This window comes from Electrophorus electricus, chromosome 3, assembly GCF_041902795.1.
Source record: "Electrophorus electricus isolate QZ-2024a chromosome 3, ASM4190279v1, whole genome shotgun sequence".
Lineage (NCBI taxonomy): Eukaryota > Metazoa > Chordata > Actinopteri > Gymnotiformes > Gymnotidae > Electrophorus > Electrophorus electricus.
In genome coordinates, this window is record NC_137499.1 from 12,462,141 (window position 1) to 12,596,930 (window position 134,790).

The window sequence follows — 134,790 nt, forward strand, 5'->3', positions numbered from 1 at the left end:
CTCTCTCTCTCTCTCACACACACACACACACACACACACACACACACACACACACTCCTTCATATAGCCGTGTGAAAGAGGTCAGTGTTAGAACCCAAACATCGACTTGAGCACGCACTCCCCTTGTTTGAAGGTCACTAAAAATACAACAATAGATTTGAGGCACAATGATTCTGTGACACAATGACTTCCTTCCAGGACAACTTCCCTGTCACCACTTCTCCGTCCACCTTCCCACCCAGGCAGAAACACTCCTTCATTTAATCAGACATCCTTTCATCCGATTGAGTCCTAGCTGTGAACATCAGTGGAGGATGTCCTCAAAAGCACAACAACATCCTGCTGGACAGCTATGTTTTGTGTGTGCACGCACGCGCGCGAGCGTGCATGCGACTGACCAATAGGAATGGAGGACAGACTGGGAAGTGGCTGAGTGGTTAAGGATGGCGTTCAATCACTCTGTCAGGCCTTCGGGAGCATGAAGTTAGATCGATGGCGAAGTTCAACGCCAAGGTGTGTGGCAGCTGAGAGGGCGTGGAGGCCACTCCCTCCAGCCTTCCTCTGGTTCTCTGTAAACAATCCTGGGAAAGGGGGCCCTTCCAGGGAGCGTTTTCACATGTCCACACCAGAGCGCCAATCACACGTCCACTTTCCCTGGCAAACCCCACTACTAGTGACCATGCAGAATGCAGACCTGTTAGTCCTGGTGAAAAGGTGACTTGGGGTTGCATTTGAGGGGTGTAGTTTCATTTATTTAGAAAATGGATTTCTCAACCTTTATCACCAGATGTTACAGGCTCAAGACATGCGAGTGTTCTGTACAGACCGAAGAAACGTTTGTCTCCTATTGTTTGTGTGAGATCTCATGAGATCTTTGACGGTTTGCTCCAGGGCTGCAGAGGAAACGGGCGGAGTTTACTGACACAAGCAAAGATAATAGCCTTCGTCACTTAGGGTACCGGCCCAGACAAACACTCTCAGAGACCCTCAGCAAGCCCAGGCTTACGATGACTGTAATGTGTGTGTGTGCGTGTGGGAGGGTGTGCGTGTGTGTATTGTTAGTGTCCTCCTGTTATTTCCCCATGTGAAGGAACGGTATTGTGAGCTCTCTCTGTTTCATAGTGAATTCTTTTACACTTACTGTACACTGGTCAGAAGTGAATACACTCAGAGGTTCCTAGGGTCTTCTACAAGCAAACAAGAAGGAGAGAGAGAGAGAGAGAGAGAGAGAGAGAGAGATACAGGTGCATTCTCACACTACTGCACAAACATCTGCATTATTTTCATACACACATGGACAAACAAGCATAAAATCCAACACACACACACACGCGTGCACACACACACACACACACACACACGCGTGTGCACACACACACACACACACACACACACACACACACACTCACTCACTCACACACATACACACACATGCATGTGCGCACGCACGCGCACACACACATACATGCACAAATCCAGATATATCAACCCTGACAAAGAATCACATATATTCATAGATACATACACAGGACTCCACATGTAAATGTAAACCCTGTAATTATACATGGTAGCCATCAACATACCTTATAATAACACTACAATGAGGGATTGCAACATTGCAACATTGTTGCAACAAATGCTATTAAATCCTTAAAGGCTGCCATGTGCTTTTCACTCTTGTTGAAATCCTGCCCTCAAGGCAGAAACCCTCTGCTTGTTTTTCAAAGCTCTCGCCCTCTCTGCAACTTTGACCTTCGGGAGGCTGACCTCTGACCTTGGACATCTGTACTCTCTCTTAGTTGACACTGCTAAAAACTTTGTGTATGTATGTGTGTGTATGTATGTGTGTGTGTGTGTGTGTGTGTGTGTGTGTGTGTGTGTGTGTGTGTGTGTGTGTGTGTGTGTGTGTGTGTGTGTGAACAGATACACTTTTATGAAAGCATGGAAAACTGCTAATGGAAAGGGAATATTACCAGCCTAACACTGACAAAAAAAACAAAAAGTGGAAATATATTTCCCAACACTCACACATCTCATGGCAAAAACATTGCATCAGTCTCTCCATTCCACATTCTGCTTGTGTTTAGCACATCAAATAAAAGGGGAGACACATTAGATATGTGTGCAAGCAGATCTATGGCACACATAATTCATTGTTTTTGTCAAGAGTTTCTGGCGTTAACTGCCTTTGTAGCTTTATCGAGCCCTGATCGTATCGGATGGCACCACACGTTCCCAACATGACTTATGACGGCTTGTTTACACGTTCATGTTGACACTATCACTTTTTCTAACAGCCGAAGGAGTGATTGTGAAAGGAGTGAGTGATCTTTAAAGTCAAGTCTCTTACACCAGTCTGCAGACAGGGTGGGGGTGTAGATCTTTGGAGCCTGGCCTTGTTGAAATGGTTGCAACTCTGAAAGCAGCAGACGTCTAGACGCCGCTAGCCGTGCAGGTACGACTGGCTCGGCTGTGCACGGTGACTCATGGGCGTGATTAACACCTTGGCTGGGTACTTGTGCAGTTGTGCCATCCAGAGTAGTAAAATGTGACTCTCTGAAGACGATTTTGTCAGAAACACTACTTTTTTAATCAGTCACACAGGCAACCATAATTAAATGGGCACACACACACACAGGGGCACGCATGTTCCCATATACACACACACACACACACACACACAAAACAAACACATATACACATAAATGTACACATGCAAAGATGAGCAAAGAAAGAGCTAAACCAGTGAACAAAATGTAAAAAGGGTTTACATAATACTAAGACTAAACATTAAGGTTTATGATGAAAGTAAAGTTGAAATACAATACAAGATTAAAATGCAATACACAGGCAGTACTGTAAAGTGCAAACCTAGCTGAAAAACAGAGATGTGGAAATCTTACACAGGTAGAGCATCAAAGCTCTCGCCACACTGAGTGTGCCTCCGCTGCTCCAATCAGCTGTTGTCACTTTAAAACGTACAAATTCTGCCAAAAATGCCGGCATGATACCATGCAAGGAACCACAAAAAAAACAACAACAATAAAACAACACAGCTTTCGACAGAAACCTACAGGACACACCTAAAAATATTCACTTCTGACTCCGGCATGTAGACTACAAAGGCCTATACTACTACCACACCTATACTACTGTTAGCAAGAGCAGTCCAACTCCATAAGTGAAAGTTTGGGAAGCATGACTAAGTTTGGGGGAAAAAAATCTAAAAGATTAATCTGCAATTTTCCAACCAAAATATCTAATGTGTGTATTAAATAATTTTTTAAAAAGGCTTTCCACTGATTTTTCAATTCTTTTCATTTCAATTCCACCTTCACCGCACATCCTAATTTATCCTAATGTCATGTGAGCTATCAGAGGCCATCCTTTTATCAGGTGTCAGCTGGTAATGTTTAAAAGCATTCAAAATTTAGTGGTTCTCAAAGCCTTCCTTGACAAAGTTAACATGCTTTCCCCGAAGAAACTTCATGGGTGCGAGATCCGGTGGCATCCTGACATATGTCTGCCACTTCCTGTCGAAATAGTCCCCACACAGGTTTAAAGTATGTTATGGTTCATTATTGTGTTATGTAGTAAAGTTGTGGCCAACTATCACAAAGATATGCTTTTCAAGGAGACAGCAAATTGCTTGTGTAAGATGCTCTAGATAAGTGCTTCAAATGCTGTAAGTGTAAAGGCACTTTTGGGTGCAGTTTCTTCTTTCCTCTGTACGTTTGCCCTGTAATGAAAATTCCACGGCAGCGTTCCAGATAGACATCTGGGTGCATATCATTTCAGCCAGACGGAGAAAGCCTTAACTTATTACGTCAGTTACCCTGGCTCTTTGCCTTCACCATATTAAACTATGCCATATCATTACACCTGAGATTCTGCTTCTCTTAAAAAAAAAAAACAGATATGGCACCAGATATTGTGATAGGACACAGAGATACAGCATAAAGTATCAGATAACTCAAACCTGTAAGACTCAACAACTTCTTATGATTTGAACAAAAACAGCCTCAAAAAGTCCGCGTAGCTTTTAACGGTCTGATTTGACAAGTGTGCACAAGTAGTCCCATATACCTATTATCAGATTTTCTTGTTCACAAGCTGGTATCAGCAAATGAAAAACAGCAATTGACATTAAACTAATACGATTTTAGCTTCTAATTCGCTACGATGTGAAATCAGATGGCGTCAAACTGAAATAATCCTATGATTACTCAGTGGCGCCCCCTGGCGTCGCAGGCATCTCTTCCTATTGAAAGGTCAAGCTTTACGAAAAGGTCATATGGCGCCATCTGTTTGGCATGAGAGCGAATGGAAAAGACTTTTGCTGCCTGTTGTAGAAGGAGCGACATGAAACAAAAATGTTGCTTGACAAATAGAAGTGAGCAGCAACGAAACCTAAGAAACGCTGATGTGCTTCATGAACAGTTCTAGAGGAACCTTACACCTTTAAATCGGCCGTGTAGTTACATGGTATTATACCGAGAGGCGACACTGTACTGACGACAGACATGTAAAAATGTAAAAGACACGTAATGAAATAATTTATTTAAATTGAATTTAATTCAATATTATTTAATTTACTTTAATTCGCCTTAATTTAATTTAATGTAATTTGCCTCCACGATCTGAGCCACAGACATAAGAAGTTAATCCAGCCATGGCGTGACGTCACAACCCACGGAACGTCATAGGTCGCTATCACCCAATCAAAGGTATCGAAGCAAAATGCAAGCAACTGGTTGGCTGCTGGTGGCGCGAAAGTAATCACGTGGTCACCATTTTCCGCGCGAAAACCTTGGCCGGACTCGTGGAGTTTTTGCGTTATTAACGGTAGAGAAAAGCGCGTTGTTCTGATATACCTCTGTAATAACACAATGGATCTCGGGGAATCTGCTGTGGATAACGCCGGCCAAGTGATTAAAGATGAATTAGCTGAGAAATGTCAAAAATTATTCCAGGCTTTTTTGGAAGAGTAAGTTGTTTTTCTGTGTGCAGTGGTGGCAATGATTGCAATAGACTAAGTTAGTTAGCTGCCGCTAGGTACCGAGCTACTTAAAACACTTAGCCAGTTGTCCTATGTAGCTGTTAAAATGCGTTTGTAAATACTTTTAGATGATATTCCATATTCAGTTAGCTATGTTTGATATACAATCTGTATATTTTGTCCAAAGTTAGCCAGCTAATTTAGCTAGTTTGGTGGCCATATCTAGCGAGACAGCACGCTAAGTGACTCGTGTTCATTTATTTAGCTAGCTTTACTAACTAAGCTAGATATTTCGACGAAATATCGTTTATAATTAGTATTTCGTATAGTGTTTATAATTAGCAAATATACATCTTGAACAGGTTTCACAATAGCGACGGTGAGGTGAAGTACTTGCGCGACGCAGAGGAGCTGATCCGCCCTGAGCGCAACACGCTGTTGATTAGTTTCACGGACCTCGAGGGGTTCAACCAAGAGCTGGCAACCACCATTCAAGAGGAATTCTACAGGTAGGAAGTGCGATACGACTGTCAGCAATGGATTCAGAAATATTTACTTAAATCATCTACTTAGGAACCAGTATCCTTCCTTGAGTCTTTCCAAACTGGCACCATTTTCTTTTTCCAGAATATATCCCTACCTGTGTCGGGCAGTGCGCAACTTTGCCAGGGATCGTGGGAATATACCTGTTTCCAAGGATGTCTATGTGTCTATCCAGGACCTCCCAACCAGACACAAGTAAAAATCTTCAATCCATGTTATAGGTTTTGCATGCAAGCACATTATTGCATCTAACAAATCAGTACACAAAAAGGTATGTGTAGAGTAACATGCGTATGCTCAAGATCATGCACATTTCACCTTGTCGTCGTTTCTCACGCATGTGCCTTCTTTCCCACTGCGTTGACCGCGTCTCTGCTTCCCTGCCCGTGCGTTCCCTCAGGATCCGTGAGCTGACAGCCCTGAGGATCGGCTCCCTGGTGCGCATCAGTGGTCAGGTGGTGCGCACGCACCCTGTGCACCCGGAGCTGGTCAGTGGCACCTTCCTCTGCCTGGACTGCCAGAGCGTTGTCAAGGACGTGGAGCAGCAGTTCAAGTACACGCAGCCCAGCGTGTGCCGCAACCCCGTGTGCAGCAACCGGCGCCGCTTCCTGCTCGACACCAACAAGTCGAGATTCGTCGACTTCCAGAAGGTCTGGGGGCTGGCCACACGCACCGGCACACGCACTTGTCACACACATCCGCATGCTTACACTGTTTGCGTTGGCTGGAATGGCAGTGAGATGCTGTGCTTTCAGAGTCGTTAACCATCTAAGGTTCAGTGTTGGTTTAAATGTCCATGTCTGGCAGTCCTAACTGGTATAGCAGTAAAGAGTGTTTTCTTTGTTTTAAATGCCATGCCACCTGTAATCGCCCAGGTCCCTCAGTAATCCTCCAGAGTCCCTGACATCCAGGTGTCCTGTTTCCCTGGAAACCAGGTGCGCATCCAGGAGACGCAGGCCGAGTTGCCGCGGGGCTCCATCCCCCGGAGCATGGAGATCATCTTGCGGGCCGAGGCCGTGGAGACGGCGCAGGCCGGCGATAAGTGTGACTTCATCGGCTGCCTCATCGTAGTGCCCGATGTGTCCCAGCTCGCTACACCAGGTACCGGCCTCTCAGCCAATCCCAGCTCTCAGATAACTGTCTGCTGCACACAGACACAGGAGACCTCAGGGTCATGTTCATTTGTTTCGCTGATGTGCAAAGCAAAGATACTAAGCAAAGGAAATGATTGGTTCTTGATGTCGATTGGGTGGAATGATGTCACTAACAAGATGCAACATAAAAGTGTAGACTTTGTAATAAAGGAACACACACGCAGCAGAGTTCTTTTCCGTGTGTTTCAGGTGTGCGTGCAGAGACCAGCTCTCGCACGGCGGGCGTGCAGGGCTATGAGAACGAGGGTGTGCGTGGACTCAAAGCACTCGGGGTCCGAGAGCTCTCATACAAGCTGGCCTTCCTGGCCTGCCATGTGGCTCCCACCAATCCCCAGGTAGGATCCCAGCTCAACAGACAGTCCTCTGGTAGTCCTGCCTGTGTGCATTGTGGGAGATGTATTTTAAATGAATTGTGTTGCGTTTAGTTTGGTGGGAAGGAGATCCGGGAGGAGGAGCAGACCGCAGAAAGCATTAAGAACCAGATGTCAGTGAAGGAGTGGGAGAAGGTGTTTGAGATGAGCCAAGACAAAAACCTCTACCACAATCTGTGTACCAGCCTCTTTCCTACTATCCACGGTCAGACCCGTAAAAACACACATATATACGCACAGGCATATGCGCACATACACACACAACCTAACTCACAGTCTGTTACTTTCTAAATTTCACTTCAATGCCATTCAAATATAAATAATTACTTTGTAATTAGCAGATCAAGGCAGCAATGTATGCTGCTTCTGTATTGACGTATGCGGCTTCCGTATTGATGTATTGATTTATGTGGTTCTGTACTGAAAGTGTCTGTGTTTGCGATCAGGTCATGACGAGGTGAAGAGGGGTGTGCTGCTCATGTTGTTTGGGGGCGTTCCCAAGATGACCATGGAGGGCACGTCTCTGCGGGGGGACATCAACGTGTGCATCGTGGGGGACCCCAGCACAGCCAAGAGCCAGTTCCTGAAGTAAGCCCCGCAAAGTCCCGTGCCGTGGCGGCAGCAAACAGAGTTGAGCCGATCTTACCTCTAGCCAATACCTTGCTGCTTTTCTAGTGTTTCCTGACTGCTGTCCTTCGGTTTGTAGTCCAGCTCTGTGAACAAACTGCATGTTGCAGCATTTCATGTTACAAACCAGCTTTCCCCGTTAACTTGCCCTATAATTAACAAGCTCTTCATGTCTTCAAAATGTGTGTGTGAGTAGAAAACTCCTGAAACCCTGTTGTTGTGTTTGGTCTGCTAGCCTGCTGTGCCTTGTTCTGATTGGTCTGCTAGCGCACTGTACCTTGTTCTGATTGGTTTGCGTGTCATGGGTGGGGGCTCAGGCACGTGGAGGAGTTCAGCCCGCGAGCCATCTACACCAGCGGGAAGGCATCCAGTGCTGCGGGTCTCACGGCCGCAGTCGTCAGGGATGAAGAGTCGCACGAGTTCGTCATCGAGGCCGGAGCACTCATGCTAGCCGACAACGTGAGTGCCAGCAGAACGTCGCGACTCCCACCACGTCCTGCTATTTTACTCAAATCAGGTGGGACGTTCCAAAACGCACCCACACTGAGCGCCTGTACTGAGCAGGAAGTTCAAAAGATAAACCGGTGAACCAAGAACTGAATGAGTGTTCAGTAATGGATCAGAAGTTGACTTGTGTTCAGTAAAGGATCAGAAGTTGACTTGTGTTCAGTAAAGGATCAAAAGTTGACTCGTGTTCAGTAAAGGATCAGAAGTTGACTCGTGTTCAGTAAAGGATCAGAAGTTGACTCGTGTTCAGTAATGGATCAGAAGTTGACTCGTGTTCAGTAATGGATCAGAAGATGACTCGTGTTCAGTAATGGATCAGAAGTTGACTCGTGTTCAGTAATGGATCAGAAGCTGACTCGGGCTCAGTAATGGATCAGAAATTGACTAGTGTTCAGTAATGAATCAGAAGTTGACTCGTGTTCAGTAATTGACTTTCCTTGTTCACGGACGCTGCAGGATTGGCACTTTGTTTGCATCCCATTTGAATGTGGCTCGTTTCCCTGTGAGTGAGGTGAGGTGAGGCAGGGTGAGGTGAGGCCTGTTCGCTCTGAGTGTCAGAGGTCAACGGCGTGTGCTGTCTGTCCGCAGGGAGTGTGCTGCATTGACGAGTTTGATAAAATGGAGACGAGAGACCAGGTGGCCATCCACGAAGCCATGGAGCAACAAACCATCTCCATCACCAAAGCCGGGGTCAAGGTAAGGTCAAAGGTCAAAGCCCTGACCCCAGAAAACGTGTGCATTGAATACATATCGAAACATGGTATTTTAATCTTCCAAGTATATGCACAGAACGGTGGGGTGCTGAGTGCTGATTGGCTGCTGGGGTTTTTGCAGGGAGTGATGTGTGTGTGTGTGTGTGTGTGTGTGTGTGTGTGTGTGTGTGTGTGTGTGTGTGTGTGTGTGTGTGTGTGTGTGTGTGTGTGTGTGTGTGTGTGTGTGTGTGTGTGCGCACGCACTCCCCCGTAGGCCACACTGAACGCGCGCACCTCCATCCTGGCGGCAGCGAACCCTGTCAGTGGACGTTACGATCGCTCCAAGTCCCTCAAGCAGAACATTAACCTCACGGCTCCCATCATGTCCCGCTTTGACCTCTTCTTCATCCTGGTGGACGAATGCAACGAGGTGGGTGTGTGTGTACTGGACAACACACCATTCAGATGTAGAGATGTCATTCTGAAGTCCAGACAGCTCGAAAGTGAGGCCTGACGTGTGTGTGTGTGTGTGTGTGTGTGTGTGTGTGTGTGTGTGTGTGTGTGTGCACGACGTTCCTCTTGGCAGGTGACTGATTATGCCATAGCCAGACGGATAGTGGACCTGCACTCCCGGATCCAGAGCTCCATTGAGCGTGTGTACACGCTGGAGGAGATCCGCAGATACCTGCTGTTTGCCCGCCAGTTCAAACCAAAGGTGACACAGCCACACACACACGCCCCACGATCACACACACACCCACGATCACACACACTCCCTGATCCATTAGCCACACACACACACACACACACACACACTCCTCCTGATCCATCAGCCCCACACACTCCATGAACCTTCAGCCACACTGCTGAGCGAGGAGAGTCTTGGAAGGAAACTAAAGTTCTTTGTCCTTGTATGCAGTGCATAGATGAGTTTTACAAGAGCCATACTAACATTTATTAAAACTACCAAAACAAAAAAAAAGGCAAAACAATATGTAGTTGTCATAGAAAAACCATGTTAAATAAACAAAGAGAAAGTGATGCTCAGTGAATGCTGCAGGTTGCTAGTGTTGCGAGGCCTCACTGAGCGTAAAGGTGGGTGGGTGTGGGGACAGATCTCCAAGGAGTCGGAGGACTTTATCGTGGAGCAGTACAAGCGCCTGAGACAGAGGGATGGCGTCGGGGTGACCAAGTCTGCCTGGCGCATCACCGTGCGGCAGCTGGAGAGCATGATCCGTCTGTCTGAGAGCATGGCCCGCATGCACTGCTGCGACGAGGTGGGTGTGAGGGGCTGTCTGTGTGTGTTGGGGGGGGTGTTTGTCTGAACTGTGTGTGTGGGGGGGGTGGCAGGTGAACTGTGTTTTTTTGTGTGTGTGTGTGTGTGTGGGCAGGTGAACTGTGTTCTTTGTGTGTGTGTGTGTGTGTTCTCACACTCACTCGATGCTTCCCTCAGGTGCAGCCCAAGCACGTCAAAGAGGCCTTCAGATTACTCAACAAGTCCATCATCCGCGTGGAGACGCCCGATGTCAACCTAGACCAGGAGGAAGACGAGGCCCTGGAAGAGGAAGAGGACAACCAGACGAATGGTAGAGCCTCCCTGCCGCTGTGTGCGTGTGTGCGTATGAGTATGAGTGTGAGTGTTTGTGTGGGTGTTTGTGTGTGTATGTGTGTGAGTGTGTATGTGTGTGAGTGTGTGTGTGTGTATGTGTGAGTGTGTGTATGTGTGAGTGTGTGTATGTGAGTGTGTGTGTGTGTGTAAGAAAGCCCTGCTGAGAGATTTTTGAGCAGTGTTGGGTTCGTAATCTCTCCCTCCCGCCTGTGTTTCTCGTGTCGTCTGGGCTGTTTCACCACAGGCCACGACGTGCCCAACGGCCATGAGCATGCTGACGGCGTCAACGGGGTCAACGGGATCAGCAGTGACAGCCGCAGTGCCAAACCCTCACAGCGGCTCTCCTTCGCCGAGTACAAACGCCTCTCCAACCTCATAGTCCTGCACCTGCGCCGTGCTGAAGAAGGTAGAGACCACGCACGCACGCACACACACACACACACACACACACACACAGCTCTACGGGTGTGGGGCTCATGCATTGTTCAGTTCATAACTGCATTTTCGGAAGTATTCCACAAGATGTCAAATGGAAAGACCAAACACACACACAGCAACACCTAGAAAAGAGTGAGCACCATAAACTCACAGCCACTTAACGTTCGCATCTCCAGGCGAGGATGAGGATGCCTTGAAGAAGAGTGCGGTGGTGAACTGGTACCTGAAAGAGATCGAGTCTGAGATCGACTCGGAGATGGAGCTCATCAGTAAGAAGGACATGGTGGAGAAGGTCATCCATAGACTGGTGCACTACGTAAGGCTGCACGGCGCTCCTCTTCCTCTCCGCCATCGTGTGGAAGCTGCTGTTTGTGCCAGCGACCCAGTGAATCGACCTTGTTTCTTCATCTTTTCCAGGACTGTGTCCTGATTGAGCTGACCCAGTCTGGCCTGAAGAGCTCCACCGGCACCGATGCACCAGAGGAGGGCGTTACACTGGTGGTCAACCCCAACTACACACTGGAGGACTGAACCTGATGGTTTCCACCGTAGTGTTTGCCTAATGTCAAAAAAACGAAAACAAAGTCACACGGCCGTTTTTTGATTTGGGGGTAAAGGCTACTGGACAGGCATAGTCCAGGACTTTGTGTTCAGATTCTGGTTTCTAATGTAAAATTGTTTCTGCCCGAAGATGGATTTTGCATCTCTGTGTGGACCTGTTTGAAAAGGATTTGTGCAAAACTTGTAAATACATTGCTCTAATTTTCTTTGTTCTTTTTCTTTTCTTTTTTTTTTTACAATGGTTTCATTTTTAAAGATGTTTGTAAGTGGTATAATATGAATGAAGTTTCATGTTTTTATGTTTTATTGCCAGTGCTGACATACTAATGTCTGTATGAAACGTGCTGTTTCTGTGTTGGTCCCAATACAACAAACCAGGAGGAAAACATGACTGAGCTCTTATTTGCGGGGGTTGCACTTAAAAATTATTTTTCCTAAGTAATTTTGAAATTAAATGTTACAAAGTTGTTGCCCAAAAGGATGGCTGGGCAGAATATAATTGGGAAAGTGTTTCTTATGGGCTTTCTTTGTTGCTCGTTTGATCGTTTTTTTTTACTTCCTTACGGGGCGAGTGTGTGCTCTCGCGAACATACCGGACGGCGTCACGTGACCCCGCACGCGGAAGTTTTTCTCCTAAGCGTCGAAGATGGCTGCGCCGTGTAGGACGCTCGCGCGGACAGCTATGGATGGTAAGGGACAGAAAACGTCAAATATTTGCCCTCTTTAAGAAAGTGTTCAGTGATGCGCAGTGCATATGCAAGCGCTCGACTGTCTAGCATGAGACCTCGTAGTAAATGTTAATAAGCCAGCTCGGTTAGCTAAAGTAGCTGAACGTGCAGCACTGACCCCAGGGCAGAGATGAGAAACGTTTGGCAGAGCACGCAGAGGCAATAGAGCAGCTCAGTTATTTATCCGGCTAAAGAAGATAAATAATCTGCTTTTTTCAGGTTTATGAAAAGGGAAAACAAAAAAGCTATCTATAGTCTGATCGATTGTATTTACTCAAATAAATGTATAGGGTAAAACTGTAAATGAGATCTGCCTTGCGCATGTGCAGCCTGCCCGTATGTTCAACGTGTTAAGCGTTAAAAACCAAACATTCAGACGTTTGCACTTTACTGTCCGTACTGTGGCATTTGTTTTTACACTTGATTTGTTTAGCGGAATGCAGTGCTCATGCCATTACTTAACGTGTTTGCGAATTGTTTGCCAGGTATGTATCGCCTCTCAGCCAGCCAGCTCCGTTTAAGGGCCCCTCTGGTTCCGAATGTCCGCTGTCTCGGGTCCCAGCAGTGTGCGCTCCGCTGCCGGGCCCTTCACAGTACCCGTTACCCGCTCCACAGCTGCACCGAGGCAGAACCTCAGAAAACTGCAAAGGAGGAGGAGGCTTACAGGCCAGAGTATATTCCCAAGAGGAAGGCAAAAAACCCAATGATGATTATAGGTTATTCATGGTGAGGGCGACAGCGCCGTAGTGCGTCTAATGTTTGAGGTGTAGTTCCAGTGACTTTTCATCCGATCGCTATTTCTGTCGTCCTCTCCAGGATGGTCGGACTTCCCGCTGGCATAATCATGTTCATTCTGGCTAAAAGGCAGGTAGACAAGAATCGGCTGAAACAGCTAAAAATCCGACGGAAGATGAAGAGGGCCAACGAGAGCCAATACGAAAGTCAGCGTTATAATATAACGCCTGGGACCGATTAACTGATTTCTTACTGTATGTAAGAACTTGATACTTTTTTGTTGTTGCGATTGTATTTTCTAGCTGTATCGTGTTTAAAAGAACGTGTGTGCGTGCCATAAATGGAAAATGGAGCATTTGTTTTCATTAGTAATATTATGTGACTAATTGCACATTACAGAAATGCAGATTTTCCCTGTGGACTTAAAAAATAAAATCAGAATGACATGATAACATCATTCTAAGACTGAACAATTTTTCTTTATTTGCAAATTATATTCAGGAAAGTTGCAGCAGTAGGTGCTGGCCAAATAGTTTTGGCACCTGTTCTACAAGCTTAAGAGACTGTAAACCATTAATAAACTAAACTAAACTATTGACTAATTTTTTGCATATATATAAGCTTTAAAAGCCTTTAATTAGAATAAGTTGTGGATTTCTGGCACATAAATGGAAGAAAATCGGATGTACTTCAAACTGAATTTAATTGGCTAATTTCAACATTATAGTACAATAAAATGCAGCATATATCAAAACAAGTATCATATAGTGTGTCTATAAAACCACATTCATTTCATAGGGTGTTAAAATATTCCATTCTAATGGAAACAACTTTACTATAACATGGAAAAGATGTTTACAGCCTAAATTCAGAACACTCCTTCGTAAAAACTTTGGCAGCGTGGTAACAGGCAGTTGCTGACAGCAGTCGGAACTGCAGAAGGGTAACTTGACCTTCATGTCTCACCACCATCGTTACAAAGATGAGAAGACCAAGGCTTTAAAAGATCACCTCGGTGAAGTTCACAGAAGCCCTCACGAGTGAATACATGGACAAGACAGAAGTGCATAGTACACCAGACCTCAGACAATAAGTGATGCCTGGGCTGGTGGAGCTCAGAAGGCCAGCCTGAGGGAACTATTGTCGAGACGCTCCAATGATTTGTAGGAGGAAGAGGAAGATCTGGATGATGTCAATGTAGATGGAGAGAGCAGCAAATACGTAGTCCTCTGGGCTGATGGAGTGCTTTCTGTTCCCGATGAGAAGCTGCGTATGGTAGGCCAGAAACTAGACAAAGGGACGATGGATCAGAAAAACGCCATCAGAAGAGAATGGCCACGCCAAGCATCCAAAAACAGCCTCACACATTTAAGTTCTAAACTGCCGGCGTTAACATGATTGCCAGCGTAAACTCACTAGTGTGAACAATTTCAAGTGTCATCTCACCAGTAAGTGTAAACTCACCAGGGTAAACACAATGGCGCCAATGGCAGCATACAGCATATGGAGCCACGGAATCTAAAAGAAAAACAGAAAGGGAAGTGCAGGGTTCCAACTCCAAGTGAAATGTCAAATTCCCCTGACTTTTCCCTGACTAAAAATCTGAATTTCCATGACATATAATTGAAAAAAACAGGCCTTTTTTTTTTCAAATGGACAAGGAAAAACCAAGTAACAATTGCAACCTTACACAACACAGGAAACATAACATTGATAACATTTTAATAAATTTAAAGATAGTGCCAACTAAATTCTGTCATATTCTATGACTTAACCCAAAAAATGATGAAATCCCCTGACATTCCCTCTCTGGAATAGACGTTTTGAAATTCCATGTTAATCCAGAAATTCCATGACCTGTTGGAACCTTGGAAGCAGTTATGAAAATGAGGCTATGATAACACCCTCCAGGTGTGACCGAGGTATGAACTTACATATTTGAATGCCAGCACAATCGCAGTGATGATGCCAGTCACAAACATGACAATTCCAAGTACACAGAAGAGACCTTGGCATTTGGTAAAATCCACCTGTTGGGAGTGCCAGTGATAATCAGCAAGACTAATTCATATGACACACACAAAATGTCTTCAGAAAAGTCAAGTAAATATTTGTATAAACCCAAAATGCTGGCAGTCACTTTACGCTACCTTTGTCTGGAAGCAGAAGACAGTTACAACGAGGCAGACAATCATTGTGATCCCCAGAGCCAGGAATATAGATTTAATGTCATAGTAACTAGAATTTTAAAAAGAATATATATATTATGAAGGATTTTGTTATGTAAAAATACTCAACATACTACTTATCAAGTAAAAAAAGTGATTGATGGAGTATTGCTGCAAACATCCTAAGAATTGATGTCAACACACATGAGTAATGGTTCCCGGTCACACACCCTGTTGAACAAAACCTGCCATTAAAAGCACTGCCTGATAACATGCAGCGGCACCCACCTTGATATTGTCCCCGTCATATAGGACAAGGCTAGAGTCTAAGAAATACAAGGAAAAAAAGTCAGAATTATAGAAAAGTTGTATGTTCTTATGAGGCATGTTCTACTTGCTAAGGTGTAACACACAAAAGCCACACTGTGAGGAAACACTGCGTGTTTTGGTCAGAAGAAGGAAAAACTGCGTTTCATGGCTACTGAGCATTTTCCACTTCAAGCTTGGCCACACCCTCGTCTAAGCACACTTCACCCTGAATGACTCAGCACTTCTGCACTCACAAAAAGGGCCAGTAGGATAATGTTCCATGGGAAACGCCTCCTGTAACAGGAAAGAGAGCGGTGCTATATGTAGGACCACACACCACAACACCTACCACACGTTATCATTCTCTACTAGTACTTGTTTAGGTATATCAGCCAATGTAACTGATGTTTACCCTTTGCCCACTTGTGGCAGTTCAACTGTTATTTTCACTTGATTTTTGATTCAATTACTCTGTGCACATGAAATCTTTGACTTTAAAATTACTGTAGTACAGATTCAACACAAAAGGTGGTTACTGTGAAAAATCTAAAGTATAAAACATTCTGGTTTATTGAACACTTTTTTTGTTCACTACATAATTCCATATGCATTCTTTCATGGTTCTGATGTCTTCAATATTAATTCACAATAAAATAAATAATAAAGAAAAATTATTGGATCAGAAGGTGTGTCCAAACCTCTGACTGGTACTATAAATATAATTAGTTGTCTGCTCACCTAGGTCCCTCACAGCAGGCCAGCACCATGTGAGTGACGAAGTACACCGCACTGCAGAGACATGGATGCAGAGTTACACAGCTATACAGCAGTGTCCGCTGGACATTAGGCCATGCCAAGTTCCTCCTTTTAACACTGCAGTATTAAATGCATGTAATGCATGGGGAAGGTGAATGAGAAAATGAATCTCACTAGGAAGCATAGTAGACTCCTGGATTTTCTACAACGAACGCTTTCACAGGTTCCCTGAGACCAAGAAAAACAACAAAATAAAACACAAACAGTAAAAACACAGAACACCACAATACCACAAGGGTAAAACTACTAGGAAGAACCCTGCTAGGATAATTACCATATAGTAGAACTTAATATGACAGCAAGACGTATGTCGCAGCAATTTTGCTTTATTGTCTCTAATCGCTAAAGAAAGCAGGTTCACACCCATACGTACAAGAGGTCTCACTTTCTCTTTCCAGCACAACGTAGATACAAACATGCAGACTCACACAAATGTAAAAATGGCCACAATACCGACGGTGACGAGAAGCTGAGCGCCGATGATTAAGTACACCTATCAGGAAGGAGCGGACATTAGTCCAGCCAATCAGAAACATGAACACAGTTCGTTTTTTATGAGAGGTGAACGTTTTTACATTAGCGGTTACAGGAATCACTAAAAATTAACAGCATACTTTACAATAATTACATTTTTTTTCTGTCATTATATATTTTGTTCTTTAACTATATTAATTTCTAATACCTAAATTATAAAAAAAACCTTTTCATTCTTAAATATTTTTAAGGCATCCTATATTAATATAAATGGCCATAATGGCTCTGCTAATACAATATAAAAGCATGACGGTTTCTTGAAAATCACTCAAGTTTGAATTGAGAGCATTAAATGGAAGTAGTAATATACCTTCCGAATAAAAGTGTGCCGCACACCTACGCTGTCCCACCCCTGTGCCGTCGTGAAGCCTTCATCGCCTGAGAGCCAAGAAATGTGTTGTTAGCTCAGGCTAGCATTCATATCTCTACAAAACCCCAGTGTGCGATACCACAAATATAAAAAAAGATCCCAGCTGCACAAGCCATTAGCTGCTATCTCAGACGACATTAGCGGAGATCTGTTTAAGGCATTACAAGCATAACATCTGCAGTAGCAGTGCGATGTAGTATTGCAGAGGTCAGATTAGGGGCAGAAGCGTATCAAACTCCAAATTTTCTTTGTCCAACTGTCAGGTCTCTTATTAGTTGCATTAAGCATATAAAAATTAAACAAAACAGAAACTCTGTGCTAGGCAGTGTGATGGTCCTCTGTGTCTTAGATTGGTGATTTGATTGGCCTCACATTTCCTAAGTAGTTCAAGAGACAGATATCTGACCCAAGGTCAGGATTCTTACTTAAAGATACTTGACATATCCTTGCCTATGCTGAAATGGCAACGCTAGAAAGAGAAACAGCTCCACGAGCTGTCATCTCAACCTGAGAGGCTTTGTGACCGTTCGCTTTATGACCCAAAAGCATTCATACGTCAGCAGCCTGCAGGGGGCGTCTTACCTGATCCAGAGAGGGGTATGGTCGGAGGCATTATGGGCATAGGTGGCGGGAAGCCCTGGCCTGGAAACCCAGGCTGTGGAGGGTATCCTTGGGGTGCTCCAGGGTAAGGGGCAGAGGGCTGAGGATATGCAGGTCCCCCAAGCTGTGGCTGGCCTCCATAAGGGGGAAAGCCGTAAGCCGGTGGGGGTGCGGATGGGTGCACTCCCGCATACTGAGGGTTGGGGAGCAGGTGCGACTCATCGTAACCTGGTGGGAAGTCTGATCTTGGGAAGTCTGATCTTGACATGTTACCTCAGTAATGCCTTGGAAAAGAGACAAGAAAATGACAATGTGACCTGACATCCAACCAAGACTCAGATACACTGATTTTCAAACATAATATGATCTCCCGATTGTTTTTGTTTGTTTGTTTGTTTTTGTAAATCCATTATCTGCATTAAAGATAATTTCAGATCTGCCGTACAGACAAACGGTTAAACAGGTAATTAACACTGTAGTACAGAGGACCAGAAAATAGAATTATACAAGTAGAATGTTTAATAGAAGTGCACTTCCACCTTCACTGCTTTCAAACCCATAAATAAAACTGTCAATCATGTTAATGTTAGGATAAGGAAGACGCTTGTGGTAAAACATTACCATTATGGGCGTAACTGACAAATTCTTTGAGGGCTTTCTTGTTTATCCTCCGTGTTGCTTCTTAGAAATATTACCGTGCGTAAAGTTACTTATGCCAACCACCAACCAAAAGAAATTCTGGTCTTTCCGTTGGCATAAGTTGTTATGCGGCCACCTGGCACTAATGGCGAACCTTAGCTTGGACCCTGAGAACTGAGTTGAGTTCTTTCAAGCGGTAACAAAACCACCGAACAAATATCACTGTAAATCTCCTGTATAGCTACTGCAGACCACTTCAGCACAGTGCTAAATGCAGCCAGGGTCTGCGCCAGGTCTCTTCTAGGGTTGCCTCTGCCAATGTGTTTCAGCGATTCCGTGCTTTTCTCCGTTTGCACGCAGGTTTGGACAGCGAGCCCACAGGGCCAGCGCAGCCGCGTGAGGAACGAACCGCGTGAACTCGTCAGCAGCACGCGAACTGTTCGTAAAGGTCGATGTTTGTTTGTTTGTTTGTTTGTTTGTTTAGACATCACAGCAGATTGTCCAAAGGTATTTTAAGAAAAATCAATCCAGTTAAGCTGTTGTCGGTCAGCAGAGCTTTCGCGCATGCACCAGTGTAAACCAGTCCAAATCCACCTAGGCCCCCGTGGCTCCAGCCATGTTCCCTGCTCGGCAAACAACCAAAACAAACACAAACCTTCTTTCACACACGCTCAGACCTTCATGCAAACACAATCCAGCCATCGACTGTGTAAGAGCGAGCCTATTTTTCGTAATGCTCACATTTTTATAACTCCATCACACGATTTAGGGCCTTTTAATAACAGGAATCCTTCTCATGATAAAGAATAAAAGTCAAATGAGTAAGTAAAGGGAAAATGGATTTGACATTAAATTCAACGATAGTCTTACCCCTTTCTACATTTTAAACGTCACTCATCCCAAGATATAAGTGAGAGTACATTTCCATAAAAGACAATAAAAAAGTAATTTATTCCACAACATACATCATGAACTTCAAAATTACCGACAACACGATCTTCTCTTCCGAATGTCGATCACAAAAAGAAACATAAACATAAACATAAACAAATCAGACAAGATCCACATTCACTCGAAACAAAACCAAACACACAAATAAAGTGTGTTGCCTTACCAGACTGGTTTCTTGGGCCACAGGAAAAAATAAATGACTGATTAAATATGTTCCTATGCCGCACTTAAGAGGACGAAAAACAAAGCAGGACAAGGAATCCAACAACGAAACGAAAACAAGTCGTAATTTCGAATTAATTACTTTTCATTGTAAGCACAAAAAAACCTACATCCCTGCTTTTAATAGTTTTCCCCTGGTCTCTTCCTTGCTCCGAGTCTGGTAGTGACGTATCTACGAAATTTGCCCAAACGATCTCTCAAACCAATTGTAGGTGGGGTCGACAGACATCCAGTTTACGCTCGGGTTTTCTCTCATTCGTAGCTGTGATCGTTATGACGTTGGTCTTACATTGACACACATGATTTAAAAGTACGTTTTAAAGCCCTGACGTGAAGTTTTCTGTAGTAACAGAGTGCGCGGCGGACACACCCTATCTGCGTGTTTGCGCCCCGCACGATGGCTGTCAAGTTTCAGCGTTTTCAACACTGCGCGGCGCTGCAGTCACACAGTACGTTCCCCTGTCATGGAGCAAAGCGACGTGACATTAGAGTAAATGAACTGCTAAATTGAATTATAAACAAACCAACAAACATACAAACGAGTAAATAAATAAATGTGATAGTTGCGGTATACTTTAGGAAAATTAAACTGGCGTCATTGGAAAATCGCAGATGTACGTACAAAGTGTATCCGTTTTCAGATTTAGGTTAATGTAACCAATAAAGTCGATTAATATTTTCTGTGCTCACCAGTATCGGCCAAACAGAGCCCGACACTGGTTACCAATAAAGCGGCTCCTCACACCAGTTCTTTATGGCAGTCCTCCGCCCACCGTGATGGCGCTTCCGGACTGGACGCTGTTTCTTTTTGGGCTCGCCTCGGTCTGCGGCGGCTTCTGGATCTGTCGCCTGTTCAGGGCTCCACGGAAAGGTTCATGGAAAAGAGGCCTTCTGAGGGATTTGATGGCCCGCACGGAGAAACCACTGTTTTGGATCGCGTAAGCCAACAACACGTTAAAACGACACGGTTTTACCCGCTTGCAGTTGTGGATGTTTGACAGATGGTTTTCCAGGTCGTCGTTAATGTCCTGCAGAAACGGTCGGTTGTGTTGCTCCCCTCAAGCGAATTTTAGAGGCGCAGCACAAATATATCTTATCATACATCACTGTGATTGATTGTACTACCGATATTCATCGTTTTGTTTCGCGGACTGCGGCGCCGTTGAGACCATTGAAACAGGCCCGGATTGGTCTCAAAGCACTGTTCACCTGGTGTTCGTGTACAAGCCCCAGCAGGCTGGAGATTTCGTCTAGAATGGACTTGTAGCTCGTTTTGCTGCTTCTTTTTGTCCAGGTACTCGCTTTACTCACGGACCAAGCTTGGCTACATGTTTCACAAACGTCAGATGAAGAAAGCCCGTGAGAAATTCCCGACCGGCCACTCCAGAACCCAGCCCACGACAATAAACGGTAGGTACCGGAGTCGGTCTGAACGCACTCCAGAACCGGACGCGATTTCAAACAGAGACAGAGATCGGCCTTAATTTATCCTGCGATTTTATTTGTGTCATTAGGAGTGAAAATCATTCCGGTACCTGTCCTGTCGGACAACTACAGCTATGTAATCATCGACACTGCATCACGGCTTGCTGCTGTAGTCGATCCTGCTGACCCAAAGTCAGTTCAGGTATGTGTAATGTTTCGGAACTGTTGTAAGGTCAGACTACAGTGGCACACCACATAATGTTTGACGTAAAATTGAAAAAAAAAACCAAAAAAAACCCCCACTTTATTAGTGGTCTCCCAATGCACTTATATTATCATTCAGTAGGGAAATTTCTAATAAAAGTAGTTAAGTCTCAATCAGTGTAGCCCGGTCACTGACATGAAAACCATTTTCATGTGTTTAAAATTGTTACTAAAACACTTTGTTTTTAGTATTTAGTACTTTCTGTCATGTCTAACCCTGATTATATATGGAGGAGTAAAGATATTAGAGCCTTTGATATGGAGTTTCAGCATAACAACAAAATGGTGAAAGAACCTCATACCGTCCTGTATCAGATTTCATAATTTGGCTTGATCCGTCCATGCAGGCTTGCCTCGAAGAAGAAGGGGTGACGTTGGAAGCCATTTTTTGCACACACAAACACTGGTGAGTGGGCAGAAATCGACGTGATCCTTTAGTTTTGATTAGTATCCAGACTGTTTACATCTATGAGTTGGCCTAAGGATCCTCTATACAAGGTCAGAACGATGAATCCCCATCTGGGATTGATGTGTCTGCAGGGCATTAACGTAGACTAGACCCAGTCCTTTTAGGTCATGCTTTATTGCTCGGTATTGCGTGTAGCTCTTAAACAAGCCCGTCCTGTGCACATGTCTCATTGGCAGGGACCACAGTGGAGGAAACCGAGCTCTCAGAAGGTACCACAGCTCCTGTAGGGTCTATGGAAGTGCAACAGACAACATTCCTGGCCTTACACAGTAAGTGCATGTCACCTCATTTCTACCTGTGTTGGTCTCTGTCTGCATTTCTGTTGTATGATAATGATGTAACGTCACGATAAGCAGGAATCCCGGTGGATTCTGCTGTAAAAATGACATACATGTGATAAAGCATGTGGTAACTGCTTTAGTATACTTTAGCATGTGATAACTGCTTGGCTTCTTTTACCACAACAAAAGTATGCAACACACAGCTATGCTTGGTGCTAGTTTTCAACAGAAAGGGAGTTGAGATATTTGGACCTCAGTTTGCTGTATTTTGATGCCATACTGGGTGTCTGGGATTTCTAGTCCTCTAACAGACAAAGACACTGTAGATGTTGGGACGCGGCTGCGCTTCAGGGCCTTTTGCACACCTGGCCACACTGTGGGTCACATGATCTACCTCCTGGACGGCTGTGTGTTTGGAGGTCATAGCAGTCTGTTCTCAGGGGATCTGCTCTTCCTCTCTGGATGCGGTAGGTGTGAGGATGTCTAAAGTCATCTCACTGACACTCAAAATACACGTGTGTGAATGGCTCCTAAAATGTGATCTGATCAGCATCCCAGTCATGATGATGACCAAAGATGGTCTTTAACAAACAACGCACAGAACATTTTATGTAAGTGGGCAATTGCACTCAGGTTTACCTAACAATTCAGGTGTAGGTTTGACCTGTCCTACCAGACACACACACACACACACACACACACACACACACACACACACACACACTCCACAGTCACAAATAGAGAAATGTAGGTGTCTTTGCTAGGGAATCTTAGAGAAGTCAGAGTAAGCTCATGGCAAAACATCCCAAATATTTGACCTGATTTGGAAAGACTGAGAGACTGAGCCTCCTACAAATTCAGAAGCACTTTGCTTGTGCCGCTCAATGACCTCTGTCCGAAAGGTCCTGTTTCTATGGAGACTTTGTGTAGAACTTTTATTTTGTCTTTATCTCTCTCCTCTGGTAGAGGACCTGAGGTTGAAGAGTAAAGACCACCCAGGGTGGGGATTTTTTTTATATAAGGATATGCCACTCAAAAATGTTGTTTTTGTGGTGGTTAAAATTGTTATAAATATTGGGTCACACTTTAGGAGCCATTTATAAATAAACACAGACTGTTCCAAAAGATTTGTGTCTTTGTAATTGTACTTCAAATGATTACATGCCAACGTGATCACTGCATTATTTGCACAGTAAATGTTTTGTAGATGCATTAAATTGGGTCCAGTAGTTGCTACTTTTCTCTTTGTAAGTTGGTGTATGTACAGCTAAGAGAAGCAGCTTTAGGGAGAAAATAAAAGAAACCAAGTTTTTTGGGGGTTTTTTTGGGCCGGTCTCCTGTCACGAGGACGGCTGAAACATTTCTGGCCCTTACAGGACGCATGTTTGAAGGCACTGCTTCGACGATGCTGTCATCTCTGGACACAGTCAGCTCCCTGAACGACGATACCTTGCTGTGGCCTGGTAAGCCCCTTACAATCCACAATTACAGTTTCTCTGTAAACGCTTCACTCCGGAGCAGTAACGTCGACGACTCCTGCCCCGCAGTCCTGGGGTAGACCTGTAGGGCTATAGAGAGGGCAGAGGGGTCACACGGTCGGGTCGAAAGTTAAAGTTGGGAGGCTGTGCTTTCAAGGCCCGTGGTTTGTCCGTCAGGTCACGAGTACGCGGAGGACAACCTGCTGTTTGCCGCTGAGGCGGAACCCAGCAACATGGTGCGCGAGCAGAAACTGCAGTGGGTCCTGAAGCAGAGAAGTCAGCGGCTGTGCACGGTGAGCTGTGCGCGGCCACGTTTGGCTTTCTCCTCGTCACCTTCTTTCATTTCTTCAATTTTCCCTCTTTAAACGAACTAAAAGCACTTTGAGTTGCCGCTGTGTGTGAGAAGCGCCACACAGGTGAACTTGCCTCGCCTTCCTTCTGCTTGCTATGAGCGAAGGAGATTTGGCATTTTTTCAGTTAGTTCACTTCCGAAAATAAAGGCATGTGTTCTCCCCAGTGTGTGCTGCTTCCATCTGTGCCCCTAAAATGTTCTCACTGTGGACATTATTCTGTGTTTTTATCTATTTATTTATTTATCATTATTGTTATGTTGTTGTTTATTATTATTTTAAAGCAATGATCTTAACATTTTTCTGCTAGAGCCCGTCTACACTGGGAGAAGAAAAGCAATACAATCCATTTCTGAGGAGCCACGCGCAGGATCTTCACCGTGCACTGGGTCTGCATCAGAACCAGGACGAAGACTGGACTTCGTACCGAGCCCGAGTCTTGGAGGAGCTACGCCGGCGGAAGGACATTTACAAGAGCCGATAGGTGCTGCGTCCCTCCCCTCCTCCCCCGCTGCGATTTTATAAAGAGAAACCTGCTGAACCCGCTCGAACCGTACAGCTCACGATTCGAGCGGGCTGTTTCGCGATTCCTCGCTCGAGTGTCTGGGACTACTCTAGGAGTGAATGCTGACTCAACTGATGTGAGCGTTTGCACACTTGCACCATACCAATGTAACTTTCATATCTGGGCATTATTGAGAAACTGTTTATCGGACACTATTGTCTAAATGGCTGGATTTGTTTATTGTTTTGTCTCTCGAGACCAGACCTAATTGTGATAGGCTAATTTTATGTAAAACTTGAAACGTATTCTATACAACCCCCCTTTAATGTTTGGTATACTTCTTCTCTAGTTCTAGTGCAATCGTTAATCTTCTCTGGACTCAAATGTAAGTCACCTGCCTAACACGTTTATCTTATGAAAATTGAAATGTTCTGTAGTGAATTTAACCGCAAACATTTTTCTGTAAGGAAGGTACTAAAAGCACCATACCTTTTTGTCGTTTTGTGAACAATAAAACACATCGTGCACAATGGTTTTATTAGAGTGGCCTTTTTTTTGTAGTAGCAAACACTAGATATTTACTGCACGACTACGATGAGACTTACGGTACATGTTGCTGTTGCCAAGGAGACCGATGATGTTGATTCCAAGGAATGAGCGCAGGAATATCTTATTTTCTATCGCGAGCGTACTAGTTCTGGCTTAGAAAGTCTCGTTGATGTTCGTCTTCACATAACGTTAAATTAAACACAAAAAACATGAAAGACGCTGAGGGGTTGCCCGTGGAAACGGAAGCACTAAAAGCGTCTAAGGAGGCTGTAGACTTTCTGTGCAGCATCGGTAGGTGAGGCGTCTTGGACGCTTTTCGAAGACTCTTGGATTTGTTTTTTTTTTTTCTGTATAAAAACTGTTCTGGGACCAGTAGCTTCCTGATCTAAGCTATCGGCTCACCGGTATAGTCTGACGTTAAACCTGCTGCAGAGATGTGAAAGGTTTCTTGTCCGTTTTTAATGCTTCTTTCCACCATACGTTTTAAATTAAATAATATACAAATTAGTTTATTCCGGATTTTGCCGTTTTCCTTGTGATATCACGTCAGTATTAATTCATATTTGCAGGGGCACAAACCTTCCAAACTGGTGACCCAAGGCATGTCCCAGATCTCGGGGTCTACTAGTCAAATATTCCAACACTAGTTGTGTATTTTTGCTGCCTCAAGTTTAACTGCAGCATGATTCTTTAGGTTGCAAAGTATTTGGACCTGACTGGACAGTCACCAGTTGTTCATTTCAGGCCCAGAAGACGTGGATCGGTGCCTGTTGGTGAACTCTCTGGTGACCGTATCCCACAGTGGCAGGGAGGTGGGAGAGTTTCGTGTTAGTGTCCAAAAGTCCAGCTACAACGAGGAGCCCTGCTACACGGTGCAAGCTGATAGTCACGGAAAAATTGAGGACTGGCCCTGTGGCACCTCCATTGCGGGTGAGGCTCGGCCTCCGGTTTAAATGAGAAAAGTGTTCCGCTTTTCTAACCTTTGCAATTGCGTGCATTTGTCCTGTCCATTTCTAAAGTTGTATTGCACTTGACTTGTAATGCACTTGACTTGCTGGTTCAAGCCCCACCACTGACAGGTTCCCACTGTTGGGCCCCTGAGCAAGACCCTTAACCCTCAAGTTGTACTCAGTCATAATTTTAAGTCGCTTTGGAGAAAAGCGTCCGCTAAATGCCGTAAATGTATTGAAACTGCTCATCTTTGTACCCACTGTTCGCAGCCTACGTGTCTGGAAGGCTCGAGACATTAGAAGAGAATCATCATGAATATATGAAGGTGTCTTTCTGCTTATCGCATGTTACGTTATTTACGTTAATACGACCACGTGTTCGTCTTACATAAACATTTTTTTTCCCCCATTTCCATGGCCTCTGTGCTTTTGTACTGCATAACGCAACACAGACGAACACTTGACGTGACTTGCTTATTCAGCTGCAGGAACACACGCTGGACAGGAAGGTGCACATAGTGAGACAAGACGGCCATCTAGTGGTGAACAGAGTCATTACAGAAAGAGAGGTGACCTAATTTACGACCCACTTCAGGGTTTGTCTAGACCTCGTGTCTATAGGACAGGGCTCTCAGATTGCTGTCTGCAGCCTTTTCTACTTTTTCATTGTGATTTAAATTATACTGAGGGCAAATAAGCAATGTTAACGTTGCCTTTCTCTAGGAAGTTAATAAGCATACGTTCACACTACCACTGGACTCTCTACGCGGGTTTGTGTCTGAAGCGTCCAATCTCGTGATGGTGCACATTTTGGCTCAGCGAAAGAAGGTTCCAGAAAACATGGTGTTCCTGTCATTCGATGCCGACACTCAAATCGCTCTTTCAACCTACGTGAGTGCTCGGGTTGCATTTTGACCTGGTATGCGATCATCTCATATTTGATTATTGGTATGTTTTTTTCAGTGACAACAGCAAGAATCATAGCACTTCCACTTCCAGTAGCACATCCGCTGTTATCATTATTGGCTTAATTAAACTTTCTAATTGAAGCCTGTTTTAACATTCCTTCAGCGGGAGCTGGGGTCAAAGAAGCAGGTCGTTGGCAAAGAGTTGGTAGATGTGTTTGGCATTGAGAGGACCATCTCCCCTACGGGAGACCACCCAGCTACCTGGCACTGCTACTTTCTGCCGGATGGGTAGGACTTCCTTACTGAAAAATAGCTTTCTCTTTTTTTGGTATCTAGGGCCTTTTCCACCTGTTCAGAACAGTCACGTCATACATTTCTGCTGTAGTTAGGGATGATCGAGCTAGAATATGAACTCACAAAAGTAACCTTGAAACTGTTTCTGTCTTTCCTGGGTCTAGACATTTAGCAAGTAGAGTGGAAGTGGGCTCGCCGGTCTCAATGATCCTTCTCCAGACTCCTGTCCCACCTGACGCAGGTCGGGGCGTTTTACCAAACCTGCAGCCCTTTTCAGCGTGAACCTTTACATCAACGTTTACCATGTTTTTTTTTGTTGTTTATTTGGTTTTTATTTTCCTCAGAGGACGGAGACCACAAGCCAGTCTTTGAGAAAAAACCCCTCATCTGGGAGGAGGACATGGAACTGTACTCAAAGTTTCTTGATAGAAAGGTGGCCATTCACATGCAGAAACTAATGTGATGTACTAAATTCAATAGCCGAAATCATAAAAAATAGCAAAGGATTATATACCAACATTAGGAAAACATTGAAACTACTACAAGCATTATAGAATGTACGAAAGAGTACCCCAAATAGCCCCTCACAAGGCTTGTGGGTTTCGCAGTCCTCTTGGTCTCCCTTCCACAAACTCTTTTTCTCGTACCTATACTGCAGGAGGAGCTGAAAGCAGACCACTGCTCCTACGTTAGCCAGCACCCTGAGCTGAAGACGCTCCTGGCTGACTTCCTGCAGCTTCTGCTGCTGAGGAAACCATGCGATGTTTTTTCTTTTGCACGCGACTTCTTTGCCCCTTTTACCTTGCTACGTCCGCCGGACAGCATCTTCGAGGCTTCGAGATGCACGATGGATGCTAGAGTACAGAGAGATGGAGAATGCTAACTGATTAAACCTTTGTCCAGGTTAATAATCTAATAATCTCATTTTGTGAGACGTGAACTAAAGATATGATTCCTGGTTTTATATTCATTATCTCAGCCAAGGGAATTGTCAAATATAAGATATATAACAACCTGTGTTACGATGCCAAAGCCTTTTAAAAGTAAGCTTATATGGTATATTCTTTGATGAGGGAAGCAGTATATTAGTGTTCTTTATAATTTAGCTATTCTGGATTGTTTGTTAAAGCCAGTACCACTTAGTAATAAGTCTTAATGGTATTTTCCACCCTATGCTTTTTGATGTCTGGTCGGCGTGACCTTCCCTCCCCATCTTCATCCAAAGTGAGACCAGTTCCTTGGTACGGGCACGTCTACGAATTTGGGAGTAGATGCGTCTGTATAAGAAACTCCCCTGTTCGCAAGTACACAAGGAGCATACACTCATCTTCGGACTGCTAGTGGGGCTCATACAGAAGCCATAGAAACACAGTCACGTGCATAGTGTTGGATTTGTAGATTGTGAGTTACATAGTCAAACATGTTTCCATTGAAGAAATGTCAGCAGCATATCAAAACACTGGCAGATATGTTGGTAATGAATGAGCTCCAGCCAAATCTGGTGCAGATTAGAAAAATCCCACAGATAGTGAGTGTCTTACTGAACACATTGGTGGAAAAAAATGAGTGAAACAACCCTTTCTTACTAAAACTAGCTCATGCCATTGATTGAAGATCTTAATAATGTTGATCTTCCAAATGTATGTACAACATATTTATTAACAAAAATGTTTTGTGCATTACAATAATAATTTACAAACCATGCTAAAGGTAACAGTTGTCTTGTACATCAACACAGATCTAAGCATTCACTTGGGAAGAATGTAAACAATCCAATCCCGCACAATTTAAACATTCTCCTTATTTATTCTCTGTGATCCCAGCAGGTACAACACTGGCCCTCTTTCACACGCAACATGATTGTCATATCAGGCACTTGTGAAAATAAATTTCAATCCATGTACAAGACTGAATGTACTTAACGCACATGCACACGCACACACAAAAACATTGGCATCTTTATTCAAGTATAGTCTCCAATGTTTTGTTGTATTACTTCTTTGTGCAAATGTTGTACATCCTATTGTGCTACAGAGTAGGCTAGTCCATGATTCCATGGCTTTTTTCCAACAATCAGACCACAGATTTGTTAGTTCTTATTGCAGTTCACTGACAAGTGAGAAATGGCATGTGTGGCCCAGTAACGTAGCTGTCTAAAACTGAATGTTTGAATTCCATGTATTGTGTAACCAACATGAACACAGACACACCTTTAAACCACAGGTAATGGGGCATAAAGTACTGATATTTAAAGAATATATCGTTTCCAAAAATACAACAATTGTGTATCTTATCAGTACCATCTGTATGCTTGTCTCTAATGTTTTCATAAGGGTGTTCTGTGCCTTGAAAGTCATCTGAAGCAGCTTTAGTGTGCAATCCCAAAGCGTACTGATATGAATACAGGCTTTTTGTTTAGTTTTATACTGACGGCCCTCAGGTACTACCGCTGCTCTGCCACACTGTCCATAAGACAATGCACATTAATATACATGTAAACCAGTGCATACACACGTGGTTTTACAGAACGGCCAACTTTCCTGCCGTTTGTATGCGGTGCGTTCTTGCTGTGTTCCAGGGTGCCTCTGAACCCCTTATGACAGCAGACATGGCGTAAGGGTAACCTGCTGTGCTTTAGTACCGACTCCGAGGTCCCCTGGACATGGTGAGGGGCAGCGTAACAGAAGACAGTGAGGACACTTCCCAGTAAAGACTGCGAGACAGGAAGAGTCTGTACAAGATCACCACGGAGATGGACTGGCATAGGATCACGCCAATGGTTATGACCTAAAACACACAACCAACAGAAAAGTGCATAATCCAGTTTGCCCCGTCTGCCTTTTATGACGTATGGCCTTTCTGGTTTAGGGAATTCATCCGACTAGCACCCTACCTTCTCCTTCTGATGCTCGTTGAATATTACGGAAAAGAGAACAAGGGCTGGGTGACACAGGAACCACAGGAAACAGCCCTAAAAAGAAAGCACATTCCGTAAGCGTTTAAGGGGACAGGTGGTGCAGTGGTACTTGACTAGTAATCAGAAGGTTGCCAGTGCAAGCCCCACCACTAGCAGGTCACCACTGCTGGGTGTTATTCAAGCTGTATTCAGTCACTTTGGCAATTAAATGTAAACTTAAGAAAGAAACCACGATTCCTACAGCATTAGTACATCACTGTACATGCTACCTTAGCCGTGTGTATTGTGCTGTGCTGGCTCCTGCCATAGCCAACACTGGAGTACTAAAACGAGCACAGAGATAACAGCCCGTCTGTGAGTTACTCTGGACAGAAGCATCTGCTAAATGCAGAAGGTGTAAAGCTCCTTTTCTGATAAAGCTTTTTTTCAGTTCAGCTGTAGATAAACAGAAGGGAATGAACTGCTTCACCTTGGCAAAGCTGAGGTAGAAGTCTCTCTTGAGGGTGCTCCTCTCTGCGGAGATAATCTGGTACAACACCAACGCGAGTAGCAGAGAGAGAATCACGCGCAGTGCCATCAGCAGTAAGCTAGCTACACTGCGGTGAGCATGGTAACTGTGGTGCTCAGTGTCCTCAAACTGCTCCCAGATCAGCAGTGCTCCCTACAGGGTCACAGGAATAAAATGAGAACTGAGGTAAGATAGGTTACTGACATCAGGAGCTGGAAATGCTCGCGAGCTGGCCTAAAACCAACATTAACACTGTCATACACTGAAAGACTCCTCCCACTCTATGTGATGATCAGATTAGGCAATGAAATTAGACTAGGCAGTGAAACCAAGATGGTATTACACGGCTATGAAGAAAATAACATATATACATGAAATATAGTTATATATAGTTGAAAAGCGCCACAGGCGTAAGTAACCATGCTCTCAGCATTCAAACCAGGTCTTGATCTGGCGTTCAAGGAACGCTTCCCAAAAAAATACCAACATAAATCAAAAATTAAAGTTTGTTGGAGAGAATCTTATTTGATTGTCTTTTGCACAATGCTAAATGCTACCGGCCAGGCCATTCATCGTGGACTCTGGCAGTACTTTCTGATGAAGTATCCTTCCCTTAAGGGCTCTAGAGCAGCAGTGGTGGGACAGACCTGGAAGACGACTGCGCCGACAGCGAGCGCCGTGGAGGTGGGAGAGGAGTCCCACTGCAGGGGTTTGCTCTGGAGCTTCCTGGCACGACTCAGCGTCCAGCCCATGCACAGAGAGAGTAGCATATACAGCATCTGCACCTCAGCCACCATGTCGCAGACTACACACACACACACACACACACACACACACACACACACACGGCAGCAGCACTAGTCAACCTATGCAAACACCAATGACAGAAATCCAGAAATGCACTCCTAATGGTCACTGTTAATGGAGAACGGTCTGTGAAGATGGAGTGAAGGTGGAGACTCACATTCTGCAAAGATTCCTACTAGAGGTGTTCCTACTCCATCTCTGGCATACCTGGGAGTAGAATTAGGAACGCTGAGTGCCACAGACACTCATCAGTGTCTTCCAAGCCTCACTGATGACAGTGTAAGTCTCACCTGGCCATGTGGATGTAGTTAAAGAGCACAGACAGGCCCTGCAGTAGCAGAGCCGTGGACAGGACCTTCAGGACAGTGTGCATGGGACCCCCCTTGTTTAAGGCCTGCAACAGTGGCTGCAGGTAAACGCAGCAGGCGATGAAATAGGCCAAAATCAGCATGAAGTAGAAGCTGTGCAAACCTAGAGAGGCCACGAAAATCAGACTGCTCACACTGTGCTCGTCAACAGCAGTACAACAACAGCAATGATATTAAATCATAGTAATCACAATAATAACAATAATAAATCGTGCTTAACAGAATGCAAAAAGTATCTGATCGGCTTCTCATCACATGCCGCAGAGGTAAAACTAAGGTCAGTCTAACCAGCCTCCTCTGCGCCGAAGTGGTCCAGTGGGTTGCCCTCAGAGTCTGGGTTCAACATGGTGAGCTGAAAGGCCACGCCCTCCAGAGCGTCCTCTGCCTTCTTTTCCTGGCAGGTGTAGCGGTCAGCATACATCACATGCCAGGTCTTTGGGACCACATGCTGGGGTATGGTCTCATTGTGCGTCTCTGTGCTCAGCGTAACTGCAGATGTGTTAGACATTTGATCGTTCGATATGATTAATCGCATTCTACATGCTTAAGGATTAATATCATAATGAGCACTCCAACCACATTATCTCTGTGTTTGCTCAAACCACGTTGTTATTTATTATTGTATAGCTACATAAAACAGAGTGGCAATCATCCAGGCCTTGGAATATGTCATAGCATATAACGTCTGGACACAAAAGAAGCAACATACAGCTGAGCGTGATGCAGTATCCACACCTTGAACCCAGGCAACCAAGGCAACAGACCAGCTTTCTGGCACAGCAGACAGAGCACTCATTTCACTTTCCTGGGCTACAGTCGCTATCACACCATGTTGCTAAAATGCTGTGCTATAACATCCTTGTTTGGATGCGTTTTGGGGTTTATGTAAAGGTAAATATATAAATCACAGACTGACTATTTGTATCATCAGTGTTTCATTATGTCCAGATTTGGGACTTCTTTACAGCCACTGTCTTCAAAGGGCTTTGGTAATGGACCAGTATTGATGGACTCCTTCTATTTTTGGTTCTTTTTTTTTAAACATCTGTTTAAGAATTTCATAAGAAGTCCATTTACCATAGAAATATGACTGCAAATTTTTTTGTTTGGAAATAATATGCCCGAAACCAAATATTGATTTTCACAGAAAAAAACACTAATACTTAGTGTTCATCATCGTCATCATCATATACTGAAAATCAATATCATCATTCCCTTACACATACTGATGTATTTTGTCATATCTTAAGGTGAATTTCAAGGTAACAGGTTACATAACGTCCCCAATTAACATGTCACTAACTTAATATGATTAACGGCAATTTAAAAGTAGGGTGTCGCTCTGAAATTTCTAATTTTTAATAATTAACATCTTTAGTCCTGATGTTTTCAAACAAAGGTGTTGGCATACTCAAGCAAAGATATTTAAAGAAAAACCATATGAAAAGCACCCCTCCATAAACACAGGATGCAAAACAGGGTTGGCAGCACACAATTTGAGAGTGTTGGTTCAATCAGGATATTATTTCTAATGGGAAGACCATTTCTTTCTTGGAAAAAAGCCAGCAAAGATGTGTAATGCCACACGAATAAGGGACTGGACTCACTGGTAAGACTGGCTCCTGCTACTCTGTCCAGACAGCTCAGGTTGTCAAAGCCTTCCATGTCCTGATAGAGAAGCAGCTTCGCGTCTTTCCGTGCGGCCAAGGGCGCGTTCTCCAGGCGGTACGACATCAAGGCATTCTCCCCTACAGAAAGCAGAGCGGTGATGACACTATGATGAGCTTGCTTTTTATATATATATATATATATATATATATATATATATATATATATATATATATATATATATATATATATATATGTTATTATTAATACTGTTCCCTTCCATGCCCTCAGGCACATGCAATGATCTGTCGACTCTATTGCACGACAATGTACATAAGTTGAAACCGCCACAGATTGATCTGCTGATCATAACCCAAACGCCTATTATTAAGTTGACGTATACGAAGGAGATGTGTATTGAAGCAAACGCAAGAGCTTATGTACCATCACTAAAAAAACAACTGCAAAAAACCGTTTGAACTGATCCAATAACCTACCGTGGTACAGAAACCTTGTTATGTATTGGCCATGGTTTTCCCTAGCCGCGTCGCTGCGAAACACACCAAACACCGTTTTCCCATCAGCCGCACAATGACTGTGCATAAAAGCGATCAGGATGACTGAAAACGAAGACATGGTTTCATCACCACCATCAATAATGTGACTTATTCTCCTCATACACATCAATGAATGAGGCTCAGACTTCGCAGACTGCTCCCTTTCCGCTGGGCTCCTGATTGACTGAGCTGGAGAACAATACGTTACGGGGGTTTGCACGTCGAACATCAGGACAACCAATGAAGAGCCGGTAGAGGCGGGCTAAGAACGTTTGGGCATAGCTGGCAGCCGAGATGATACGTGTCAAGCACTGCCGCAAAGCGTCAAATGCGTCGTAAAGTGCTTGTCGTATAGCTTCTGGCTAAGAATTAGCCGGCTAGCGGAGTTAGCGATTGGGTTGCATTTATCATGGTTGTTCTGTAGTACAATGCTCACAATGTTGGCTCGTTTAGCTTGCCAGGTTGGCGTCATAGTTATAGACCAGTAGGGTTAGTGGAGCTGGTACGTCGACCCTGGCTGTTATGTTGCTTCATCTGAAAATTTGAAAAATACTCCTGAAACATTTGTGGACGCAGCAATGTCTGATGAAAGTGCAAACCAAACTGACCTAAGAAAACAGCAACTCGGCTACAAGACTGTTCTTGTTACCGGGGGAGCTGGTTTCATGTAAGTGTCACTTGCCCATTTGTGTATTTAAATGTAAAAGTCTAAGTAAAATATATATATTTGTTAATGTGACAAATAATGTGCTCTTAGCGGGTCTCATCTGATCATCCTTTTGGCTGTGAAGTATCCACTGTGGAGAATCATCAATGTTGACTCAGTAAAGAATTCTCAGCCTATCCAACTATTATCTACCTTATTAACTAGCTATCTATCTAGCTTGTGTTATATATAGTTTGTATTTATTGTAGTTGGACTACTGCTCAAGTTTAAAGAACCTCAAATGTCTTGAGAACACATGTACTTACAAATTCATTCAGGTAAGTCTTAAAATTGCATGAACAGCACTCAACACTACAGCAAATATTAGGTCTTAAAGCAAGACCTTTTTTACATTGTAAGATATTGTTTGGGTTATATTCACTGTGTTTGTACGTTTAGCTGATTTTCACTCTACGCTATTGTTTACAAACGAAATAATATTTACAAACTTTTTCTCCTCCCTGTCTCCACCATATTGTTGTGGCAAAGTGACCTTGAGTATTAGAGACGCTTACATAAACTAAACTTCTTATTAATTTATTAAGTTTATATTTATATAAGAGGAATGACAAAAAGGGAGGTGAAGCAAAAATTTAAAAACACTGCTGATGTTTGTTCCACTATAATAACAGCTGCAGTGTAGCAACAGCTGATCTCATTTCAACATTAATCTCCATTCAGATACAGATAAAATATCCTGGGTTTAGTTTGGTAGTTACCAGATGATAAGTAATTTCTCAAGACCCCCCCCCCCCCAAGACCAAATATGTGTTTCAGGATCTGTAGGAATAAAAATATTTTACAATCTGGATGATCCATGACAGCTAGCACTGGTAATTCTGTATCCTGAGTCATACCACCTTCTTAGCAGTGATGCAGGATGCCAACAGGTGGTACATATAAGTACTGTTCTGGTACGGCAGCTGTGGTGCCACAGATCCACAAACTATTTCCTCAACATCTAGTTAATTGTCCCTCTCTCTACAGGGAGATATTTGCAATCAGTACTTTATCAATCATCTGTTTTCTACTGAAAATATTAACATTGTTTTCCACGGTGCTGCTCTTTCTCATGTTGGTAAGTAATCGTCACTGTCAGTTAATTTTTTACATGGTTTTACATGGTTTTACATGGTTTTAGAGAGATGGATGAATGTCATGCCTATTTCTCCTGCTACTCCTTAGAGAACTCCTTTCTGTATCCATCCCAGTTCATGTATGTGAATGCAGAGGGCACAAGCTTTTTGCTCCAAGCTGCATTTGCAGCTAGAGTGGAGAAATTCATATACATGAGCACTGATGAAGTGTATGGAGACAGTCTGGAGAAGGTAAGTCTTGGTTTGCAAAACATTTCACTTTTGAACAATACCTTTGTTGCCTTTAGAGTTTTGGATCAAGTAAGCAGTTACATTGTTTTAGACTTTGTGCTCTTGATTTACTGAGAACCATGGACCTGCTCACAATGTGGCACATTCTTGTGGATGCCAATTTTCTTAACTTGAAGAGGATCATGCATCTTCACTTATTTTTCAAATATCACAGTTATGGATTATTTAAATACCGGTGAATGTCAAGTGTAATAGCACATTTTGTTGGGATTAAAATGGTACATGTGTGAATTTCTGAATGGACTGCCACAAATTATGCAGAGGGCGTTACTTGCAGTTACTAGCTGGGCGTTACCTGCAGGTTTACCCAAAGTCTTCTTCCAGAAATTCTTGTTTCTTAATGTAATTCTGGTCATCATTTGTTGACAGGACTTTGATGAATTATGTCCAAAAAGGCCAACCAATCCTTATTCCAAATCAAAAGCTGTTGCTGAAAATATAGTGATGTCATACTGGGAAAACCACAAGGTATTCAAAATTAATTCTTGAAAATGCTACCATTTCTTATGAGAGAATTTATTCTGAACACATTCCTCACCCCTAACTGGGGTTTCAGAATGACTTTCCTTCCAACATTTTAGTTCCCAGTAATAATAACGAGGAGCAATAATGTTTATGGACCACGGCAATATTATGAGAAGGTAAACAAAACATTTAATTAAAATTTTTTTCCCCCCCCATTTTACAAGTAATATTTAAATGTACCAAGTGAGGTCCCCCCCCATGTTCCTTTCCAGGTTATTCCAAGATTTATAGGACTTCTACAACAGGACCAAAAATGGTGAGTTTTATTTTAATTAACATTAAATGAACTGGAGTATTACAGGAGCCAATGAGTTCTGTTTTATCCCCAAAGCACCATTCAGGGAACAGGCCTCCAATCCCGTCACTTTCTTTATGTCGATGATGCTGCAGAGGCGTTCTTGATGCTCATGGAGAGGGGCATCATGGGAGAGATTTACAATATTGGGGCTACCTTTGAGATACCCGTCATCCAGCTGGCTAGAGAGCTGGTGAAAATGGTAGGTTTTTAAAACAAATTTATGCGACGTACACTTCCTTGCAGCAGTATTCAAACCCTTATAATTAATTTGATTTGTTAGGATTACAAATGATGGACGTGTTGTTTTGACAAATATTTTATATTAAGCTCTTGAAGTATGTTCTTAGAGGCATGCTGTATTATTTGTCAGAAGAGCTTTAAAAACAAGATTAAAAACTGGAAAAACTTGGGTAAGAATTTAACCCGTTCTGTTGGCATGTTTCTACAAGTATATCGTTGTTTGGGAGTGATTTTCACACACTGTTCCTGATATTGTTTGAGTGGTTCATCGTTCTGTCATATTCTTCCTGACAGGTTTGCTCCAGGTTTAGGTGGACTGAGATCTGGACTTTGTCTTGAACACTGTAGAACATTCACCTTTTTGTTGTTAATTTTTTGGTGTTTGAATTTCACTTTAAATGTTTTACTTCCTTAGAATGCTCTTTGAACTTCATATTCACAGCTGACCAAAGGCATCTGTATTGTGATGGTTTTGTGTTTTATTTTTAATTTTTGGAAAGGGGGTTTTGGTGGTTGTGGTGGTATTTGTCCAGAAAAGGTAAAGATTTTTAATGATTCACAGACAGAGGGCAATTGTACACCAGCTGTCTAGTTGTGTCCCGCTTGGGGCAATATCTTTTGTCTGTGTAAACTTGAAGCTTTCAAAAGCACAGGGTTTTGGAACCAGCATTTTTCAGCTAGTATTTTGACACATTGGGTTTTATTTAGGAAAATATATCGCTTTAAATGAATTAATTTTGAGGGTCAGCGTTAAAATATGACAACAAATCTGAATATCACTTGTAATGCAGATGCATCTGGAGACTCCTGAGGGGGTTGAACAGTTTTGCAGGGCACTGTAGTTGTTCTTGTTATTATAGATGGTACTATATAAAGCTCTTGTGTTTTAGATTCTGAGTCTTTGGTTGGATTTCTGTGTATTTCTGACATTGGGCCATTTACTGATTTATAGTCTCTAAGCCATGCTGCCAGTAGGTAATAGACCAGCTGTGGTTAAGGTACTGGAGTAGTAATCAGAAGGTTGCTGGTTCAAGCCCCACCACTACCAAGTCACCTCAGCTGGGCCCTTGTACAAGACCCTAAAACCTCAACGGCACAAATTGTATTCAGTCATAATTGTAAGTTGCTTTGGATAAAAGTCTCAGATGATAAGTTATTAAATGTAGATCTAAAATGTAAATCCATGAGCATGTTTAAAAAAAAAAAAAAAGTTATTTTTTGCCAAATATTTTAATTTAGCTTGGATTTCTATACTCTAGGTGAAGAACACATCTAACATTGAGTTGGATGATTGGCTACTATTTGTTGAGGACAGGTGAGACAGGAACTTGCTCTCCCTTTCTCAGGCCTACTCCACACTAACATGGTTAAACTGGAAAACGCATCCGTCTTCACAAGTTTTGCCCGTTCATATTCACTAAAATGGTGTTCCGTAGCTTTACCATAACACTGATCATTCCAGAGTGGCAGAGTCCTTTCAGAATGCTGCAGCAGGTGTTTAGCTGCTTGACTTTATCTGTCCAGCGACGATCTCTTGTCTTTCTTGCCATTTTTCACTCCCTGTTGGCCTCTATACTGCAAGCAGCTGCAGCATGTAAACTAAGTACAGTGGCAGAAATGACATGGGGGTCATAGGTCACTCACACATGCTCACCATTCACCTCTTCCATCCTTTTTTTAAATTTTTTTTTTTTTATCACGGACGAGGAACTTTTGGAAAATGGTCTGAAAAATGCTAGTGTAACCAAAACACAGAAACGGCGTTTTCCAGTTTACCCGTGTTAGTGTAGACTATGCCATAGAGTAACATTTTTAAATATGCATATTTAATTCCTTTGGAAAGATGAGCCAAAAGTGTATTAATGCCTGAATTGAAGTTTCATTTTTACATTCTAGACCTGTCAGCGACCTGAGATACCCTTTGAACTCAGACAAGATGCACAAGCTTGGCTGGAAGCCAAAGGTCCCCTGGAAGGAGGGAATCAGAAAAACAAGTTTGTATATTGTTCAGATCCTCACTCCTCACCTCAGGGCTTGAACCACAGAGGACTCCAGGCAACGTGTTTCACTCATTCAGTCGTCTTAAGACTTCAGCATGGCATCAGAATTGTTCGGTAGACTTCTTTAAGATAATATGGTTAGTTAATTGATTTAACTAAATGCAGTATAATTAGTCAGTTCCAATATGAACAGCATATATCCACAAGAGGGATCAGTGCAGTGATGAAAATGACCTCAATCTTTATGCTACCAAAGGTGCATATAATGATATATGGGGAATTTCATACATTTTCTTTTCTGACTCAGGATTATCAATATAAAGTGTCTACATATCCTTAAAGATATAATTTAAGTTTAATAATAAAATATGTACATGTCTGTACTTAGTTCATTGGTAAGCTTATCTTCTGTGTTCCTAGTAAACGGGTAGTGTTTCTGTTTTCCTCCTAGTTAAGTGGTATGAAGAGAACACATGCTACTGGCCGGTGCGCACAGCTACAAACCGAAACCCATCTTGTGCTTCGTGATGCAACGACACATTCCCAAGAAGGGCCAGTACATTCAGAAGAGAAACTTCCAGCCTAATCGCAGCTGTGAATATCATGGACAAGCTTCTTTCTTTTGCCCTCCTGTGTTGTTCGGTGAGACTGAATGGAAACCATCCATACAGAACCAGTCGAGAAAGATGCAGAAAGGCATGCGGTACTCAAGATGTTTGACACTTTAAGCAGCAGCATCATCATCATCCAAGTAATGATGTCGCTAAAATGTAAATTTGCTGCCAGTAAGATGAGGCTTACAGAATATTCTTCAGATTCTACCAAATACTCCTTAATTGTGTAGAATAAGGGTGACCAAAAAAGTTTTCTATTGCCAACAAATGTAGCGCGTGCTTTTCACATGGTAGGATTGGGGGCTAAAGAAAGAAGGAATTGTAGTAGTGCCTGATAGGTTATGGTGGAGCAGGATGCTTCGCGTCTGTACTGTAGATGTCTGTACTTCATAAAGGTGTACTAATCATAGATACAAATCAATTCCTTGAGGAATGGTAATTATAAAATGGGGTAACAATTTGCTATATTTTTAATATCCTTCATTTAATGTAGGTGGAATGAAAAAAAAATTGTGCCAACTGTAAAGAAATATTTTGATGTTTTGACTTGTTTTGATCTTTTAAAAGCTGTTACCAAGGTGTGTCATGCCTGTAAGTTAAATGGTTTTAAGGTTGCCACCTGATTAGGCCTTTTATCAAATTTAAAATGATACATGTCTAAGTACCTGAGTACAACTGTTATTAAAGCTCTGTATACTAAATGACACGGAATTTTGAGAACTAAATTAAAAGGTTTTCAATAAATGTTTTTTTCCTTTATGAAAATAGGGCTAAAGTTATTTCATTGTATGAATCTTACTTAATTAGATGTCAATTAAAGGTGTAATAAGTCATTTTACCACCAAAAAGTAGCTAACAATATTTACAAGTGATTCTTTTTACATTTCTTTTTCTGTAAAGTGCAGCTCACGTGAGAAGAATAATCAAATTGCTTTGTCGTCCTAAAATGAACCAGAAAATGTAACAACACAGGTGTGGTTAATAAGAAAAGTGCGATCAATGAATGAAAAGAGATCCTGCTGTAGACGTGAGTGTAACTGCTCAGCAGCCTGCGCCGCCGTCACGTGGTCCGAATGTGCGGTTGTTCGAGACTTTGCCAGGAAATGACGTCGTGTTGGACGAGCACGTGGCCAGGAACGCGTGCATCTAGCACGAAGCGGTAAATACAGCTAGCGGCGCGCGTGCAAACTTTCTAATATATATACAGCCAGCTGGACGCGTGCGACCTTTCCTTTTTGCGTCGCCAGCCAGACCGCACTTCGCGATGGCCGCGCCGGGACGGTACCCGCCACCCAATTTTGGTTTTCCAACTCGAGAGCCCGTGCTTAGCCCGCCGACCTTCCAGTGGGCTCGTGAGCAGCACGCCGACTTCCAAGCGTGGAGAGACTGGACGTGGGTCCGGTCCGCACCAGTAGGCGCGTGCGGCTCCGGCGGCCGCGGGGGTCCGCGCGGTCCGGTTTACGCGCCGCAGGGATATTCTGGTGCGTAATTACAGGCTGGCGTCTCAAATGGGTCGTGGCTCGGCATGCTGGGCCGCCGCTTAACTGTGTGTGTGTCTGTGTGTGTGTGGGATTCTTTGCAGGACCCCATCATCACGAGTATCGATACGGGAGGAACAGCTATGGCAACAACCAGTGGGGCAAAAAAGTAATGCCGGTTTATTTTCCCCCACCTCCTAAACTGTCAATAGTATACCGTCCAACAACTCTTCTCGTCGAATAACTTGCCGTCTATTTTGAACAAAGCCTTTATTTCAGTCGTCTGTACGTTTTTCCGTCTGCTGCTGAAGTCAGGGTGTCACTGGGATCAAACTAATATGCCTACGTTTTATTTATATCAGCAGAAAAAGCGAAAAGAACCAGAGTTCAGCCATTTTTGTGACACTTGTGATAGAGGCTTCAAAACCCAAGACGTCTTTGACGAGCATGTCGCTCAGCACGTACAGGTAATCTACGCCACCTACAGGCCAAATATGGGAATCGCCTTCAAACTAGCCAGAGTATAAACAGGAGGCATTAAAACTGCTTTTTGGGGGTTTGTTTCCCCACTGTTCGAGCACATGGTGGATGATATCTCGTTTGTGCCACCTCTCTAGTGTTCTGTCAAAGACTGCAGTTTCACTGCACACGAGAAGCTTGTCAAAATCCACTGGAGAAATGTAAGTGTTCTTAAAGTTCTTAAATTGTGCTGTGGGTGTTCAACAGCATATTTATAATCTCCTTTTTTAGTTTTTTTGAACAAACATTAATTTATTGCTTGTTGAATATCCATGCTGTCAGAGTCATGCTCCAGGAACCAAGCGTATCAAACTGGACACCCCAGAGGAGATTGCCAAGTGGAGAGAAGAAAGGAGAAAGTATGATAATTTATTCCTTCACAGATGAAAGAATGCATAACTTAAGATGTAACCTGGTCCCTAGAACATGCTATACTTTGAGGCTACAAACAGTAACTTGCAGTCAGCCACAAGTCATTCAGTTCCTGCACTGGTAGTGTCATCATTAACCCTGAGAATATACTTGATTGCTACCTTCTGTTTACAGGAACTACCCAACTTTAAGCAACGTGGAGAAGAAAATGAAGTTGATGGAGGTCAAAGAAAAGAGAGGAGATGTCCTGGAGACCGCCCAGTTCGGGTACGTTAGAAACAGTCAGGTTCCGTTTGTGGGTCAACTGCTTTTTGTATAGTGCTAGTGAATAGCTTGGACAGTTTTGCTTTTAAATGTAATTTAAGTCTTGGTAACTGTTTGTAATTGAGCAGACAGTAAACAAGGGTTTACTACTTTAAAACCAGTCGGTTTAGGAGCCCCGGCCGAGGATGTCGTGGGCACTATCGTGGAGGGGGTTTTCCGGGTCCCAGAGGAGGTGTGTGTGGCGGCCGTCAACGTTTCCATGCAGGAAGTACAGAGGCGGAGCAGCCTCAGCCTCGCCCACCCCCTCCCCCTGATGGAGACCCTCTGGGAATCCTGGCCGACGTTGACCCCGGTTAGCAAACCAAGCCAATGCTCCCTAATCAAAACATTTTGCGTAAGTGTTTCTCATGTCGCCTGCGTTCACTGTGTGTGGGTTTAAGTTTCAGTCTGTTTCAGATTCTGAGAAGGAAGATTCAGTGAAGATCAAGTCTGAAGTTTGTGTGGCCCCCAGAAAATTGACTTCTGCTCTGGGGTCCCTGATCTCCAGCTATGCAGAGGATATGAGTGTCAGCGAGGACGAGACTGATGGTTAGCATGTCACTGCCGACTTCTCCTGGGCCTCCCTTTTCCAACTTTGGGCCATGGGAAATGTAACCATTGGGAATCATGTTAGTTAAGATGTAAATCTGTTTTAGGGCACTTAAAATGTCTTGTAAAAAAAAAAAAAAGTAAAAAGTTACTTTAATCACACTTTTATATAGCATTTTCCAACTGAATCCTGGTGCATATGTGAGTACCAGCTCCTCTAACTACAGGAACTGATCAGTCTGTACTAAATATTGCAATTACCAATGTCTGGTGTGACTCCACTGGCTGATCTCATGCTAACCTTTAGGATCCAATTTCAAGACCTGCTGTGCTTAAATTTCTGTAAATGTTTATACCATGTATGGCAAGCCATGCATGGTGTCTACACACGTTTATTGCACATATGAAAATGAAGAATAAACATTTGTTTACAAGAAGTTCACTAAAAAAATGGCTAATGGAAAACAAATGAGTGCACACGGATAAAAAAAAGAATCAAGAGTAATGGTGACGTGCGTAACATGTCTTTGTTGTTGCTCAGATACTCCTGTCCTGAAAAGTGCTCTGGCTTTGGAAGAGAACAAGGCACTGCTGGCGTCTTGTTCCAGTCCTGCCCAGAACAGTACACCGAACCCTGACCACAGGCTGGCAGCTCAGAATTCTCAGGCCTGCTGCCCACCTCCACGTCCTTTGGGTTACCAGGGTAACAGAACAGGCCGTGGAGGCCGGAGGGGTGGCAGGGGTTCCAGGAGTGACCCACAGAGACGCCGTCCCACCCTCCTAGAGATGGTAAGAAAAGCAACGAGCAAACACCTGAAAATTAAAGGGTACGTTATCTGCAGGCGATGTGATGAGACAGCAGAGTATTACAGATGTACTCCGTAGCAGATAACGGCATGCGTGTTGCTAGGCAATCTGACGTGATGTAAGAGCTTGTACTTTGTGGTAAATGCATCCTTCATCTTTACAGCTGTTGGCTCCAGATGTTCGGCACGAAAGGAACATGGTGCTTCAGTGTGTCCGCCATGTCATCCGGAATGGATTCTTCGGCCTCTCTTGTAAAGATTCTACCATCGCGATGCCAGAAATGAAAGTGTTGACTACAGATGGTCCCATGTCAAACACTGCCGTTGGTGAAAATGATACAACGGGGGAAATTATCACTGACTGTTCAGATGTGATGGGAGACCTGGCCAGTCAAGAACAGGAAGGGAACCCCTCCTCTGTGTCGCACGGCATGTTGCATCATAAAGAATGTGACCTGAAACATTCAGAGCTCTGCCAGGAGCCTTCAGAAGTTTCCAAATGCGATCAGATGAATTCCAGTACAGTTTGTGGAGACGTGACTGATGCCGAGACTGAGTTTAATCCCATCAGCGAAAACGTCTCCGGCCAAACGGACTCCACTCCATTTCCATCGGAGACAGATCAGCCAAAGGCACGTCCACTCTCGTTAACTGATGATTGTTCCAGCGGCACGACACTGATTGGAGATCAGCCTGGCGAGCTTCCAGAGCCAGTGGACTACGATGAGCCATGTCAAACGTTGCCAGATGCAGCTCCACTGGTGTCTACTAGTAGACATCACGCTTTAACTGATGATGAAACCTTTGTTGGTGTAGCTGATACCAGAGCTGATGGTGATGCTGCTCAGATCTCCCCAGACCATGCTACAGAGCTCCTCCAGATAAATACTCTTACCAAACAGGATCGATCCCAGCAAACCTTTGGGAAAGAGTTTTCAGACCAACAACTTACTGTGACTCATCTTGCTTCTACAACAGAAGGGCTGACCAAGCTGGAGAAGTCAAATATCCTTACAGATGAGGAGACGCACACAAACCCTATAACGTCAGTCTGTGAAGATGTCTGGGAGACTTGCACAGGCACCACTGATGCTATGTAGATCAATGTTTAGTGAAAAAATCTTTTGAATAAGGACCAGGACAGTTTGTTTCAGTGTTCTGTACCTACAACAGGCACTGCTGATTCAGTGCTGTTTGGACTCTTGCATCTGATATGTAAATGTAAACAAAAAGTAAAATTGAGTGTCAAACAATTAATTTACAGTCTGCTTATTGAGGGTGAATTAACAACAAATGTTGCGAAGTCATTCTGATTACCCGAAGGGCTTCTTATCTGATGTTTGTGACTCCAGCGTTGGGAGGTGTTTCCTGTATTTCACCCTCATCCTTTCTATTCATGTGTGCGTCTCGCTGTAATGAGTGGTGGAGATGTTGGTAGATGTTCTTATCTACAGCTCTGCATTACAGAAACACTTTGCCCACATCCGTGCGCCATAATCGCCTTTGAATGTTTTCAAAAGATTCCCTGGGGTGGCTGTGCTTGTTTTCCAAAGCATAAATGTCAGACTAATAGATAAATGATGTTGCTGTAGTCTTTTTACATGCAAGTAAATATTATTTAATGGCACATAAATTGTTTACATTTCTGCACTGTGAAGTTAGGTACAGGGACATGAGGAGGGTTGGTTTTAAAAAAACACATGCATTTATCCAGCTGTGTGCAGAGCATAGTCAATCTTGGAATCTTATATAAATGCAACATTTAAACAAACAGATAATAATACATGTAAATCAAGTACAGGAATGTGAGTGGTATTCCAAAGACTGCTATCCAAGTAAGTAGGCTCGTGTTTAAGGCTTGACTATAAAAGCAACATGAGGGAAAGGCAGGTTTCATTTCTGGCATGTGTAGCCATCTCTTCTCATATTGCTTGTACCAAATATACACTCATCCACCCCTTTTATGCAATAAACTGCTACTTTTACCAGCACTACACGTTACCACGGGGGTGTCGCTGCCGCGCCGGATCCGCTCGTACCAGCATGACGCCTATCACCAGTCACTGTGGAGAGTGGGTCTCCATCTAAGTATGGTCCAGTCTGCAGTGGTCCTGCATTCAGAAACAGGCCACAGATGAACATGGGCAGAGGGTGGCTGACAGACTGTATGTAGTAACAGAAGTGCTGCAGTCTCTGCTACAGTTTATACATCCAGCTATGTTAAAACAATATAGGTAAATAAGTGACTAGTACATGCATCAAGATTGTGCTTTACTCTTATGAATTGTACATGTTCGGCTGTATGGATTTGCATGATTAGAATTTATGAACGCCTAATATATAAAAAAAAAATCTTGACAGCACCATTTTTGTCAAGACGTCATGACAGAAGATATGAATGGCAGATGTCAGTACAATTTTACAATGAGTCAGCTAACTTCAACCACCAACGGTGGTTGCATGGGTGCAAGCTGCAACTTTAAAACGTAGCTATAGCAACTAGCTGGGCGCAGGAAGGCATTAGACCTCGTTTTCTCGCCGTGTCCGTGCGCGCGCGCCGTGCTCGCGCTCCTCCCCGTGCTAGCTCGTCGGTTAGCATGCTAACTGCCATGGCAGTGGGGCAGCCGAAGATCACAAGAAAGAGGATGATACAGCAAACCTCGAACTGGAACGATTACGGCACGGACTTAATAATTTAAAAATAATAATAATAATAAGACACTCGAAGAGGATTAACGGCGGAACGCGGATTGTAGCGTATAGCTACGTAGGATGAATTGTTCCATTTTTTAAAACTAAATAATCAAACAAATATGCACTGCTGTTCAACGTCTGACCCAGAGTGATGGAGGCGATGTCGTATGACAATGTTTGTGTTGAATTATCTTACTAGCCAGCTACTACCGGCGTTCTGTGATGACAGATGTCATTCTCAAATCTAAATTAATGTTCATGTATATATTTACATAGAAATGTGTGTTGTAGATACGTACTGAGTTATACTGAATTATACACGCAGATTTGTCTGTTTCAGACTTGTCAGTTAGCCAGCAAGCTAGCAGCCGCTAGCCAAGTACTGGCTACTTTAGCTTGTGGCTAGCTTGTTGGCACATAAACGCTAAGATAGCTAGCTAACTATAGCTACCCGGCTAGCTGTTTGACGTACCCAGGAGTATTTTTCCATTAATGACCATCTTGGTTGTGATGTAGCTGGTGGTTGCCGTGTGGTTTTACACTGGCCGGCACGCAGTTTTGTTCTGTGCATCTTTAAATGGGCACTGTGCGGTTCGTTAGCTACTGCTAACGACGTCATTCCATACGCACTAGTTCGTATGCTAGCTAGGCTAGCTAGCTAACGCTTCAATCTCGACAGAGGAGAGCCAGATTTTGCTTTTGGCTGGACAGTGAAGGCTACATCAAATTTTACGAAATGCATCACTCAGAATCAACTGGGGATTCTCCCGGAACTAGGAAGGTGGCCCACACATCTGTTTTTGCCAGCCGTAGGGGGAGTAACACGGGAAGTGGCGGTATGTTAGCTCCGTCAAACGCGGCCAACATTAACTGTAATGCTATCCCGACCGACGATCACCAGTCCTCGCTGATAATGCACCATACACCACCGACTGGATCGTCCTCGCCAGGCCTTCTCCATCCTCCTCATAGCCTTAATGTGCACACACAGCCTCAATCTCTCCAAAGCGCCGGGGCCCAGGTGAAAAAGAAGAGTGGCTTTCAGATTACCAGCGTCCTGCCGGCACAGGTTAGTGCTAGCGCTAACAACAGTATAGCGGATGATACAGAGAGCTATGATGACATGGATGAGTCGCATACAGAGGACCTGTCCTCATCTGACATTCTTGACGTGTCTGTGTCACGGGCTACTGACACTGGGATTCCTGAGAGAAGCTCTTCAGAAGAAACTCTGAATAGCTTACATGGAGGAGAGACTCCAGGGGTTACATCACCCAACGAACCCGTGATGCATCACTCGCAGTCCACTCAACAAGGGTATATGGTGAACGGCACTGTCCATCACCATGGGCACCATCACCATAGCCATCAGTCTCATGGACACCACAAAGACCAAGGGATGCCCCCAGTGGCTGCGCAGCCAGTTCAGGGGGTGGCTGCAGCCCCCGCATCAGTAACCAGTGCTGCTCCAGCCACAGCTGTGCAAGTCCAGTCTGCTGCGACAGTGCCGGGTAGAACCCAGAGAGCCCCCTCACTCCGAGGTGCTTTGGAGGTTGGTGCACCCGGAATATTGAATCAGCCCTTATCCACAGTGTCAAGCTCTGCAAGTGGTGCCGGTGGAGCTGGAATGGCAGGATGTGTGGTGGGCACTTCTGCTGTTGGAGCGGGTCTTCCTGCTACGGCAGGGCCTACAGGAGCTGCCATGGCTGGATTTCCAGTTGCACCTATGCAGCCACCTCCGACATCCAGCAGTGCTCAGTCTCAGACTTCTGCTGCTTCCACGGCAACAGCATCACGTTTCAGAGTGGTGAAGCTGGACTCCAGCTCGGAGCCATTCAAGAAGGGCCGGTGGATGTGCACAGAGTATTATGAGAAAGAGGGTCTTGCTGCAGCTCCGTCCACAGACACGACTGCCCCCCATCGAGCGGTGGAGAGCGTCATCCAGTCTGAGAGCGAAAGCACGAGTGGAAGTTCATCTGGTAGCATGATGAGTGGGGATCAGCAGGGCTTTGCTCCGATTTCTGCACCTGGTCCTCACCCTGGTCTTCCCCAGACAATTGCTCAACTTCATGCACTTCCCCAGGATCCCGGAACACATGCTGTCGCCCCACCTGCCGTTGCCCCTAGCAACCCGCAAGTTGTTTCAGTCCCAGGTCTGCTAGGAACTGAGGGTCAGCCACCCACCGTGAGAGCTCAGCAGCAGGTCCCCTACACTTTAGAGGGCCAAGCAGGCCAGGTGCAGAGCAGCTACACTATTAACCAGCAGCCAGCTGTGTCTGTGAACCAGGGCTTGCCGCCTGTTGATTATGCCCCGATTTCACAGGGAATGCAAGCCACAGCACAGACTCATCAGATGCCACCACCGTTGCAAGGCAGTGTGGCATCCAGGGCGACTCCAATGCCCACACAGATACCAAGCCTTCCGGTTGGGACCCCAGTGGCTGTCCCACAGGCCGTGTCTCCAAGGCCCCAAGTTTCGGCTCCCCAGATGGTTTTGACCCAAGGAAACACCCTCAGCCAAGCCCAGCAACATCCGCCACAGAAGCCTGCAGAGCAGCAGCAACAGCCGCCACCTATCAGTCAGCCGCCGCCGACCTCGACCACAGGCCAGACCGCGGCCCCTATACTGTCCTCTACTCTCCAGAACAGCCTTCAGCCAGGTCTTCCTCATACCCTCAAGCAGGGCAGTTCTGTTGCCGTTCACTCTGCCGGGCTGGGTCTGGCCCTGCGTCACCAGGGAGCTCCGTCCCAGCCTCTCCAAGCTGGAGGCTCTTATGGTGGGATGGCACCTCTGACTGCCTCCCAGCTCGAGGATGCTGGGCGCCTGCTGTTCCAGCACCAGTCTCTGCTCTCTCTCCCTCGGCTGGGTGCAGGAGGAGTGGCAGGACTCATTGGACATAGTGCCTCGGAAGCTGGCACCACCCTTGGGCAGGAAGGCGGTGCCAGTGGAGATGCTGGGGTCTTAGCTACATCTGCTGGCACAGATGAGGACAGGTAAGAGCCGCTGTCATGTCAAATATGATTTAATGGAGTATTGATACTAATCATACTTGCATTGCTATTAAGCAAACACACGCACCTGGTTTTAAGATAAGAATGCTAAATGCTCTCAAATTGCTTTTCATCTGTATTTGTGGGTACACTTTGTTCATGTGTTCCACATTTTGTCCCTGACTGAAAAGCTTCATCTCCTTGTTCTCTGAGCATTCTCATAAGTGGTCAGTGTTGGGCCAGTTTTCTTCTTCTAAATATAGCACTCTCTCCTCTGTGAACTAGTTCCCCCTCTTTCAGAATTCCTTCTTTTTTTTAAACTTTTTTTTTTATACCCACCTCAATATTCCACCGATGAAGCTGTCGTTCCCACTTCAGGAACAGACGATTCCTTCTTGTTTAAAACATTTTGTAATATATTTGCATTTCCTTTGCAAAGCACATACTGCTTATTTGCTACTAATTAAATGGCTTTTCTTGACACCAGAACCTCTACCAAAGATCTGTTATCCAGATCACTATTTGTCATATTTAGGCATGACCATAATCCATTATATCGGTACCTTCAAAGCTAAATTCTAATAAGTGTTAGTCTGTATATTTGTGTTTTGTAAAATCTTAATACAAAATCCTACAGATTGCTTCTTTGCGAATGAAGCAAATGTTTCTAATGTTATTGGGATTTAACAGGCTCCGCTTTACCTGTTCACTGGAGACTGGCGGGCATAAATGCACTAGTATTATGAACTGACCAGCCTCATCAACTGACCTACTGAGGCATGGGACTCCTAATTAACTTTGCAAAGACTGCACAAGACAGCTGTACAGTAATTATTTTCTTGGTTTGCTTGACGTTATTATTTATGTTGTCTTTTCTGGCGATGGTGAAGTTATATCTTTATATAAGCTTAAGCTAGAAAAAAAAAATCCTCTTCTTTGAAGTCTTGGTAGAAGAACATAATTGCATTTGCATTATGTTTGCCAATGCTCTCATTTGTATGGTTGAACACATGTTCACTGGGAATATCAGTTGTAAGCAGTGGTATTTCCATCAGTGGCTGGGTGTGTAGGAGAATAAAAAGCCATGGAATCAGTGTCTTGTCGCCATGGTAGCTAATATAGCTGCAGTGACTCAGTATTGCATGTCAGTGCTATGATATCATCCTCAGACATCCTCAAACAGCAGCGTGGAAGCTGTGATATCTCTTCTACCTTTACTTTTCATACTTGGCACAGACTGTGATTGAGACGATTAATGGCTGAATCATTCGGATTCGTGGGGAATAGCCTCTCATGGAGGCCAGTGACAGGGCTAGTGTTGTGTTTAGCCAAGCTCTACCATTCATGTTGATGCAACTATTACCACTCGGCCTAAGCTGCCAGCCGTCCATTTCTGGCACATGGATATGCCAGGGCACCAGTGCAGGGAGCTTTTAACATGCTCAATAAGTGTTTGTCAGCCTCTGCCTCCTTAGTTCACTCGCAGAACTCACCTTGGCAGCTAGAACTTAGTCGCCTTGGAAACGCTGAATCACTCCAAGCATGGCACCCAAACAATGCAGACACTCTGCGTGAGACAGTCAGGCGCTGTGGTGCAGTCAGTGCCAGCCATTATATCTAGTGCGCAATGTGATATTTCTGCTTTAATGCATGTTTAAGAAATAGCGTCCTCGTTCTTGGATTATTTTAGAGGAAACAGATTTTTTAATTATTGATTTTGACTCCTCACACTCCAAACCTACATAAGAAATCTGCCTAATGACCACATCTTCTTTACCTTTTGTACCTAGACACTTTTTCCTGAGTTGTAACAAAATTGTGCTTCTGATATCTGCTGCAAAAGCGTTAAGATGTTTTACTACACTAGAAAAAACAAATGGCTAGTCTGGAATCAAAAATTGAGCAGCCCCTAAAACCCCTAAACCCTCGCTATACCTACAGGGAGTTGGTCTAAACCCTCGCTATACCTGCAGGGAGTGTGTTCAAATCCCTCACTATACCTGACTCCCCATCATATCAAAAATACAGCCTGCCGCGATCCATCTGTCCTCAACAGACAACCAAGACAAGTTCCAGGTCTCCTCTCTGTGTGTATCCAGCTGAGCTCCTTGTGGACTTCAAATGCTGACTGAAGTCTTACCTCTTCAGAGAGCACTTAAATAAGCAATAAGTGCATTTATTTACTTTGAGATTTAAAAAAAAAGCACTTATTTTTATCCGTGTTCTCCTGACTGTGATGCAGTGACATGATAGTGTTAGACCTGGGACTGTCTGTACCTACACTAGGGATAAATTATTTCTGAGTAGCCAACAAAGCACTGGAGTGAGTTGGAATGGAATAGGGGACTTGGCAAATGCAAAAAAGGTAAATCTCTGTTAGAGTCTGTAATAAGTGTTTTTGGGGTTTTTTCTTCTTCTAAGCACCCCAGAACATTTGGACTAACAGGTTCAAGCTGGACTACAGAGTGGTGGCAACCAGCATTTACTGTATTATAGCTTAGAGCTGAGTGGAAAAACCCCAGTGCAGGCGTGTGTGTGTGCACGCACGCGTGTGTGTTTGTAAGAGTGAATAATTCTGTCTGTGAGAAGCATGTTGTGTGTACGTTAACACATTTAGTTTACTAATGCTCTAACAGCTCTGTCTCTGGCAAGTTTGTTTTTTTTTCCTCGAACTGTCATTATGCTGCCGTCACAACTCACCAGTCTGCTGTACTCAGTGGAGTGTACTTTGACATTAGCCTGCAGCTAATTTTTTTTATCATGCCGCGTCTAATTTGATATGCGAACGTCCAAATGTAACACATCTAAAATCTGTTATTGTTGGACCCGAGTCTACACATCAGCATGCTTGTGGAGTCTGACACGTTCTTCAATTCTTTACATCTGTGACTGGTCTCAGTTTCAGTAGTACAGCACATCTTACTCCCGGGTCGTGTGCAGGAATGGCTTTGTGTCGTGTTGGAGTGGCTTAGACTCAGACTCTTAGACTCAGACTCGTGGACTCGGACTCTTTGTGGCATTATTGCATTTTTCATGCTTGTATTTGAGCCTGAAGCAGCACATGTTTGAATAATTGAAGCTCTGGAGCTCACATATCTCCTTAAATATGAGTGGAAAATTGTGTTGAGTGTTAATACTGTGAAAGGCTGAACGCTATAGCTCCTATCAGGACTTGTGCAGGCGTCAGTCAGTAGACTGATAAAGTCTCTGTGGAAGGCGTGTAAACAGAAACCTAACACCTTTGGGTTTGTGAGCCTATCGCTTTGGTATCTTTGTTTTTTTAGGCTTAAAGCAAAAAGCCAGATGTGAATCATATGAGAAAAGAAGTCTGACCGGTAAATTCATGAATTCAATCTGCAGTGGTGCATGCCATTAAGATCTTGGTCAGATGAGTTAAACTAATCTAACTGTGAGTCTCATTTAGAACTTAATAAATCTCTTAATAAGCAGACAGATATTTTGTTTGTTCCCTTGATTGCTTGTTTGGATTGAGGTAACACTTTTATATTTCATTTATATTTCAATTTTTAAGAACATGTCTGCATTTGATTTAGTAGAAGCAAAGAAACTTGTAGTTTGTGTAAAGTTAAGTGCCAGGTATGTCCACTAGATGGAAGTGCAGTTCCACAGAGCAGGCTTATATATATCCATTAGCCTTGCACTTCAAGGCCATACTAGGAAATGGTCATCATTCATATCCATCTAAGGTAACACATTGCACAAATGCCTCACAGAGTCACAGACCTGGATTTAGGGCAGACTCTTGGGTCTCTTTTTAATTAGGTTTTCAAATTGTAATGTAATAGAACTGGAGGTTGACACATTATTTGTGTCTCGTTCGTATATATAGAAAGATAAAGCACACACCATATCAACAGTAGTTAAATAAAACCAGTGGAGCAAATCTGGCCGTCTGTTTGCACCTATGAAGTAATTCAGTCGACTTTCCGTGTGTGAAAATTACCATGCGCCATTTTCATTTGCAATTTGACTAACGTTTCACAGTAGTAGTACTACATGGGCCAGATTAATAAAACATGCAGCCTGATTTAATGTTAACAGCAAATAGAGACGCGATACCACATTTCCTCATTCACAAATCCGTATTACCGTCGCATTTTATCGTCTACGTAACTTGGGGTTTATGCATTTTGTCTTTATTTGCATATGACGTTAGTGATATTCATAATAGAACACAAACAAATACCACCTGAACCTGTCCAACAGTAAACGTACCGGGGGAAGCCGATGTGGAATGGATGATCTTTTATGTTTGGTCACGCATGCAAATCATAAACGAAATTCCAGAGTTACATAATGGCAAACGATGCAACTGCAATAATAGCTGAGAGGAAGGTGAGAATGCCATTAGAAAGGTGTTGCAGAGGAAGACACCTATAAATAGAGACTGAGGAGAGATGCAGTTTTGCTGCTAAACCACTAGAAGCAGTACTGAAGTTATCCCTTCGGCACGACCATGCAGATCCCGTCTCGGTGAAGGGTACAAGTGCATTTTTATTTAACTGGAAGTTTGGAGTTAGTCAGTTGTCTGTCTCTTGGCACGTGGCTTATTTACATCTCAATTTTGTTTGGCGTTCACCTAGGGCCATGTGAATTTATCGCAGCGGTAAACTGACATCAGTGAAATGTTATAAATCTGGCGCAGTATCTTTTATGAGATTATATATTATTAAGGGCCTCTATAAGACATACCATCAGGATCTGAAATGGACTTTCATGCATGCTTGACAGTATCATGTCCACCAAAATAACTGTTGAAAGGAGGGTGAATAAAACTGTAATCCCACCTCATTGCAAAACATACTTAATCTTAATTCTGGTTTAAATTCTGGTTTCTGATTTAAAGTTATCAACAAAGACTGTTTCAGACATACTGCTATAATTAACATCCCTTTAACATTTCAGCCGTTCATGCCAACAAGATTTATTTTTATTTTTTAATTCACAACTGCAATTTAATGTCAATGAACATTGCGTACTTGTATTGAGATTTTCTTTTTCTTTTTTGTAACACTGTTAACCTATAAACAAGTTCTCACGTGCATTTTCTTCAAAACCAAAATGATTACCACAGTGATGCATTTCCCGCGCTTACAGTCTTTTCTGTTGTATGTTTAATAAACCGTAGATTAGACTGCTTGTTCAAAAAGTTAAAGTTAAGTACAGGCAAAACTATTAAAAACATGATGTGACAGAAAGCAACAGAAGGATAATTTTGCTAAATATCGTCACTGATTAAAATTATGGTAAAATGCAGTAATATCAGTTACTGGCTCAAACCTAGTCTGCATTATTTGTAAACATATTTTAACTTGTGGAGTGCATTCATAACTAATATAATATGATCAATATGACATGAAGCCCATGTTGAGGTAAAGCAGTGGCACAACTGTCATGATTCACATTATGATCGTCAGATATTTATCGTCACTTGATCATAACTTTCAGTTAGTCATCGCAAAGTGGTAAACATTACAGATCGTCATAGTGATTTTGATAAACATTGGTGGTTAGGGTTGCTAATATGTAGAACGTTTGTCATCCTCATTTTGAATGCAGGGCCAGGTCTTTTAGCTTAGTGTGCAGGAGGAGTGTTCTGCTTTTCTATGGCAACCAGCATTCTTCCCTGTATGACTCTTCAGCTTCTTTTGATGGCTCTACTTTGATGTAATGCTACACATGCACAGACAAAAGTTACCAGGCGGTAATGCAATATAAATACATATCTTTCTTGTCTTTGCATGCCAGCCAAGTTGCATTGCAGTAACTAGTGGAGTAAGATCTTTATTGAAACGCAGGGCTTAATGTTCACTTAAGTCAGCTTCCAGATGCACAGATATCAGTATGTGAGCTGAGCTGATATCATCGGTATTGACCAAGACAAGAGGAGATCAGTCAGTGCTGGCATACAAGCTCCCCATTTCAGAGATTGAGAGCTTTTAAGCATATGGTTCTAATTACAGTCTCTGAGCATGTAGAAGATTGTTATACACTCTCTATAAATACAGCATTAAGCAGTCTAATGTTAAGCAGTCCTATTTGCTGTGTGTCCTCTCTAAGATGTTTTAACAGTGCTTGCTATGTAGTCTTTCCAGGAGCTTCATGTTGTACTAAAGCCTACTGTAGTTCATTAACCCAGTGCATTTAGATTTTAATCCGAATCTTGATTAAAACTGTAATTGGATTAGAGCTGTACACCAGTACCATCAGACCGGGGGGGATTCATAAGGGCATATTGATAAAGTCTTTAGTGTATTTAGAGTTATTGCAAAACCTGATAAAGTGGACAATTTGAGTTACGAGAAAAGAATAGGCACACAGTAAGTTGCTTTAAGATATACCCTTTAAAGGGTGTTTGTATGAAGGTTTTGCCTTATTTATGTGCTAATGCTTTGGCTGCTTTAGTCTTGTTTGATGTATCTGTTTATGCGCGTTACTTCAGGTCATTACTGTACTAAAAAACTTTTCTGAATAAATCCCAACCTATACTCTCGTCCTTCAGCTAAAAGCAGGTCTGATGGGCTGGTATCTGGTTCTGCGGGTTTTGTCTGTGAAGCAGCACAACCCCTCACAGGAAGGAAGAGCCAGAGATTATTTACGACTCTGAAATACACTTTTGCGGCAATGACGTAAATGCACTCGATTTCCTCCTCACGCACAAGTTCCACTTGGTTCAGAAATACACACTGAGCATCAACATCCTTTGTGGCATTAAACACCAAAATCAAATTTAAACACCACAAATCATTAGTCTTCGCTTCTAGTTCATAATAGTCATATAAAACATCATTTGAAATTGAATCACAGTTGTGTTAAATTGCCATATTGCTGTTTATTCCTTTGTTATTGGGATTCAGATGACTTCATAATATGTAGGTTACTCATGAAATGTCCTTATGAGTAACTGTCAGAAGACCAACACCCCATGAGCTCTCTCTCTCTCTCACACACACACACACACACACACACACACACACACACACACACACACACACACACACACACACACAGAGTCCATACGTTTAAAGCATTAGGTTACATAGTGTACCAAGGCAAATATCAGTCCACCCTCATCAACATGACAGCTGATCTTGCAGTTCTTGTGCAAAAAGGGAAAGGTTTATGATGAGACTGGCTGAGGAGTGATTTGTCGAAGAATGCAGGTGTGGTTATACTCTGTTTACATGTTGTCCCGTACTGACTGAAAGGATTGTAGACAGTCTAATAAATGCTAGTAATGTAAAACTCTTATTTTTATTCAAAAAACAAACAAACAAGCAAGCCATACATAATCAATCAGGAAAAAACATTTATAAAAATCTAATTATAACCTGCCCCATTCCTCAATGACATTGTTGGAGTGACTGTCTCATCCAGTTAAGATCGTTACGTTAGTACGTCAAATCCTTTGCATGTTTTTGTTATGCCACATGTTTGTTGCAGACCATGCGTCCATTGATTTGATGCGTTTTGTGTTCCCTCGTACCACCCCCTTCCTAACCCTAACTTGGCACGGCACACGGAGGGACTCTGAAATCACCCGCCTCACCTTGGCAAGGAACAACTTCCCATTTATGGAGAATGATGGAAGGACAGTTGTAGTGTTAACGTCATGTCATCCATATTTCGTCATAAAGATGGGATATTTGGTAATGGGATTGTGTTGTTGAGTGGGATTGTTGGTAGTTGGGATGATTTGGGAAGATTTGGGTGACTGCAGCTCTCCATGCCAACCCACCTCCCATTCCCAGTTCTTCCTCCCATACACACACCCACTCTGAAAAGGTCCCGCTCCATTCCTCTTTGTTCAATTTCGCTTCTCTCCTCATTGTGCATCGGATTTTGTGTTTCTTTTTGTCCTGGAGCTCAATTTAGAGCACATTGCGAGAGAACATGGCCTCAAAAGGTTGGGTTTCTTACTCTGGAGGTGTTTGTGTTTCTCTTCACACCAGTCCATGCTACCATGCACATGGCCTAAGCTACACGTCCACGGCTTAAAGACAAGGACGGCACGCCCAGGCTGAGATGTGCGGAAACGCAGACGCGTGCGTGTGTCCGTGTCCGTGGACACCCAGGGGACCGACTGAAAGCCACTCGAGGGCTGCTTGGCTCTCTTTATTTCCCCATTCCTCTTCCCTTTTGATTCACATCTCCATGAAAGCAAAGGGGCTGCTGGAGCCCACAGACCAGGACAGCATGATGCTTACGCTGCTTTTCTGGGGACTGGAGCAGCACCAGAGGTAAAAAGGAAAAGAAAGAAAAACAGTAGTAATAACCCTTCAATTTTAAATAAAACTTAATAAAAGAAAAATATGAGAAGCCATCAAGTAGCTTGCTGAGAAACACGGCTCTGCCAGTTGATTGGAATATTTACATTTTTAAAAAGGCAGTGTGGCATTATTACTGCTTTGTGAGTAATTCAGATAAGTTATGTGGATCAACTCATAGATTACATGGTATAACTCATTATGTGGTGTTTCTCACTAACAACTTGGCTAAAGATGCCTTTAACAGCTGTAGGTTAAATTTTAATCAAATACAGTCTGGATATATATTTATTTATTTAGCTGAATAACAAAAGTATGCTTGAAGTTAGCTAAACCTAATTAGTCAGGTTTAACATGCTATGAAGTGGATGGTGTGGCTAAAGGACAGGTGCACTAAACTTGGCATTAGTGTTAGCCTGAAGCTTGATGATGAAGCACCACTGATGTCTTTCACCTGATGTCTGATGTCTTGGTCTCTTTCTAAAATGTTTTCATCTCCCCATTTTTATTTCATATGTTATATTCATAACATGGTTCTTCAGACTCTCAAAGTAAAAACAGTGGCAGATTAATAGCATTTATTGTCCTGTTACTTAAAAAAAATAAGTTACGTAAACAGTAACAGGTCAGCAAAGCAAAGCAAAGATGAATACATTGCTGTTTCAGTACTGGGTATGTTGTGAGAGTGTAATCGTAACTCTGTAGAGAAGGGCTGGTAGAGGAAGTGTGCATGGGTGGAAGCAGGGCCAGAGTTACTCTTGGGCGTGCAGATGGGAAAGTGACAATGTTTGGGTGAATTGCTGCTACCATGGTCATGACTCCACAGGTTATTAAAACGAGTGAGTAACCCTGAAAGGAAACAACAAAAAAGTTCATTTGTAATTTTTTTACACAACTTTATCAAAAATGGTGCACTTCAGTCTATTAATGGTAAAACCAAAATGCTGGGAACTGCACAGTGAAAATGTGTTATTCTAAATTAAGCAGTGCATTCATGCCCACAGAACAGGAAACAGATGAATACAAGGTCTCTTCATACTGCAGATGACCGAAAGCAATCAAATGTATCTAATCACACGTAACTAAATTGGGAGTTCTTTTTTTTGACCATTGCATTAGTCAGTTGTTTCAGCTCTGGATATCTAGGCTAGATCCCGTATGCCTGTATAGTTAATCCATCCATTTTACAGATGCATAGAGCCCTGCATGCATACTACAAGGATGCATTACTGTTTACCGTCGACACACTTGGAGTTCTCCGTATACACAGATGTCTTGTATGTCTTAATTGTGTACTTGCGTGTGTGCTGTACTACTATATCCTAAGGCAACCTTATGAAAATGGATATATAAATTAACATAATTAAGCAGATGCACTTGTTCAGAAAGACTCATATTAATAAAAGGTTTTTATATACTGGCAAGGATCACAGCTGCAGGTCTTCCTGGATGTGTCTCAACAAGCCATGTACCTGATTTGGGCAGGTTATCCCATTCTTCATAAAACTGACTGATAGAATGGCGAGCGTCTGTGAAGTGCCGTCATCAGGTCTCTCCACAGATGTCTGATGGGGTTTAAGTCTTTGGCAGAGCCACTTAAGGCCATTCAGAGATTTGCCAAAAAGCCAGTGCAGTGCTGTTTTGGCTGTGTGCTTTGAGTCACTAGTGGAACTGTCACCCCAGCTTAGGTTTGCGTGTACTCTGGAGGAGGTGTTCTGGGATGTTCCCCTATTTGCTTGCAATCATCCGTCCCCCAGTGGTTACAGGACGGGACTAGACAAGCAATCGAGTGGTTTTTCAGGGGAAAAAATGGCCAATTTCTGCTGATGTTGTAGAAGGGGAAGCCTGCATGTTCAGGCCTTGTAAGTAACACTGAGAATTATGTCTGGTTGTCCAAGACAATGCCCTGGTTTCTTGCATTTTCTGACATCCTGATAAAAGGAGCTTGCCAAAGAATTGTGGTCAAAGGAGTCACAATCTTTAAGATTCACTCCCCTCCCAAACGAATGGTGGATGTATTGCATTATTTTTATGAGCGGATAGATGAATAGGGTATATTGTTTGAACTACTTGCAGGTACTCGCCTAAGGAGGTTATGTAGTTGTGTCCCTTAGCCGAGAGATGGCAGCCTATCGCCAACGTTCTTTGTCTCTGCGCGCACCTGCGCAGAGGTAGCCCACTGCTCATAGTATTTTCAACAAAAATGTATGTACTTCCAGAAACTTGGATTTAATAATTTTACATTTCCTTTATGTTGAAGAGTCGTCCTCTTCAGCCTAAAACCGAGGAAAAAACATGGATATTTTAATGTTTGCTTAATGAATTGGGGTTGCGGCAAATATTTATTGTGTGTGTGAACTCTGCCTAAAATATTCTACATTTTTGTTTCTATTAATAGGTCTGTATTCTTTTATTATAGACAAAATTCAGATGGATTTCCTATCTGTAAAGTAGCGATCATTTGGTTGTGGCTGTCCCAGTGCCCTACTCAGCCAGTAGTGTGCTTACTCGGCTTTCCCTTGGAAATGATATATGTTTGAGAATGTGAGCTAGTAGCAGAAGTGTAAGAATTCTATATTTACATGTTATATGTATGTATGTATGTATGTATGCATGTATGCACGTACGTGTGTGTGTGGATTATATTGAATTCACCATTTTGCAGAGGCGATGGACCTCGGTGTTTACCAGCTAAGGATTTGTTCTGTATCATTTTTGTCCTCCGTTTTGGGCACAGAGAGCACTACACCCATCGAGCATTACAGTAGGTAGGCAAGATGGATCTATATTGCCTATATTAGATTTATATTTTGCGCACCGCAAAAAAAAAAAAAAAAAAGACCGCGACATATCTCTGCGTCGAATGAATGAGTGAACGAATGAATGAGTGAATGAGCTTGTCTGCCGTTTCTGTAGCCTAGTGTTTTCCTTGCTCACCAAAATACGTCTGTGGTTTTCATACTTATTCGTCCTTCTGGTCTGAAATCCAACTGGCTTCTACCCGGCTGGTGCAGTTCTCCGAGACATGCCACCGTAACCACAGAGAACGAGGCTTTTTGACGGGAAAACCCCACAACAGCCGGACCGATGCTGTTTGCTTCTTTCAATTTCGATTTCTTGGGTTATGCTCCTCCGTCCTGGCAGTTCGGGTTTTGTGGTGCCGATAGGTTCGTCTTCTTTAAGACGGCCGAGCGCTGTTGCCTTTGCCCCGTAGCGCACGTCTTTCTAGAAGATCTAAGCGAATCTTTACGCTGCATCATGGCTTACCCAATGCCTTTCAGAAATAATTTTCTTAATGGTCTTTGTTTCTTTTCTTTTTTTACAGCTCTTCGGGTGCCAGTGTGGTGGCCATAGACAACAAAATCGAGCAAGCGATGGTGAGTGTACATATGCTATTTTTCTGTGGGCTCCACTGAGACCTCGATGGGCTGAAATAAGATTATCGAGTAATTGGCCTATAGGCTAAACGTACGAGCGAGAGGAGTTACGATGGACACAAAGGCGTTGCGAAGAAAATGGAAGTTTTGAAGCCCTAATAATTTGTAACATTCGTCTACGCACGGATCCGCACCTATCTGTAGGGAATGCTGTGCGTTAGAGATGAAGACGTGTGTACTAAAGTCTGCATGGCGGTGACGGTCTGGTTGAAACGTGCTGCGCCTGTACGTTTGCCTAGTGCACATCCCTTTTGTTAATGTGCGTTACGGCCTCACGCGTTTTCTCAGCGAAAAGTGTTTGTGTGTGGGTTTCTCCATCTCGTTTTTATTGATCTTGAACTTGAGCTGCTGGAGGATTATTCGGTTGTTGCCAGGCAAAGAGAGGACCATAGACGACGGTCAGTTAGAAAATAACTCGGCGGTAGCTTGGCTCCGCCCGCTGAAAGCAGGAACGGCTCGTTCTTTATCCTAATCTGTAGCACCAGCGGTTTTCTATGTGTTTAATCTGAGAATTATAGGATGTGATTTACCTTCATTTAATGATATTTAAAGTCTCCTCTATACCAGTAAAATGTTACCCATTATTCAAAATCCCAACCATGCCAGACACGGACTGTTATCTGACCTGTGCTCCGTTGAGTGTGACCACACTAAACCTGCTCTTCAGACCAGACCTAATTTAAACAGACGTTTCTTATCATTCGTAATATGTCTATAGCACATGGCACGTCTATATTATGACCTCGCTCATGACTTTAATACTGAGAAACACCCTGCTCTTCTGAAGAGTTCTGTGGGATAACCGTTTAAGCACTTGAAAATCTCAGTGAATCACCTAAAAATGTGAAACTCACTGCATTCATAGATATTTTTGTGTATATTTTGTTTATTCAGATCAAGATTGGACTAGCAATAATATTTTGCAGGGACGCTATTTATATTGTGTGTACTAATGCACTAGTCCATGATATTTTGAGTTGCCTATTGTATAAACTGTATGATTGAGAGGTAAGCGTGAATACTCTGTGATGTATTCACTAGAATTAAGTCCCAACACCACCAAGTTTGATTCATTACAAATGCCTCCCTGGTACCTCCACTCACTACACTTTGTGAGGAGCACATGTGTTAAATGTGCATTTGTACCCTTTCCGCGGCACAACAGTTGCCTTGCACCCTTTTATGATTATATTTATTATCTAATAATTGCTCAGGTGGTGCACCGAACACGGCAGTGACGCTGACGTAGCAGCGGCATGAGAGTAGGTGTTGTGCCAGTGTCAGTTTGTCGGACGCAGCGGTGTTTGCTGTCATTGATGAGAACCCAAACGTATCCATCCAGCAATAGCTGTGCATTGTAAAACTGACCATTGAAGAGCTGGAGGCTAAATTGCGGACGACCGCAGATGCTGTGTAGACTCTAATTGAATGCCAGCTACACCCCAAAAAAGAGGGTGAATCTAACCACACCACTGATCTTTCTTTTGTGTTTTGATGAGTATGTCTAATGGGCACTTGTAGTGAAGGCTCAGTGCACCCAGTCTCAAACCTGAGCCCTGCCCACAGTAAACGAGTGTTTGGCTGAAAGAGCCAGGTCTGTGTCACAGCAGGCAGAGCACACATTTACCTTACTGGGTGGCGGCCTCCGGCACAGCACTGTGTAGCTTTATAGCTTACACGTAGTTTTAAAATCAAATTTGAATAATAATAACAATAATAATATACAGCACCTTACAGGTGACATTTATGCTCTAGATTGGGGATCATTATTACCCCACTGAACATGTAATGTGCTCCACATTTAAAATTGTTCCTCTTTTTCTCTCTCTCTCTGTCCCTCCCCTCCCAGGATCTAGTGAAGAGTCACCTGATGTATGCGGTCCGCGAGGAAGTGGAAGTGTTGAAGGAGCAGATTAAAGAGCTGATTGAGCGGAACTCCCAGCTGGAGCAGGAGAACAGTCTGCTGAAGAACCTGGCCAGCCCTGAACAGCTTGCTCAGTTCCAGGCCCAGGTGCAGACAAGCTCCCCCACCACTGGCACCCAGCCAGGCACCCTGGGAGCATCGCCAGCACCTCTGCAGAGCCTACCCCCAAATCAGTGCACGGGCCCCCCCATGTAACTACCTCCACCTGGAGAAACGGAGGGCTGCTGAGGCTGAGCTAAACTGACCGCCACAGAATATGATAGAGCCTACACGGAACCTAAATAATACTGTGAACACACAAACACAAGAATGGTAAGCATACCACAATTGCAGGTGGACATCGCACAGAATATGGACTATGGCTGACACATTATATTTTATATATATATATATATATATATATATATATATATATATATATATATATATATATATATATATATATGTTTGTTGGTTGGTTTGTTTGGTTTTTTTGCACATTTTAAATTGTCACATAATGACATCTGTGTGCTGCTTTCCGAGAGCCAAGTCTCAAGAGCTTTACATGCATTCAGACAATCAATGCTGACAAAAACGACCACAAGTGGACTGTACCAAGAGTGACAGATCGTGGGTTACAAGAACAGATGAAATGGCTTATGGAGTCTGGATCTGATGAGACACACCCCACATGCTCGAGGGGCTTTTTTGTTTGATAGGTATTGTTACTATCAGCAGTGACTGAGAATCATTTTGTTGTTGCCACATTATGCTTTTTTGTGATGTATGTTTTTCTTTGGTTTGTCTTTTTCTTTGTCATTGTATTTTTTTTCTAGCTGTGTTTAAAAAAAAAAACAAGCACTTTGTAGACAGCACACATGAAGAGAAGAAACACAGACCATCACGTCTCGAACCTTCATCTGCAGTGGAGGTTTCACGCTGGCTTTGGCAGTCTTAGCTGAATAAGCCGATCTCACCTTTCTGATTATATTTTTTTCTTTTTCTTTCTCTCTCACTCTTTTTTTTTTTCTTCTTTTAAACATTGGATAACATTTGGAGTTTAACCCGAATAGCTATGCCTCGGTGTTCAGACTTTAATCTCGTCATTCCTTCTCTTTTAAACTTGTGACTTGTGTTTCCTTAAGTAAGGCTACACAGTGATTGAATAGTGTAACATAGGTGTCTGTGTTTTATGACCTGGGATAGCAACATCCACCAAGGGTTAGTGAAAATTTCTATGGATTTTGTGTGTGTAAAATAAATGTAAGTCAACTGTAATATAAAAAAAGCAGGGAAGAATAAAATAAGTTGTCAACTCTGCAGATTGTACAGATCAAGTGCAAGCTGAATCTATTGCAGTTTGGACTGAGTACCAAATTTTCCTCCGACATCGTGAGCAAGGAGCAGCACACACTACAGTGAGAGTCGCATTCTGTTTCCACAGGTTCAAAATTCCTGACAACAGTTGTCTTATGTTAAGTGAGTATCTTTGCATCATTGGAAAACTTTGTTTTTGCCTTACAGTCATGCACTCTGGATGTTCCGCAAGCAGTTTGGCCAACACAAACCTTAAAGATAATGACCCATATGTGTCAAATTTTCCATGAATTTCATGCATGTTCCTTCAAAAAACAACCCACATATGAAATGTGATGTAATACAATTGCACTAAACAGCTGCACCTCAACTTTAATAAAATGGGAAAAAAAATACTAGCTTGTTGTATTTTTACCTTGGAGGTCATTGGATTTATCGCCTTTCCAGTTACTGTGGTTGGCTGTTGCGAGGGTGTGGTCAACAGAATTGCTGAAAATTCCTGATGTGGCTTAGTTGGTATTAATGCACCTGAAGCAATCAGCTGTGTGTGTGTGTGTGTGTGTGTGTGGGGGGGGGGGGGTAGTAGTAATGCAACTGTTACTGCTGTCATCCAGTTTCCGTTTGTACCAGCGGGTGGGTGCACTAACTTCAGGAGGAGAGCTGGGGTCGTCCTCCTGCCTGAACCTTTGTTCTTTGTTGAAAACTGTAGGGGAGCATGAGCTTCCTAAAGTGCATACTGGACTCAGTCAGACCGTTTGCATTGGATTTGGATTAACTGAACAAATGCAATTTCAAAGAAACTCAACAACTAACAGTAATAAATCTGTTACTTAAATTTTCATTCCAGACAAGTTTTATGATTACTCCTACAGTGTACATTTATTCCAATATTTGCAGCTGTTAGCCTAAAAATTTGGAGCTTTAGACTTTAATGACCATGCTGTACTGGTGCCCATACTGTTATAGGATGTGACAGTTGGCAAGATTTAATTGTGTAATATATTATCGATGGGATTTATACTGTAGTAATCATAGTTGATTTTTTTTTTTTTTTTTTTTTTTAAAGCATAAGATTATCTTGGGTTATCAAAGTCACTGTGGCGGTAACTTGCTAGTTTGTGAAAGCCACGGCAAAGGGAGGTGAGCGAGCTTCAGAGGTGTTTACCCCATCTAAGAGGCTGTGTAAATTTTGTTTAAAATCATTTAACAAATCTCAGCAAATATCGAAACAAAAGGCAGTTTGGTAAATCCACAAATGTTTCAGAAATCTCCATAAGACATGTCTTCATCGAATAGTTTCCTGCTTACAAGAGAAGCAATTAAAATACTTGCAGAGGGATATATAATGTGCTTCTTGTCCATGTTCATGGTCACGTCACACCTAATCTCAACACATTCCCTGTTCAGAGAAGCTCATAATAAAACAGAACTTTGTCTCTTAAATGCCATGATCATGTTTTATTACAAATAACTGAGAAGATCACTGTTGTGGTAGCTGTGTTTACAACTGGAAATGGGTGGGAGCTACAGCTGTTGTTTAGCTGTTGCCTAGCAACTAAGATGAGGCTAAATGCAGTAAAAAAATAACATTTGTTACCATCACCAGATGAACAATGACCCTGTATGGCAAGGTCCAATTTTGAATATCATTCTTATAAGTAGTTCATCTATAGACCCCCCCTTTTAACTGATTTTCAAAGATGGAGGCAGAGTGTGGGATATAATTACTCCAGTGGGTCCTGGGTCTGCCTGTGGTCCTCCTTCCAGTGAGACGTGCCTGGAAAAGTTGTAGTGGGAACTTTTATGAAATTCCCAAACCACCTTAATTGGCTCCTGTTAATCCTGTGTAGCCTGTGTGAGACCTTCCAGGATGGCAGAAATCCACACCCTGTTACGGAGGGGTTCTGGAGTCTCTGTACAGAGCTGCACCGCACAGAAGAGGTAGATCACTGTTCCACAACCTGGGCAGCAACCACACTGTTCTTCCTGTATCCTACATCCACACACTATCAGGCAGATTTTCTTCCCCAGTAACCTGGAGTAGACATTTCTTGGAATGCAAAGGGAGTGTGGTTATCTAATATGATGTCAGAAAAGTAAAGTAATTTAAAACCACAACTGAGGTCACGTATACATTCGGTCTATTTACACAAAAACGCACACATGCATCCCTTTGGTTTATACTGAATCATATCTGTCATTGTTTTTTGTGTTTATGTTCTGTAGCTCGGACCCCATCCAGCAGCCCGGCTGGGTGTTTTGCTCTAACCTCTACTGAGCTGGAACAAAAGCTCTGCTTGATACCGTACACCACAGACCATTCGCTACACCCTTACTCCCACTGCTGTGACACTGGCCAGGAATGTTGAAGTCTTCTGTGTGCATGTACGAGAAGACAAAGACAACAAGCATAAAAATGGAGAGAGAGAGAGAGAGAGAGAGAGAGAGAGAGAGAGAGGAAATACAGAGGAAGACAAAGAGCATGTTTATAGTGGAGTGTCTGGTGCAGTTTGATGGCTCTATTCAGCCCAAACTCACAAGGTCAGCTTTTAAGTGGCCCTGAGAGTCCTTCCTGTTTCCTTTGCTCCAGACAGGAACACACACCACCCCCACTGCCCATGCTCCCTTCAGGATTTTTAATTTTAGACTCCCACACCACCCATGAGGATCCAGGGAGGGGCCAAAGGGGTGGTGGCCCCAGCTAAAAGCTGATTGGCCACAGAAGTGCCAATCAGAGCACCATTGCCTAAATTTTGATTTTCATTTATTTGATTTATCGCAAAATTCGTGTTATAAGTCTTCTCACGAGACAGGTTACAGTGCACACACAAACGGAGAGACTCCAGATAATTGTTTTGTTTTTTTACAAATCATGCCAACTTCATGGTAAATTACAAGCAATTCAACACCTTACCTATATTTCAGTGAGAATTTATCTGTTTGTCAAATGTTAACTACATTACTATTTTGCTTAGCGTCACCAGCAAGCTAGCTAGCTTTGGTTGGAAGTGAACATTAGCTGGTATAATAACACATTATTAACTACGTCTTGAAGACACAACAGCCTACAGCAGCAAACCCTGGAAAATAGGAAGAATATTGCTGTTCATAGAGGTGAATGTTTAGTCATTTGCAGTTTGGTGTTAGGCGCCTCAGGTACGCCAAACTGGCAGAGAGTGAAACCATGAAAAGACAAAATAGGGTCTGGTCCACCAGTCAGTGAGGACAGTCAGAACCACGTTCTTCACGTTCCCATACCATGAGGTGAGAAGCGTAAGGAGATACCTACACTCCTGCCCCCTATTGTGAGGAGGCCTGACGGCTCAGTGCTGCTGTGAGGTGTGTTCTTGTGTCTTCCGGACCTTTCACACTGTGGCTCAAGCGTTCAGGCTCTTCCTGTCTCCCGTCTCTCCTTGGCATGATTTTGACTGAACATGGGCAAATATGGACAGCAAAGCGAAAGTGATAATGCACCATGTCACAAAGCAAGTCATCTTTAACTGGTCCATCGCCATGACAACGAGGTCAATGTACTTCAGTGGCCTCACCATTGACCAGATCTGAATCCATTAGAGCCCCTTTGAGATGTGGAAGAATGGAAGGGTCACTGCTTTAAAGTGCATCTGATTCACTATGGAGTAATATACAGCATATACAGGCAAAGGTTTGTTGGCAGACATGCAGCATATAATGCCCAAAGCCCCCTTTGCTCAGTAGTCATACTGAAATAAGATTTATTTCACCCAGGTTTAGTTCCCTTTCCACCTCATACCCTTTTCCCATGATGATGTCAAGTGCCTCTCATTTGTCAGAACACACTATCCAAACCACAGCTACAAATTACAAAGAGTAGTGAATATATTACATCAGAGAGAACGGTAGTGCGGAATAGAGAATCATTTTCAGGGGTAATTCTGAGCGAATGGCACCAGCATGTCCATTAAATGATGCAGGCGCGCACAAATACTGACCTAGGACAGTCTCCCAGGCATAATTCACACGCAGGTGAGTTTATTACATAACTGTTGAACACTTACCATGCTGATTATATGTTACGTAAGGTCAACTCACATGTATTCTCTGTTACTGGAACACTACACAGAAGGGAACACAATGAGTGACATTCCCTTCCTCTTGAGCCTAAGGGCTGGTTGTTTAATTCACTTTAGATATTAAGGGAGAGGGAAAAATTCTACAGTACTCAGGAAGTGCAGGCACTGTTGAACCAATATAATGCCAACACTTAAACACACATACTCACACAGAAAGCTGTGTTAACAACCTATGCTTGGGAAAAAATTATGTGATGCCCAAAAATATCAATTTACATAATTTTCCCAATGGAAAATGCTTTGGTTAGAATCTGCCCCTTTATGTCAACTCAGATACAGAGTCCTCTACTGTCTTTCACTCAAACCACACACTCAAAATAGTAGATTTGCATTTACAGTATTTAACAGACTCTCTCATCCATATTTATTGGTATGCTATGTTTGCTCCCTGGGAACTAAACCCACAACCTTGGTGTTTCCAGAAACTTGTTCGAGCTGCCTTCTATAGACAGTGTGTCATATATGTTATAGCAGATATGGTATATCAGATATATATAACTTGGATTTAGATGAGTCTGTAAGATCAGGTTCTGCCAAAACCAGAAAGACAGGAAGCAGAATATGGACATGCCACACATACAACATAATATAAATACATAAATAAACTATGAATACTATTTATTTTTAAATGAAATCTGTAAATACAATGCTGCTGCATTACAGGGCATATATCTCATTAAACTACCCTCAATGCCTCCTGTCACTCTGACCAGAAAAACAAAACGTTAATTAAAACATTTACGTTGTTGAAAAATTATTTTTCTTTGTGTGTTTTCAGGTATTGAGGTACTTTTTTGTTTTCATATGTTTATATTTCGCTTGTGCAATATCAACCAACACTATTCCGGCCTGTTGCCCTTTCTGTAGGGCTGTTACGTCACAAACGATTGTGTGGGAAAAAGTATTAAAGTATGATATGAGATATTTTACCTGACACAGAACTTCAAAAACACATAAACTGGAGACATGTTGTATTGTAGGCCTACCAAACCTTCTCACTGACATAAACTGCAACATCACTGAGTATTCTCGGGCGTAGACCTTCACCGACTGACTCTACGTTGGGGGAGATCCCTCTAGCTGGCTCTTGAGATGTTCCACCTCCTTCTCCATCTGGGAGATGTCACTGTGCAGCTGTTTCTGGTTACACTGAGCCTGTTTCAGCTGGCAACGGAGTCTCCTCACAATGGCCTCATATCTTCTGTTCTGAATCTGAGCAACAAAATAAATAAAAACAAAAATTTTAAATTCTAAAGTTAGGACTCTGTGAATATACACTAGACTCCAGAGTTACTGTAACCCTCAATTAAAGAACAAATGAGCAAACAATGTTATACAAAATGTTTTGTACACTTCAGATCATAACAAATTTATGTTTTTATTCTGATACTGTTTTTTCAAGGAAAAAAAAACACATTTGAAACCATTATTATGGTCACTGCTGAATTTTAGTAGTTTGTCCCTCCCTCTCTGCAAGCTAAGAACACTTTCTAGGCTCGAAGGTCTAGCAAACCAAACCCTTTCAAATAGTTTCTCAATATAGAGGTGACATTTTCTGCAGTTCTACAGCAGTGATCAATATTCTTTACCTCTTCAACCACCTTTCTTACATTAAAATAAGCATCTATGCTTTTTCACGCATGTGCATAGCATGTCCGGTTACCTTATACCAATACTCCTAATGAACATTATTCTGGTGTATTTCTGTGGGTACCAGTTAATGGGACACATCTTTACCTTGTTTCAAATCCAAGTTTCTTCCGATTTGAGTTAATAAACAACAGAAACTCTAGAAGAAATTTATACCAGAAATCTACACAAGCCAGTGCTTGACGATCTGAGTTTACGTCAAGATCTTACCTTCATATCGATATCTTACCTCGATATCTTATCTCAATGTCGATATCTTACCTATATATCTTATCTCCATTTTGATATTTTACCTCAATATCCTTTCTTATATGGGCATGGGTATCTTTGTGCTTCTCCAAAAGCTTTCGTTTTCCTCTCAAAATCTCTTCCACGCAATTTATATTTGTCTTAATATTTTCTATTTCTTTCTGAAGATAAAATGTTAATGTTATATTAATTTTATGTCTGACAATGCATGTGTTAAAATATACAGTACTGTGTAAAAGTCATGGCCACCATTACATTTTTGCAATGGTATAATGGCCATATATAATTATTTCAGTCTCTTTATTAGAATTAGAAGCAGAAAATACAGGAAATTTGTATGCAGTATTTAAAAAAAAAGAAAAAATCAGATAAAACAGCTTCTATAGACTACAGAGGAGAGTATTTGGAGTGACCTCGCATTACACTTGAGCAATAGCAGGAACCTGGCTCTCTGAAACCTACATGTAATGGAACCTGAATGAAACGGTACCAGAAGATTACTGCAGAAAACCTCAGGACAGACTCCCCAAAAGAGTTCCAGATGTGCTTAGTGTCGAGGGAGGTCACACGAAATACTGACTTTTGTCTGTAGAAGCCATTTTATTCTGAATAAAATGCTGTTTTTAAAATACTGTATACATATTTCCTGTATTTCTCTTAGTATCCTAAAGAGATACTTTAAGATAATTATATATTGTCATTATACCTCTGCTAAAGCAACAACTCTAATGGTGGCTTGAGATGTTTACACAGTAATGTTTATATAACTCACTGCATTTTTGTTTATTATATGTTTTGATAATTGGGGAAGGGGGGTATTGCACCTGGACCTGATGAACTGTTTCCCCGCCTGGATTCTGCAAGTCCACCTCCAGATCATCTCTGTATTTCCTCAGTCTCTTCACCTCCTCCCGCTTCTCCAGCAACTCTTTATAAACAGGCGATTGGCTCTCCAGTGCAGAGACACACATTTTGTAGCTCTCCATTTTATTGCGGTAAGTGTTATACCCAGCCAGCAAAAAGTGTGAGTTCTCTAGCTGTTCTTCTATGCAATGTCTGAGTTTCAGGTTTTCCATCCAGAGTGCCTGTATCTGTGCTTCCTGCCTTTTGTTGTGGCGTTGCATCTGTTCGGTCTCGCTGGTGATGCCTCTGATCTGGTGCTCCTTCAGTTTGATGTTACTGGCAACAGTCTCATAACGCTTTGCGATCTCTGATAGTGTGGCCTATACAGCAGTGGAAAAGCAGGGGGAAATGTGGACCAGATAAACACCAACACAAAGCATTGGGCACAATATCTCATCCTACACCATCTCTGAATGTTGCAATCCACCTGTTTTTCCTGAGAACTTTTTATTCATCTAAATGTCAAGTTACACATAGCTTATAATGATAAAATATAGGAAGACAAATAAAGACTATAGAAAACTGCAAAAGATCCTAAAAACCTGTGTTGAATTTAGGATATGATGTTTCTCCTTTAGTTCAACAGCCTGAGACTCCCCCTGCTGGGAAATCGCATGAAGTGCACTGGACAAAGAGAATTCCTGATGTGTGTCACTGGAGGACAAACGTTTGTGTGTTTAATGTCAAGCAAAATGTCGCGCCAGAGCAAAAGTAGTAACGCTAACTTTATAAAAGTAAAATGGTGAATCTTTGAGCTATCTGTTTAAATATTTTGTGTATGCTATTTCTATAAACTGCCCTAAAGAACACAAGGTATTCCCTAAACCAAATGTGCTAAAGAACTAGCAAGTCCTGTCAAAAATGCAGCTAGCTAGCAATCTAGCAGTCGACTTTATTATGTGTATGGCCTAGCAGATCTAGCTTATAAAGCTAATGTTTTAATAATACCTGAGTGTTTCTTATAAAGCTAATGTTTGAATAATATCTGAGTGTTTCTTATAAAGCTGATGTTTTAATAATACTTGAGTGTTTCTTATAATACTAATGTTTTAATAATACCTGAGTGTTTCTTATAAAGCTAATGTTTGAATAATATCTGAGTGTTTCTTATAAAGCTGATGTTTTAATAATACTTGAGTGTTTCTTATAATACTAATGTTTTAATAATACCTGAGTGTTTCTTATAAAGCTAATGTTTGAATAATATCTGAGTGTTTCTTATAAAGCTGATGTTTTAATAATACTTGAGTGTTTCTTATAATACTAATGTTTTAATAATACCTGAGTGTTTCTTTTTCGCTGTGAGGCATAGCTGACTGTAGCTACTTAGCTATTCGATAGCTGGCACAGTCCAAGCAAATGTTCTCCGTTGTCAGGGTGCGGTTGGTTGACAGTTTTTTAAAATAATTTTTCAAAACTAAACCCTATCACTGAAGCCAGTGGTGACAGTCCACTAGAATATTAGCCAGTTTGTCTGTGGCAGTGCAATATATTTTTCTTTCTTTCTTTTTTTATGTGAAATTTTAGTTCATGGTTGAATTTAATGTTATTACATACTTATTATTGCTATATTTATTGAAATATTTGAAGAGAAATATGTTCAATTGGTTATTTATTGACTATGTTTTAGCCCACAATATTTGTATTATTTTTTATTTTAAAGTTAGCCATCCATCTATCCATCTCATCTGGTTGAGCTTCTTCATTGATATGGACTCTCATACACTCTAAATGTGTCTATGGGTGGCAAATCTGTTAATATCACGGTTCATAAACTTTATAATTCATTTTCCAGATGCTTTGTGATGCTTTACTTAAATATTTATTTAAACAAACATTCTCATTATCTTATTTTTCTGAAAGTGCTTCAGTTCTGTGCTTGGATCCATGTTAAGTCTCACATTGCAAGTACCTGTAATGTAATGTAATGTAATCTGTAATGTGTTTATTTATTCTTTTTGTTCTGTTTTCGAGGTTCTTTTATTTATTTTTTCTTATTTAGCCTCACTCCTTAGTACCATTCAGCATTTACCAAATATACCTTTTCACTGGGGTACGTTGCATTTTCAGCTCATTATAATGACGATGATGATGATGACAACGATGATGATGGTCTTAATGATGATGACAAGAGTGATGATGATGATGATGATGATGATGATGGAATCAATCATAAGGTGGTATATGAACTTCTCATGGTACAATTGGAACTTTTCAATGGCAATAACTTTAGAAAAGCAACTTTAGCAATGCTTTCCGAACAGCACCCAGTAGTCATAAATAGTGAAATAAAGTCTACAAGGAATTTAATCTCATCAGACATTTTTATTCTTTGGGTGGGGGGTGAACCATTATTCAAGTATCAACAGTCTTATGAAAGCGTAGTTCTCCTTCAGGATTGTTTCAAGGGAGAATGGTCTCATCCTCCACCCAGTCAGGACAGGACAGAAAGGCTGAGTGAGTCAGCTGGGTATTTCCCTCATGAATCTACCCAGCCACAACAACCTCTGCTAGTTATTAATCCACAGTCCCCCTTTTCTCCTTATCACGTCACTAGTCTTAATTTGTGCTTGTATGCATATTTTGGGTGTTTCCTGCTTGCTTGTTTTGAGATAAATAACTATAGCTTTTCGTTGGGGTATTTCCCATTGAAATATAAAGGAAGAATTAGATTGGGAAAAAAAAACTGAATACATTGCTCCATGAAGCACAAGTTTTTTTTATTTATGAACTGATTTTTTATTTATTTAGCCTCACTCCTGGGTTCCATTCAACCAAACATCTGTCACATTTTCAGCTCCTATGAACATTTAAGCACTCACAATGGTTGCTAATAGTATATAATATTTATTGATTATATAGCTATATAATCATTAAACTAATAATCCTTACTTATAATATTGTAATATTGTAATGATTGTATTGTTTTAGTGCATGCGACCCAGAGCCTGGCTCATCGTACATTCTAAATTTGTTTTGGTAAAAACAAGTCTTGTGCAAGGCGTGAGTAGGAGCAGACAATTGAATACAGTGAACTTTTAACCCTGTTAGGAATATGAGAAGAAATGTAGGGAATTCAGCACAGACTGGAGATGTAAAGACTCTGAGATGTAAAAGGTTATGCTGATGACATATCAGATGGAGAGACCTCCCAGCTGGTCTGGGTCCAATTAAATCTGTCAGTAACGTAATCAGGCGTAATTATGCACAGGAGACATGCTTCATCCTGGCGAACTTGATCACAACTTATTATTAAATGCAGCAGTGATGTCTTTCTGGTTCTTGCCGATTTTGCTCTCCTCAACACTGGCGTTTAAATTTTTTGTTGCATCTAAATTGCTTTTTTTTCGCGTATATTCAGTGTCCAGGTGGGTTTTAGCTTAGTGAGGCCAAAAGCAGATACCAGCAAATGCTAAAATCAAGAATACACAGCCCTATTACTCATAATGAGTCACATCAGCTGCAGAGTGACTGCATATTTATGATGTCAAAAGCCTATGCTTTTTTCCAGACTTTTCTGCCAATTCATCAGTCTGCACTGTCCCCTAATACTTAAGGCACATGGATATGCCTTTTTTACATTTATACAGTGGTCTGATATGACAAGTCGACAGACGAGAGAGCCACTTGTTAGTGAGTGGAACTACTGCTGGACCTTCCAGGCAGAAGTTAGAGTCGTCAGGATACGGGGTGAGGGTTCTGTCTCACGGGAATCTGGTTTTTCCCCCTCGCATGTGACTTTGCTAGTGCTGTCTCTTCTACATCCCTTTTCTACCAACCTTCGCTTCCACCAGACTTGGGTTGGTAAGCCAGAAGCTGCAAAGTCATTCAACATCAGCGGCACACCAATAGTGCAATAATATCATTTCTAAGCATCAGACCACAAAAGTGCAAAAGGAAACCGTTGGACTCCTTTTCTCTGGACTATAATCGTATTCATAAATTCACTACTGTTAAACAGTAAGCATTTTATAGCTTTAAAAGAACATGCAAAGAGACCACTCACATAGCATTCAAGGGTTCAGGCCACATTACATATGATCTTGTCTTTTATTCAGTTCACTGAACAAAGAGATTAATTGCAATACAATGTATAAAATGTATAGTAAAGTGATACAGTTACACAGTCTGTTCAGGTTGGCTTTTTTCCCTTCGCCAGTTCTGGCAAACAGTCCAACAGTTAAAAAATCTGTAATATTGTTTGCATTGAGATGCTTAAGCCATACAGGTCTGCTAAAGAGAATTTTCAATTAACACTTAAATATTAAGATAAATAGATATTACGAAGTATTTGGTATAGAATGTTAGACTGCATCAAGAACAGCAACATCATTTCAGAGCTGTACAAATCCTAATTTCTGCAAGTATGATCAGGTTACATTTAAGAGTTGTTTCCATGTCAAAGACTGAAACAGCACAGTGCTGAGCTGATGACAGTGCATTCATTTAAATGTACTAACAGAATGTGTTTCTATTCTTTTATCCCATAGTGTGACAGGTACAAAAAGAGTCAATGGTGAATTATGTAAACAGTTTTACACACAGTCCTCAAAGCTACAGTTCACTACTTACCCTAAAAGCCCCAAAATAGCTGCCTTCCGCTTCTGGGTCAAGCAACCAAAAGTTTAACACACTGACATACACACCCTCTCCAGCCTGCAGTGAAAACACACCACTCTGCTGCTCACAGCACATGTGATACGTTCCTCGCTTCCAACGCCATGTATTGCCGCTTTTCATGAGCAACACCGGCTCTGAGGTCCTGTGTGAGATGCGCTCGTGGAACACATATTGCATGAGCTGCACTCCATAGTCAGATGGCGAAAGGGTCAGTGGGACATCAGATTGACTGTTGTGCTCAGTCTCAGAGCTCACCTCAAAAATATCGTAGTAACGAAAACATGTTTTGGCATACACATAGTACAGGCCCGACTCCTCAACCAGGATCCGTCCGTTGTGATATCCAAAATGTTGGAGGTTGCCTTGCTCAGCGTTCCAGTGGATGATGGTGGCATGTATAGTCCCTGATGATGAAGGTAAAGAGGGCTTAATAAACAACAGTTTATTAACTTATTCTGTGTCATATTTAAAATACACTGGGTAGGAATTTCATGTGTCTCTTGTAAATTGCTTATTGCGCACTGCCGGTCATGCTGACTCACATTTTAAATGGAAAAGTGTACCTAATGAGTAATTGTACGGAGTCTTTACCTATATACAGCACCATACATATCTTACTAAGTTATCACATCTAATCCAACGCTCTGTGTATGTTCACAATCATTTCTTCATTAGGGCTGTATTATTGGCCATATCAGTCCACAGATTATTGCTCACCTGGATAGATTGCACCTCACAAACTAAGACCCTCATTTCAGTCACGCAACATGTCAGTGCTTCATTTACAGAGTAATGCAATGTGCCAAATCACTAATTATGACCCTCTGTCAAAACAAGGCCAAACCATATTTAGAACTGCTGATTTGAAGCAAAAGAGCCATTGGATCTAGCTATACAACAATCAGCCACAACATTAAAACACTGATTCAGTAGCGCCTGTCAAGGAGTGTGATATATTAGGCAGCAAGAGAACAGTCGGTTGACGTGTTGGAAGCAGGAAACATGGACAAGTATAAAGATCTAGGTGACTTTGATAAGGACTAACCTGTCATGGCTAGACAACTGGGTCAGAGCATCTCCAAAATGGCAGGTCCTGTGGGATGTTTCTAGTTTGCAGTGGTTAGTACCAAAAGTGGCCCAAGGAAGAGCAACCAGTGAATGGACGACAGGGACATGTGTGCTCACAGATCACTGATGCACATGAGGAGAGAAGGCTAGCACTTCTGGTCTGAACCCATAGAAGAACTTCTGTAGCATAAATTGCTGAAAAGTCTGAAAAGGTCGCAGCCTGCTGTGTATGGAGAAGTGAAACCGCAGACCGGTCAGTGTGTACATGCTGAGCCCTACAGTGAGCTTGTAAGCAGCAGAGTTGGACCATGGAACACTGGAAGGAGGTGGCCTGGTTTACTTTTACATCATGTGGACAGTTAGATGTGTGTGTCACTTATCTGGGGTAGAGATGGCATCTGGATGCACAATGGGAAGAAGGCAAGCCAGCAGAGGCGGTGTGATGCTCTGATCAGTGTTCTGCTGGGAAGCCCTGGGTCCTCGCATTCATGTGGATGTTATATTGACACCTACCACCTACCTAGACATTGTTGCAAGTACACCCCTTCATTACAACAGTGTTTACTGCTGACAGTGGCCTCCTTCAGCAGGATAAGGCACCCTGTCACACTGCAAAAATTATTCATGAACGGCTTTAGGAAAATGACAAAACGTTCAAGGTGTTGGCTTGGCCTCCAAATTCCCCAGATCTCAAACCAGTCGTGCATGTGCTGGATGTGCTGAAAAATAAAGTCCAATCCATGGAGGCCATACTAGTAGGAATTAAAGGATCTGCTGCTAAGGTCTTGGTTCCAGAAACTACTGCACTCCTTCAGAGGTCTTGTGGAGTCCATGACTGGATAGATCAGAGTCACTGGTGTTTTGGTGGCATGAGAGGGACCCAAACAATAATTGGCAGATGGTTGTAATCAGTGATCGGTGTATATTTTCAAGTAGATCATTCATAATAACCATGTAGCCTAATTATTACTTTTAGGATTATTTTAGTGAATTCTGAGAATGGGACAGATGCCTTGGGAGAGGTTGGGAGGTTCTGTTGAAACTGACAGGGTTTGTAGTTAATGTGTACATAATGCAATGAGTACTTCTGAAGCTCACCTGATAGTGCCGGTGGAAGTCGAACACACAATAACAAATGAAGATACTGCTTTGGCTACTCACTCTGTGCATGTCTGCTGGCTGGCCTTACTGGTAGGTGAGCAGCTGGCATAACGCTTTTTTGTTTCCTTGATCTGGCTCCTGTTCTCTGCTTCCCTCTCAAGGCATCACCCGGGGCCATCTCATTAAGAACACCCTGCATCGATGTGATTCCTGAATAAGGTTATTTTATATTTTGAGTATAATATAGACTGGCGCCTTCACAGACCCCTCTCACCTCTGTGGGTCTCTGAAGCTCTGCGGATGAGTACACCTGGAAGAAATAAATGAAATATGAAACGAGCGCATGCACCAACGGGGACGTAATACATGTGCTTATCAGCTGGCATTCTACTGGCTCGCGGTCTCATGCTGTGTGCAGAAGTGGTTCAAGATGCTTTGTTAGTCATAGATGTTAGTCATATCATGCTCTTCCTGCAAACCATATCCATTATGAAGTGTAGTGTTTTTAAAAACTTCTTTCTTTAAAAAAATAAATAAATCTCTGCCACGCTTTATAAATGCAAATGTTATGTACATGTTATGTAAATATGATTGTAAGAACAGTAGAAGCCGATTTGAGCAACAGTTAAGGTTTGGTACATTTGCAGTAGAACAAATTTAACATGCTGAACTGAGCAAAAGTAAGAAAGAAATTGTAAGTTTTGCACATATGCAACCAAACCAATCAAGAGAAATGCCATATATTATACACACACGCACACACACACACACACACACACACACACACACACACACACACACACACACACACACACACACACACACACACACACACACACACACACACCCACCCACAGACACACACAGACACACACACATTTTGGTTAGGTTTTAAAGAAAGATTATCAGGTGTACCTGTGGTATATGTCCAGTTAGATGTAACAACACTGTAACAGTTGAAACAACCTGCATAAATCCAATAATAGTGAGGGCGACAAATACTGCCGTTCTGCCGTCCACCGACACTGGTCGCTGTTGTAATTCCAATGTTTTAGCGTCTATATTCTCTATTACAGGCATAATTAGGAACCAGGTGAGGTCTTCGCTGATTGCTCAGAAAGTTGCTAAGTGTCCAATAACACTCTACCCGGCTATACAGAAACTTTGGGCGGGGCAACGCCTGCAGGCTAATACCGTATACGACGACCCCTTACGACTCAAATCCCCCGTCAAACTACATATCCCAGAAACCCACATACCGAACTACTTCCTGTTGAACTGGCATGTAAAACATCCTCAATGTGCATCGTTTCTCATGCCGTTTATTTGCGAATGTATTTCACCATCTTATTGGATCATCAAGATACTTTTCTAACTTGAAAGCCGCTTGTTGTTTTTTGTGGTTCTGACCAGTGGGTTTGGTAGCAGATACCTGGACAGGTTTGGATTTGGCTAACGTGGAAACCCTTCCTACTCATTTGAGAGTATTTCGGCCTTTTGACCTGGGTTAACTTTATTGTAGCTTGCAATTTCATATGGGCTTAAAACGAACCGTCTCGAAAAAATAACCACCATGAGTGTACATAGGTGGACACGCGTGTGTGCGCTAAGATTTTTCTCCAGCTTTGTTCCGTTTTCACCTAAAAGCATTTCGGGAACGCGGTCGTTTCCCCGTGGTCACGGCACCAGGTCGTCGCGGCTGTCGTGTCACGCAGGCGACGACCTCCTTCAAAACGGAGCCGTTCAGAGGCACCTGAAGCGGCTGCTGGCCGAGTACACCAATATCTCCAGCAGTTTACAGCAAGCAGAGGTTAGCGACTCTGACAGGAGGGTGTTAAACAGGAGGCTGCTTGAACTATCAACTGTGGCAACGACATTTCAGAGCTGCGAGAGCGCAGCAGAGGAACTGGCAGAAGTTGAAGCTCTTCTACAAAGTAGGTTTCTTCCGAAATTCCGTGAAATCGTTATTCTTTCTGTGGTGCTTTAGGCCGCCACTGGGGGGTCGCCGCAACTCAATTTTGACATACGGTACTTTGTCGAGGTTACGACGTTATATCGTTAATAATTTCTTATTAGCAGTTTGTTACTAAGATTGTTAAACTCGCTGTTTTAACGTTATATATGAAAGGTAGCACAGGTGGAGAAACCGAGGACAAACAATTGGTTGAACTCCTCAAAGAAGAACAACATGTTGTTGAAAAAAGAATATACAATTTAAAGAGAAAAGTGAGTTCTGAAAATGCTATTCGCTCTCGTCACTAACTTACAGCTTTGCAGCTAACTTATTTTGTACCTTTTTGCTCAATAAGTCATACTTTGTGGTTCCTTAGTTGATAAAGACACTGGTGCAAAGTGATGAGCAAGATACCAGCAGCGTTATCTTGGAGGTTGTGGCGGGGAGAACCACTGGAGGTCAGTATTGTGCCACCTTCTGTATTGCTCCACTCTAGTGACCAAAATCTTTAGCGAGGACAACTTTTATCTACAAAAAGGAAGCATAAGTCATTAATTACGTCCTGTTTGTTTTACTCCAGGTGACATCTGCCAACAGTTCACGCGGGAGATGTTCGATATGTACCAAGCCTTTGCCTTCTATAAGGACTGGGGTTGGGAGTTGTTTAATTACACTCCAGCTGATTACGGTACAGCACCTCTCACTCCAACCCTCCCTCCCCTCTCTCGTCTGTCCGTCCACGGCTGCGCACTTTTCCTTTCTTCCATACAAGTTTACAGTAACCCGCGTGCTCTCGTACTGCTGCACGCGACGAGATCTAGAACTGCGGACGGCACAGGGTCTGGTGTAACTGGTGAACTTCTTTGACTAACCTTAGGTGGCCTTCACCACGCAGCAGCGAGGATCACAGGGGACGATGTTTATGGCTGGTTGAAGTTTGAAGGTGGGACGCATCGTGTCCAGAGGATTCCCGAGACTGGGCTGTCTTCACGTATGCAACGCATCCACACCGGGACCATGACTGTCGTAGTCCTCCCCGATACCGATGACGTGAGTCTTCGGTCTCTTTCAAACAAAACTGCATGATTTTAATCCTGCGATTTATTTAGTGCTTGGTAGCTGGAGAAAATTGGTTGAGAAATAATCAGAGAGAACCAAGACTCTGAAGTGCAGTTCTTAAAAGTTGAAATAAACCCCAAACGGAAACATTTGAGTTCAAAATACAGTCAATGCAATACAAATCATTTGTCCCACAGAAAATGTGCTTTTTTACCGGTCAAATAAAGGTTTGTACTCCCCAAGAGCATGAAAACTCAGTGGAGCTGAATTTGTAGCCACACCCCAAATCCACGAAAATCTAACAGAGAGACTGCGTGTAGTTGAACCTGTCTGTCGCAGAACTACTACTACTGCTGGATGATGTATGATTGCTACCCATGCTTCGCATAAGGCGTGTGATGGTCAGTTTTGGAAAAACTCCCTCACACTGTCTCTCCCTCACTCCCGCTACACACACACACACACACTCACTCTCCCGGTCCACCCCATACCATGCATTTTTCAAAGCACATTGAGGCCGGTGACTAGCACAACTTTTTAACTATGTACCTTTTCTTGTGTTTTTTGACAATCCCAAACCCCCAGGTGGACATAACCCTAGATCCTAAAGACCTGCGAATTGACACCTTTAGGTCAAGAGGAGCTGGCGGTCAGAGCGTAAACACCACAGACAGCGCTGTCCGCATTGTTCACCTCCCCACAGGTACATGCAGGTACACACTGATCTGTGCTCTACTGAATCTCTTATGAGCTTAGAGATTCCGTGTTCAAGTATGGAAATGATATTTTGAGTTTTTGTTCTGTTGCAGGCACGGTAGCGGAATGTCAGCAGTCCCGCTCGCAGCTACAGAACCGGGACACAGCCCTACGGCTGCTCAAAGCTCGCCTGCACCAAAGCAGTCTGGGGCAGAAGATGGGAGAGAGAGACTCAGCCCGCAAACAGCAGGTTCGTTATGACCAATTCTCATCAAACACGTTCGTTTATCTATTCTGTTTCATATCTTGGTTTTAAAGGCACAATGCACGCTTTACTGTCCTTACATTATTGATGCTTTCGTTTAGGTGGGCACGCGGTACCAGTCAGAGAGGATACGGACTTATAACTTCAGCCAGGACAGGGTGACCGATCACCGGATTGGCTACGTGACCCGTGACACAAAGGTGGATGTGCCACTTTGAAAACGTGTGCAGCATGTCACGTAGAACCTGCGCGCAAGGGTTTGCATTAGCGCTCCATGTCTCACCTTTGTCTCGTCCAGGAGTTTATGAGTGGCGGCGAGCTACTGGAGGAGGTGATCGGTAACCTCCAGGAATGGAGCGAGCGGGAGGCGCTGCTGGATCTGGTGACCAGCGCCGACACTGGACACGCTGGAGCTCACAGATAACCTCACACTGTTGTATCTGTTTCAAGCTCGGAAGTGTAGGATATCTTTTTTTAATTTATTATTATTTTTAATTTAATGTTTATTGCTGTTCTTAAGAAGTTTAGTCTAACATGGCTTTATGTAAAGTTATCAAACTGCATTGATTGCTGTATAGAAAACCTTGAAGTGGAACAGAAGTGTTAAGTTGTTGATTGTGGAAATTAAGGAGAAATATGGTCCGAATGATGCAGCAGTGTGGCAGGACTGAAGACTAGTTAACGTATCTGAGACCGCAGAAACGTGCGTTCTTCAGCTTCAAACTGAAGCAGGGATCAAACAGCAAGCCGTCTGATGCATGAGGTTGTACAAAAATTATTGCAAGGACATTTAAAAAGCTGCATGGTTGACATTTGCAGAACTCATGTTACTACAGTGATACTAGCTGAGATGATTAGTAAGAGAGGGTGGGGAATTACTATCAGCTCTGCCCAGTCACAGTGCTGTGCACACACACGCGCCGACATTCAGCCTATCAGACACAAACATGCCTCCTGTGCCAGGAGCACAACACAATCTTTTATGAAGCATGCCAGGTATATGCATCTCTGTCAAAAAAACATTTATTTGTAACTCATTTGTATAATATATAAATTGTGCAGAATTTGAAGAGTTCAGTTTGAAGAATGAAGTATGGAGAGGAATTTTGGCTTTTGGTGGGGGATGTGCAGATATCTTTGCCTGCACTTCTAGAAAACTTTAGAAATTATACAAATAAATACATAGTCAAGATGTATATCCTTGTCGTAGAAATGTATATGGATCTGCACAAAAAAATTATCAAGTCATGGAGAATTGCTTAATAGTTAGTTAAATTCCTCATTCCAGTTTGAGAACGATATTTTCAAAAATGGGAAACAAAATCTGAAATATTACCACCTCCGTTAAGACCAAAATTAAAAAGAGAGAGAGTGACAGCAGAATAAAATGTACATTGTGATACTTCATCTGTGCGACAAAAACATCAATAGCAGAAGCTGTGCTGATCCAGTTCATCCCATTGCTGCAGTTCATCCAGAACCTGGAACCAGACACGGAGGTGTCGTGTTCTCAGTCGTCCTTCCCCCTCTGACGGAGGCTCCTGGACTTTCCGTTCTCTGCCTTCCTCTTCTTGAACGTGGCTTTGGAGCTGTACTCTTCTCCCAGCGAGGTGATGGTTCGCTCCTTAAACTTGGCCTTGGGCTCTGCGGGCACGTCGGAGGGCGGGGCCCCGCTTTCCGTCTGCGGCAGCTGCAAGTCGACGTTCTCGCTGCAGACACACGTGACGGGTTCAGCCGTCGGAAAAAACATGTGTATCAGTTACTAAAGTCAAAGAGAGGCTGGAACTGTTTGTCTGAAGTGTGTGGATTACGGTAGGGTTGATGCCATAACGGCACTGTTTGTGTTTTCAGTCAGTCGCATCAGTTGGGAACAAACGACAGCACGTGACTCTTAAAACAAAATGTGTTTAACGCGTACAGAGCTTATTTTCCGACCCCGGTATTTTTGTACATAATACAAACACTTCGGCAGCACACAGGACAGCTCTACTCACTAGGGATCCTCCTCTTCCTGAATCTGCTCCCATTCTCCATACGGGGCGAACGTTCTGGCCTTCTTTGCAGGAGTTTTTCTGTCTTCTGCAGGTTGGGACGATCCTACAGTCTGTTTGTCCTTTTCCTCGTCCTCTGCTATCTGTGCTGTTTCTTCCTTCCTTTTCTGAGGAGAGCACTTTTTTTTTAAAAAAATTCTGAATTTCACACGTATACACGAACGGTGTCTCGTGTTTGTCACTGTACAGACCTTTTACGCAACAAATTTTCACTACTCTCAGAGGTTTGAGAACCTGCTGGAAAGTAGTTTCACTTTCTCCCATTTGAAGGATATATTTCTTATTTCAAATATTTACAGGCAAAATATTACAACATACAAAACCAATATCAAAGCAATATTCATGATAATGAACGTTATCCCTAAATCTTTGCATTAATAAAAGCTTCAAAGACATACAGTTAAGAAACTGTTTTAAAATATGCATCTTCCAAGACTTGTAGCTGGTTGGTGATCATTAAAACGTACCACGTCTTTATTCAAAGATGAAATTTACGAATGCATTTCAGTCGTGATAATTTGCTTACATAAAAACAGCATAGGGTTTAAAGCAAAGCATAGGTAAATATATATTTTTTTAAAAAGACGTACCTAATCTTGTAATTAGTGGGCTATGTTGGAAAAACTGAGTATGCCAGTACAAAGCTTCTCAAGACACAATGAAATCAATGCATTAGATGTGTACGTAAGGGATGCGTCTCACCCGGAAGCTGATCTTTGGAACTCGGGACTGTTTGGACTCTGGTTGCTCTGCAGTGTCTGTCCGGGCTTCAGAACTGTCCTCTTCCCCAGAGCGGGACTCTGGCTGTTCTGTAGAAGGGACCTGCTGTCCCGCAGTTTCCTCGGCGGGACTTCCCTCATCAGGACTCTCCTCGGCGGGACTTCCCTCATCAGGACTCTCCTCGGCGGGACTTCCCTCATCAGGACTTCTCTCGGCGGGACTTCCCTCGGCAGGACTATAATCAGCTGGCTTTTCCCAGCTAGACTCTGGTAGGGGAGAACAACATTAAAATACATTAAAATATCTGTCTTTTACAAATAAAGTAAAGCCCAAGAAAGCCTGTGCATATTACAATGTTAATAAAAATTTAATGGAATTATTATTAAACTGTACATAATGAACACAGTCTTATAGTAATTTTAGATTTACTAGATGCAATAATAGTTACACATTTTCATGACAAGATTCTGAATAAGTGTGTTGTGCTGTTGTACTTTGGTCAAGTCATGTTATGCATAATTCTGATGGGTGTGTGAACAGTATTCTGATTAGTCATGTCACACACTTGATATGATGTCTTGAAGACTTATATATTTGTGCAGTGTTTAAATGATCGCTGATCCTGCACCTGTGTTGAGTAACCAGCTCTAGTACTTATTGTGGTCTGATATAGATCTTATGTTTATTTTGCACTTCTAGGTATCAGCATTGTTTCCAGTATATTTCAGCAGTATCCTAGTTCAACAGTATCTTGAACTCTAACCTACTGTTATAGCTAGGATAAATTAGATGAGAAAATGTAATAAAGCATAAAAATGTAATATATAATGTCTTGTCCAGAGTCTGAGCTCACCTCCAGTCTCTGTGTTATAATAGTAAGTATATCCATCAGGGCTCAGAGCTTCCATCCACGCACTGCCTGAGGTTACCTGTTAAAGCACAAGAAAAAGTTATGTATTGTCCTCTGTATATTCAAGTAATTTATTAATATCTAAAACTATGTTTAAAATATGAAGAAAATAATTCCTTACCTCAGTTTGATTTGTAGCTGGTGACACACTTTCACCTTGAAAGCCTTCTGGCTTCTCCCACTGAGACTCTAAATTGAAGGACATAGCCTTAAACCTTTGGTGCGTCTTGTAGAGTAACATCACACATTTGATTGACAACATGAGTTGACCAACATAAGTTTGTACGCTTAGGTACAATAAAACAACAGGGTTAAACAACAGAGTCAGGGCTGACCTCCAGTCAGTGTGTTGTAGTAGTAGATTACGCCATCGTCGGTGGTTCCCTGCACCCAAGCATCTGATTCGCTGCTCGTGCAGGTTACTGTGGTTCCCTGCACCCAAACATCTGATTTGCTGCTTGTGCAGGTTACCGTGGTAATATCCACCTTGCTTTTCTGAGATTTTGTTTGTTTGCGGGCAGGAGCTTCTGAGGCACCTACATAGGAAGCAGTACACGTTAATTTTATGACGGGGTGAAACGAGGCATTTTTCAAAAAAGCATTTGTTCGTTTTTATTTGTTTGTTTACTTTTGCTGTCAAAGTATCACTTTTTTAGTTAGGTCAGTAATTCACAGGTCAGTTGCATCCATGTAACTTCCATCATTCAGTGCAAGTTACAAGGTACTACTGAATTTACTTGAGTAACTCAAGTTACTACAAACATTGAATAATTAGGACAAGAGGCTCTATGGATCACATTTGAAAAGTAAACAGCATTATGAGCAGTTACACCTTACATTTGTAGAAAAAACAAACACTTCAGTCACTTTTTCTGTTACTGGGCAAAACTGTAGATTGGTAAGATACCTGATTCCGCTTGTAGTCTTTTCATATCCTCTTGGTATGCTTTCATGGCAGCTTCTTCCATGGCTGCAAACTCCTTGGACATTTTCTCTTCCTTCTTGGCCTTGTCAATGCTTTTCTTTTTAATCTGTAATGAACCATGAGAGGGAGGGGTGACAAGGCTGGTCATGGGTACAGTCATCCAATAAGAGAGACTTAATTACGTGGCTATATCTTATCTCCTCGCAAACGCAGCACCAACGACTTGCCAAATAATGTTTGCTTATTTTGACTATTTACATTTACATCTTCTATTTACTATTTATTTATCTTCATTATAGCACCCCCTCTTGGTCAGACAGCATATAGCACTAGAAGGCCTGGCTTTACCTCTTCGATTTTGGCGGTGACATTTTGTTTATGATTCTTTCCCCTCTCGTGAAATTCAATACTCTGTCCAAGTGAAGACGAAACACAAATAGAGCAACGAATTATTAAAAAAAAAACATTTTTTAAAACAACGTCGACAGAGACTCTTGAATCGGCAGCGGGATTGTGGATGACTCACTGGCTTGTTGTCTGCAATCCAGCATTTACAGTACTGGCAGAACTTTCTTGGTTGGGATTTCCAGTAATCAGCCCTGACGACGTGTTAACAAAACAACACAAAATACGCAGAAACACAAGTGTAATTCAGGTATTAATGCAAGTACGTATCTACACCATCTAGTTAAGGAGCTGGCTAATTTGGCTGGGCAGGTAGGTATCCAGCTAGCTAAACATTGTAACGTGACCATAAATCAAGGGCTTAAATGCGCTAACCTTTAAGAATCTGAGAGAAATCATAGGCAACGTCGTGTACAAGTACTTACATTATCCACTTTTATCATTTATACAAGGGGTCTAGTAAATACTGGGCTAACTGGCTAGCTGCATGTCTGAAAATATCCACATTTGTCGCATAGATATGATGTCATAGATTTCCGACACTCGTAAGGACTTAAATGGCTAAATAATAGCTGGCTAACGCTAGATTTAAATCTGCTCCTTAATATAACATTGTATTTGTTTCAGGAACTGGAATTGCTGTTAATTTTTCATTTTTTTTTTTTTTTTTTTTTTTTTTTTGGATGTTGTTTATATAATTGCCTACCTAAGCGACTCTTAAGCAAGACCTCCCATATGGTCTAGCGGTTAGGATTCCTGGTTTTCACCCAGGCGGCCCGGGTTCGACTCCCGGTATGGGAAGGAATTTTTCTCTTTTCGTTTCCCACTGTAGAACGGACAAGCTGAAATGTACATTGTGTTTACCATATGCACACGAATCGACCGTTAATTGACCTAAAGATAAGTAAAATGAGTACCAAAAAGCGATGTACTGATAAAATACTTAAAAATAAGTACTATATTTATACATTATCTTACATACAAAACACCGTCCAATTTTTACTTGTGAATAAAGAGCTAAGACATTTAATACCTTTAAAGTGTTAAAAGAGACATTATTTATGGATTTATATGTAGTAATACTTAAGTGAGTCATCTCATGATGCATAGCTATAGGTCACTTGTACCGAAGGACAAATATTATTCTCAAATATTAACAATGACACCAACAAATTCTCAAGATAAAAAAGCTTTAATTTAGCTTACACACACAGGGAGCTTCAATAAAATGATTATAAAGTGAAATTCTGGGAAAAGGTGGTGTGGTATAGTGAACAATATATAAACATTTTAAAATGTATTTTATACATTGAAAACACAAAAAGGATGATTTGTACAGTGCTACATTTGTGGCTACCAAACCCTTATTCAGTGCTTAAAGAAGAAAGCTCACAATAACAGTGCAATACCAAACAACGAAAACAAACAATTATAATAAAATCTGTTAAATTCAGATAAATACATAATTTGCAAAACCTCATACATTGTAGTGTTATGTCTCCAATACTGGAAAACAAATTGTTATATATATTATGTACCTGTTTTTACATCAGTTTTTAAAAGACCAGTTCATTTCATTCAATAAGAATTTTGTTTATGTTCTGGCAAATATGGAAATTGTTAGTTAAAATAATTTAAATTACAAAACTGAGTAACATTGGAATTTTAAATTTGGCACACACCAAAATCAAGTGACTTCTTTTCACAATTCATTTAGCAGCATGTTTAAAGTTTTTATAAATGCAAATAAACTAACAGATGCTCCTAAGGGCAGTGCATCTAGCTCATTTTTGACTCAGTCACATACCTTCAGCAGGTCTAAAGTCATTTAAATAGGGGCTTTTTTGCATACAGAACTCGCATACGGAAATCTAATGGATCAGAGGAGGAACTCCATGATTAACCTCTATTTTTCTCCATAGTGGATTTGTATCGTTATTTACCCCATTCACCCCCCTCCCCTGCCCCCATGTCCTTCACAAGAACACTTAGTGATGTAGTACACAATCCCTGCCAGCAGGGTGTGTCCTAGCCTCTCCGGTCTCATCGACCTCCATGTTGCTTTCAGCCTTTTAGTAACAACCATCTCGCCAGCTGCCGTCTCGTAGGGCACTGAGGGTTGCCAGGCTCTTTGGTGGTGTCAACAAACTAAAGGAGTAGTAAGAAACAGATACAGTGTTGCAGTTAAAAAATAGAAAATAAAAGAATAGCATGTAAGTTAATAGGAGTCATAACACAAAAAAAGTTTTTTTTTTAGGAAGAAAGAGCATTCTCACACACACACTAGATCATACACACCGGTGTGGTTAATAATAAACTAATCTGACAAAGTTTTCCAGGACTCTACCTTCTGACGGGTTGGGTGAGCTTGCTGCGTGGAGTGGAGCTCATCCCGGTGAAGGACGCCGGCCGTGGGAGGCCGCTGCGTGTGCCTTTACTCGGCTGTGGAATCCCGCTGCTAGGGAGAGACTGCTGGCTGGCTGACAGAGTCGTGGATGACGGGCCTTTAATGGTGGGGCTCACGTAGGCAGTGGCTTTGAGGGACTGCTGTGAAGACAAGGGGAAATTCCCAACACTGTGGACCCGATTCTGGAGCTGGCCTGGAGAAGCGATGGAAGAAGTGAAAGTGATCACTGTGGTTTATAATAGGTGATTTATAATGATTTATAATAGGTTAACTGACTGAGAATAAGGTTAACGTGACCAGGAATACACTGAGAAGTCTTACCGGAGGACTGTAATCTTGCAAGTCCACTGGATGAGTCAAAGCTTTGACTGTTCCGGATGGATGTAGGAGAAGCAGTGTGATTGGCTGGATTGGGCACACTCGGCATGCTGGGAGCCCTCACCAGGTTTGGCATGCTCCTCCTAAGATTATCTAGAGCGGGAATGTCACATCATGACAGTCAGGGATTACATTCACAAGGCGCACGAACCCACATTCAGAGAGGCACGGAAATATGTTCAGATACACCAAGATTCAGAGTCAGCTAACCACACCAGAAAAATGCTCTACATTTATCAAATTTAAATTTAAAAAATAAATACATTCATGACACGTTATGTCACGTTTACTCTGATGATTTTCTAAAATGGAACACTTTGATGCCCAATAAATGTTGTTACAGAAACACAAAGTCTCTGCTTTGTAGGTCTTCTCTCCCTAATTGAGTTGTCATTGGCCAACACACTCCATAAGACAAGCCAAGGCAAAGCTCACAGCACTGCACAAGGCCTCAGCAGTAATTATGATGCATATGTAAGCCCCTCCCCATGAGAAATGAATATTCATATTTAAAACAAGAGCCTGAAGCTAGAGCTAAGATGAATAATATTTTTTTTCAGATATTACCAGTTTGAGCTTTTCCTGATCTAGCAATTACTATAAAATAATCCACCAAAAGTTTGACAACTTACTCTCATACTCGACTGGATTCCAAACAGGATCCCCAGAGATGACACACCCAATACACACCCAATACAGAGTACACACAGAGAAGTAAAATACACACAGATAGAAACAAAAGAACCCAATTAAAAATTACTCAGAGGACCAATGTCAACATGCATGTCTTTTTCCTTCATTATGTCTCAATGTCTATCTGAGTTTCCCCCTCCAAAAATGGGAAGGTTTTCAACCTCACCTACAATGACGTGACATCCCAAAAAAAATCAATTAATTAATTAATTGGTAATTAATTGGTAGCTCAGTGGTAAAGATACTTGTAATCAGAAGGTTGCAGGACAAGCCCCACCACTGCCAAGTTGCTGCTGTTGGGCCCCTGAGCAAGACCCTTGACCCTCAATTGCTCAAGTTGTACTCAGTCATAATTGTAAGTTGCTTTGGATAAAATGATCAGCTAAATGATATAACAAGAGCACACCAGTTTAATGCATTAAACAGAGCTGTAATAACAAGAAATGAACCATTTTCACACGGCAACCAGACATCCCATACAGGGCTAGCGATTTCCATACCAGAACCCACAGCCCTACCTGAGCTGGACCTGAGACTGAGCTGCTCAGGTGTGCAACTGGGGCCGGCCTGGGTGTGGTAGGGCAGCGTACAGGTGGAGGAGGGTGTGCTCCGTCTCCAGTCCCTAATGCTGGTGAAGGTATGTGAATGGGGCAGCCCTAAAGGTCCGGCCCGGGTCAAGCGGGGCTGAGGAGGAGGGAGCTGGCCATAATCTTCGTCGTCGTCGTCGTCGTCGTCCTCTAAATGGGGCTGCCTGAACTGAAAAGACGAGCTGCCACAGCGGCGGCTGACTGCCGAGGAGGAAGTGGACGAAGTGGCATAGTCCTGACGCAGACCTGAGGGCAAACCATGCACGGTTAGGCCGTTTACTGCAAACAGAGTTTGCACTCACTTGCCCGCTTCTAAAAAGTTATTTGAAATCTCTACGTCTGAATGCAATCTAAAAGGATCGACAGTGCTCTGCACGCTGAATTCAGTAACAATCATAACGATTTTCCTCATAAAATCATCGAGTGCTTAGTTCATATCCCTAAGCCCAGTCGTCTATGCATAGCTTAGCTCAGGGAAACTGGGCTATAGTGCCGTCATTTACATTTTACATTTTCAGCTTTTTCCACACACCAAAACAACCTACATATCTACCAGCATTACAGTACATGTGCTCTCTGGGAATTGAACCCACGACATCAGTGCTGACGACCTGCTCTACTTACTCTCCTCCTGGAGGCGTGCCATCACTTGCACATCCGTTAGGTCCTGCAGCTTGTATCCCAGAGACCCGGCATCATCATCCAGCTCCGTGCTCAGCTCACTGTCCAGAGACGACTGCGGCCTGAATGGAGTGTGTCGCACACTGCTACCCACGTGAATGGCTGTCAAACACACACCTGCGTGAACAGCCGTTGAACAAACTCCTGCACCGTGTTAAACGCTTAAAAGCACGTCCCACGAGGCGTTACATAAATAAAATGAGAAACAAATCTGTTGCCACAGCACAGGTTCAAACAGCTCAGACATAAAAAAAAACCCCACATTTATTCCAAGACCCAGCACAAAGTGAATGTCAAACTGGCTTATGGTGGCACAAGGCAAATGATGGGCCTGGTGCCTTGCAGGTGGGTGTCACCATAGTATCGCTATAGAAATGGTCACCATGGCAACACAGTGATGGGATGGCAGCGCTGCTTACTGCAGCTGGCTGGGCGATGGAGGAAAGTAGGCGTTCTCTCAGCTAGAGGAGAGCGATCCTTTCTGGCTGGGGTCGGGGTCAAAAGAAAAGAGGGATGGAGGGATGAGAGAACAAATGAAACTGGACAGAGGAGGAGGAGAGAGAGAGAGAGAGAGAGAGAGAGAGAGGGACGCAACAGGATGAGTTTACACTGAAGAACGAAGGACTGAATTCGCAGACGCAGTGCCAATAGAGTAATAATAACAGATAATAATGAACTGTGCGTCACCTTGCCTGTCACAGGAAGCAGTGCAAGGTGCTGAAGTGAGGGAGGATCTGGAGGCGGGAGAGGAGGTGCACAGCAGGGAGACTCCGCCCACACGGCTGTGGGGGAAAGCTGAAGGGGGCGGAGCTGAGGAGAACACGCCCCTCCATCTATTCACTGAGGAGGATCAGGTAAAGCAGAAAGAGGGAGAGCGTGACCGCTCGTGACTTTCCTGCATTTAACAGGAAAATATAAATGAGTGCTTTTAGCACAACATGACTTCATTCCATGAGACATGGAGCAACACATTCATGACCGGTTTCCAGCCGTGGTACCGACTGGAGAGGAAGAAAAAGAAAACCGAGGCAAAGTTTTAATGGGTTTAAAACATCCTGGGTGGCCAATATCTCTGTACCTCCACACTACATTTGGGTGCTTTCTAAACAAGCATCACTGCACTTCCTTGGCACATTTGAAAGGGGCTTTTTGTCCGTTGGGACATCTGAAATTAACATAGGAGCGTTCAGCAGGTTACATAAGAACAGAGAAAGGACATTCTGCTTGAAGAATCGTCTCATCACGTCCTGCATAGGGCCACCAGGGGGCCTCATGGCAGACACCGACGAGGAGCCAGAGGACAAATCTGGTCCTTCAGTGGTGGCAGACAGTGGAGCATTCAGGTCTTAAGAGCAGGTACTGTGTGCTTCTAAAAGCAAGGCATTTACGGGGGAACTGGGCACGACAGCCGCCTGGACAACCACGTACGTGCACACCCGTCCGCTTTACATCATATGTTCTTCAGAATGACAACAAACACAAACAATGCTAACGTCCGGCAGCCCAAAAATAAAGAGACACAGATCCCCTTCAGAAACAGAGCTGCATCTGTGCGTGTGGTGGTCTGTTGGACAAGTACTCTGTACATATAGAAATACTATTACAATATTATAGAAATATACAGGTTAACTGAATAAATATATAAATACTGTAAAAGTAGATATGTACTGTACAAGCATAGAAATACTGTACATGTATGTAGGTCATGGCACTGTACAAATCTTGACACACATCTTGGTCCACTAAGAGCGTCAGTCTGCCTGAGATTAAGGCCCTAATCTACATTAATCTCTATTAATGCATTACGACCTGCTCCAGAAGCAGCATGTCCCATCAGCCTCCTTCATGTGTTCAGGGCTGTGGTTCCATCCACCCCACAGACTATATATGCATTTATATTACACACACACACACACACACACACACACACACACACACACACACACACACACACACACACACACACACACACACACACACACACACACACACACACACACACACACACACACACACACACACAGTCTATGCTTCCTCGCCTGCACCAGACACTTCCACTTGTCCACTGGGCTTCAGATGTGTAGGAGTTAAACAAAGGATAGCGAAGACAAGCATACTCAGAAGAGAAGCTTTGTTAAGTAGACTGGAAGAGCCTCTCGGGGTTACACTACATGCTTTCACTGTGATGCAACACGATATAAGACGTACGAAAAAGAAGACAGCAGGTTCAAATCTTTGTGTTATTAGACTGTACTGTTTGTAGATATTCATGCTGGAGTTTGTTGACCCACCTTTAACATTCATTTATTTTCCAGAAGTCAGAGCACACATGTACACGCATACACACGCATGCACACATACACACACGCGTGCACGCAACTGCCCACTCACACGCAGACACACACGCACAGACACACACGCACAGACACTACCTGACTCTGGCCTCTGACATAGTGATGGTCTAGGTGTCTCCAGCTCTCCTTGAGGATGACCCAGCACATGCCTGCACCACTGCAGAGGGGTCCCACCGCTACCAGCCCACAAACACGACTTAGATCCCGCATACAGCCTGAGGAAAGAGAACGAATGTTTGAGCAAAGCTATTAAACATCAGCAGTGGCAAATATCCACTTCACTCCGTTGTGTTTGGAGTTGACGTGTCGTCAGAGTTTAAAGCTTCCACAGGCGAACAGAGCAAAGTAAAAGCAGGCAAATGCGCTTGGATGTTGAACATGGCCATGACCCTGCTTAGCAGACTTTCAGCGACAAGCACACCAGACCTTCAGGTGCTCGTGTTTTTCTGATCGCAGCTAGTAAATAAGACCTCTGTTCTAGCTGGAGTTGCAGCTTTGTTCTTGAACAAAGACTTGGTCTTAAACCTCGTCCTGAACCTGACTATTGTAAGACTGCAAATAGTCATGTGCGATTGCTCATAGGAATAATGAAATACTGATATTGCCTCAGGGGGTGATTTTGATTCTCTTGCTTTCATATTTCATATTTCATCATGCTCATATTTGCATTACAAAAGCAAAACTGATGTCATATCTCATGTAGTGAGTAGACATGTGCACATTCACTCACAAGGGAAGGATTTCTGTAAAGAACCTAAAAAGACTAAGGTGACTCCTGTAGACAGATCAGATGTGAAGCATCAACACCCAAGTCAATCGAAACAAAACAAATCACTTTAATGGTCACGTCACTTTAACACAAGTGTGAATGATGGTGGACTGCCATATTAACATCATCATCTGCATCTTATAACTCACTGGTCTGATCTCTACCACAAGGACACTGTATACAGGATAAACTCACCGATCTGATCAATCTCATAAAACACTTTATGAGAAACTCAAATAGAGATGATCTCTACCACAAATGCATGAAGAATAGAACATTTACTCAAGCCTCTCAGCTTCATCTCTGATCAAACGCAGCTAACGAGGACAGCCGATTTGTCTGACGAAAAAACTGACAATACAGCGGGTCTGATCACAACATTCTGTGACCTGCAAAAAGGAAACACAACAGGGAATATCTGCAGGGCAGAGAGGAGTAGCCAGGTGCAGGTGCATGCCCAGCCTCCTGCATGAGTTAGTGTGGACAAGTAGGACAACCTGTGTTGTGGTAAAGGAGCTGGTGGAATACTCTCCACAAACCTACAGATATCAGACAAAGAAAAGGCTGCATGTTGTAATTTAATTAGGAAAATGATTAATGCAGCAGTTAAAAAAAAATAAGATAAAAATAAGGAGATGTTATATAATTTAGGATCATAATGGCAATATCACTTAAATATTTACAGTAAACAGTCAGATGAATATGTCCTGGTCAGTTATTCAACTGAACTGCATTATGGGCTGAAAACACAGCAGGAAAACCGCATCTGTTGCAGCTCTTATTCGCTGTAGCTTTGGGATGCAGTAGCAGAATGTTCGGGGAGACAAAACCAGGGACACGGTTTAACGAGATGCCTACCACGTCTCATCCGACTCCGCGGTGCACTGGAAAATAGAATCTAGGTCTAGCACCTCCACCTCGTCCAAAACCGTGGGCTCAGAAGAGAGGCGGTACGCATCCGCCGCCTCGTCCGCCAAATCAACGGTGGAGTGGGGCTGGAAACATAGGACATGGTCCTCGGACACACAACACTGCTCCAAGACCGCCTGGCAAGCGAGCGTGGGCGCGGGGCTCGGGACGCAGCAGCTTCCGGCTCCGATGGAATTCCCGAACAGGTTCAGCTGCAGAGATGAAAGCGGGCTTGTGCACGCGCCGACCGCGTTTGCACGCGTCCTCAGCTGCTCGTTCTGCCTCTCCAGTCTCCTGACGAGTTCCTGCAGCTTTTTCACCTCTAGCTCCGCGCTCACGGCACCGCCGACGTCCGTCACGCTCGGCGTTTTCAAAATCGTCGCCTCCATCGGACGACAGAGAGTGTCAGATAATCGCCGCGCGGAAATGGTGACCGCGTCTTGCTCTCATTTGGCTGCTGCTCACCCGTCGCCTTCGCTGCAATTGCGGCGGCACGGTTTCCTCCCGTCGCACCTCCTCCAATGAACGGCCGTGGAGCGCAGGAGTCTAGTCTCCTCCCTAGCGCAGGAGTCGCCTCCGCTCGGCTGTCAAGACCAGCGCCGCCTCCAGCCTTGCACTAATGATGATCATTAACTAAGTTATTCACATGTAGACTACGCCGGGGATAAAAGGAGTCCTAACAATTACAGCCTTTTTAACACTCCTAACAGTTACAGCCGTATTATAGAAGAGGTCCTGACGGGCAGATTGTATTTATTTTAGGTCAGGCTTGGCACGTGTTTCAGAGCTGTTTAAGGGCAGATGTCTGCTGTTTTCATGTTGGAACTCAAACGTTTACACCACACAGCCTATTCAAATCACCCATTACAGCTTTAATCGCATTCGGGACACCATGGTACAGAAACAGAAACAGAAATTACAATACTAAAACATATGTCAGGTTGAACATTTTCACACCTGGTGTGCATCACATTGCAAAAAAAATAAAAAATAAAATCTTGTATGCTTAATTAATTCTTTCATCACAGGCCCTATGTATTCCTTTTCCCATGTAAATATCTCAGAAAAAATTATGTTGACATGCATGTCAATAAAGGTATTAAATGTTTTTATTCAATCCAGTGGTATGGTATATGGCTTTCTTTATGAAGGATCCATCTTTTCTTCAACGAAACCACTGAGCTGAAAAGAAGATAGAATTGTGATAAGAATTATCATCATGATCACACAGTTCATGATGTGTGTCATACTAACACACTGTATATGTATTTAAAATAAGATAACACTTTACTGATCCCAAAGAAAATTGCACAAGGGAAAACGTAAATTAAATCAGGATAAATAGAGCAGAGTTGTAGGAGTGAGTTACAGAAATACAAAAGTGTGGTACAGATGAATTATAAACCTTGATATAAGAGTTAGCAGAGTCTAAATACATATACAAATTATGTACATGTATAAAATGCTTATGTGTTGTTATGGTTGCAGAACCAATGAGAGTGAGCTGTTACCTTTGGTCTTCTTGTAGCAGTTATCACAGTGGACCATTCCCTTATACACCCACAGGCTGTCGCCTGCCTCCAGAGCGCCCAGAGAGATCCGGCAGAGCTCACACTGAGACACATGAGGCAATAGCTTACTGCCCCGTATCTCCCCTGAGATCATAGTAACTGTTCTATACTCCCCTGAGGTCATAGTAACTGTTCTATACTCCCCTGAGGTCATAGTAACTGTTCTATACTCCCCTGAGGTCATACGTATAGGCTTTATCTCCCCTGAGGTCATAGTAATTGTTCTAACTCCCCTGAGGTCATAGTAACTGTTCTATCTCCCCTGAGGTCAATTTTAACTGTTCTATCTCCCCTGAGGTCATAGTTATAGTCCACTCTCTCCCCTGAGGTCATATGTATAGCTTCTATCTCCCCTGAGGTCATAGTAACTGTTCTATCTCCCCTGAGGTCATAGTAACTGTTCTATCTCCCCTGAGGTCAATTTTAACTGTTCTATCTCCCCTGAGGTCATATGTATAGCTTCTATCTCCCCTGAGGTCATAGTAACTGTTCTATCTCCCCTGAGGTCAATTTTAACTGTTCTATCTCCCCTGAGGTCATAGTAACTGTTCTATCTCCCCTGAGGTCAATTTTAACTGTTCTATCTCCCCTGAGGTCATATGTATAGCTTCTATCTCCCCTGAGGTCATAGTAACTGTTCTATCTCCCCTGAGGTCATAGTAACTGTTCTATCTCCCCTGAGGTCAATTTTAACTGTTCTATCTCCCCTGAGGTCATCACAACTGTTCTATCTCCCCTGAGGTCATCACAACTGTTCTATACTCCCCTGAAGTCATAGTAACTGTTCTATCTCCCCTGAGGTTATAGTAACTGTTCTATACTCCCCTGAGGTCATAGTAACTGTTCTATCTCCCCTGAGGTCAATTTTAACTGTTCTATCTCCCCTGAGGTCATAGTAACTGTTCTATCTCCCCTGAGGTCAATTTTAACTGTTCTATCTCCCCTGAGGTCATATGTATAGCTTCTATCTCCCCTGAGGTCATAGTAACTGTTCTATCTCCCCTGAGGTCATAGTAACTGTTCTATCTCCCCTGAGGTCAATTTTAACTGTTCTATCTCCCCTGAGGTCATCACAACTGTTCTATCTCCCCTGAGGTCATCACAACTGTTCTATACTCCCCTGAAGTCATAGTAACTGTTCTATCTCCCCTGAGGTTATAGTAACTGTTCTATACTCCCCTGAGGTCATAGTAACTGTTCTATCTCCCCTGAGGTCATAGTAACTGTTCTATCTCCCCTGAGGTCATAGTAACTGTTCTATCTCCCCTGAGGTCATAGTAACTGTTCTATCTCCCCTGTGGTCATAGTAACTGTCATATACGCCCCTGAAATCATAGTTATAGTCCACTATCTCCCCTGAGGTCATAGTTATAGTCCACTATCTCCCCTTAGATAACTGTAACTTTTAATGGCATGGGGTCACTGGCTTTTATTTCTGTTTGCTACAAAGTAAGATATGCATCATGGCAGAGAAATGGCAGAGACTGAATTCAACTGTAATCTAAGACATATCTGAAATTGAATTAAAGAAAAGACAAACAGAGAAGCAGGAGAGGTGTGGGTGGTTTGATAGAACAGAGATGGAGAGGAGGATAAGGAGGTTACCTTGAAGCAGGAGCTGTGACTGAAGATCTGAAGGTCTTCCAGAATCATCCTGCCTTCTCCAGTAATGCATTTACCACAAACCGTGCAGAGATCTCTTTTACTGACAGTCCTGCTGGACAGAGGACACAGTCAGGCTAGACTGAATAAGAAACACCCATCCATCAGTTTAACAGTGAGCAAGGACCAGTTGTTCCAAGCACAAGCTTGATCCTCTTCTGACCTGGTCGTAGTTGCCTGGGAAAGAGACGGAGTTGCAGCTGAGGAGTACATAGTTGGGGATAATGTTGGAGTCTGTCTGAGAGTCATGCTGTAAAAAGATGTAAAGAGATTATGTACGGTGGCCTTTAAACATTTAAACAGCTGCCATTTTTTGCCTGCTTTAAATAACACTTGGCATTTAGCGGACGCTTTTAGCCAAAAGCCTTACAATTATGACTGAATACAACTGCTGTTATAAAACAGTGGAATTATTAACTCACACACTGAATCAACCAAAAAATATAATAATTTGTTGCGCTGTGAGAGGCTCCATATATGAGAGAAGTTACAAGGTTAATGAATGGTTCGGGTAATATGGGTGAAACAGTTTTTTAATGAATGTATAGATTAATAGTTTTTATTCATCTAATTTATCATCACAAATATTTATGTATGTAATATTGTGTTCGTTGATTTAAAACTTATTTATTGTTTATCATGTTAACTGATTGTGAACAAAGAAAACATTCATTTATTGTAAATATTTTCTAAAGCTAACTGATGGACAGGGGAATTTTGGGAATGAAAAATACCTTTAATGTCCATCAGAGGCAGAAATATAAATTTTACTGGAAATGTATAGAATTTTATTTATTTTTGTTTTCCAGTATTAATAATTGCAGCTTTTCAGTGTTGTTTAACAGTCTTACCCAGCGTCGTACTTTGATTGAGATGACCTGTAGCTCAGAATATTAGGAGGACTGCTTTGCTCACTGAGAGAGAGGTCAAGTGATTAATTAATGTGTTTGATTAATTAATGTGATTCCTACATTAATGTGATTGGTTAATTAAGGTGATTCATACATTACTGTGATTGGTTAATTTATGTGGTAGATTATTTCATGTGATTGACAGATTTAAGTCATTTGAATAGAGGTTTGATTAAACAAAGACTAAGCAATATGTGTTTTGTTTGTAAATTCAGTTGCATTGTTCATACATGCTGGGAATACTGGGTTAATATGTTATCAGACACATCTCACCTGACAGGACTGATATACACACCAGGAGAAAACAGATTATCATCAAAACTGTCCTGAGTATTACTGGAGAAAAAACACACAAGCACACACACACACATGCACGCACACACACACACACACACACACACACACACACACACACACACACACACACACACACACACACACACACACACACACACACACACACACACGCACAGTGTCCACTGTATTACTAGAGAAAAAAACAATATATCATTAACAATATTAGGTTCATTCTTAACTGGAGAGGTTTTTCAATAAACATATTGAATGTTAGAAATAAACAACAATAATTCTTTGAAATAATAAATATTTTTTACCTTGGAGTTTTCTTATTGTCATTGGCTGAGTTAAGGGTTGTTGCTGTTGTAATGGTCGTAGTTTTCAGCTCGGTATTGTCATTGCTGTGTGTGTAAAACCAGATTTGAACTCATTATTATTTTTCTGAATCTGTGGACTCTGGTGAACACACTGGAGTTATTCTGGCTACAGTACCTTGGTCCCCAGCTCTTTGAGTAGGTCTCTGTTTTGGTTACAGGGGAAGGCAGAGTTTTTTCTGAGCTTGTGAATGTTGTGGTGGTGGATCTGTTTGGGTGACAGGAACCTTTATAATAATAATGTTAAAAATGCTTTAATCCACTCTTTAAATCAGTGTGGGTTGTTGAATTTAATCAGGTGAGTTTCTTTTTACCTGCTTGAGGAAACTGTAGATGATCGAAGTTCAGAGGATGCAGTTTCACTCTCAGTGCTGTTATAAAACAGTGGAATTATTAACTCACACACTGAATCAACCAAAAATATAATAATTTGTTGCGCTGTGAGAGGCTCCGTATATGAGAGAAGTTACAAGGTTAATGAATGGTTCGGGTAATATGGGTGAAACAGTTTTTTAATGAATGTATAGATTAATAGTTTTTATTCATCTAATTTATCATCACAAATATTTATGTATGTAATATTGTGTTCGTTGATTTAAAATCTATTTATTCTTTATCATGTTAACTGATTGTGAACAAAGAAAACATTCATTTATTGTAAATATTTTCTAAAGCTAACTGATGGACAGGGGAATTTTGGGAATGAAAAATACCTTTAATGTCCATCAGAGGCAGAAATATAAATTTTACTGGAAATGTATAGAATTTTATTTATTTTTGTTTTCCAGTATTAATAATTGCAGCTTTTCAGTGTTGTTTAACAGTCTTACCCAGCGTCGTACTTTGATTGAGATGACCTGTAGCTCAGAATATTAGGAGGACTGCTTTTCTGACTGAGAGAGAGGTCAAGTGATTAATTAATGTGTTTGATTAATTAATGTGATTCCTACATTAATGTGATTGGTTAATTAAGGTGATTCATACATTAATGTGATTGGTTAATTTATGTGGTAGATTATTTTATGTGATTGACAGATTTAAGTCATTTGAATAGAGGTTTGAATAAACAAAGACTAAGCAATATGGCTTTTGTTTGTAAATTCAATTGCATTGTTAATACATACTGGGAATACTGGGTTAATATGTTATCAGACACATCTCACCTGACAGGACTGATATACACACCAGGAGAAAACGGACTATCATAAAAACTGTCCTGAGTATTACTGGAGAAAAAACACACAAGCACACGCATGCACACACACACACACACACACACACACACATACACACACATACGCACACACACACACACACACACACACACACACACACACACACACACACACACACACACACACACACACACACACAGTGTCCACTGTATTACTAGAGAAAAAATATATATATTATTAACAATATTAGGTTCATTCTTAACTGGAGAGGTTTTTCAATAAACATATTGAATGTTAGAAATAAACAACAATAATTCTTTGAAACAATAAATATTTTTTACCTTGGAGTTTTCTTATTGTCATTGGCTGAGTTAAGGGTTGTCACTGTTGTAATGGTCGTAGTTTTCAGCTCGGTATTGTCATTGCTATGTGTGTAAAACCAGATTTGAACTCATTATTATTTTTCTGAATCTGTGGACTCTGGTGAACACACTGGAGTTATTCTGGCTACAGTACCTTGGTCCCCAGCTCTTTGAGTAGGTCTCTGTTTTGGTTACAGGGGAAGGCAGAGTTTTTTCTGAGCTTGTGAATGTTGTGGTGGTGGATCTGTTTGGGTGACAGGAACCTTTATAATAATAATGTTAAAAATGCTTTAATCCACTCTTTAAATCAGTGTGGGTTGTTGAATTTAATCAGGTGAGTTTCTTATTACCTGCTTGTGGTAACAGCAGTTGATGGGGCTTTAGAGGATGCAGTTTCACTCCCAGTGCTGTTATAAAACAGTGGAATTATTACTTGACACACTGATTCAACCACAAACATAATAATTTGTTGTGCTGTGAGAGGCTCCTTACATGAGAGAAGTAACAGGAGTAATGGATGGTTTGGGTGATAAGGTTGCATTGCTTTCACAACAGAAAACAAAACGTTATCTTGGTCTTTAAGAAATGCACAATTCTTTTGAAAACGTTTTACACAGGAGAGGTGAGTGACACTTAAAAATGTGAAATTAGTAAACTGGCATTTTGTGAAGCTTTCTGCTCCAGTGAGAGTCACCCACTGATGTCTTTCTTAGGGGGCTCATTTGATACTTCTGGCAACTCACTCACAGATTTTTTAACAGGCATGAATCTTTGGTCACAATGACATATAATACAATATAATATCAACAATATAATATAACAAAATATATATCAATATATATCAGCAATATAAAAAAAAAAATCATAGACAGTGATGTGCCTTAGACATTCACCTCCAAACTGGCAGGTTAAATCATAAACTGATTAAATGGAAATGCAACAGGATCATGTACAGTTACGTTAGAACCTCAGATGATATTTTACTTACGCTTTTTTGCTTGAATTTGCGCCTGAGAACACTCGAGCTGTAAAACTTTTTGACGGTGTTGTAGGAACAGGTTTCCTACAGTGGAAGAGTAAAACATTAGCACTTCCAACTGCAGGGGAGGTTTTTCAAATAGAGCAGTGCTGTGGTGTCGTACTTGGGAGCAACCGGAGGTTTGCTGGGAACGGTACTGGCAGGTCTTGTGGCTGTAGGCACAGAGCTTTTCGTAGTCGTTGAATTCCTTATGGAGGTGAAAATTAATAACACCAAAATGATGAATAAGAATGAAGAAACTGTAGAAATCAGAATGTAAATAAGAGTGACATATAAATAAGAATTCAAAAGGTTTAGTGTGAGCACCAGACCAACCTGCTTTCGTTTGTCTGCTGGGTGGCACCAAACCTGCCAGGATGAGTGTTATAGATAATTACTGATCATCGCAGAAGACATTTTCACTGCTGTGTCAGTCCTGAATAAAACTATGTGCTGTTTAATTGTTGTTAAAGTGTTGCTGACCAACAAATGCATTTACCTCTTAACCAGGGAGCCAACAGAGGTACTGGGCCTTACTGGGTCAACCTGGCTGGAATTCCCCAGTACTCCACTGACAGAAAGGAATAGCAGCAAGAAGGAAAATAAAGAAATTCATTTTTCATTTTTTAAAGTTTTTTTTTTTTTTCCAGTATGAGCTATAGTTTCATAATTACTGTCTTTTTCTACCTTTCACTGTCGGCCTGTGTTTTGGAGCCATCGAGGTCACCTCTGCCGTAGTTGGTATCCACACTGCAAATTCACATCCTGCATTAAATGTGTATATATGTGTGAAGTTGGAGGACTTTGTGTGCATGGGGGTGTCATACTCCACTGGGTCATCCTCCTCTGTCTGTCTGATCCAGCTGTTGTCTTTCAGCAGAGCTGTTCTCTGCTTGGAAGCTTCTCCAGTAGTTTTGCTGGGACTCACACCTGCAAAACAGTGAATGTGCGAATATAACGACACTCATCATCAACACATACACACGAACACTGTCCTAGCACATACAGATTATTTTTTAATTCAAGATTTACGTATGTACAGTATACTATTACTATTAAAAAAGTAAAAATTATAGCATATATCGATGTTACAGGTTTATAATTTTAAAAAAGCCTTTAACAAAGAAAGTCTAACCAGGTTTTGGAGGCTGACGGGTCATGTTGGAAGACATGCTGCAACAGTCCAAGAGTCAGTTGAGCTGTTGGTTCACAGGTTTTGAAACAACAAAAGAATACACAATGGAATTCACAAGCAACATGTTTTTACATGTCACCTAAAAATGTCGCCTAAACAAGCATTTAAATGAAGGTGGAAAGATGATGCTTAATCAGTCATTTTGTAAACTATTTTCATGAAGTCAGGCTAAACCATTAAAAGCTCATTTGTTAACACCTGGTGAGAGGTGAGGGGGTACTTTCATTTGGAGACCAATACCAGAGATTATGTAGATACGTTCCTAAAAAAGTTTCAAATACCTCACAAAATTATATATTACATACAATATATTACATATTTTACAATATTGCCTACAATGCTAAATTTGTAAAACTGTACATAGATGTGATGGTGAAGTTGAAACATTCAATAAAAACTCATCACCAAAGTATTTTTTTTATTATTAATAACTTAAGAATCGCGAAAATGTCACTAACAGAGAGGGTTCCTCCATGACTAATAGAGAGAGTTCCTCCATAACTAACAGAGAGAGAGAGTTCCTCCATAACTAACAGAGTTCCTTCATGACTAGCAGAGAGAGAGTTCCTCCATAACTAACAGAGAGAGAGTTCCTCCATGACTAACAGAGAGAGGGTTCCTCCATGACTAACAGAGAGAGGGTTCCTCCATAACTAACAGAGAGAGAGTTCCTCCATGACTAACAGAGAGAGGGTTCCTCCATAACTAACAGACAGAGGGTTCCTCCATAACTAACAGAGAGAGGGTTCCTCCATGACTAGCAAAGAGAGAGTTCCTCCATAACTAACAGAGTTCCTTCATGACTAGCAGAGAGGGTTCCTCCATGACTAGCAGAGAGAGGGTTCCTCCATAACTAACAGAGAGAGAGTTCCTCCATAACTAACAGACAGAGGGTTCCTCCATAACTAACAGAGAGAGGGTTCCTCCATAACTAACAGAGTTCCTTCATGACTAGCAGAGAGGGTTCCTCCATAACTAACAGAGTTCCTTCATGACTAGCAGAGAGGGTTCCTCCATAACTAACAGACAGAGGGTTCCTCCATAACTAACAGAGAGAGGGTTCCTCCATAACTAACAGAGTTCCTTCATGACTAGCAGAGAGGGTTCCTCCATAACTAACAGAGTTCCTTCATGACTAGCAGAGAGGGTTCCTCCATGACTAGCAGAGAGAGAGTTCCTCCATGACTAGCAGAGAGAGAGTTCCTCCATAACTAACAGAGTTCCTTCATGACTAGCAGAGAGGGTTCCTCCATAACTAACAGACAGAGGGTTCCTCCATAACTAACAGAGAGAGAGTTCCTCCATAACTAACAGACAGAGGGTTCCTCCATAACTAACAGAGAGAGGGTTCCTCCATAACTAACAGAGTTCCTTCATGACTAGCAGAGAGGGTTCCTCCATAACTAGCAGAGTTCCTTCATGACTAGCAGAGAGGGTTCCTCCATGACTAGCAGAGAGAGAGTTCCTCCATAACTAACAGAGAGAGAGTTCCTCCATAACTAACAGAGTTCCTTCATGACTAGCAGAGAGGGTTCCTCCATAACTAACAGACAGAGGGTTCCTCCATAACTAACAGAGAGAGGGTTCCTCCATAACTAACAGAGTTCCTTCATGACTAGCAGAGAGGGTTCCTCCATAACTAACAGAGTTCCTTCATGACTAGCAGAGAGGGTTCCTCCATGACTAGCAGAGAGAGAGTTCCTCCATGACTAGCAGAGAGAGAGTTCCTCCATAACTAACAGAGTTCCTTCATGACTAGCAGAGAGGGTTCCTCCATAACTAACAGACAGAGGGTTCCTCCATAACTAACAGAGAGAGAGTTCCTCCATGACTAACAGAGAGAGAGTTCCTCCATAACTAACAGAGAGAGAGTTCCTCCATGACTAACAGAGAGAGGGTTCCTCCATAACTAACAGAGTTCCTTCATGACTAGCAGAGAGGGTTCCTCCATAACTAACAGAGAGAGGGTTCCTCCATAACTAACAGACAGAGGGTTCCTCCATAACTAACAGAGAGAGAGTTCCTCCGTAACTAACAGAGAGAGAGTTCCTCCATGACTAACAGAGAGAGGGTTCCTCCATAACTAACAGAGTTCCTTCATGACTAGCAGAGAGGGTTCCTCCATAACTAACAGAGAGAGGGTTCCTCCATAACTAACAGACAGAGGGTTCCTCCATAACTAACAGAGAGAGGGTTCCTCCATGACTAACAGAGAGAGGGTTCCTCCATAACTAACAGAGAGAACCTCCATAACTTTGAGTTTGCTAACAGAATTCTGCTGGCAGCCTTGAAGCTGCTGAGCGTCTCTGAGATTCGTATGTCCTTCTTTGCTCTCTCTCACAGTTGTCAATCTGGGTACTGCAGGTCCTGTTATGAAACAAACAGTATAAAAGAAAGATATTTCTGCCTGTGGGGCACCAGGCCTTTGTGTGAAGCGAAGTTGCAGAGGACGCAACTGGCTAGCCAATGTTTATTTTGTCTGCTATTAAGGATAAATGATACTGACAGTAACCTTTATTAGCTGAAAGCACATCCTTTTTACACAACATTTGATTTGACATCATGAACGTGATGCCGTTGGTATTTTGCAGTAATTATCATATTTTTGTTCTTGTCACACCCATTGTCGTCTTGTTCATGTTTTCTGGGTGTAACCTGCTACAACCTGTCCGTAGGAAACGGGAGACACCTTCACATACGTGCGTACCTCCTTAAATTAATGCATGACTCACTGACCTTATTATTCTTTCTTATTTTTTGTCTTCCCACATTGGATTCGTGCCTTTTCGCCTACTTGTTAATACACGGTACAGTCTTTTCATCTTAATTCTAAACCAAATAGTTTTTATTATGGTTGAATATAGCTTGTATTTCTATTAGCCTGTATGTTATCATGTTCATGCAATTAGGTTCGCAGTGCAATGGGATTTTAGGAAAAAACGAGGTTTCTTTGTCACTGTTTAATTTAATCTTACATTTATAAACCTTTTCATTTCTCATATATTTTGCTCATCTCACAAACAAACTTTGTAAATATGGTTTAAACAATTTGACTACTTTTCAAAAAGGTTTCTGACAAACATAATTAGAAATTAATTCTGTGTGTTAAATCACACTCACCTGCTTCCTGGGCTCCTCGGTGAGTGAGTGCTGACGTGGCCCCGCCTATCTCAGCAAAAGAGGGAGGAGCTTCCAGAACAGCAGCACAGCACACATCTCAAACCAGAAAGGCTAGTTTTCAATGAAATGTCTTGCTAAGCAAGATTAAATTCACCAGACTGTCTCTCTGTTTCTCTGCACGTCTCTCCAGTACAACAACATTATAATGCACCAGACTGTCTCTCTGTTTCACTGCACGTCTCTCCAATACAATAACATAATAATTCACCAGACTGTCTCTATGTTTCACTGCACGTCTCTCCAATACAATAACATTATAATGCACAAGACTGTCTCTCTTCCCCTGCACATCCTAATGGAGTATATTTTCAATATTCCTGCAGCCAGGCAGACCAACTTATTTATGAGCATTAGAAAAACTCCAATAGATGAGATGCTGTTTCTGGCTAAGGTTTGAATAGGAATGATAATTTCTTTATAAAACTCAGGTCAATGCTATGTAACAAGTGTCAGAATTTATGTGTGTACTGTCAGTTGTAAAATATAAAAATACATTTCTGTAATGAGTCTGTGTAATACCTGCATGGATCCTGCATAATGGCCTCAAAGCAGATTTTATAAATGTAGGTGTTATTTATTGGCACATGACAAACAGGTGTTGTATGTTTGTCCTTAGTATTCCTCAGTATAACATTAAACAAAAATGTTTAGTTGGGAAATAACATGTAAATTATTTTAGAATAACTTAGTGTATATGAAACATCATACCCACAACATATGAAACGTAAAAGGTTTCACCTACTTTATTAGAAATTATTCATTACAAATTTTTATTAGTGTGCAATTGGAGACCACAGCACTGTAGCTCTCAAGGAACTAGAGGTTATCTTATATTCACAGCGCAACATAGTATATTCCACATGTTGGCTTGTATATCCATCCTGCTTTTTATCACTGGTCATTTTCCGACCACAGAGCTGTTGTTCGTTGGGTCACTGTGAGTGGCAGGCCACTCTCAACCCAACAGTAATAATGGCACCTGTAAAAACACCAGCAGCATAACTCATCTCTCATACCATCACAACACCTGCTGCCATGTCAGCATCACTACCGTGTTGACTGCCAGCCAAATAACGTCCAGTGAGAATAGGGTGAAAATAAATTACGCAGTGATTATAGGTGCAAGGTGCGTGTTTCTAATACGATTGGGGTGACAAAATAAACTAATAACAAAAATAATAACAAGAACATTCCATATGTGAACGTATTTGTTTGGTGCTTTAATAGCAAGTTCACAACCAAATGTTTCTTTTCACAGACAGGATAGAGAGAGCTGGGCTTTACACAAAATGTATGCAAATACAGAGCATTTGTCAGGAGAGTGTGTTAAGGAGCTTTCAAAAGATACTATTAATCATTGGATGCTGAATTGGTGTTAGCTCTCCAAAAGGAGGGACACGAATCTCTATGTGAAGACGCCCCGACAGCTTACGCGACTGCCGCCTACTGGCCGAAGACGGGAACACACGTTCGTATTTACCCACAGTGCATCGCTCTCTCCAAGCACAACACAGCGCCATTTCCCTTCGTGCTGTGTGTGTGTCAGGAAATAGGTCACAAGACTGAGGAGAAATATAGAAACAATCTTAACCAGAACTACTGATTTAATTCACCAATCTCCGGGCTCCCATCACAGCGACTGAGAGCAAATGTCTGTGGTCGGTGGGCCCGCTCGGATGAAGTATTGTAGCGCAGGCCCGGGTTGATGTGCTATTTGTTTTGCCTTTTAAACTGCGACTTAAGAAGAAATCAGGTAGGTTGGGAGGAAAGAGTGGTGTGGAGGAAAAGTGGCGAGCTCTCATTGCTCAAGAAGGCGGATCTGTGCCCCGCGATTGACGCGCAGTATTTTTATACTGGTTACAGATCATGTTTTGTTTTGGGTTTCATTTGGCTTCGGTACTTTAGCGTTAGCTAGCTAGTTACGATAGCTAGCTAACCTTAGTCATTTAGTGCAGGCTAATTTCAGATTATAATTTCGTTCATTTAATCGAAAGTTCAAAAATCACATTAATTACATCTTATGCGAACGCGTTACTTAGCGGTGAAGCGGACACAGTCTGGATTTAATTAATTTAGTTCGCGTTTTAAAATATTGGCGCTTTCTGTTGCTATGCTTTTAAGCCGTTGTGATTTGAGTGACAGTTGCTATGGGGTGGGGGGCGTGGCAGCATAAGAGCCTGATGACAGATGTGCTGTTTTAAAGATGTGTCCAGTGCATATTTAACTAACTTTTCCTTTACTGAAATCACAGAGGTACTCCTCTAGACATCGGACTGGTCTATTTTTGCGATAGATGACTGAGAACACTTAAAATAGTCGCCGTTTCGTCATTATCGGTTTTGTAAACCTGCTTTGCTCTGGCAGTGCTGCTTCTCCTGGACCTTTGCCAGCTTTCTCACCCTCAGGTCTGACTCACTTTCTACCTTCAGCAGAATGAAAAGAGGGCAACGGGGAGGAGAACAGCAGCAGGAGGAGGGCGGCGGCGGCTCCGGCCCTGGGTCCCCCGAATCCTTCAAGCGGCTCCGCAGAGGGAGCTCTGAGAAAGCTGTGCAGGGGAGCTTTGGGCTGGATGCCACGGCTGAATGGGGCTGCCTGCCCCAGGAGATCCTGCTGCAGATTTTCCAGTACCTGCCGCTGCTGGATCGGGCGTTTGCCTCACAGGTGTGCAAGGGCTGGAACCAGGCCTTCCACATGCCTGAGCTCTGGAGGTGCTTCGAGTTTGAGCTCAACCAGCCGGCAAGCTCCTACCTGAAAGCCACGCACCCGGACCTAATCAAACAGATTATCACGAGGCACTCCAACCACCTGCAGTACGTCAGCTTCAAGGTGAGTAAAGGAGAACAAACAGGCTACACTCCTGGATAAAATGAATAACTGTGCTGAATGCACTGGAAACGATCAATGTTGAGAATAGATGGACAGCGCTCGTATAATATTAACATTATGTCCTAGAGGTTAAGAAGCGCTTGTGTGTTATACGAGTGCTGTCACCACTGCGTACATCCCTGGAGGAAATGTTCATCTCTGAATTTCAAACACCTGGTGGGCGGCTTCATTCCGTTAAAAAACAAACACCTGAAGCCGTGAAGTCTGGTCTCGCATTCAGTAGTGTGTGTGTGTGTGTGTGTGTGTGTGTGTGTGTGTGTGTGCGCAATACTCCCAGGTGGACAGTAGCACAGAGTCTGCAGAGGCAGCCTGTGATATCCTGTCTCAGCTGGTTAATTGCTCACTGAAAACCCTTGGGCTCATCTCCACGGCACGACCCAGCTTCATGGAACTGCCTAAGGTACCGAGCCTCGCCCCCGTGCAAATGTGAATGTGTACTTCAGGAGAGACACTGTCACAAATAATGTCGTGCCAACAACACCAATTCAAATCTTGGAACACACTTTAGTAGTTTTCCTCACGAGAATAATAATGGGTGTTTGCTGCAGTGAATCACTGGTGTCAGATTAAGTATGGCTGGTAGCGTGTCTCTTCCAGGGAAGATGAATGCACACGATGTGGATGCTGCTTACGTGTGTGTGTGTGTGTCCGTCCCCGTGTGTGTCTCCTTCAGTCTCATTTCATCTCAGCACTGACGGTGGTGTTTGTAAACTCCAAGTCCCTGTCCTCATTGAAGATTGATGACACGCCAGTAGATGACCCATCACTCAAAGTGCTTGTGGCCAACAACAGCGACACCCTCAAGCTACTGAAGATGAGCAGCTGTCCTCATGTCTCGCCCGCAGGTGAGACGGAGAAGGAGACGCACCCAGTACAGGTCTACCCGGTATATGGTTTTAATTAGATATTCTATTCTTTCAAAAGTCTGTCCCTTGCTAGGGGCGACGGGTGCAGGTCGTGCTGTGCTTGCTGGTATACACGGACTCGTTCCTATAATGACTCGCTCCTGTCTGCAGCCTTTCTCCTCTGCAGGCCTGGGTGGGCCCGGGTGGTTAGTTTTGAGGTGGCCAGCGGGGGTTGAATTCTCTTGGGCTAGTCGCTGGAGCTGTACAACAGATCAGCTCTGTTCTTTATCTCTTCAGCCCCTGCAGTACTGCTGTTGCAAGCAGAATTTGCACACTGTGGGGATCGTGGCTAAAAACAGATGTTCCAGATGTCTGTTCTGGTGGCGTTTTGATGCGTAATAGCATGCACGTGGTCCAGCAAGTGAAAAATGGTTTTTATTTTGGACAAAACAAAAAGTGTCGAACCACTTTGAGTACTCTGTGTGTTCTAATCGCAAGGCATATGTCAATTGCAATATATAATCACACGATATAATCAATATATAATATGGCACAATATAATCAATATATAATATAGCGTTTTGTCCAGGCAGCGTTGCCGTAGTCATGCCTGTTTGTCTGAATGGTTTCCCCTCACTCGCGCTCCTCTTCAGGGATCCTGTGCGTGGCGGACCAGTGCCACGGCCTGCGTGAGCTCGCCCTCAACTACCACCTGCTGAGCGACGACCTGCTGCTGGCGCTCTCCTCCGAGCGCCACGTGCACCTGGAGCACCTGCGCATTGACGTGGTGAGTGAGAACCCGGGCCAGCAGTTCCACACCATCAAGAAGAGCAGCTGGGAGGCCATGGTGCGCCACTCGCCCAAGTTCAACCTGGTCATGTACTTCTTCCTCTACGAGGACGAGTTCGGGCCGTTCTTCCGCGACGACGTGCCCGTCACGCACCTCTACTTCGGCCGCTCCGTCAGCAAGGAGGTGCTGGGCCGCGTGGGGCTGACCTGCGCGCGCCTGGTCGAGCTGGTGGTGTGCGCCAATGGGCTCCGGCCCCTGGACGAGGAGCTGATCCGCATCGCAGAGCGCTGCCAGCACCTGTCGGCCATCGGCCTGGGCGAGTGCGAGGTGTCCTGCAGCGCCTTCGTGGAGTTCGTCAGGATGTGCGGGCGGCGCCTCTCGCAGCTCTCCATCATGGAGGAGGTGCTCGTGCCCGACCACAAGTACGGCCTCGACGACATCCACTGGGAGGTATCCAAGCACCTGGGCCGCGTCTGGTTCCCAGACATGATGCCCACCTGGTAGGGTACCGCTCAGCTCACAAACGCGACTACCCCTCACCCTCCTCCTTACCCGACACGTTCACGCCTTCAGAAAGCTCTGTTTCCTGTGTTTACTGGGAATAAATCGTCCAGATTTCAGTGTGGACTCAAACAGAAGCACGCCTCTGTTGTATATCGTCATTTAAAGACTCTGAAGGTTTAGTCTCTGCAAAGCACTCTCCCCTGGCCTTTCTCGCTAACCTTTGACCAGACCGTGTTTTTGTGTTTATATATACATCTTTGCGTGTGTTTTTTCCTGCACGCTTTATGCAGTCCTCTTGTTTTGTTCTTCAGCTGAAACGACGTGTCGGACACGGACGCGGTGTTAATTACACGTTCAGAGCTCCACATTAAGAGGAGTCTCCCAGACAAACTACTTTTCACTCATCTTTATACTTTAGCATCTCCTTACTGATTTCTGCGGCTTTAGATTTTCGTATACATTACTGTTTCCAAAAAAGACACATTCACAAACGTTCGTTGAATTTCAAAGTGAAGGAGTATAGCCTAGAAATTCATACCAGGTGATTATTTATATCAGCTATAGTGATGCAGCTTAAGCACTTTTGACTTAACCGAATGAAGTATCAAGTTATTGTGTGTGGGACTGTAGAAATTAATCATTAGAGAATATATATAGTAGTGGAAATAAATGTTCAGGGCTAGTGGCTATTTTTGGAGCACCGAGAACCTAGTGCCGCAACAATCAATGTCATCAGCATTATCAACAGGGAAAAGATTACTGAATAATCCATGTGTCATTTGTTTAAGAAAACACAATGCTGCTTTGTGAAAATGGCGTGACTTAAATCCGCATCATTCGCGCAGCTCGGTAAAAGGTATGTGCCAGATTTTACCCGATACTGCTAGCTAGAAGCACAGTCCCGCTCTCTTCACATGCAGTGACCTACGGCGTTTGGAAGCCTTTGTTTTCTCTGAAAGGGTTCTCACACTGTTGTCTCCTGATGGGGGGGGGTACTGAGAATCCCACCACGGGGGGCTGTTGCGTCAGGGGCTTTTACTTTTGATGTTCAAAAGTAGGACGTCATCTTAGTTTGAGGAGTATGTTGTTGCTAGTTAGTGCTGGTTTTAAAACCTATATTGCAGCACCATTCCAACTAATACTCTGTTGCCAAATTTCATGTGCATACTTTTACCAAAGTCTCAGTAAAACAAACAACTACACAAAAAGGCCAGACGGTTTAACCAGTTACCGGTGAGAGAAAGGGCTTTTTGTCATAAAAGAATGATCTCTTACACACACACACACACACACACCTGCGGTCAGAGACCCAACACTGATAACAGTCCTGTGGTCAGAGACCCAACACTGATAATCTTGGTTTAAATTAAGTGTACATATACACTGTTCTCTTTAAATAACTGGAATGTGCGATTGCTATTGTTTTGGCTCTGCAGTCTAGTATATTGGATTTAAAACAGAACTGATTAAAAGGTTAATGCGCAGGAGTCCTCTTTAGAATATTTGAGAATATTTGCATATATATTGAATGAACCAAACAGGAATTTCAGCCCTGCTGACTCCCCCTGGTTCAGGGAAGCGTAATTAATTTGACAGTTGGCTGCTTAATTGTTTCTTGACCAGTTGGCTTCTGTCGCATCATTAATTTGTATTCGAGCGATAACAAACTAGAGCGATGCAGAGCAGTCTCGAGAGAAAAACAGTCTACCGTTAATTCAAGACGTGGCTGTTGGGTTTGGAGTCTCGCTGCTGTCTCGGTGTGAGGAAGAACTAGGCGTCAGTGTCATGAGGCTGAAGAAAACTTTAGTTCGTGAAGCAAAACTGTCAAACAGATGGAGGATCCACTGTGCAGAGTGTGGAATGCACTGGAATGATCTAAAAGTGTAACACAAAATGCAAAATCCATTAAGAGAATCACTGAAAAGTCAGGAAGAGAAAGGTCAGCTGATTTTATGAAAAAAAGCCATTGGACCGAAGATCTTTTATGGACAGGTGAGATAAATATTAACCTGTGAGGAAAGTGTACAGGGGGCCAGATCACCAGTAAATCACCGGTCAGACACGGCAGACTCGTGCAGAACCTGTCAGTAAAGCGTTTCGGCGTTCTTACCAGCGGCGCGTCCTTGACCGGCCTGTTAACCATCAGCAGGGCGAATGTGCAGCGCTTGGCGTCTGTGGTTCACAGGTCCCCTCTGACTGCAGTCACCTTATCCCCACCCCAACGCAATGGAGCACAGCGCCAAAATAACGGTGCTGCTTCCCTCTTGTTTCTGAATGTTAAGGAAAAGCACTTTGGGAAAGTTGTGTGTAATTGAGAAGCTGATTGCAACTAATGGTGGAATGCTGGTTTACCGGGTTACTAAGACCCATAATGCAACTATCTGCCTGCTGTGTTTGGTAAATACATTCATCAGGCTTGCTCTAGATCTGCTTACGACTACTGTTGTCTTTGGGGAAGGGCCACTTAAATTTTCTAACTCTAAATTAGTAAGAAGTTGGTGACCAGTGATTTGACCTATGTAAAGAAAAAAACCTGCACTTTAAGAAACATACTAACTTTTGTGCTGTGTGTGAATATCTTGTTTGTAGGAGAGAGGGGACAGAATTGGTACTTTCTGGTTGCTATTTTAGTATACAGCAGCAGGGGGTGCTGTGGATGCAGACCTTTTTGTCTTCGTGTCCTTACCTAACATTCTGACTGAAATCTTATGTAATTTATTTGGAAAGCTTTTGTGTTTTGTGTGTAGTTTCAAAATGACGCTCATAGATCGTCTACAACAGCTGCACCAGAACTAACTAATGTAACTAATGCTAACTAATGTACATTCACTGTTTAAAATGGTAACTAATGTACATTTACAGTTTATCACAGGTAACTAATGTGCTTTCATAGTTCATTGCAGGTAGCTACTATGCATTCATAGTGCATTGTAGATATTTAATGTTCCTTTGTGGATTTGCTTCTCTCTCTCTCACTCTCTCTCACACACACACACACACACACACACCCACCAACAAACTATGCGGTAATATTCAGAACTTCACACTGTATTAAAGCATGGTTAGAGGTACACTGTCCATTACAAATTAACACCAATAATGCATTATCTCCACTTTTCTGAATTGTTCACGGTTCCTAAATACAAACCTGGTTTGTGCTAAATTAACCTTTTCTTTGGATTTGAATCTGGGCCTGATTTTGAGTCAAACAGTATTTGATAAACAAACCTGTACCTGTTTTTTCCTGGTCAAATATAACATGATCTATGAATACTGTGTGGTTAGCCCCATAAATGTATATTTTAATTTTACTACGTATCTTGTGCACCTTCTTAAATCAATGCACCTCTCCCCCTCTGTACAGTTTCATTATGAAAGTAATTAGAGATGAATATTCCTTTTAAATAGCTTACCCTGCACTTTATATAGAATTGTATTCCATAAATGTACATAAAAGTATAAGAAATGTATGAATATTTCTAATATTTTCCCTTGCAGTAAATTAGTAGTTCTGTGTGAGTTTAGTCTACAAAGCTGCACTTTTGAACTTTCTCACATCGCTGGCTTCAGATTAATGACTGCTTTTCTGTATATTTACTTAGTTTTAACCAGAAAAAAAGACATCCAATGTCCTGGAAATGTTTTTTGTTGTCATTTTGGAATAAATCTTTGTGAATGTAATGTTTGTTTCTTAGTCATTTTATTTGCCTTACAGTATACTCACCTCCCACTGCTGGTGTCAGTGTTTCTGATGCTGTAGTATTGTTTTTAAATGTGTCAGTATCACCGTATAGAAAGTGGTCTGACATCCAAAACATGCAGCCATCAGTCCTGCCGTCACACTCAACACTGATGAACAGTCCTGCCGTCACACTCAACACTGATGAACAGTCCTGCCGTCACACTCAACGCTGATGAACAGTCCTGCCGTCACACTCAACGCTGATGAACAGTCCTGCCGTCACACTCAACGCTGATGAACAGTCCTGCCGTCACACTCAACGCTGATGAACAGTCCTGCCGTCGCAGACTCAACGCTGATGAACAGTCCTGCCGTCGCAGACTCAACGCTGATGAACAGTCCTGCCGTCGCAGACTCAACGCTGATGAACAGTCCTGCCGTCGCAGACTCAACGCTGATGAACAGTCCTGCCGTCGCAGACTCAACGCTGATGAACAGTCCTGCCGTCGCAGACTCAACGCTGGTGAACAGTCCTGCCGTCGCAGACTCAACGCTGGTGAACAGTCCTGCCGTCGCAGACTCAACGCTGGTGAACAGTCCTGCCGTCGCACTCAACGCTGGTGAACAGTCCTGCCGTCGCAGACTCAACACTGATGAACAGTCCTGCCGTCGCAGACTCAACACTGATGAACAGTCCTGCCGTCGCAGACTCAACACTCATGAACAGTCCTGCCGTCGCAGACTCAACACTGATGAACAGTCCTGCCGTCGCAGACTCAACACTCATGAACAGTCCTGCCGTCGCAGACTCAACACTCATGAACAGTCCTGCCGTCGCAGACTCAACACTGGTGAACAGTCCTGCCGTCGCAGACTCAACACTGGTGAACAGTCCTGCCGTCGCAGACTCAACACTGATGAACAGTAGTCCTGTGGGCCTGTGAGGGTGGTTTTGATAAATGTTTCTAATGAAGTGGATGGTTAGTATAAAACCACCCACAAACTTCTGAGGAAAGTAAGTGATGGTTTGATTAATTATGAAATGTTTGAAGTTTAAAATATGGATCTCTACCCTACCTTGCTGAATGTACTTATCTTTCCCAGTAGGAGGCACTATACTATCTCTACTACACTATACTAGCTATACTCTTTCTGTTTTCTGCTATCTTAACACAGGTGTAATAATGGTAATAACATATATGTGTTAATTACACATGGCTTTACTATCACTGTTACCATGTGCATCTCGGATACTGTTAATAACGGCTTGTCCCATATAGTAGAGTTTTCCTTCGGTGCTTTGTCACCATTCTTAGATGCTACCAAAATAACCAGTTAGTTAATTAATTGTTAGCTGTTTATGTACAATTTTCTATGTATGAAAATATTGTGAAGGTAGAGAAAGCATAACTTTTATGCAGAACATCCCAGAACTTCTGAAAACCTGCCCTAAAGCTTTATAACATCTGCAAGTTAGATTCTGTCAATTTATATATCTTGTGAAGCGAAGGTTTCACTTCAGTTCTCTATGACTAATTCCTCAGCCAGTTTCTTAGTCCTAATCCTGTTTTTTCCTTCTAATATCTGATCACCACAGACTATCCCTTAATTATTTTTTAACTGCTGCTTTTTGAATTTATAAACCACATCTACATTCTTTAAATTCCTTGGAGCTCAGTAGTAGTGCTTCTCCTTTAGCTGCATGTGCCTTATTGTGCATTCTTGACAATCTCTGACTCACATCAAAGACATAAACATCTCCCTAGGTGGAAATTATACCCTCAAATTTAAAAGCTTTGTTAGGGCTACTAATTAGTTTTATTTAATCAAGTGCTCACATTCTAATTATTATCATCCTTTGTCATCCCTGTAGCAATTTCCTCTTGGGAAGCCTTCCTGTTTTAATCTGCTATCTCTAATTTTGTATGGACCAATGGTTGAAGAATTCCACTAGGCTTTCTTGCACTCCTCTAAAACGCCTGACTGTTCAAGATTTCAAGGTTCAATCTTTAATTTTAAGTTAGCAGGGCAGAGTTATTGAGTATGAAGTAAAAAGCCAACATCAATGTTGCTTTGTTACAATTCCAGCGTGAGGCATTTGTAGACAGAAACTGATATCAGCATTATCCTTCATAAAGATACCTTTTACAGGATGTGATGTTCAGTGTAAGATAAAGCAAGTTTCTCTGCCATTGCAAGCATTTTCCATTGTACACATAGTCAGCATCATAACTTTAATGTGTTTTAATGTGATTGATACATTTTTCATGTCTGTGGCGATCAGATATTGAAATCTGCTGGTGCAAATGATTCATGTTTTGCTTCTGGTTTTGTGCTTTTGCATTTCATCGTTTACTTTATAATTATCTCCATTCTTTCCCCCATTTGATCTGCACGATGCAGTTAATAATAATCAAATTAATAACAAGTTACCCTTGTTATATATTGCGACTTTGTCTTTTTCATTAAGCAGAGTTTTTGCTCTAAGGAGAATCCGCTATGAGGCGTTCTGAAATATAACATTTGAAATTAAAGCCTATTTATTTTGTTCTGCAGGGTCACCCATCGCTATTGGCTAAATGCTAATGCTAAAGGCTAATTTTAAAAACTGCATTCTTATCATCGGTCTATTGTTGCATTTTCATTTTCTCTGTTTTGAGTGTGAGGTTCTGGATTTTTGTTTTTATCCAGCTCATCATCGGTGTGGATGTAGACTATACAGTTAAGCCAGGAACTGCACCGGCTGCACTAATGAATCAAAGGTGAAACACACACACACACACAAAAAAAAAGAATTCACAAGCCTCAGATCTCACAAATAGTCACATCTGGAAAGTCAGATGGTCATATCAGGTGGCATGATGGGGTCCACACTGCAGCTTCTCCAACCCCACTCCACACACAGCCCCTCCGCTCCAAGCCAACAGACCCCAACTCATCGAGAATGCAACGCCTCAGCTTATTTCCTGAAATTCTCCCATGTCTCCTCCTTTCTATGGTCCCTTCACTGGCTCCAAGTGTTGGCTTGCATCAGATTTAAAACAGTGATACTGGCCTACAAAGCCGGGTCTGGACCGGCTCCCACATGCCTGAAAGCTATAATCAAACTCTGTTCTACACTGGGCTGCCTTCGACACGCTTGTACTGCTCAACTTGAACCATCATCCCTCAAGACATAAAAAGACAAGCATCAATACTCTTCTCTGTCCTGGCACCCGGGTGGTGGAATTAACTTCGCTTGGCTCTCTGTACAACTGAGTCAGTGGCTGTCTTCAAATGAAGACTGAAGACTCACCTCTTCACTGAGTCACTAAGCACTTAAATATGCATTTAATATCTTTTGCTGTCTTCTTTTCCACACTAGCCAGGGCTTTCTCCTGATGGTATTCTCAACACTGACCTATCTATTCTCACATGAAGTTATACATTTGATGGAGAATACAAAACACCTCTGTAAGTCACTTTGCACAAGGGCGCCTGCCAAATGCTGTTATGCAAATTTAACTGTACTAACCCTTGCAGTAATAGTTCAGTATAAAACTTGTGTGGATCAGTCAAGACTTGCAGTTCCTATAAAGACACTTATCTTTGCGGCATATCTCTTTGGTAGCGAGTTATTGTGTGTATGGTTCTACAATGTGGGCAATACATTTTTACACTAGTATTGTTTTACACAAGTTATGTTTCCTTTATTTGTTTTGATTTTAATAATAATAATAATAATAATAATCAGTCAGATAATTTTAATGACAATTATTTTTCATAGAAATAACAGTACATTTTCTATGTGCAGTATTTCTGTAACTGTTCATTTAAAGACACCAAACTCTGAGTCGCAGGTGCTTAAATAAGAACTTTAAGTGTTATTATTAAAATGATAGGGACCATTTCTTGACACCAGCATTATAGCAATCAGTAACATGACTCGCGTTAATACATACTGCACAGAATACCAGCGTAGGTCTGATATTGTTAATTTAAATCATTTCCATGTATCCATGTTTTCCTTCCAGATTCAACATCAAAGAAAATGTCAGAGTACAGGGTTATTGGGGGCTGGATACAACAAACCTACATCAGCATGCATTTCCTCTGGGTTACTAGGGAAACTAGCCCCCTTTTCTTGCTTGTACTACAGACTGCCTCATTTTCTGCCTCCTGTACAAGGTCCAGAAAAGGGGTCACCATGGTAACTGAAACGAAAGCACGATTAAGCTCCATCTAGTGGCTGCTTGTGTTATTACACTTCTCAAGGCAGACTCAAGTTCATCAATATTCATCCATATTAACAATAAAAAATGCATGAAAACATGTTTTATGCATTTCCTAATTTTTACAAAGTCATGCACATTTAAATCAAAAACGTCATGCACAATTAAGTGAAATATTTGGAGAGTCTTTCAAGGTTCTGCTTTGACAGTTCTTCAGTGGTGTTTGACACACTGTGCGATGACACTTCTCCAAGTGGGGTCTTAAAAACTTACACAGTTAATTAAGCAGTTAATAAATTAGCTGCATTATATGGCTATTACAGTGATCACTGGCTAAGTGTGATGGACTGGCTATAGAATGTGTGAAGTCCCAGTAGCTGTGCAACAAGACAGATCTGTACATCATGGACCCGCCAGCTGATACAGAGTGGGATAGCTGCCTTTTTTGCTTTGCTGAGCTATAAATCCTCCAGTTCCATTATAAGATGCATATAGTGTTAAGCCTGCGTCGGCCCGAGAGACAGAATTAAAGTCACACTGGAAAATAGGCCAAATCTATGAGAAGAATATCGCCTCACATATACAATTGTACTTACTTAAAAATAAGCATTATTAAGTCTGTACTTTTCAAGAAGTAGACAGAGCAATTGTTATAGCTTTCGTAAATTATGATGACGGCTATTGAGGAGGTCTATTAAAATATATATTCTTGAATGACTCACAGCATTAATCTTACACAGGAGAATGTTGTTTCTAACCTAATAATAATAATGTTGTTTCACTTATTTTCAGTACCATTTATATGAATAAAAATAAATCACAGTCGAGTGTGTTTATTTTAGGCTTTTTAGGTCCAGTGATACTGTGTTAAGACCCTTCAGGTTTGCTATACGTCACCATTTTGTAAATACAGAAGCAATGAGCAATAGGTGTTTGATTTGTGATCAAGCAAGGCTATGTTTGTGTTAGAGAACACTCTTCATGTGAATTTACTGAACTGCATGTACCATCCACTGTATTAAAAAGACTTATTTATTTAAACACTTCATTGATGCACTTTTACAGACTATGGTCCACTGCGATGTGCAATTTGTGTTAAACATCCTCCAACTCTTCCTATGTGGTCAATTACCAACCACAGGACAGCTGTTGGATAGATATATTTGACCAAATGATACTGTTTAATCAGTCACATAACTGAGGTGACCTCTCTGGCTCCATTTTAAATTGTTTCCAATCACACCTCAGCAGCTGTGAGTATTATGCTGCACTTGGAATTCATTCATCCAAGTGACATGTTTTGTCATGTAGAGTCCCTCAGGGTTCAACCCTGGTACCAGCATTATTTAATGTATATTTGCTCCCATTAGGGTAATTAACAAATATATTTCCTTCTATCACTATGGAGACTGTATATGTCCTTAGCTGCTGTCCATATGAGCACCTTATTTGACTGTGTAGAGCACATCACAGACATCTAGATGTTTTCTTCTGTAAAGGCTGAATCCTTGCAATCAGGAATGACAAACTGATAATGATGCTCTTATGCATTTAAAGTCCCTGTCTGTGAAGGCCAAATATATGTCAGAAACTTAGGTGTTACTTTACACAGTGATATTAACTTTATGAACCATGTAAGTAATGTTTGTAAAACTGCATTCAATCACCTGAGAAATATATTCAAGGTCAGTGACATCCTCTCACACGCTAACAGTGAAAAACTCTACAAGCTTTTGTGTCATTTCGACTGCATTATGAAACACGGTTCTCTTGATCTTCCAAAAAGCCAGTGTTTTTTAGAATTGATTTTAAAATACCTTTAATGAGCTACAAATGCCTGCATGGTCTCACCATCGTGTACCTTAGTGAATTCATTAGTAGGTACATTCCCACAAGAGCTCTGATATCTGCTGGTCAAATCCGGTATGCAGCTAAAGAATAGTGAGACAACCTTTTCTTACTATGGATTACTTTTATTACTATTTAGAACGCTGGTAAACTTTAGAGCCTTTGACAATATATCCATATTTAAGAGGAGGGTAAGAACTATCTGTACAGTTATCTTATAATTAGCCTATTTTTTCTGTAAAGCACATTGTTAACCTTAAAGAAATAAACACACAAATAGACCTTATTTTTGTTACGATGATGATGGTGGTGATGATTTACGCATTGTTGTTATGTTAAAACTGCAATATGGCCAGACTGTTTTCCTAAATTAAGGTGAAGCAACTTGTAAACAGGTAGAATATAAAGTCTATTTTGCTACTCCTAAATCCTGCAGGTTCACCAACACTGCCAAGCAGAAGTTAGTGAAGGAAAAAAGTTAATACTGAGCACAGAAGTGAATCAACAATAATACCCATCCCTGGAAGACTGTGTTAGTGATTACGACTACTTCTGTGTACTTTCATTAGTGTGAAATTGACACACAAACAAGTGGGTTTAGATGAGTTTGTCAGCGATCTTGATTTATTAATGATTGCGGATTAGGCTTCGTGCTCATGAACTACGTGTAGGCCAGTCTATAACAGCTATCTTGTTCAACATCATCAGGACCACTACAAGACGGGTCGCATAAGGAGACGCTCCACTGTGTGGAGTTATTGGACCAAATCCTACAAATCAGAAGGAATTCTAGCCATTATAAACGCCTAGATTGGGTATTGTGATAAAGAATTTACCGGTGCATAGAAAAATCGTGCAGGCGCTGACGTAAGGTGATGGTCAACCAGCATGCGGAGTGCGCTAGATGCACTTTAAAGGGATTGGTTGTTTTGTTAGTACGGATTTTTCAGATGGGAGAATTAGGAAACTGTCTTGCATTTGGCTCGGGGGCGCGCCCGTCTCTTGGACATCTTGGCTCATACAGCCACATCGACTCGTATGATTCATCCGGGAATTTGATCGCGTGAATGTCGCCATTGTGGTTCGAGTTCTCCCAGTTTCTGAGGGAGGAGTCTGTCGGTTCGGTACTGGAGTAGCATCGGAGCAGGACTGAGGTACTTAGGCAACGGAGACGGAGAGAAAACCGCTAGCTGTGTAAAACTCGGAATATTTTTTTTTTTCCCCCCGTGGAGTAAAATGCATCAGATGGAGCCAGGGCGTGTACTCCGAAATTCAGACGGCAGCCATGTGTGTCTTTGAAGAGGAATGTGGCTTTAACCTTGTTTTGTGTAGCTAACGGGATAATCAAGAAAGCTACACTGGTTTTAGCGCAATCACGCGCTGTATATATACAGTCAAATCAATCCTGCTAGCCTAGCCTAGCTTAGCATAGATTACCAACCGTTTTTTTAGCGCGCTAGCTGTCTAGAATTTAGTGCTACGGATGTTGCGACCAAATCTCGGAGCATTGATTTCTTTTGACACTACCAGCGGCAGCGTCTTCGGATACATTAGGTTTTAAACGACGTCGACGACACAAATCGAGGGATTAGGGAGCCGGGTTGCTAGCTAGACAAGGAGAAGGTGGGGCGTTGGAGTGTCAAAACGGACCGAACATATCGAACAAGCTGGCTCGAGTTATCTGGTTAGGCTCGTCTATCTTTGGTGTTCGTGGGGATTATTTGGTTAACAGCAAGATTTCTGGAGCCATATCCTAATTTCGCATCACAGAGAAGAACGAAACAGAGCTGCGACCATTTATTTTGTTTTTATTTTCTTTATTATTATTGTTTTTGTTTTTTTTTTTAACGTAAAGCATTTTTGGACGGATTTTCCAGAAGATAGGCTCACACTTCTCGCTGGACCATGGCTGACGACGACGTGCTGTTCGAAGATGTGTACGAGCTGTGCGAGGTGATCGGAAAGTGAGTATACCTGAACGCTTGTTTCATGTGACTTATCGTAGATAACTGCCCGTGCTGTCTTTTCTTCATGCAAGCTGCGCTCACAGCACGGTTTTGATAACTTGTAAGTTGGTACCTAAGAATATATGTGTTCCTAACCTATGCTACACCCGCTCCGGTTTAAATGACCGCTGTGTTCATTGATCAGATTGTGATACGCGAGGTCCACTTGAATAAATGTTTGTCATTAATTCTTTGAGAATTACCCAATCCGTCAGCATCAGTCACAGTCATTTCGTTTTGCGTTTTGTGAATTATTTGATTTAATAACCTATAACATTAAAGATGACACGTACAGTTTCATATTGTTGGAATCTTGGTGGATATGTTGTGTGATTCATATAGATAAAGATAATAACGCATTGGCACAGAAAATCTACGAGATTTGCCTTTTTGTTGATCAGTTTAAAGAAAATCAGTTTTTGTAGACTGGTTTCTGATACATATACACTTGTGCATAATGCATCACTAAATTGCTAACAAGTTATTCGCATGTACAGTTTCTCCCCAATCAAAGGACAGTGTCACAGTAACCATGAGGTAGTTATATAAAAGAGCAAAATCGCATAGAGACAGGGCAGTCATCACCGTTAAAGGTTAAGGAGCATTTAAGTCTTGTAGTCATGGCACAGATAATTAAACTATGATATAGCTAGCTAGCATTTTCTGTACGAGATTTGAAAATTTTACCTGAGTGGCATAAACCAGGTTTCAGGTGTCCCTATAGAGTAGTCTCCATGTAACCGGTATGTTGATGTAAGTGATTGGCCTTGCTATTTTTAGCTTTTACGTTCCCTCAAGTCTTTATATGTAATGTTTTTTTTTTTTCTCATATTGATCACATTACCCCAGGTAAAATATTCCCAAACCTTTACACCTTGACAAATCCCACTGCAAAGTCCTCAGTTCTGAATTAATACCTAGTGTTCCATTACCTGTCGTAGTGTTGAATAAACACTTGTAGTCTTAGTTTAACTCTTACTTGAATTAATACCTACAGCATTGAAATAATACCTGCAGTGTTGAATGAACTCTTACAGTATTGGATCAACTTCTACAGTCTTGAATTAACACTTACTTTGTCAAATTAACTCAGTGTTTATTTGTTCCAGCTGTACATATCTAAACACTTGGTGTTCAATCAACATAAGTGATTTTGTTGTGAACAAAATCTGAAGTAGTGGTGGCGAGTATTAGTCATGGTTTGAGTACTTATGGGTGGTTTTTACAATGCTTTGCTGACCAACAGTCAGACTGCACACATATTACATATGTACAGTCAAAATGTAAATGTACAGATGGGACAGACATAAGGAAAAAAGCCAGAACAGAATAATACTCAGATTTTAAAAAATATTTTAAAGATCTAGTATGAAGCATTTGATGTTCCCTAATGTAAACTCACTCTAACTGTAAATGCTAAGTTTGGTTTGTAGGTCACACTGACAGAGTGACGTAATAGTTTACTGAGGACTGTCCTGTTTCAGTTCTGAAAGCTTTGAGTAAGACATTGATCTGTCTTTCATATGGCAAGCCTGCTTTTAAGTCAAGTCCCTCATGTTTGTGTGTGCACTCACACACACATGCACACACCATTCTCTCCAGCATTGCTTTTTTCTGTAAGAGGGAGGTGTGTCTTTGTCTCTTTGCCAATCTTGTTGGACAACCGGCACAGAGGGACATTGGGAACACCACAGCCTCTTTTATATTCCCAAGTCGAGCTGTGTTCAGGAGTGATTCTCACAGCCCCTGATGCTGTGAAGCTTGAGTAAGATCGATTCTAATTAAAAAACAGGACTAATACACCTTTGTTTTCTCCACAAGGCAGTCAGATACAGCCTCACTGCTGTGAGTAGTATGATCTGGGAACTTTATAAAGCCGTGGTCCCTGTCAGAATGATAAACTGTGTGTATTTTAATGAGGCACTGAAACGGAGCTGCCATCATAGGAGTAAGTTAGGGTATCGTTTCAGCTAGACTGCTCCATGCTGATGCTGAAAGTCACTGTCCTACACTACTCTTTCTCCATTGGTTGTATATGTGATGGGCAGCTGGTTACAGTGGTTCTTCAGGGACAGTCTGATCAGTGACGCTAATTGTGAGTGCTGAGGAAAGGTGATCAAGTTTAAATTGTAAACATCTATCTATCTATCTATCTATCTATCTATCTATCTATCTATCTATCTATCTATCTATCTATCTATCTATCTATCTATCTATCTATCTATCTATCTATCTATCTATCTATCTATCTATCTATCTATCTATCTATCTATCTATCTATCCTCTAAGGTGTAATTGGAGAGAATATATATATATATTCTCTCCAAAGGGGTTTTGTTTAAACGTACATCTTAAAGCAGGTTAATTCTCATATGTTATGTCATTTAAAACAGCATCTCAAGAAATATCAAATGGGAAAGATGTCACTGCTGCTTGGGGTTGTGTGGAAGCTGTTTTCATTAATATTGTGAGGGACAAGAGAGAACCAGGAAATTACACTTGTTTGATAAATGTAGATAGATAAATAAGGTTTAAAGGCCGCTTCGGCTGGTGGTCATCAGTGGTTCTCCAAAACAATGTACAGGCTATATAGTAATACATATATGCACACATTAATATTAAAGGCCCTGCACAGTTGTTTTTTTAAATGTATGAAAAATAAATACTTCTTCAAAGAATGATATATATTTAGTTTTTCCCCTGCAACGACATTAAATGAAGCATTTTGAATGTTCTTTTTTTTCTCTGTCACCTTTTACCATTCTGCTGTGTGGGCATGGACTCCAGTGGATTGATTGACAGTGTCTGTGTCAAACGTAACCACCTAATCAGTCAGTACAGTGCAGGCTGAAAATTGTATTTTGTGGGGCAGTGGTTAAGGCACAGTTGTACTCATAAGTTTATAAACCCTGGCAGAATTTGTGATTTATTTTTTTTATTTTTTTTTTTGTATATTTTTTTCAGAGAAGAATAATGATAATAGAACAACTTTTCTTTTATTCATGTTTAGTGGTTGGGTCAAGCCATTTATTATCAAACAATTGTTTTTGCCCTTTTTAAAATCATAATGACAGCAGAAACTACCCAAATTACCCTTATCAAAAGTTTAAATATCCTAGTCCTTAATACTGTGTATTGCCTCCTTTAACATCAATGACAGCTTGAAGTCTTTTGTGGTAGTTGTGGATGAGGCACTTTATTTTCCCAGCTGTTAAAGCTGCCCATTCTTCTTGCCTCCATGCCTCCAGTTCCTGCAAATTCTTGGGCTATCTTGCATGAACTGCATGTTTGAGATCCCCCCAAAGTGGCTCAATGATCTTGAGGTCAGTGGCTCAATGATATTGAGATCCCCCCAAAGTGGCTCAATGATATTGAGATGGCCACTCCAGAACCTTCACTTTTTTCTGCTGTAGCCAATGACAAGTCGACTTGGCCTTGTGTTTTGGATCATTGTCATGTTGGAACATCCAAGTGCGTCCCATGCGCAGCTTCCGGGCTGATGAGTGCAAATGTTCCTCCAGTATTTTCTGATAAAATTCTGCATTCATCCTGCCATCAATTTTAACCAAGTTCCCTGTGCCTGTGTAGCTCACACAACCCCAAAACATCAGCGATCCACCTTCATCTTTTACAGTAGAGATGGTGTACTTTTCATCATAGGCCTTGTGGACTCCTCTCCAAATGTAGTGTTTATGGTTGTGGCCAAAAAGTTACATTTTGGTCTCATCGCTCCAAATAATTTTGTTCCAGAAATCTAGAGCCTTGTTTCTGTGATGTTTGGCATATTGTAAGCGGGCTGCTTTGTGGCATTGGCGTAGTAAGGGCTTTCTTCTGGCGATTCGACCTTACAGCTCATTTTTCTTCAACTGCCTCTTTATTGTGCATCTTGAAACAGCCACACCACTTTTTTTTCAGTGAGTCCTGTATGTCAGCTGACGTTATTTCTGGGTTTTTCTTTGCATCCCGAACAATTTTCCTGGTAGTTGTAGCTGAACTTTTTGTTGGTCTACCTGACCTTGGCTTGGTTTTAACAGAATCCCTAATTTTCCACTTCTTAATTAGACTTTGAACACTGCTGATGGGCATTCTCAATTCTTTGGATATCTTTTTAGATCCTTTTCCTGTTTTATAAAGTTCAACTATCTTCTCCCACAGATCCTTTGATAATTCTTTTGCTTTCTCCATCTCATGCAGGGGTCTGTCAGGAGCCCAGTAACTTACTGATTGACAAGCAAACAGATCACAGGTGAGGATGGTTACCTTTAGTAGCCATTTAAACCTGTGTGTGTTAACTTGTGTATGTTATCATGCCAAAACTTCCAGCGTATGTAAACTTTTGATCAGGGTCATTTAGGTAGTTTCTGTTGTCATTATGATTTTAAAAAAGGGCAAAAACAATTGTTTGATAATAATTGGCTTGACCCAACCACTAAACATGAATAAAAGAAAAGTTGTTGTATTATCATTATTATTTTCTGAAAAAAATATTAAAAATATCACAAATTCTGCCAGGGTATGTAAACTTATGAGCACAACTATACTTGACTTGTAATCAGAAGGTCACTGGTTCAAGTCCCAGCACTGCCAAGTTGCCACTGTTGGGGCCCCTGAGCAAGACCCTTAACCCTCAATTACTCAAGTTGTACTCAGTCATAATTGTAAGTCGCTTTGGATAAAAGCGTCCGCTAAATGCCATAAATGTAAATGTATTTAGAGCGATATCTGTGGATTTATTACATACTGATCATGTTTACATTAACGCTATTGCTTAACGTTAGCTAACTAGCTAGTTTATAGTCGGCTGGTTAACCAGGTCTAGCTAACAACCTTTGACTATACATGACAGGAGCTAAACATGGGAACATCAGTCACTATTGGCAATTTAAAAAATGTCAGTGTCATATAACGTCATAAAAATTTATTTGTAGCTGAGCTAAATTACATGAACTTAGCAAATGCTAGCCTGCGCTAATGTTTGGATATATTCTCATTGCTATGTTATAGAATAAAGTGTCAAATGAAAACAACGACTGTTAAATCTTTATTTTTAATTATCATGCACATTGCCTCCAATAAGTGTGGGGGGAAAGCTGTTGCTGCAAGCTTTAGTCAGCTGGTAAATCCGGAGCTACATCGAGCCCAATTTTCTATCACATTCAGAGTAAAATGCCTACCTACTACAAACTCCTGTATTTGGTGTCACTTCAACCCCAGAAGGAAATTTGAGCCATTTTGTTTGGTCTTGTTTTCTGGAATAAAATGTAAAAAGTACATTTGTATGCATGTGCTCTCTCTGTTACTGGAGTAGAGCTATGCAGAAAGTGAAGTGTGGTGGTTGTTTTTACAGTTATTGAATTTGCAATATGTTAGGATACATTTGCTGTAATCAGGTAGTGTTTTCTATGATCTCAAAGATAACACCAAATAAAGTGTAATTCCTAAATGGACGTTACAGAGCAGTCAGTTGTCATGGGTCTATAGTAGCAGAAATATCTTTGAAGAATGTCATACATGAATATTGCTTTTTATGAAAAGCAAGAGGCCACATTAAATATGGGTTAAATATGCAGACCTGTATTTAAGTGCATGTGAAAATGATCAGTCTAAGAATATAACAGGGTTTATGTAGGTTCCTTTTAGAGAGAAGGTTTTACATTTTCCCTGTAAAACCAGCACTTAAACTATAAATACACTGACATTAACCTTTTTCATAGTTGTCTTATCTGTATTGCTATTTACTTCCAGTCTTTTCATTCACCTTTGGTTCCTAAAGTTAGCCCAGATGATGTCTTGACGACAATCTCTAGCAACATCACATATGCATAACCTGGTCGTCATTTTACAACATTCTGTAGAGGGACTTGTGAATTTCTTTGCAAGGGTGTGATTTAAAAATGTATGTATGCACAATAAAGAGAGTATTTATTATACTTATGCAAGAATGCAATCATATGTGCAAAGGCAAGTCAAAATGCAATTTGTATAGCTGAATGGACTGTTTATTTATTGCTTACATTGCATGTAGAGTGTTCCTTATTAAACCAGAGGTGTGTTGGTGTGTCTGTGTGTTTGTGTCTGTCTGTGGTGAAAAGCTGACGACTTATCTTTTAAAGCAATGGGTCTTATTTATATCCACAGGAAATTGGGTTTTAGGAATAGTTCAGTTCCATTGTTCATGTCCATGAAATTATGCATTCCTTTTAACATTGGAATCACACCATCCTATGTTGTGATACTAACCATTTTCAAAATAAAAATGTATTCAAATTAAAACATTTTACCTTTTTGCAGAAATACCTGTGAAGTATTACATTTTCCACATGATTTTTTTTCACAATAAACATTCTGATAGAGTCTAGTAAGTAAAGGGGTGATTTTTTTGGGGGGTGGACACTTTTATTATAACTCAGTCACGTCATAAAATTGTTTACATTTACTGTCTTGTCCAGCATAGCTAAAATATATTTCACTGACATACCCCAGTATGTTAGACTTTTCTGTTGAGGAACATGTATGTTTGGATATATTCTGGGTTTACATTTAATTAGAGTTCAGGTTCAGCCTTTTTCAAATATATTAATTTAGTTTTTAGACATTTCTCAAATTTTAAATTAAACCTTGTTACCCATGTCTTTTTCCAATGCTACCATCTGTTGTGGGGTGCTTATGTGAAACAGCTGGAGTGTTCCTGCAGTGGGTGGGCCTGTGGATCCAGCTGAGATGAGTGGAGAAGGCTACAGGAAGGGCTGTTTTACACAAACCCTGCAGGGTGTGGAGCAGAGCACCCAGCTCAGCCTTCGTCTGGCTAAATAACCACACGTGCACATGACATCTAGATCACTGGCTGTGCAGTTTTCACCCGCGAGGGAGGACAGGAAGCTGGAGGGTGGAAGAGGAGAACAAGAGCTTTTTTACTCACCCTGGTTAAGACTTGGAACACATACGCATGATGGTCTGGTGTAGTTTTTTGAGTTTTAGCTAACTGTGTGTGTGCGCGTGTGAGCATTGTAAATTGGAAGTAAACTGGGACGTGTTTTTGCTGGTTCCTGAAGTCTCCACTGAGGGTCTGACACCAGGCGGGGGTAATTTGAGCTGTCTCCCTTAATGAATCTGAGGCTGTGGGCAAGAGAATGGGGGGTGGGGGGTGGGGGGTGGTGGTGAGTGCAGCCGGAATTGGGTGCCACCATCGTGGCTCTGCTTCTCTCATCACAGCACAGGGAGCCTGGCCACCCAAACCTGCCTCCTCATAGCTTTTACCTGCTGGTCTCTCCCTTGTATTTACACTGGACCTTAATTGGATGGGATATCCAGTCCAGTGCAGAAAGTGCTGTGTGTGCCTGTGGTGCCTGATCATGTGATGGTTTTCTCCTGATTGTATGCTTTCATGAAGTCTGTGTGTTGTGACTGGGTTAGTATTGGTGCAAAGGTAGTGAGATGAGCCATGTAATAAAGACATTAGCTGCGGTTATGCTTGGTTTGATTTATGGTTGCAAATAGGCCCCCTCAAAGCAATCAGTGCAGATGCAGCTTATCAATGATTTAAGATGTGCAAGTTGACACTAAAGCCAAAACTAAAGCTTTTAGCAGAGGCCACCCCTCATTCATATTTCAGACTCCCTCAGCCTCAGATGTGTTAAAAGAGAAGAGTTTACGTGAGCTAGCATGCTGTGTTCCTTCATCCTATTATGACATGTATGCTGGTAATTTCTTTTGGTATGTATAAATGAGATGAGATAAAAGGTTCACTGTATGACACTACAACCTTTGGAAGCAGTGAACGACTGAGATATTCACTTAAGCAATTAAAATCCACTTTCACTAAACATGCCTTTAGTACACTGCACATGCTGGTTTGGAGTCTGTAAAAATTCTCTGGCACATTCCAGTGCTGGCTGAGCAGCTTTGCCTGTGTTCTTCCAGTGTTATCCTTAGACATGGTTCCCCAAGCTATCAAAACATGGTGAAGCTCTGGTCTGCCAGAGCAGTGTAATTTGGAGCAGTACTCTACTTATTTTAACATTTTGTCAGACCTTTCCAACATGACTTTTTTTTTAAAGATAGAATTTGCATAGTAAAACCCTCAAAGTCAGCAAAAGTATCTATGGTGCATCACCGAGTGATACAGAAAATAAAATATCTGTTAAGTGTTGAAAGCTGAAAAAAGCACTGGTGTTTAAGGCATAGCTTCACCACTGTTTTTCTGAATTCTATAAGACGTTTTCTGGAAATGCAGCACAGCGAAAATGGTCTGAACTTGTTAATCATAGACTGAGAAATCAATGTTTTTATTCCCTAAGAAACATAGACAACAAGTAATTAATACCATAATCCTTTGTTTTAATCAGCACCTCACAAAAATGTCCTAGTACCTACGTAGCCAAGTACTCAAATGGTTTATGATGTTAACAGTGTTGTGAGAAGCAGGAGTGGGGGCATAAAGTTCCATATATGTTGATGGCTTCCCACTAAGAGGAGTTAACACGGGCGTTTTATTTAGTGTCGCGAAATGAAAACTCCAAAATTTGGGAAAAATGTCATAATTTAGAAGCTGAGATGAGTGATTTAGCGGTGCATTGTTTTATTCAGTAGCTCTGCGGAGGAAATCATGAGAGAGCCAGAGACGTTCACCTTCAGGAATAGCCCTTCAGATAACAGCTCTGTCATGGTCAACCACTTGACTAAATACAAAAGAGTCCTCTTTCTGGACTAGAGTGTGGTGTTTGTAATGGATGATGGCTCGGATCTCTACCTCCCTGCCTCGTTGCTTACTCTTTAACACTTGAGGTCAAAGGTCATTCTCTTCAAACCATGCAGTCTGTGCTTGAAATGGTGCTTGAAGGTGTCAAAACCTTTATAGGCTGTTTACACCTTGCATTATGTGGTGCTCGGCACACATTCTGGTTTCATTTGGACATGTAAAAAGCCATGTGTAAACACCTCGAGGATGCATTGGTATTGGATAACGATCCGATCACTCAGACCACATTCAGAGGTGGTCAAACACAGATCATGGCCACATTTAATACAAGTGTAAATGCAATGTGCTTTTGTTATCTTCATACTGGTCTGTTTGTTCAGTAGGACTGAACTAATAAGCAAATGTGGTCACCCCACCAGCAACCTTGCATGGGGAAAGAATTGACCAAGAAGTGACCAAGATGCCCTCCCCTGTTTCATCTTGTAGTTGTGGGTTGCAGTAATGATGCAATAGTGGCTCCTTCTAAGTCATTTTTAATGACATGGTAGTCCTCACCTAGACTGTGGGTTCAAAGTCAGTGTGTGTTGTGGCACAGTGAAATGGTGTGGGACCCCAGGGTAGCACTCTCTGGGAGACTAGATGCTGTTGTCCACCCAGGCAACTGCATGACACTGCTTTTCAAGGGCTAACTAAGGTAACTAAAGTAACTTAAGGTTTCTTTGTTCCTAAGCACACAAAGATGTTTTGCCTCAGTTTGCGACAAGGGGAGCCAATCTATTGGATCATGTTTACACTAACATGGAAGGAGCATCTAAAGCACCCCCCTGCCATCACCTGTGATCACAGGAATTAAACGCTCCATAAGGAGAGTAAGGATCTGGCTGGAGGGAGCCATGTCAATCTTGCAGGACTGCTTTGACTGCACCAACTGGTCTGCTTTCAAAGACGCTACCACCAAAGATCAAATCATAGATGTCCGTGAGTATGCAGAGTGGGTTTCAGATTATATACTTAAATGTACGGATGATGTCATTGTCACAAAAAACATCACTGTCCAAGCAAACGAGAAACCATGGATGACGTCTGAGGTTCGGGCACTGCTGAAAGAAAGCAGTTCAATCTTTAAATCTGGCAATGCTATTGCCCTCAGGTCTGCAAGAGCAAATCTGATCAAGGCCATCAGCAGGGCAAAAAAAGGGCCTATGGACAAAAAATCCAGGGACGCTTTCAGAACCATAGAGACACAAAAGGGAATTCAGGCCATCATGGACTTACAGGCCTATTCCTCTAGCCTGTGATGATAGTGACTTTCTAAACAGTCTCAACAACCATTTCAGACAGTTTGAGGCTTCCAATAATATACCTCCAATGAGGTCTAGACCCAGCACATGTCCACTGGACCCTAAGAAAATTAAATCCATGAAAATATGCAGGTCCTGACAAGATACTAGGCTGTGTTCTAAAGGGATGTTCAGACCAACTGACTCATGTCTTAACAGACATATTTAACATCTCCTTGTGTGAAGCACTTGTACCATCATTTTATAAAACCTCAGCTATCATCCCAGTTCACAAAAATCCACAGTGACTAGTCTAAATGACTATTGACTGATAGCAGTCAACCCCGTAATAATGAAATGTTTTGAAAACTAGTGAAGGACCATATTACATCTGTCCTTCTCACTTCACTCGACCCTTTACAGTTTGCTTATTGCCAAAACTGATCCACTGATACTATATCAGCAGCACTTCAGTTGAACCTGGAGCACCTGTAGAAGAACAACACATGTGTGTGGATGCTGTTGTGTTTTGTTTTTTTTGTTTGTTTTTTTTTTGGTCTTTGCACACTTCCTCTCTAAAAAAAAAAGCT

At 42.2% G+C, this 134,790-nt stretch overlaps 18 protein-coding genes, 1 long non-coding RNA gene and 1 other non-coding gene across 48 annotated transcripts in view; 12 read left to right on the top strand and 8 right to left on the bottom strand.

Moving 5' to 3' along the window:
• The first annotated feature begins 4,808 nt into the window (after positions 1-4,808).
• mcm6 (minichromosome maintenance complex component 6) lies at positions 4,809-11,903 on the top strand. The gene is made up of 17 exons (XM_027018453.3): positions 4,809-4,987; positions 5,362-5,508; positions 5,627-5,737; positions 5,943-6,192; positions 6,478-6,643; positions 6,886-7,031; positions 7,122-7,272; positions 7,514-7,655; positions 8,012-8,153; positions 8,790-8,897; positions 9,168-9,323; positions 9,480-9,608; positions 10,009-10,170; positions 10,347-10,479; positions 10,747-10,908; positions 11,117-11,256; positions 11,358-11,903. The coding sequence occupies exons 1-17, from the start codon at positions 4,890-4,892 to the stop codon at positions 11,469-11,471; spliced, it is 2,457 nt and encodes an 818-aa protein (XP_026874254.2). The 5' UTR covers positions 4,809-4,889; the 3' UTR covers positions 11,472-11,903.
• A 153-nt stretch (positions 11,904-12,056) lies between these two features.
• Positions 12,057-13,421, top strand: LOC118241326 (uncharacterized). The gene is made up of 3 exons (XM_035526007.2): positions 12,057-12,190; positions 12,715-12,955; positions 13,046-13,421. The coding sequence occupies exons 1-3, from the start codon at positions 12,148-12,150 to the stop codon at positions 13,203-13,205; spliced, it is 444 nt and encodes a 147-aa protein (XP_035381900.1). The 5' UTR covers positions 12,057-12,147; the 3' UTR covers positions 13,206-13,421.
• A 229-nt stretch (positions 13,422-13,650) lies between these two features.
• tmbim1a (transmembrane BAX inhibitor motif containing 1a) lies at positions 13,651-20,400 on the bottom strand. Of its 2 annotated transcripts, none has more exons than XM_035525999.2 (12): positions 20,264-20,400; positions 17,744-18,045; positions 17,102-17,169; positions 16,686-16,750; positions 16,372-16,425; positions 16,180-16,230; positions 15,696-15,735; positions 15,421-15,458; positions 15,115-15,202; positions 14,899-14,994; positions 14,429-14,482; positions 13,651-14,251 (listed from the first exon to the last, which is right to left on the bottom strand). In XM_035525999.2, the coding sequence occupies exons 2-12, from the start codon at positions 18,027-18,029 to the stop codon at positions 14,102-14,104; spliced, it is 990 nt and encodes a 329-aa protein (XP_035381892.1). In that variant the 5' UTR covers positions 18,030-18,045; positions 20,264-20,400; the 3' UTR covers positions 13,651-14,101. The 2 variants fall into 2 exon arrangements, with proteins under 2 accessions (XP_035381892.1, XP_026874240.2); XM_027018439.3 differs by lacking the exon at positions 20,264-20,400 and adding an exon at positions 19,515-19,981.
• Positions 20,351-24,877, top strand: pnkd (PNKD metallo-beta-lactamase domain containing). The gene is made up of 9 exons (XM_027018438.3): positions 20,351-20,511; positions 20,868-20,983; positions 21,088-21,200; positions 21,610-21,668; positions 21,908-22,000; positions 22,313-22,479; positions 23,389-23,475; positions 23,668-23,783; positions 24,151-24,877. The coding sequence occupies exons 1-9, from the start codon at positions 20,351-20,353 to the stop codon at positions 24,322-24,324; spliced, it is 1,086 nt and encodes a 361-aa protein (XP_026874239.2). The 3' UTR covers positions 24,325-24,877.
• Positions 24,878-24,963: 86 nt separating this feature from the next.
• catip (ciliogenesis associated TTC17 interacting protein) lies at positions 24,964-27,938 on the top strand. The gene is made up of 9 exons (XM_081710366.1): positions 24,964-25,185; positions 25,639-25,824; positions 26,115-26,170; positions 26,327-26,413; positions 26,568-26,735; positions 26,916-27,040; positions 27,211-27,287; positions 27,391-27,479; positions 27,705-27,938. The coding sequence occupies exons 1-9, from the start codon at positions 25,104-25,106 to the stop codon at positions 27,927-27,929; spliced, it is 1,095 nt and encodes a 364-aa protein (XP_081566492.1). The 5' UTR covers positions 24,964-25,103; the 3' UTR covers positions 27,930-27,938.
• Positions 27,939-28,898: 960 nt separating this feature from the next.
• gpr180 (G protein-coupled receptor 180) lies at positions 28,899-34,167 on the bottom strand. The gene is made up of 9 exons (XM_027018406.3): positions 33,752-34,167; positions 33,254-33,394; positions 31,935-32,135; positions 31,569-31,749; positions 31,436-31,485; positions 31,119-31,276; positions 30,433-30,624; positions 29,940-30,017; positions 28,899-29,833 (listed from the first exon to the last, which is right to left on the bottom strand). The coding sequence occupies exons 1-9, from the start codon at positions 34,038-34,040 to the stop codon at positions 29,681-29,683; spliced, it is 1,443 nt and encodes a 480-aa protein (XP_026874207.3). The 5' UTR covers positions 34,041-34,167; the 3' UTR covers positions 28,899-29,680.
• A 19-nt stretch (positions 34,168-34,186) lies between these two features.
• tgds (TDP-glucose 4,6-dehydratase) lies at positions 34,187-40,326 on the top strand. 3 transcript variants are annotated; one of them, XM_027018404.3, is made up of 12 exons: positions 34,187-34,478; positions 34,569-34,635; positions 34,727-34,795; positions 35,505-35,595; positions 35,703-35,845; positions 36,275-36,373; positions 36,487-36,546; positions 36,643-36,686; positions 36,762-36,927; positions 38,228-38,283; positions 38,865-38,962; positions 39,420-40,326. In XM_027018404.3, the coding sequence occupies exons 1-12, from the start codon at positions 34,390-34,392 to the stop codon at positions 39,494-39,496; spliced, it is 1,059 nt and encodes a 352-aa protein (XP_026874205.2). In that variant the 5' UTR covers positions 34,187-34,389; the 3' UTR covers positions 39,497-40,326. The 3 variants fall into 3 exon arrangements, with proteins under 3 accessions (XP_026874205.2, XP_026874206.2, XP_081566493.1); XM_027018405.3 differs by lacking the exon at positions 35,505-35,595 and having other exon boundaries at positions 35,729-35,845; XM_081710367.1 differs by lacking the exon at positions 35,505-35,595 and having other exon boundaries at positions 34,188-34,478; positions 35,705-35,845.
• Positions 40,327-40,690: 364 nt separating this feature from the next.
• On the top strand, positions 40,691-44,866 carry nufip1 (nuclear FMR1 interacting protein 1). The gene is made up of 10 exons (XM_035527057.2): positions 40,691-41,063; positions 41,165-41,229; positions 41,423-41,527; positions 41,678-41,740; positions 41,862-41,938; positions 42,126-42,218; positions 42,377-42,567; positions 42,672-42,803; positions 43,345-43,592; positions 43,774-44,866. Exons 1-10 carry the CDS (start codon positions 40,847-40,849, stop codon positions 44,707-44,709), a joined length of 2,127 nt encoding a protein of 708 aa, XP_035382950.1. The 5' UTR covers positions 40,691-40,846; the 3' UTR covers positions 44,710-44,866.
• A 1,308-nt stretch (positions 44,867-46,174) lies between these two features.
• Positions 46,175-64,634, top strand: zgc:65895 (TSC22 domain family protein 1). Of its 5 annotated transcripts, XR_014122603.1 has the most exons (4): positions 46,175-49,297; positions 60,908-60,959; positions 62,869-64,340; positions 64,447-64,634. XR_014122603.1 is itself a non-coding variant. In XM_027018433.3 (3 exons), the coding sequence occupies exons 1-3, from the start codon at positions 47,040-47,042 to the stop codon at positions 63,136-63,138; spliced, it is 2,580 nt and encodes an 859-aa protein (XP_026874234.2). In that variant the 5' UTR covers positions 46,175-47,039; the 3' UTR covers positions 63,139-64,634. The 5 variants fall into 5 exon arrangements, 4 of the variants coding, with proteins under 4 accessions (XP_026874234.2, XP_081566495.1, XP_026874236.1 ...); XM_027018433.3 differs by having other exon boundaries at positions 62,869-64,634; XM_081710369.1 differs by lacking the exon at positions 46,175-49,297 and adding an exon at positions 49,352-51,659 and having other exon boundaries at positions 62,869-64,634.
• Positions 64,635-65,796: 1,162 nt separating this feature from the next.
• On the bottom strand, positions 65,797-66,843 carry LOC145653777 (uncharacterized). The gene is made up of 3 exons (XR_014119983.1): positions 66,778-66,843; positions 66,509-66,614; positions 65,797-66,289 (listed from the first exon to the last, which is right to left on the bottom strand). It is a non-coding gene; the product is annotated as an uncharacterized LOC145653777 (long non-coding RNA).
• A 2,564-nt stretch (positions 66,844-69,407) lies between these two features.
• Positions 69,408-73,327, bottom strand: ccdc122 (coiled-coil domain containing 122). The gene is made up of 5 exons (XM_081707539.1): positions 73,238-73,327; positions 71,696-71,827; positions 71,075-71,473; positions 70,295-70,411; positions 69,408-69,563 (listed from the first exon to the last, which is right to left on the bottom strand). Exons 1-5 carry the CDS (start codon positions 73,325-73,327, stop codon positions 69,408-69,410), a joined length of 894 nt encoding a protein of 297 aa, XP_081563665.1.
• Positions 73,328-75,196: 1,869 nt separating this feature from the next.
• Positions 75,197-79,227, bottom strand: LOC113582613 (tumor necrosis factor ligand superfamily member 11-like). Its single transcript, XM_027018464.3, has 4 exons — positions 78,858-79,227; positions 78,217-78,252; positions 78,003-78,135; positions 75,197-76,177 (listed from the first exon to the last, which is right to left on the bottom strand). Exons 1-4 carry the CDS (start codon positions 79,020-79,022, stop codon positions 75,708-75,710), a joined length of 804 nt encoding a protein of 267 aa, XP_026874265.3. The 5' UTR covers positions 79,023-79,227; the 3' UTR covers positions 75,197-75,707.
• Positions 79,228-79,240: 13 nt separating this feature from the next.
• mtrf1 (mitochondrial translational release factor 1) lies at positions 79,241-83,112 on the top strand. Of its 3 annotated transcripts, none has more exons than XR_004776525.2 (9): positions 79,241-79,876; positions 80,071-80,168; positions 80,273-80,354; positions 80,477-80,584; positions 80,774-80,946; positions 81,541-81,668; positions 81,765-81,901; positions 82,018-82,116; positions 82,215-82,353. XR_004776525.2 is itself a non-coding variant. In XM_027018461.3 (9 exons), the coding sequence occupies exons 1-9, from the start codon at positions 79,516-79,518 to the stop codon at positions 82,338-82,340; spliced, it is 1,302 nt and encodes a 433-aa protein (XP_026874262.3). In that variant the 5' UTR covers positions 79,245-79,515; the 3' UTR covers positions 82,341-83,112. The 3 variants fall into 3 exon arrangements, 2 of the variants coding, with proteins under 2 accessions (XP_026874262.3, XP_081566496.1); XM_027018461.3 differs by having other exon boundaries at positions 79,245-79,876; positions 81,541-81,658; positions 82,215-83,112; XM_081710370.1 differs by lacking the exon at positions 80,071-80,168 and having other exon boundaries at positions 79,812-79,876; positions 81,541-81,658; positions 82,215-83,112.
• wbp4 (WW domain binding protein 4) lies at positions 82,922-87,456 on the bottom strand. Of its 3 annotated transcripts, none has more exons than XM_027018462.3 (10): positions 87,353-87,456; positions 87,049-87,121; positions 86,871-86,933; positions 86,505-86,628; positions 85,933-86,133; positions 85,719-85,786; positions 85,541-85,616; positions 84,670-84,953; positions 83,911-84,074; positions 82,922-83,625 (listed from the first exon to the last, which is right to left on the bottom strand). In XM_027018462.3, coding segments are annotated over exons 1-10 (1,254 nt in total). In that variant the 5' UTR covers positions 87,355-87,456; the 3' UTR covers positions 82,922-83,426. The 3 variants fall into 3 exon arrangements, with proteins under 3 accessions (XP_026874263.2, XP_081566497.1, XP_081566498.1); XM_081710371.1 differs by having other exon boundaries at positions 83,911-84,086; XM_081710372.1 differs by lacking the exon at positions 87,353-87,456 and adding an exon at positions 87,303-87,320 and having other exon boundaries at positions 83,911-84,086.
• Positions 87,457-87,656: 200 nt separating this feature from the next.
• On the top strand, positions 87,657-87,728 carry trnae-uuc (transfer RNA glutamic acid (anticodon UUC)). The gene has a single exon. It is a non-coding gene; the product is annotated as a tRNA-Glu (tRNA).
• Positions 87,729-88,100: 372 nt separating this feature from the next.
• slain1b (SLAIN motif family, member 1b) lies at positions 88,101-96,236 on the bottom strand. Of its 3 annotated transcripts, XM_027018408.3 has the most exons (9): positions 95,655-96,236; positions 94,106-94,242; positions 92,361-92,513; positions 91,617-91,775; positions 90,924-91,238; positions 90,345-90,356; positions 89,656-89,805; positions 89,275-89,527; positions 88,101-89,075 (listed from the first exon to the last, which is right to left on the bottom strand). In XM_027018408.3, the coding sequence occupies exons 1-9, from the start codon at positions 96,092-96,094 to the stop codon at positions 89,000-89,002; spliced, it is 1,695 nt and encodes a 564-aa protein (XP_026874209.2). In that variant the 5' UTR covers positions 96,095-96,236; the 3' UTR covers positions 88,101-88,999. The 3 variants fall into 3 exon arrangements, with proteins under 3 accessions (XP_026874209.2, XP_026874212.2, XP_026874211.2); XM_027018411.3 differs by lacking the exon at positions 92,361-92,513; XM_027018410.3 differs by lacking the exon at positions 90,345-90,356.
• A 314-nt stretch (positions 96,237-96,550) lies between these two features.
• On the bottom strand, positions 96,551-107,460 carry LOC113582605 (uncharacterized). 4 transcript variants are annotated; one of them, XM_081710374.1, is made up of 23 exons: positions 107,391-107,453; positions 104,211-104,274; positions 103,903-104,005; positions 103,763-103,825; positions 103,575-103,646; positions 103,412-103,444; positions 103,200-103,283; positions 103,046-103,120; positions 102,550-102,600; positions 102,408-102,464; positions 102,212-102,301; positions 102,037-102,120; positions 101,684-101,746; positions 101,351-101,413; positions 100,835-100,891; positions 100,639-100,728; positions 100,464-100,547; positions 100,123-100,185; positions 99,790-99,852; positions 99,102-99,188; positions 98,882-98,993; positions 97,217-97,319; positions 96,552-96,887 (listed from the first exon to the last, which is right to left on the bottom strand). In XM_081710374.1, the coding sequence occupies exons 2-23, from the start codon at positions 104,245-104,247 to the stop codon at positions 96,871-96,873; spliced, it is 1,551 nt and encodes a 516-aa protein (XP_081566500.1). In that variant the 5' UTR covers positions 104,248-104,274; positions 107,391-107,453; the 3' UTR covers positions 96,552-96,870. The 4 variants fall into 4 exon arrangements, with proteins under 4 accessions (XP_081566502.1, XP_081566500.1, XP_081566503.1 ...); XM_081710375.1 differs by having other exon boundaries at positions 96,555-96,887; positions 98,882-98,990; positions 107,391-107,450; XM_081710376.1 differs by lacking the exon at positions 99,790-99,852 and having other exon boundaries at positions 96,551-96,887; positions 107,391-107,460.
• A 1,487-nt stretch (positions 107,461-108,947) lies between these two features.
• fbxl3b (F-box and leucine-rich repeat protein 3b) lies at positions 108,948-116,156 on the top strand. Of its 2 annotated transcripts, none has more exons than XM_027018447.3 (5): positions 108,948-109,203; positions 109,883-110,276; positions 110,614-110,736; positions 111,010-111,181; positions 111,835-116,156. In XM_027018447.3, the coding sequence occupies exons 2-5, from the start codon at positions 109,884-109,886 to the stop codon at positions 112,473-112,475; spliced, it is 1,329 nt and encodes a 442-aa protein (XP_026874248.2). In that variant the 5' UTR covers positions 108,948-109,203; position 109,883; the 3' UTR covers positions 112,476-116,156. The 2 variants fall into 2 exon arrangements, with proteins under 2 accessions (XP_026874248.2, XP_026874247.2); XM_027018446.3 differs by having other exon boundaries at positions 108,949-109,203; positions 109,880-110,276.
• Positions 116,157-116,282: 126 nt separating this feature from the next.
• LOC145656939 (uncharacterized) lies at positions 116,283-121,333 on the top strand. Its single transcript, XM_081710378.1, has 3 exons — positions 116,283-117,172; positions 118,849-118,919; positions 120,171-121,333. The coding sequence occupies exon 1, from the start codon at positions 116,483-116,485 to the stop codon at positions 117,083-117,085; it is 603 nt and encodes a 200-aa protein (XP_081566504.1). The 5' UTR covers positions 116,283-116,482; the 3' UTR covers positions 117,086-117,172; positions 118,849-118,919; positions 120,171-121,333.
• Positions 121,334-123,271: 1,938 nt separating this feature from the next.
• The window catches only part of caskb (calcium/calmodulin-dependent serine protein kinase b), a 48,769-nt gene continuing 37,250 nt past the window's right edge, over positions 123,272-134,790 (top strand). For 2 of the 12 annotated variants that reach the window (XM_081710379.1, XM_081710385.1), the window contains exon 1: positions 123,275-124,180. In XM_081710379.1, coding sequence (XP_081566505.1) covers positions 124,122-124,180 — 59 coding nt within the window. In that variant the 5' untranslated portion in view covers positions 123,275-124,121. Of the gene's footprint in view, positions 124,181-134,790 lie in introns of all 12 variants that reach the window. The other 10 variants (XM_027018421.3, XM_027018429.3, XM_081710382.1 and 7 more) reach the window with 9 other exon arrangements.

Excerpts from the sequence above, each read along its gene's own strand:
- zgc:65895 (XM_027018433.3), top strand. The coding sequence starts at position 47,040 with ATGCATCACTCAGAATCAACTGGGGATTCTCCCGGAACTAGGAAGGTG. Across the intron at positions 49,298-60,907 it reads GCTGGCACAGATGAGGACAG|CTCTTCGGGTGCCAGTGTGG; the intron begins GTAAGAGCCGCT and ends CTTTTTTTACAG. Across the intron at positions 60,960-62,868 it reads ACAAAATCGAGCAAGCGATG|GATCTAGTGAAGAGTCACCT; the intron begins GTGAGTGTACAT and ends CTCCCCTCCCAG.
- catip (XM_081710366.1), top strand. The coding sequence starts at position 25,104 with ATGAAAGACGCTGAGGGGTTGCCCGTGGAAACGGAAGCACTAAAAGCG. Across the intron at positions 26,736-26,915 it reads AAATCGCTCTTTCAACCTAC|CGGGAGCTGGGGTCAAAGAA; the intron begins GTGAGTGCTCGG and ends ACATTCCTTCAG. Across the intron at positions 27,041-27,210 it reads TGCTACTTTCTGCCGGATGG|ACATTTAGCAAGTAGAGTGG; the intron begins GTAGGACTTCCT and ends TCCTGGGTCTAG.
- gpr180 (XM_027018406.3), bottom strand. The coding sequence starts at position 34,040 with ATGTTCGACGTGCAAACCCCCGTAACGTATTGTTCTCCAGCTCAGTCA. Across the intron at positions 32,136-33,253 it reads AGCAGGAGCCAGTCTTACCA|TTACGCTGAGCACAGAGACG; the intron begins GTGAGTCCAGTC and ends ACACATCTGCAG. Across the intron at positions 31,277-31,435 it reads AGTAGGAATCTTTGCAGAAT|TCTGCGACATGGTGGCTGAG; the intron begins GTGAGTCTCCAC and ends GTGTGTGTGTAG.
- LOC118241326 (XM_035526007.2), top strand. The coding sequence starts at position 12,148 with ATGGCTGCGCCGTGTAGGACGCTCGCGCGGACAGCTATGGATG. Across the intron at positions 12,191-12,714 it reads CGCGCGGACAGCTATGGATG|GTATGTATCGCCTCTCAGCC; the intron begins GTAAGGGACAGA and ends ATTGTTTGCCAG. Across the intron at positions 12,956-13,045 it reads ATGATTATAGGTTATTCATG|GATGGTCGGACTTCCCGCTG; the intron begins GTGAGGGCGACA and ends CGTCCTCTCCAG.
- nufip1 (XM_035527057.2), top strand. The coding sequence starts at position 40,847 with ATGGCCGCGCCGGGACGGTACCCGCCACCCAATTTTGGTTTTCCAACT. Across the intron at positions 41,064-41,164 it reads CGCGCCGCAGGGATATTCTG|GACCCCATCATCACGAGTAT; the intron begins GTGCGTAATTAC and ends GATTCTTTGCAG. Across the intron at positions 41,939-42,125 it reads TGGAGAGAAGAAAGGAGAAA|GAACTACCCAACTTTAAGCA; the intron begins GTATGATAATTT and ends TTCTGTTTACAG.
- mtrf1 (XM_027018461.3), top strand. The coding sequence starts at position 79,516 with ATGAGTGTACATAGGTGGACACGCGTGTGTGCGCTAAGATTTTTCTCC. Across the intron at positions 80,585-80,773 it reads TTACACTCCAGCTGATTACG|GTGGCCTTCACCACGCAGCA; the intron begins GTACAGCACCTC and ends GACTAACCTTAG. Across the intron at positions 80,947-81,540 it reads TCCTCCCCGATACCGATGAC|GTGGACATAACCCTAGATCC; the intron begins GTGAGTCTTCGG and ends CCAAACCCCCAG.
- tgds (XM_027018404.3), top strand. The coding sequence starts at position 34,390 with ATGTCTGATGAAAGTGCAAACCAAACTGACCTAAGAAAACAGCAACTC. Across the intron at positions 35,596-35,702 it reads TGCTGCTCTTTCTCATGTTG|AGAACTCCTTTCTGTATCCA; the intron begins GTAAGTAATCGT and ends GCTACTCCTTAG. Across the intron at positions 36,374-36,486 it reads CATACTGGGAAAACCACAAG|TTCCCAGTAATAATAACGAG; the intron begins GTATTCAAAATT and ends CCAACATTTTAG.
- tmbim1a (XM_035525999.2), bottom strand. The coding sequence starts at position 18,029 with ATGTCAAGATCAGACTTCCCAAGATCAGACTTCCCACCAGGTTACGAT. Across the intron at positions 16,426-16,685 it reads GTGGCCATTTTTACATTTGT|GGAACCTGTGAAAGCGTTCG; the intron begins GTGAGTCTGCAT and ends TCTTGGTCTCAG. Across the intron at positions 15,459-15,695 it reads TTATCCTACTGGCCCTTTTT|ACTCTAGCCTTGTCCTATAT; the intron begins GTGAGTGCAGAA and ends TGTATTTCTTAG.
- wbp4 (XM_081710371.1), bottom strand. Across the intron at positions 86,134-86,504 it reads AAGACTACAAGCGGAATCAG|GTGCCTCAGAAGCTCCTGCC; the intron begins GTATCTTACCAA and ends CTTCCTATGTAG. Across the intron at positions 85,787-85,932 it reads CTACAACACACTGACTGGAG|AGTCTCAGTGGGAGAAGCCA; the intron begins GTCAGCCCTGAC and ends CCTTCAATTTAG.
- LOC113582605 (XM_081710374.1), bottom strand. The coding sequence starts at position 104,247 with ATGTCTTCCAACATGACCCGTCAGCCTCCAAAACCTG. Across the intron at positions 100,186-100,463 it reads GACAATAAGAAAACTCCAAG|TAATACTCAGGACAGTTTTG; the intron begins GTAAAAAATATT and ends TTTTTTCTCCAG. Across the intron at positions 97,320-98,881 it reads GTCACAGCTCCTGCTTCAAG|TGTGAGCTCTGCCGGATCTC; the intron begins GTAACCTCCTTA and ends CATGTGTCTCAG.
- fbxl3b (XM_027018447.3), top strand. The coding sequence starts at position 109,884 with ATGAAAAGAGGGCAACGGGGAGGAGAACAGCAGCAGGAGGAGGGCGGC. Across the intron at positions 110,277-110,613 it reads TGCAGTACGTCAGCTTCAAG|GTGGACAGTAGCACAGAGTC; the intron begins GTGAGTAAAGGA and ends CAATACTCCCAG. Across the intron at positions 111,182-111,834 it reads TCCTCATGTCTCGCCCGCAG|GGATCCTGTGCGTGGCGGAC; the intron begins GTGAGACGGAGA and ends GCTCCTCTTCAG.
- LOC145656939 (XM_081710378.1), top strand. The coding sequence starts at position 116,483 with ATGAACAGTCCTGCCGTCGCAGACTCAACGCTGATGAACAGTCCTGCC.
- pnkd (XM_027018438.3), top strand. The coding sequence starts at position 20,351 with ATGGCGCTTCCGGACTGGACGCTGTTTCTTTTTGGGCTCGCCTCGGTC. Across the intron at positions 22,480-23,388 it reads GCTCTTCCTCTCTGGATGCG|GACGCATGTTTGAAGGCACT; the intron begins GTAGGTGTGAGG and ends TGGCCCTTACAG. Across the intron at positions 23,476-23,667 it reads CGATACCTTGCTGTGGCCTG|GTCACGAGTACGCGGAGGAC; the intron begins GTAAGCCCCTTA and ends TTTGTCCGTCAG.
- slain1b (XM_027018408.3), bottom strand. The coding sequence starts at position 96,094 with ATGGAGGCGACGATTTTGAAAACGCCGAGCGTGACGGACGTCGGCGGT. Across the intron at positions 91,239-91,616 it reads GGCACGCCTCCAGGAGGAGA|GTCTGCGTCAGGACTATGCC; the intron begins GTAAGTAGAGCA and ends GTTTGCCCTCAG. Across the intron at positions 89,076-89,274 it reads CTCACCCAACCCGTCAGAAG|TTTGTTGACACCACCAAAGA; the intron begins GTAGAGTCCTGG and ends CTACTCCTTTAG.
- LOC113582613 (XM_027018464.3), bottom strand. The coding sequence starts at position 79,022 with ATGCCTGTAATAGAGAATATAGACGCTAAAACATTGGAATTACAACAG. Across the intron at positions 78,253-78,857 it reads TAACTGGACATATACCACAG|GTGTACTCATCCGCAGAGCT; the intron begins GTACACCTGATA and ends TATTTCTTCCAG. Across the intron at positions 78,136-78,216 it reads AGCTTCAGAGACCCACAGAG|GGTGTTCTTAATGAGATGGC; the intron begins GTGAGAGGGGTC and ends ACATCGATGCAG.
- mcm6 (XM_027018453.3), top strand. The coding sequence starts at position 4,890 with ATGGATCTCGGGGAATCTGCTGTGGATAACGCCGGCCAAGTGATTAAA. Across the intron at positions 4,988-5,361 it reads TTCCAGGCTTTTTTGGAAGA|GTTTCACAATAGCGACGGTG; the intron begins GTAAGTTGTTTT and ends CATCTTGAACAG. Across the intron at positions 6,644-6,885 it reads GTCCCAGCTCGCTACACCAG|GTGTGCGTGCAGAGACCAGC; the intron begins GTACCGGCCTCT and ends CGTGTGTTTCAG.
- ccdc122 (XM_081707539.1), bottom strand. The coding sequence starts at position 73,327 with ATGATTGATTCCATCATCATCATCATCATCATCATCATCACTCTTGTC. Across the intron at positions 70,412-71,074 it reads AAACAGTTCATCAGGTCCAG|AAAGAAATAGAAAATATTAA; the intron begins GTGCAATACCCC and ends TTTTATCTTCAG. Across the intron at positions 69,564-70,294 it reads ATATAAGAAAGGATATTGAG|ATTCAGAACAGAAGATATGA; the intron begins GTAAAATATCAA and ends TTTGTTGCTCAG.